This window comes from Clinocottus analis, unplaced genomic scaffold, assembly GCF_023055335.1.
Source record: "Clinocottus analis isolate CAN_PGR_092001 unplaced genomic scaffold, fCliAna1.0.p SCAF_16, whole genome shotgun sequence".
NCBI classification, from domain to species: domain Eukaryota; kingdom Metazoa; phylum Chordata; class Actinopteri; order Perciformes; family Cottidae; genus Clinocottus; species Clinocottus analis.
The window spans coordinates 14,610,139-14,754,317 of record NW_027175887.1 but is presented as its reverse complement, the minus strand read 5'-3'; the positions used below and the strand labels follow the sequence as shown (position 1 = coordinate 14,754,317).

Here is a 144,179-nt window from a genome sequence, read left to right as displayed (position 1 = left end):
AAGTTAACACAGCTGGTTGTAAGGATGTGATTATTATATTGATAACACAAAACTATAATCCAAGGATTCTAATTAAAATCTGTAATTAGGTTTTTTAATGAAGTCTCAGTTGACAAAGAGCAAATAATGAGTCTGTGTACCGCAGCACCTTAAGAGCCTCGAGGGGAAGCGTCGGCTGCCGTATGAAATGCTAATGAAGCGACTCGCTCAACGCCGCGAGAACCAAGCGTAAAGCACACGTGCATAGAGTACATGTGCAGGACAGCAGGCTAAAAATAACTGCGCGGCATACTGTGGTCCTGCGTGGTTTGCTTTTCTTTTGGAGGGACAAGAACTGCCAAAAATGTTTGACATGTTTTGTGGGTGTGCGTGCTAATTAATTACAGAAGTATTGAGTGTGAGAGTTCAACAGGAGCTCCGATACCAAAGTATTATATTTGAAATGTGGCGCTGCTTCGTCGCTGGATTTGTCGTCCTCGATTAGAAAAACAGAAACGCAATCAAGTTTTTTATTTAGTGCAGCGGGAACTCAAAGTTCTATCGTATCATTTATTTAAAGTAGTGTAATATTTCTTTCGGAATAATAATAATAATAATCCAAACAATAAACTCTGACAATCCACCCCAAATCACGTTGTTTTCCCCTTCCCTCAAAGGCATCCCACAGTGAATCTCTTCAATAGCACACCTTTCTCCTGGTTGTCTTGCAGTCATCACTCTCAGCTGACTTACGGGATGAATGCCCACAAATTTGACTTCACGACGGCAGATTTGTCCTCTTTGGATTGTTCCCGAGCAGAAAGATGACGAATACATTTTTGCACGTACAATCTTTATATAAAAGGTGCGTCATCAATCAAACTTGAATTAACGTATCCGCCCACTGTCAGTGCCTGAAACACATGCTGCAGGAACAAGGCCCATGTGAACGTAACGTGTATTTGTGATCTGTTGAGATCATTCAGGGCATAAAGTTGCCTCCTGAATCTCCGAATACACACACTACGTTTACAGTTCATCTGTTCTCGAGTGTCAGAAATACTCTGTTTTCCCAAAATGCATTGCTCCGTATACCTTTCCGATGCGTGGCACCGCAGATGTGCGCCTCTCACTAGTAACACAACACCAAAATATTGAAAACACGAGGAGCCTAAAACCTCATCTTGTGCTAACGACGCTCTTTTGAGAGCATCTGGGCCGCTAACGACAGACGCTTCCTCACGATGACAGCTCACCGCCAGCATTACAGGAAACAAATAACGCAGGAAGCGACACGAGAAGACTTCTGTATTGGCCTGTGAACGGATTAGAGGCGGGAACACGGGAGCTGTTACGGATGCTGTGAGTGTGTATATCATTTCATCTTGTTTTGTGCTTTGTGCCACACATCAACTCAACTCTAAAGCATTTATTTTTCCAAGGACGTAAGTTGGATTTCAGGTGCTCTGGCTATGTGCAGTGGACCATGTGTCATTACCAGAGGAGTCCACACTCGTGTCACAAACTATCCTTGCCGTCCGTCGTGTTTGGGGACATTGTTGTTGTGGTTTCTTCTGACATCACGTCGCTTCCATCAAAGAACAACGTGTCGCGTTCAAGAAAGTATCTCGGAAGACTTTTGCATTCGAAAAAAAAAAATGCCGAAATTGCAATTCCTTGGCGATATTGACAGAGGGCACGGACTTTTTGAATGTATTGACGCGTGTACGGTCTCTGTCACTGGCTCTGGTTATGTAATACAGGCAGGAATGACGGGTGCAACATTTATATCTCGACGTGGTTAGTTTTCCTGTCACTGTTCCCGCCTCGTAGGGATCACGTTAATGATCTTACACAAAGATAGAGACTTCCTTTGGATGTTGGGAGCATCTCGTCCAACACGTAACAAGCTACAAGCTTGTTAATTTCCCTTGGAACGGCACTGGCATCGCTCTCCTCCCTGATTGCAGCTCACCAGCGTCCTATTGTTCTGCAGATGTGTGTGTGTGTGTGTGTGTGTGTGTGTGTGTGTGTGTGTGTGTGCAGGTTATTCTTCAAATGTGTTTCCTGCTTGCAGATCCTTTTTGTCTGCTCGCTGCAGATTTCTGCTCATGTGCATTATTCTTAATTTACAGCTATAATTGTGCTTATTTTGCTTTTGATTGTTCCTGGGCGGGTTTATGAGGATGTGCTTTATGCTGTTGTTTGTCATGAATACTCATGGGGTATTTTACAATACAGTTGCTTTGGATTTATTGGATTCCTTCTGCCACGTCTCAAGTAATATTGCATGTTGACTGTAGGGATGTAATCACACCTGCATTGTTTTGCACATATCTCGACCCTTTATGCACAAACATATGGGAAACTAAAGGTGTGTTCTTCACTCGTTTACATTCAAATCCTTCAATCCTTCAATTCACTGCAGTTCTGTTCCCACAAATCCCGTTTCACACGACAAACGCAACGCTTTCCAGTAAGAATGGCTTCAATCTGCCTTGAAGTAACTATTTTACTTTCTTCTCCAAACCCAACACTTCTTCAAAAAGCCTCGGTGCGGCACAGCTGGCACTTTGTTTCAGTGACATCGCAACCGCCGCCATTTCTGTCCTAAGAAAAGTACTTTATTGTGCAGCAAGCGCAGCTAATTTAAGCACAAGAATCAAATCGAAAATGCTAGTGAACACATTTGAGCATCTTCTTTGTAAAATCACGTTACAAACACAATGTGTGGAGAGATGTGTGGATGTTCAGGGAGAACAAACGGGGTAAACTCCTCCACCAGTGGAAAAAAATGCTTTTTTGAATGATGTTTCATGCAGAAGCTGCTCTACATTGCTGTCATGTTGGGCTCAAACATTAAAAGATCTTCAGCCATCTGGCGATGTAGCGCGGTGCGATGCTGAGCGCCATTCAAGTGTCATGGTGATGGCGGGCAGCGTGGAGGGTTTTGCATCTGCAAACATGCATTGTATGCGAAAATGTAAACACTGCCGCTAGCGGCTAACCTGCATGATTAGACGGTCATTTAAATTTAGACTTGCACGTCTTTTATTGCTCTTTTGTTGCCAGATCTGCCAGAAATATGAATACGCCATGACATACTGTATATGTATTGCTCAGCTTTGGTTTGAACATTGTTTTCAGTCACGTTTGTCGCCTCAGTCTTGGTTACCGTTTGCAATGCAGCTGCGATGTCTCGGGTTTGAATCCGAACTTGGGACCTTTGCTTCACCTTTCATGAAAATCACTGCAAAAAAACAAGCAGTGAGACGTTCCCTTCAGCTGTCATATGAAGCGTACTGACAATCAGAAAACCATTACTGCTGTCTCCTCATTACGAGACGCCGCAGAGGCATGCGGTGGATGACGGCCCACAACCCAAAGACACAATTCTGGCAATATTAGACGGGAGCATATTTAATTGAAGAGACCCTCCTGCTCCACCGAGCGCAGCAAATCAAATTGAACTCGTTGGCTCGCGCCGCCCAGAGCTGTCTCACACCTCGCGAGACCTGGGATTTAAAAAGCTGTTTCTTTAAGATTCATTCACACTTTCATTCGTGGCGAAATGGGAATAAAACAGCTCGGGGCCACATTGCACGTCAGGTATTATAAGCATGGCTGTTGAATATTGCAAACACTTTTTCATATTTCAAGATAATAATGACAGAACTTTGTCACGCACATGTTCTATTTTTTATCTTGGTAAAAAAACTTTTTTTAAATGTTTATTTGAACAAAGAAACCCAATTATTTTTAAATAAGCATTTACCTTGATGTTTAATTTGAACTGGGTCTGGATGATGTAATCAACGAATGAACCAACAGACAATGCAAGTGTCTAACTAGATTTATAAAAGCTGTGAGAGGCACATCCTGTTATACATCTTATTTTACTGACCTCACAGTACATGCTGTTATTGTTCATAGTAATACATATTGTGTATGTCATGTAGTGAATGTGTAAAAGGTTAAAAAAAAGAACTGTTTAAATGGAAAGAATAAAAGTAACTTGCAAAGGACTCACAAGAATTGTCACATTGTGAGTGTGTCTGTGAAAGGTGATGTTTAAAAATCTAAAGGAAGTGTCTAAATGACGTCAGTGAGGGCTGAGTACAATAATCAACCAATCTTCATAACCAGTTATTTGAAGTTGCTGCAAAAAAAATGTAATCCGGGGGATCGTTGGAGAGCACAGTGTATCCCCAGAATCCAGACGGCGGCTGCGTTGTACTTCTCAGAAAATGTCAGCAGCCTCCAAAAATAAAAAAAAAACAGGCATCCACACACAGACACACACCTGTGTGCAATCACACACAGACACACACCTCTGTGCAATCATACACAGACACACACCTCCATGGAAACCTGTGCTAGTAACTCATGATCAAGGATTTCTCCACAAAAAAAAAAAACGCTTCATGAAGCCGACTCAAAGTTCTGCGCCTTTCCTGTTATAGGCCACGCCTCTTTTTTGCCAAATGGTGTTACACATAAACATAAAGCTTCACAGCCGTGCCAAATATCAACATAGGGCAAAACAACTGGAGCCGCGCTCACCATAGTATCCATAATAAGAACAATACAAATGCTCTTTCGTTTGCAGCCATCAGAAAAGATCCTACAGCTCGTAATGTGAGCATCTACATGACGTTGCAATTATTTATGACTCCATATTTAAACCAAATGTATCCAATGCCATGGGAGTGTGGGCTCCATGACGATGTCACTGTGAATAGTAAAATAGTTTTCAACCCCTTGAATTATGTAATACCTACACTACATCGTGTGATTAAGTTCCTCCAACTTCTATGAATAATCTGGAGAGCGGAAAAAAAAAAAGTAACTCATACTCCACCTTCCCGACCCTCAGCTGCCCCGAGGCGGATAGAGTAGATGTTGTTGCTTGTGTTTTTTATTACTATTATGTTTTGATGCTCCTTTAACTACACACACACATACACATAAACACACAGACACACACAAACGACAAGCGGAGCGGCCACTGTGGTGAAGTGAAGGATACTCGAGTTGATGACAACTCTTGTTACTGTATTTGCAATTAAATATTCGCGAGCAAAAAGCCCGAACCACCTTTCCCCTGATATGAAAAGGATAAAACCAGGTTTGGTTGGCTTTTACTTTGACGGCTTTAGCTATGAAAAAGGCTGAGACTCATTCATGTATCTGGGATGAGATAAAGGTCATGTGTTGAACAGAGCCCGCGCACTGTAATTGCGGTGGAGTTGAACAAAAATGAAGTGATATATATCATCCAACAACTGTGGTTTGAATACAAACTGACAACGAAGGAGAGACACTGAAGGATTGCTTGTGTATGCCTCGAGTCTAAAGGTACACAGAGGTGTACAAAGCAACACAACCGTCGACTACAAAGGTCTGGAAAAGGAAATTGTCTCAAAGTTCTCATTTCAACGTGACTGTGCAAGAGTCTCTGCTCTGTGCACCGCAGGTCATTCTCATGGAAATGCGCTACACACAGACATGCACACACAATACAAAACTGTCAATTTGAAGAGTAACACCAGGAGAAAAGCACCGCTTTTTATTCTTAATTCTTCTTAGGCCGCTCGTAACAATGGGCCTCGTCGTATTCAATCACTTGAATAATTACGTGCCATAGTTGGAGATGTTGATGACGTCGCCATTAATACCCGGCAACTCAGGTTATTTTATGTCACAATTTGAGAGCGCCATCACACAATCTCAGTGAGTTATCGGTGCCTGATAGTAAAAGTGTAACAACCACCCCCGGTCACTCGTATATCTTACAGCAATACAGCCTATTGAGAGTGCACCCTATTGTTACTGCAGCAGCAGACTTTCTTACTGGCTGACCTGCAGTCGTCACCTGTTTCCTCTCTCCCTGAATGAGCTGGTAAATATGAAAACTGTATATATATGCCGACTTCACCTGTCGGCCTTTTCTCCCACTCTCCTTCTTTCTTCCTCTCCGTCCACAGCACGCAGCGGGAGGTGCAGCGGCACAACAAACTCGATGACGTCGATTTAGCTGGCGTTAGGGGGTGGCGTGGTTTGGTTTGGCGTTAAATTTGCCTTGGCGGAGTGATCGCATGAGACAGAGCCAGAAGCACGAGAGTTGGCAAACCCATTTCTATCACCCCGTGGTGCAGAAATCCAACTGAGAATCCAGGACTTGTGAAGCAGCTGCGAGCTGTATCATATACTTGTACTTCACATGGAACACCCTTGAGCTAAATGATAGCAGAAAGAGTGGATAATAACGTATAATACTTACCGTTTACACAATTTAAATTAAAAAGTCCACCCATTTACCTCAACAGTTTACCTCCGGAGCAGTACACTGTCTTTCCTTCATGAAAACACCGTTAGCTAGATTAGCACTGTTGCTGTTGTTTAAACCGTTAGCCGCCTCCATGTCGAGAGCTGCGTGCATGCAATCTCAATCTCCCGTTGCTCTTTTCTATCCAAATTATATTTTTTTTTGCTCTCCTTTTTTCTCTCCCGGTGAAGTTGAATCTGTAGGCCCGCTCCCTTGTTTTAAGTCGTTGCCGTTCTTTTGTTAGTTTTGAGGATCAGATCGATGTCATGGCCTTGGCCTCTCAGCTTTGCGTCAGTTGGCTCAGTTTCTTGAAAAGGAAATCCCACAGAAGCCATTTGCCAGAGCCACTAACTGAACTACACATATGTCACACTGTATATAGCTTGTACTATGACAAAATGAGAGTTTCGGGGGCTTATTTTCACGTTAGCTAACTAGCTGAACTGCTGTGACTCTGATTGGCTCGGCACTCATAGTTATATAAATATGTTGCATTTAATGCTGCCATTGGCATGGGAAAATAATATTCCACCCTCCAAATGTTCTTCAAAAAGGTGAAAATAACGTGGAAATGATGGCTGGCGTGCTGCCAGTGTGCGTGGCTGTGTGACAGGCTTTCCTGTCACTGCCAAAGACTCAGATGCATTGGATTTGCCTGGTGGCTAGTGTTAATTTTCCACCTCATACGCGAACATGAAACGTTGTTTTTCAAGTCAGGCAAAGGGACTAATTTCAAAGGACTTAGTCTTTCTCAATGAGCAACCAGGGCCAGCCTAATTTGAGGTGGCTGATGGACAAGCACGATCACAAAGAGTGTCATGATGAAATAGAAATATGGAATTTAAATAGGTCTCACTGGAAAATAGGAAAATCTAGAAACAGTCTTTCAGATGTGTATGTTATTCATACGGTTGTGGGTGAATGCTCATCAATAAGCTTGAAACCGAATCATTACAAAATCTGTGAACATAATTAACTTATAGTTATTAAGTAGATTTCTCACAGTGTTCATTTTAGATCTTTTCATCCATGACAACATATGAATTTTTTTACGATTTCTGCAATTCTGTCCCCCTTAAGTGGACTTAAGCTCTTTTCCCTTCAATGAACAACTCTTCCAACCTGATGACAGACACCCCAAAATGAGCCAATGCAATGCAACTTTGTGCTCCTCTGGCTTCCTAATGTCCATAGAGAAAGACTCTGCGAGAGGAAAGCACCTCTTGAAGCCGCCCTTGTCAAGCGGATTGATAATCCCTGGTCACACAACACCCACCTTAAAGAGAAGCTCTGCCGATCCTCAACTGGTTCTGCACCACTGCAGCGCACACAGACCTTCATCTGCATGCACCGCCTGCGCCGCAGTGGCACAGAGCCGGCTGAAAAACCGGCAAAGCCTCACTCCGAGCGAGCCCTCGGTGACCGGAGAAGGCAGAATAATCGGCAGCAAGACGGTTACTGGCAAAGCTGTCCGTTTTATTACTTCCGACAAACACATACAAATTTGATGTTATTAATCAGCAAATTATAGTGATTAATTATAGCCGGATAGTTGGATGCCCATACGTGGTTTCCACTGTATACCCTTTGTACTCTGGCCTATCCACAAGGACAGTGACTCAGTGAGCAGCAGGAGGAAATGCTCCAACTGTTTCGATGTAAAACCTTAATTTAACGCCAACATCACACAGGACCATGACCTTGAGTCAGGCCGCTAGCCTTTTGTTTTGCCACTGCAAAAGTTTCCGGCTAACGTGTTCCAGAGTTTTGCCTTTTCCGCTCAGTGAGCCTACGACCGGGACTGTAAACCACCGGAAACCTTACGTTTTGGGGCAGAAAACTTTCTAACTTGTTACTGTTATTTGTTTTGTCTCAAAATGTCTTCTTCAAAAGCACCTCGGCGTGATGTCAACATGAGGAATCAGAGCTTTGCTCTGTATTTTCCTTTTTCAAATTCTGCCTTCTTACAAACAAATCCAGCCAAGAGGTCTCTTTGGTGCATCTTAATTTGACTCATGGATTTGCGGTGGATTTTTGCATTTCGGCCTCTGCAGAACAGACTTCAGGCTCAATATCGACAAAAGCTGCTGAGCATATTCTCTGAATTTAAAGTAATAAAAAAACATTACAGGGCCGACGGGAAAGGACAGCACCTACAGAAAGCGCTGTCTGGCTGCTCTGTGACTGACGTTTCATTGACTCGAGCTGTGAACATGCCTGACATACTTATTAGAAGTATGAATATGTGATGATTCACCTTGGTGTTACTTTTCCACAGCCGAGAAAGCTGATTGATTCTTGGTGCCACTGCTCTCAGTCCTGGAGCTCATCTTAAAGAAATCCCAACAAGAGCTGTCTTTGTTCATAATGCCTCTTAATTAAAGAGTAATCGAAGACGTTTCAGTGTCACTTGTGAAGCAAACTTAATGTGTACTGAAAAAAGACAGCAATACTGCGTAGATCTGCACAAATCCCGCACTAAGCCACTTATCCTCATTATTAACTACCTCTAGCTCTAAACTCCACAACCTCTATAGGGAAACAATAATCCGAGAGATAAAAAAAAAGCCCATTAAATATGTTTTTGTCGTTGCTGCTTTTGTGTAAACCATTTTGGTAAAACCGCCTTTTCATTTAACCTCTAGTTTTTTGTTATTTGCATATTTCAGTTTAAATATAGTACAATCTAAACTTCTTTATCCTCCCTGGAAGCAATGCATTTTATCTCCGGCCACTCTGCCTCCGTCCAATGTCTTCCAAGTTTCATTTAATAAAGATCAGCAGCGCGAAGCAATGTGGAAGAACAACATCCCGGTTGCACTGCAGAAAGCCGGGACAGGAAAGTCTTCGCCCTCGCGTCAGCGGGGCGATGATGCAGACCCACAGGGCGCGGGGAAGGAGGAGAACTGGCCTCAGTAATACTAAATTAATGATTAACGTTGAAGAATATTCAGCATAAAGCACAGGAGCAAGACACTCTCTCTTTGTCCTATTTCTCCTGCAGCTCAGTGTGCAGACACAGTCCTGCTCTGTATCTGCTGCATCTCTTTGTGTTTAGCATATTTCGTCCTCAATCATAGGCGCACTAGTTCAGCATAATGCTGTAAAACAAGTCGGGGAAAAGGAAAACTAAATGGTATTCGTGTTTTGTCAAATACTGCCAAGATGTTTTGTTTATTTTCTGTACTATCTTTCTCATGGAATAATTAGTGTCAGAGTTGTAACAACATCATATACTCCTACTAGCCTGAATGTACTATCTTCATTATTTATGTTTATAGTGGTTTTATACGTTTGTATTCATTTTTTTTCATAAAATGTTGAAGAAAGACAAACATATAAACAACGCTTTTTTCTTAATTACAGCAAGCCTGACGAGTGAATCAGGCTACAAATGGCTGATGTGTCAATTTTATTTTTTAAATTGTTAAAAAAAAACACTGCAGGGATTCTCGAGGAGCTCGTTTGAAGTCTGTCAGTTTCACTCAGTGGGGATCCTCGTATTTTTGGAGCTCTCAAGAAAATCGAGTGTCAAAGAAAGATGTGTTAAAAGTGAACTCTAGAGTGTTATTGCCATATGTTGTGACATCACACAGGATGGGGTTTACTGCTATGAACGTAACAGAAACTAAATAAGCAAAAACAACTACTTGAAAGTAAAAAAGTCAAACTTTGTAAGAACATAAAAAGGATCTGCAATCAAATATTGAATAAGATGACTTTCTTTAAGTTAACGTGTACCAATTTTATTGTCCCTTAGAAATGGTGAATTCTTTTATTAAAAAGTTTCCTCCACTGCTCCCCTCAGACTACAGCAGATAACTTGCACCTATTAGTACACAAATACTGCAGTACAGTACTCTACATCTACACATGTGTGTTCTTGTAGTTTTTTGCCCATTTGCTGCCTGCAGCAGCTTATTATTGTATTACTTCTACTGCATCAAAGTCTCCTCAGATGTGACTGGTGGTCCCTCCATCATGTAGGATCCTCCAAAAATATGATTTTGCGACTACAGACGTGGCAAAAAAAACCAACCTCCTTTTAAATTACCTTAAAAATGATGCTGAAAGCTATACAGGTATTACTGCCATACCCTCTGCACTGCATTGATTGAATCATTTACTTACACCTGACAGATCATTACAGGAGACAAAATATGAAACTTTTAGTTCCTAACTTTCAGCCAGGGTCATGTACTCCAGGGGGCGGGTGGAGGAGCAGTGATGTCAGGTGATGTATGGAGCCACAGCTATTTTTGTTTACCAGGTGAAGGCTTATGATGCATTGAAAAAAAAAAAGAAAAAAAAACACAGCACAGGTTTCTTCCTCCTGCTTTCACCCACTTCCAAATGCCATCTCGTTGACACCGGAGCATTCAGACAGGGAGATCATCGCGGCGCATAAAAACAATGAGCTTCAAAGGCCAACGCACTGCCAACGGATGACAATCCGTTTGTCGCGTAAACTCTAAAATCACTTCAGTTTTTAGAAGCGTGCTGACGACGTACTGCGAAGCGAACCGCTTTCATTGTGCAGTAACGATAATGCCACGACACAATAGTTAAAAAAGACTTACTTCCTGTTTTGTGGATTGAATGCAAGACTTTTTCTGGTGTGGATGTAAGTCTAAATTTGGACGGTTGCATATGGCAACACACACACATTCCTGTACGACCACTGAAGTGAGGACCAGGTAAACTCCCATTGGGACCGAGGACCACCCTTTCTGCTAAATTTAAAAATAAATGAATGTTGCATTTGAGCACAAGTAGGCTTCCTGACACACACACACACACACACACACACACACACCAGCTGTTTCTGGGTGCTCGCGAATGAGTTCATTTTTTTTTTTCAAGGAGGTCAATATGAAGACAATTTTAGCCAATGATATATCCTCTGTTGTGGAGCCCGGCATTTCTCAACTGTCATCACCACCCCGGCTCAATAACTTTGAAAGATTGTCCCGGACAAGGTCAGTCCTCAGTCACCGTGCCCCGGTAGTTTCCAGCCGATCTTACCGCCGTCACGGGGCGCCGCGAGGAGGCAGGAATGATCTAACACATTCTCGGCATATTGTCGAAGCGAGCAGACTAGATTTGGATGAACAGAGCAGTTCCCTGCAGAGTGCAGCGTGACAAAGACAACACATCACGGAGGGGGACGAGCTGGATTTAGTGTAAGACAGATATACAGTCCTATATATCTGTGATGATAGCGTTGATGGTTAATTGTCTCATTTGGAAAGAAATCTACATCACGAACATTAAATGTATGTTGTATTTTATTTTGATCTTTGTGTAAAAATATGAAACTAATTTAACATAACCTCCAAAATGCCTTTCTCCTCCAATAGGACATTCTCATAAAACTAATCTGCACCCGCAATTGGGTTTTGAGGGACACATATTTCTCCTAAAAAACCTTGTAAACAGTCCACAAATATTTGAGTTAGTTTTTGTAAAATACACCATGATTGCCTTAAAATGACATGACATTGAAAATGACTTAGTTATGTACAGTTAACAACTTGTGTTTTGACTCCACTGACACAAAAAGAAACTTCTTTGTTTAACGACCAAACTAAAACGTAATCCATGACTCAATATGTCTCTTTTAAAACATAATTCCCAATGCAGTTTTGTCGCATGGTAACGCCATTTTTGTTGTCTAACTACATGCAAATTCAGTATTCCACTTCACTTCCCCCTAACAACATTATCTGGAGAAAGCTCTGTTCGTGTGACCTGACAGGAAACTGTCAGCAAAGCTCCTGGATTGGGACGCGGCCTTGAACGCCTCGATAAGTTCCAACTGAAAAAAAATGATCCATGCTGCGTTCACACGCCGGCAACGCCGCGCAGTTTCTGCCCGTATACTTTACGCAGCACTGTATCCCATTACTTACCGTCTATGCTGCCGTCTGTTTCAATACACATCCAGCTCCGTCTCCTTTTTAGCTGCGAATCAAAAAAGAAGACACTGTCAATTGTCGGACGTGTGACTGCGGCGAACATTAGCAAACTTCAGTCCCGTCATTTACTGAACGCGCTCGTTGCTGCGGAGGTCAGTGGAGTGGAGCGGGGCAGCGTACACTCCAATGCAGCATAACTCAAAGCGATTTATTGGCAGTCTTACAGATCTCAACCCTGCTGAGTGTGTGTGTGTCTGTGTCTGAGCGTGTGTGTGTGTGTGTGCTGATCCCAATTACACATACAACTCTATGTGGACTATATTTAAGTATTTAGCATATTTCCCCTTACAGCCCATATGGAGTTTAGACAGACGGATATATTTATGTCGACAAAAGACATTTGGCCAAAATCTAAACTTGACTCTTAACGAGCTGCAAGGTGCATTTATAGTGTCCAACTCCACTTTTGCCAGTTCAACAGCACATAATCTGGGCGCAAACTAAAGCGCGAGGGTCAAAGAGGTCATGTATGATCTATTCACTAATTATAGGTTTGTTTCGGGCGTAACATTGATCATTCAACGAGAGTCATCCCTCATTCCCTGTAGGTGCCTGAACGTGCTGCATTATTGCTATTTAAAAAGTGGATTCTGCAAATTGGAGCATGAAGTGTTTTTTTAATTTTTTTAAATGCTATCAAATATTGATTGGAGCCGGATATATTTTGTGAGATAAAAAGATGTTTCAATAATTTTGGACCTTTGGAGTTATCGGAAAAAAATGTGGATCGCTAGAGTCAGCCACCAAATAATACTGATAACATTAACGTGGCCTGATCCTTATCTGCAACACTGCAGAAATACCCGGTTTTGCCAGAAAGGAATGATTTAGATTCTCAAGGTCAATGACGTGTTGAACCTAGAATTGCATTGTTTGGTCCTGATGAGCAGGGTTACCGCTCGGCACCATCCATTAACGCGGATGCTGCATTAATGTTGCTGTGGGCGGCGTGTTGTGCCGGGGTCATGTGATCCTTTGGCCGGTGGACCTTCTGTCTCCGCCGTCTTCTAATCCCGTCCCCCATTAACAGCTCCATTTGCCTGCTTATGAGCAAAAACCTGCAATCGCGTCCTGCTGCCTTCGGGTAGTAATGCAGCAGAAATACATCCACTTAAGATGAGCGCAGGAGTACCTTTTTTTTTTTTTTTTTTTAAAAGCAGGGTGTGAAATCGAACCCCAACAGTCTACAACCACGTTAGGAGCTCCGTGTTCACTTTTGTAGTTCAGTGTATCAGTGTGCCAATATTTGCTAATTAGTACTAGACACAAAGTACAGCTGATGCTAGTGGGAATTTAATTTTGGCAGGAAATATATTAACCAAAGCATGGGACAAATATTATTTTTAACCGACTATGGCACTTGATGACTAGAGGACCGCAACAGTTATTAAAGTTCCTCCTTCGAGGGACATGAATGTGTGAAACGGATTTCTTTGCTAATCATTCGATCGCCGATGATGAATTTCACTCAAATCCGCAAATATCCACCTCCTGGCGCGAGAGGAGAGATTGGGGAATCACCCCAGAACATTCATCTGTAATCTGGACACCGTCAGCGCTAAAACACCTTCGCGGCGTGATTTCAAACCGTCCTTCACGCTGCTGAAAAACTATTTCCAGCGCTGAGCGACAAACAGCGAGGCCTCGGCTACACAGGCCGGGCCTTCAACTGTCGACGTTTTCTCCTTTTATTGTAATTTTTACAGGACATATTGCAATCTTTTGCATATTAAAAGATCTTTGTCGCATGGTGGAACAGAAACTCCGGGGGTACATACGGCATGAAAGGACAGCGGGGATATGAGCAATTCTGAATCTTTCTTTTAATCCCGCGGCTAAACACAAAACAGGCCCGTCACTGCGCTCTGATTTTTGACAAACGTCGCTACGGGGAGTGAAAGAGCGGAAAGCAAGAAACAGCTTGGATAAAAAAAAAGAAGAAGAAGAGGAAAAAAAAAATCCACTTTTCATTGATTCCATCATCGGTACTGTAAACACACGCAGCCCGCTGTGCCGCCGGTACAAAGCCAGACACTCGATTTCCCAGCAGCGGCTTGACGCGGCCGGTGTGTGTCGCGGTGACTGTATTCAGGAGTGTAATGATGCTGCTTTCACTCTATTAGATGGATCCATAGGAACATCGCTTGCATACATACAGGCAGTGATTTTCTTCTGCATGATCTATATGTTTACTGCAGATTCTCCTGCACAATGTTCACAGCGGGCCACCGAACGTCCAGCATGCATCTCACCGAGGATGGAAACGAACAGACGTGTGCGTCGATTCTAAAAATCGTTTCGGCCTCTTTTTTTTTTTTTTATACGCTGGGGGTTAAATTATTGATATTAACAGTGTTCACGGCACAAGAACAGTGCACAGACAGGAGGCGGTAAAGATTTGGAGTTTGTGGTCGTAACATTAGAAATCATATAAAGTGTTTTCTCCAATGAAATTGACCAGAAAGAGACAAAAGACACGCACACACACACACACACACACACACACACACACACACACACACACACACACACACACACACACACCCTCTCCATATCCCCGTCTTTGAACCGGTGCTGAGTCTCATTCTTGTGATAAAGATGGCCGGCCTGTGATCTTAGGCACATCTGTTTGATGTATTATTGGAAAACACTTGTTAAGACGCTGGAGCACAAACTATAAAGGATATTTTTATATATATATATATATATATATATATATATATATATATATATATATATATATATATATATATATATATATATTCATCCCGGGTTTATGATGATGATCATCTTTCTTTTCTTGAAGGGATTCAAAGTTTACCCTTTTAAAGCTACAACACAGGGTTATGAACGGAACAATTAAATCATAATGTTTATTAAAGCGTGATGAAAATGACCATTACACATGAACTATGTATACGTTTGGTTTTAACGTTCTGTAATAAAACAAACCGAGGTGCATGCTTTCTGGCTATATTTCTACTAATCTATTTACGCAAGATGTTTTATTTTGCATTATTATTAGTGGTAGTAAAACATGGGAGTGTGTTTATGTTGCACATAAGAGCGGTGATGTATGGATTTAAGAAATCTGTTAAATCCAGTGACCCGAGCAAACAGAGGACCCGCACTTCAATAAAACTAAATATCTTCGTCAATAGACTTTTATTACGTGGTCCCTGTTTATACCCGCATGGCTTCTGCTCATATATTCATCACTACGTCGACGCCGCGGTGGGACGAGCTCGTCGTTACGGTCGACACGGCGGAAGATGTCGTGACGGACAACGAGCCGAATATTAAAACACAAACTGGTCGGCGCGCTGTAAAAAAGCACAAACAACATATTGCATATCCTCTCTTTTTTTTCTTTCCCTCCCCCTGACATTGTGGACAAAATGCAGGTGCATTCATTACGCTGTAATTACCCTGCTGTTAGTCGTCTGGTATATTATTCATTACAAGCGTTCTCCACGCGGCGCGCTGACAGCAGCGCTGGAATGAATGAGCGCCATAGGATCAACATGCACTCCCATCATTAATACCGCGCTGCAGCCGGGAAGTAACCGCTTCTCAAGGCCACCGCTAAGTGACCGCTCGCACACACACACACACACACACACACACACACACACTCGCTAAACCTTAGCAATCTAATCCTGAAAGCACACGAGGGCTTGTCCAATATTGGTCTGTGATAAAAACCAAATCTCTGAAATCTTCCGTTCACATCACGCTGGGAATATATAATTCCGCTCCATTATTGCGGGTACAGGTGGCACTTCATTCTTGGATTTTTTTCTTTTCTTTTTTCCTTCATTTTGATGCATGAAAAGCGCCAACAGCTGGAAAATGCAATGTTTCCGTAAATGATACTTCACGCTGGATGGTGAACGCGACGCCCGCTGACTGATAATGTTTCAGGGGGTTGAAAGCAGGCCAACTTTACGGGGATTTGGGAGGATGTCGGAGAGAGATGGGACAGTGAATCACTCTGTAGGGATCACTGCACAAGAGGAGCGGCTCCACCTAAGTGCGAGCAAAGCTGGGGGAGCCCGAGCTCTGTGAATAAGGCGAGAATACATGGACACTGTATTGATCCACCAGTTCTTCCTGCGAGGCGGTTGTTCCAGGAAAAGTATGGCAATGTGATATCATCTGAACCTGCCGTGTATTCAACTCTATTTTTTAGCAGATACATAGCTCTCCCATTCAAAATGCCTCATGAAATATCTATGTTGCCACATTGTTCAGCACCACGGGCAGAGAGCGGGGGTTTAATTACATTGGTCATGTGTTTCAATGTCACAGAAAATAAAAGATGATATGCTAATTTCCGGTGAGAAAACCAAGAGGTGTTAAAAAGATAGATGCATTGTCGCATCAAAGAACTCAATTGTCTTCCATCACATGTTTGAATTCAACACCTATCATCACGGACATCTTGTTGTGCAGGCCGTTGCGCAATAATCAAAAGCAGTTGCGTCAAATTATTCCATAACACTGTCGAACGAGGTTTTCCTCATATTTACAACATATTTCGACGCATTTGGTCGAAGATACTTCAATGGATGTAGTATCGTTGCACTGCATGGTGTTGCAACTTATTTTGCAAATCATAACACGAATGAGGATTGCTTTTTTTTCTCCACATAATGACCAATCAGACGGCGGTATTTGTCCATCTGTTCCCAGATGTTGAACATTCAGAAATAGATCCAGCTGCAGGTGACCCCCTCCAACCCGAAGGCCCACTCGGGGGGTTTGATCCCGGCCCCTCGTCTTGTGCCTCGGTCTGGCAGAGTTTCTGCAATACAGCAACATTTATATTTCAACGGCTGAATATGAATTATGCACAATAAGCAGTGAGAAGGAATTTAATGATGCCTCGCTCGCTACCGTCTGCCTCAACAAACGAAGAGTGATTCCCCCCTGTCTCCGCCGCGGGGATGGAGGTGCTGATTTGAACAAATCTTTGACCTCATCCTTCTTGTTGCTTAAGGTTCGCAGTCGATGCACAGGGTCGGAGAGAGAGAGAGAGAGAGAGAGAGAGAGAGAGAGAGAGAGAGAGAGAGATGTGTGTGAGGGTAGCTCATCCTGTCAGAATATTGATCCTCTCTGACATCTAATGTAATGATTCTTTGTCAGCAAAGAAATGACCGGACAGGCTGAATTTGGGTCGTATCACCAGCGACTTTTAATTAAGACTCCCTTCCCTCCCCCCCCCCCCGCCCGCCGTCTCCTTTTTGACCTCGTCAACGACGGCGCGAGCGGCAGCCAATGAGAGTTGACGGTTTTCTGACACCCAGAGAGCAAACGCTTCCTCCACAGGAATTGGGCGAGTTATCCTCCGTCGCTCGGCATAACCTTTGAGCTGTCCGGCGGATGAAACCTCGGCGTCGAGAGTCTGATATTCATCTGGAACGGCGAGGTACAGATTATTGTACGCACAGAACGGTTCTCTACACACTCGCTCACCTGTTTGGGCGTCGCCTTCGCAAACATTGGATCGACAAAGTGACACGGTGTTTATAGACGCGCTCACACACAGAGACGTTACATCAAAGATGCATCTTCAGCAAATACATCTACATTATAATTTCATGACTGGACACGCTGTAATCTTTTCTAATCCAGCCCTCATCTAATTTGTAGAGTGTAACATGTTGAACCCAAAGTGTCACGTTGTAATAATTCAGCTTTGGGGCATTAACATGGACTCACACTTCATTTCCAGTAGAATACACACTTGTTGCCACTGTTTAGTTTTTCTATTGGACATGTTGATTTTTGTGTTTTTTTTTTTACAACCAATTAACTTCTTGACTTTTTTTGGAAATTTTGCTGACATATGTTTTTAATTTAATTAGATTTCATTGATCTCTCAAGCGGCAATTTGAGGCAGCGAGTTTACAAAAACAATAACACAGACAATGAATTTACACAAAACAATAAAAGAAAAAGAAAATACAAATATTACAATGTTAGAAAGAGTTGAAAGTATTCTATGGATGAATAATGGTGGACGTCAATCCAATGCTGGCTTCTTCTTCTTCTTCTTCTTTTTCTTCTTCTTTTTCTTCTTCCTCTCCTCCTCCCCCTTCTTCTTGTTTTTCTTCTTCTTCTTTTTCTTCTCCTCCTCCTCCTCCCCCTTCTTCTTCTTTTTCTTCTTCTTCTTCTTCTTCTCTTCTTCTTCTTCTTCTTCTTCTTCTTCTTCTTCTTCTTCTTCTTCTTCTTCTTCTTCTTCTCCTCCTCCTCCTCCTCCTCCTCCCCCTTCTTGTTTTTCTTCTTCTTGTTTTCGTCTTCATGCTGATTTCATCATTATACAAATATTTCTTCCTCTATTTAACCTTGATGAGAAGTGAAGAGTTTCCTGCTGTGATGAAGCGAAGCAGATTAAAGAAACCTCCTCCTCTTCCTCTTCCTCCTCCTCCTCCTCTTATCCCGAGGTTAACATGAGAGGCCGTCTTTCGGCGTGATCACTTTAAACGCGCTCAGAGGTCAACATGAGATCCGTCCTGCGTGAACAGTTCTTGATATAATATTAACCGTGATGACTTGGACATAAAATGGTGGCACTGAACAGCAGGAAGTGGATGTCTGAAGGAGGATCCATGCGGTTTGACGCTGAGCCAAGTCCAACACTTTTAAAATTAGAAGCCGCTGCCTGGGTGTCGGTGTTAAAATAGAAAGGTGAAAGGCTGCACGCCGGCCCGGCGTCACGCTTTGGGGGTGTGCTTGTTTACCTGTGGTGCCACATGGAAACTAGCTATTACGTTCTGTATCATGACGCTGGGGGGCTTTTATTATAATTATTAATCACGCCCTGCGGCTGAATACATGCAGAACCGTGTCATTTATGCATTCTCTCATTGATTTCATGGCACATGATGGAACACACAGAGTATATCGTCCTCGTGCCGCGGCCATTAAGTAAAAGAACCAAAACAGGTTAGAAGATAAAAAGCAATTTCAGGAGCGTAAAATGTTTTTTCTGAAACATTTTTAATTTCTTCCTGCGCGTGGCCTCGGGCCTCCGTTCGATTCGAGTCACAACAACGTGAATGTCTTTGGACACACGCGCTGTATTCGGTCCACTGTCTCAATTAAAGGGCCGGCGCTCCTTTCCTGTGCGCCTTGTGTTCAAATCACTGAAACAACAAGGAGGAGCTGTTTCAGAATCTCCAGCCTCGCGAGCCTACACAAAGAAAATCGCCTCCTCCTTCCAGATCAATGACTCAGACGCTGAAAGCTATCCATCTAAATAATAATTGGGAGGTGCACACACAGCACTCTCCGACTGCTGGGATACCAGAAACAAATGTAGTGGATTGTCTACCAGCAACGGATCATGAAAAACATCATTCCTCCACAATGAATTCCACCCGGCTCTGTCTTTCCATTAAACCTTCACAGGATTCAGTTATTTTGTCTCTTCTGCACAGTTCCCCTCATCTTACTATCTGCTGTGATTTGGTATGCTGTCAATTTCCTATTCAATTAAATGATAAGCCCCCCCCCCCCCTCTTCCTCCTCCCCTTATTCAAATGAAGGTAAAGAGTCCAAACAATTTTCAGGAACGGAGGTTACTCTTCTACAATTTAAGGTCTTTTGTTCAAAAGGATTTACCTTTAAAGCCCAAAAGTTCGTCTCCGCATGAGGCTTTGTGCCATTTCTGTTCTCTCTCTCTCTCTCTCTCTCTCCCTCTCTCTATCTCTCTTTCTCTCTCTTTCTCTAGAGAGAGAAAGTCTCAGCAGCATTTTTCAGTAACATGAATCCATTTTTTCTTTTTTTTTGATTATAAAACAAAGTCTTTGTGATCTGGTTTCTGCTTTAAAATACACAAATTGGTGTTTCCAGCAGACGGGAGACGGTCTAATTTGTGATACGACATTATCATATCAATAGTTTTGGACAGCAGGCGTACAGCGGTGTAATCCCATACAAGGTTCATTATACTAAACCTCCTCAAACACATTCCCACAAGAAACACATGCACACACAACACCAAATGCATAATATTGTACTTTATATTCCTTTTTTTTTTACCTTTTTATTCTGTCTCCTTGTCACTGGGAACATTTGTGTTGCAACATATGACGCTAAACACTGAAATCAATACTCTAAATGTGACCCAGCGTGTGTCCTGATTCCTTAAGCGACGAATTATGTTTTCCTGCACCGGCCATAGTTTTTCGCTTTAGCATTGGTCTGCACGGTTTTGCTCAGGAGTCGGATCGCTCGAGGCGAAAACCTGCCACGACTTTGAGTCCTGCATCATTTATGCATCGTCAGCATCAGGATGCAATGGTTGCAACAGACTCGGCCCAGTGAAGACACAGATTGGCATGTTGCAACCCGCTGAAAGATCAAATCAGGATAATTGTTTGCACCGTGTCTTTTGAAATTTTTGATTTGTTTTTAAATTGAAAGTGCATTCCACGATTGAGTCCGTCAACATCAGCTGAGTGCGAAAACAAAGATATTAAGTAATGGAGGGAAGAGCAATGCTTCTACACCCAATGGAGAATACACATTAATAAAACAGGGGAATGCCAACAGCAAAAAAATCCTCTCCACACAAAAATAAAAGAGCACTTGAATGCATCTCTGCATGTTTAGTGAACAGTGTTTTGTGTCGGCCGGGAAGATTTCTTATTGTGTGTTCTTGTACTTTCATGTTTGAGAGCCGGTTCCTGCTGCAAGCCGTGCGAATCAGAACATTTTGGGGGTAAAAAGAGATGCTTTAAAATGCTCCTGGGTGGCTGGATTTCGGTGGTCGCTCTTCGCAAGTGTGGTTGTCTTTCTGAAGACGGTGATTCCAGTAAGTCTTTGAATTTGACTTCAGCAAAGTGTGATGGTCTGCTCCGCTGGGTCCTGGTTCTGGCTGTCCTGTGCCTCTCTTGCCTCCAGCCGGGCCCAGCGATACGTTCTGGGTCTCCAGCAGCCCGGTGTCGGTGTTGGCGGGGCGAAGCGGCCCGCAGGAGGAGGAGGAGACACTGCTGGAGGCGCCGCTGGAGTCCGAGCTGAAGGACTTTCTGACGGACCTGCAGTCTAATTTGCTGATGTAGGTCAGAGGCCTCAGTATTCAAATGAGACTGTTTCATAACCAGTTAAAAGTTTAACAGGAAGTTTCAGTGTCAACTAGGCTGAAGTCAAAGAAAGTGAAGTCTGAGGGCTTTTGTGCCGTCCTCTATGGCTCAGGTGTGATCATGTGACCTCTTCATGGGGACTTCTTACAAATAAACTGACTCAAATATTTGAACCCATCAATATTTCTTATGGTTGCACCATTACATCAATTTAAAATGAACTTGTAAAGGAGCACCTTGTTGTATGTGCACAAAAAATAAATCTAAATATAGTCATGAAATAAAAAACAATGCCCTGTCAGCTTGCACAGTCTTTATTTTAAAGCACACATCAGTAGTAATGAATACAACTTGGTCAGCACAGTGAAGCGATTCAGGATCAAAGTCCACATTTTGTAATTGCAAAAAAAAAAAAATCTACTTGGAAAATAAATGCACACTCTTTTGACACTTTCCCCACACAAAGTGTTCTCATTAGCGCCAGACAGTGGGCCACTGATTCCATGAAGTGTGAAAGTCTCTGCCTCCGTTTAGTTTCGCTGAAAAGTTATTATTTTTTGTCAAATCAAACAATGCTTTAGATTTTGACGCGTCGGAGCCTCTAACTAACCCGTACAGACCTGGAATTCTTCCGTGTCTCGATGAGTTTCCTCCTCTACTTCCTGTTGAAGATGGCGCCGCCGTGTCGCCGTCCTTTGCCGTGAGGCTGCTGAAACCCGCGGGCTGCGTTACGCACCGGCTCGCAGGCCGGGTTCTGCCAGAGAGGCGGTGTAATGCGCCAAGACATCCGCCCCGAACAAAAAAAGGAAGCTGTTAGCGAGGAGAGCGGCCGCATACGTCCGCACTCAGCCACACGCAGCGACGCCGAGGAGACGCCGCGCGCGCACTCAGGAGTGTGTGCGCCGAGGCGTACGCGACGGCCGCCGCGGACTTCCGCATTTGATTGAGGCGGCCATCTTTGAATAGCAGGAGAACACTGTGCCGTTGACCTTAGCTAAGTACGCTGCACGGCGGGTGCTACGCGTGAAAACGTGTGTTCTGCTGCTGTGAGGACCCGGGCCCGAAGTGTTTTTCTATCTCTTGAGAACGCCGCACAGTTTGAGGCGTTTAATGCTCCGCTCTGCCGTGAATGACGCTTCTTCTCGGTGCGTCCTTTTTTTCTGTTCGACATTTGGCAACGAAGGCTTTCACATACAACCACGATGCATTCATCAATCCCTGCTCGCCTGCTTCATATCGGGCCTTACCATTCTGAGCACACACACACACACACACACACACACACTCTTTGTCCCCCCCCCCCAGTTGTCTTGTTTTTCTGTGTCTCTCCCTGCTTGGTGGAGGATTTACTGGACTACTGTATGTGCCTTTCAGAGCAGTGAGTAAAAATGAATGTGTGTGATATTCTGGCGTGGAAGAGCAGCAACTGAAGTGAGGCTTATTTCAGTTCTGCAGGCCACAACATGCAGGTTCGGTGATGAGAATATATGCTTGTATACGGACATTCGGGATCGTTATAGACTTGAGTTGCCACAGAAATCAACATTAGTGACTGGCAACTGTATTTCTATCCCTTTTATGAACTCATTTGCATGCCATGGATGCACTTACACAGTTGTAGTGACAGCGAGCGGCGGTAAAGGTGCTGCACAGCCGGACAGGACTCCAAAGAGGGAGCTCTGTTTGTGATCGATACTGTTATAGCTCTCTCGCTTTAATTAATCTTCTGTCATAGTTTCAGCATGCAGACGATAACTAGGCTGTTTTCTCAGGCGGGTGTAGATAACAGTTTGAAGGATTGGTCTTCATAATGAGTCTAATTAGAAATAAGGAATTTGTGTGATGATAAATCACCATTAGAAACATGTAAAAGGATGTCAACAAAATGCAGACAGCTCATTTATACACAAGACAATTTTCAGAATAATAAAACAATCAATGAATACGTTTGAACTTGTAAAAAGAATAAATAATCGTAGTGTCGGTACGTTTTTAGTCCGAGGCAGTCGGGGGAAGCGGTGGCCAGGTGCTGCAAAGTTATGAGGATTCAGAGCATGATAATTGTCCTCAAAATGCATGCATGGCCACACAAAACAACACAAATAACCCCCCTTGTCACTTCTGGGGCGAAGCATCCTCTGTGTGAGGTGAGAGATGAGAGCGGTGCTGTTGGTGGAGGAGGAGGAGGAGGAGGAAGGGGGAGGGGTCAATAAATCGATCATTTGAGTGTAAGAAGTCAGCTGGACATCATGAACGACCTCTAACGTCTGGAGCCTATTAATTGTTTTGTTTATGTAGCTCCAATCACAACATACCACACCTCTCCGACGGGAAATTAATGATTACTGGCAAAAGGTTAATATCCACTCAGCTGAAAATGAATCAACGGCGAATTAATGAGATCATTACCTGCATGGATTGGTAATGAAATTAGTCTTCTTTCAAAACAGGTCTTTTTTTTTTGGGACGTGGTGGGATTGACTTGAAAAATAATGCATCTGCCGAGAGAGAAGCCCTTGACCGGCCGGCCGGCGCTGAGCGAGCCGACTGCTGGAGGTCGATGAGAGACCTGCTGGGGCTGCAAGGAAAGCTCCTTCACACCGATTACAGCTTGATGCTATTCAATGTGAGTACCTCCAATGTGTGTGTTTTATAGTTAAGGGTCTTTAACCCTCGAACACAAACGTCGATTGTGGTTACGTTGTTTTCATTGTGTTACTTTGGTCTGAGTTGTGTGGGTCTTTGTGTAGCTTCATGCTGCTTATTCACATTACTGGAGGTGGGCGTGTCTTATTGAAAGTGAGCGTGTCTTACAAAAGGTGGGCGTATCTTATTGGAAGTGGGCGTGTCTTATAGAAGGCGGGCATATCTTATTAAAAGTGGGCGTGTCTTATAGAATGTGGGTGTATCTTATTGGAGGTGGGTGTGTCTTATATGATGTGGGCGTGTCTCTGCTTTTCAACACCCATGTTATAAAATATAACGTTAGTCATAGAGGGTAAAACAAATTTGGATGAATATGACCATCGCAGGGAGACTGATTGTTCTGATTCTTCACTGGACAAGGCTCACAGCTCCATTATTATAATTTTTAATCATGTTTTAGTGATAATTCCCTATTTTTTCATCCGATTTTGAGTCTTTTTTTTCTCCCCATGATACCAGTTTTTCGTTTTATGAAAAGTTCTATCGTGTAAAATAAAAGAAGAATACTTCAATTTGCCTTGTATCGTTATATTGTAATATATTTCAATGTGAAGTATATTTCATCAGGTACATTATATCCGGTAAAATACACCCGATGTTATTAATGGTGTTACTATTCTAGGGTGTTCTCGGGTTAATTAACTGACCTCAATAATTAAATGTAATGCTGAGGTTTCTAAATAACTGTGTATGTACAAACGTTCCAGCGCTCTGTGAAGGGAACCGGTTGTTCTCCAGCAGCCTGTTTCGCCGTCTTGAAGAGCTAAACTCTCAGCATGGTCCCCACAGTAATTTTAGGAGTGATTCATACACATGAAATATGTCTGTGCGGAAAATTGTGCTGGGTTATTAATTGGCAGGAAGTCAGACAGTACTTAGAGAAGACTCCAGAGACGGCTTGATTCATCTTTCAATTCTCCATTCGAGCAGCACTTCAATGCAGTTTAGACCGGCATGTTGGGAAATACATCGATCGTGCTTTATTTGGTATCTTTCTAAATTGTATGTTCATAAAAATGCAAATGAGATACTGAACTAAACCAACTAAGCCTCATCACACGAATGTGTTGCTTCTTTCTCTTATTATAGCTCTTTGTGGCCACAGCTATATGTAGTGGGCAACGCTCCCTCGAGCAGGGCTTTTGAACGCAGCCTTCGTGCTGGCTCCGCCCCTAATCAGTGCCAATATAACATGCACCTGTTCGCACGGCCTCCTTCCCTTTCGGTCCCTGTGGTGGCGCGCAGTGAGTTGTTACATTTATTTAGTGTAAGTACGTTACAGCACAGTGTTACCCTTTTAAATCTGTTTATCTTTTATAGGTTCACCTGCTGCTGTTTGTGTGTGCGAGTTGTTTTGCGTGTGCTAGTTGTTTTGTGTGTGCTAGTTGTTTTGTGTGTGCTAGTTGTTTTGCGTGTGCTAGTTGTTTTGCGTGTGCTAGTTGTTTTGCGTGTGCTAGTTGTTTTGCGTGTGCTAGTTGTTTTGCGTGTGCTAGTTGTTTTGCGTGTGCTAGTTGTTTTGCGTGTGCTAGTTGTTTTGCGTGTGCTCGTTGTTTTGCGTGTGCTCGTTGTTTTGCGTGTGCTAGTTGTTTTGCGTGTGCTAGTTGTTTTGCGTGTGCTAGTATTGCCGGCGCTAGTTTTGCTTTCCTTTTGCTTTAGTCTGTGTTTTAGTTTATTTAGTGTTTACCTGTTTTTACAATGCCCATTTTGCCTTTTTTTGCATGGTTTGGTTATGCAAGTTTTCTTTTAGTGTTTATATTTTAACTCTAAAACATTTCTTGTTCTGTGAAACGCATCTCAGGCCAATATCGGTACCGACTCTGTGTCCTAGTTAGACTTTTATTTCTTGGGGTGTCCCCAGGTGGCGCTGTTGGGTTTCCTTTATATTCCTTTAATTCCCCGAAGGCCTCGTCACATAGTTTTTACTTGTAGTATTTGTAAAGTTCCTCGTGCAACACTTGTAAAGTAGTCGTGCTGCCTGCCAGCAGAGGTCTGAGCTGGAGTCTAAACATGCGGCCTCTCCTCTTGTGTACTCGTGTAAATGATGAAACACGGTGCAGACACTCTGGGGGGGAAGAGCAGACGGAGAGCAGTAAAAAGCAGTGAGCGATCATATTAAAGAGCTTTTAAAGGAAGAAAGGAGGCGATGTGTCAAAAGGGGACGAAAAAAACTTTGCTGTTAAAAGTTAGCATTAGTAAAAAGGTCAAAATGGAGGTTGTGTGCATTTCTAAAACTTTTTCTTCAATGGTTGGAACGCATATTCAGAAAAAAAACTACTGTTTGTGATGTTTTATGAACTGAATGATTGAATTGTTTTAGTTTTTTTTAAATAGAAATAGCTTCTGAGACAGTTTTCGCCTTGTCTCTTTAAAAAACAATGAAAGAGTCTTCTTCTTATACAAGATTTAAAACTGTAATGGAGAAATAGTTTCCACTGTTGGTTTGCCAAACACTAATATTACGTCTGGTTCATTTTAGGATTTTAGTTTCTTTCCACAACTCTGAATGACTCCAGTTATGCAAATGTCCCCCATGTTTTCCAGTATTCAGCAAATGTCGGCTGATTTCTTGAAGGGAATGCCCTAGTTTGTTTTTTCTTCACAGGCTGTTGATGTTTTTAACCCAACAGTGATTTCAATAATCACCCAAACATCCCGACCGATTCAGCAGGATTCTACCGAACGCACACGCGTTGTTTATGAACACGTACATAACGCTGTTGATGCAGTTTTTCTTTTTTTTATAAATTCCCTGTTCAACACAAGCGCAGTAGCTTCAAACTTCACTTTTCCTTGACACTGACACCCGTTTGTCCTCTGGCGTCGGTTCTCCAACTGCAGCGCTCATGAACACATCTCTGTACTCCAGCCAATGAGCAGAGGCGTCAGAGCGGCTTCATTAATACGCAAGCTTTTGGATAAGAGTCGACTTCTTCCAGCTGTGAAGAGTTGCTGCAGGCCGACGCGTACGGCCCGCCGAGAGCGCACCATCAGAATTAAAATAAACTATGAGAAAGAAAATGTCAAAGCTCACTCGTGCAATTTTCTTAATACTTGCAGTATATCTTTATATGTAATAATTATCCCCTGGGTATGACATGAAGGCTCTGCATAACATATGCTTATATTTAAGTGTATAGGCCAATCTAGATTCCTACTTCATTTTACACACAACACCGTCTCCAAAAGGGGTGGAGAAACTAAACTACTTTAAAAAAAGTCTTGCGTTGATGATTCACACAGGACCAATATTATCACATGACCTGTGTTTGTGGTATAATTTGCACTGGGATTTCTTCTTGACAAATTACATGCCAGAATCACACAGGATGTAGATCACAGACCACCTCCTCAATTATTAGAAAACACTAGAGGTCCCAGGGTTATGAGTCCTGTGCAAATAATGCCTCATTTGGGGCTCAAATCCAGACCGAAAAGGGCTCAAAGGTTCATGAAGAGCATTAAGTAAACAGATAAACTCTCTAAACTCTCCTCACCAGGGTTTTTCTTCCTGAACTCAATATGCTCAAGACCTTGAACAACTGCTTTCTATTCTGCTGTGAGGCCTTCATCCAAGGTGACAGAGGACACCGGCAGAAGAGTCTTCCTGCCGGCGGAGCGCTGGGTTTCAGGACGAGCTCGTTTTTTTTTTGTTTTTTTTTCGGGCCCGCAGCCAAATCCTGCTCCTCGAGGGCCGGCGTCCTCTCGGCGTCTTGATGCTCCTTCTGATCCTCCTCGGTGGTTGATGCGCTCCGAGTGGAGAAGCGACAGAACCAGGTGCGGCTTGTTCGCTGTCGAGGAGGATCAAACACATTTGCGGGACGCCGCGGCCCCTCGAGGACCAGGTTAAGGGGACCTGGGTCCCGGGGGAAATCACGGGAAACATGTCTTTTGGCTGTTTCACCGGTCTGGTTGCATGTGAAGGTATCGGGGAGCTCAAGATCTCTTCAGAGGATCAGACACTGATCATCTGTCACGTTTCCTCTGGAGAGACATCGGGGGGATTTTAGTACAAAAACAATCTTATTCAATGAAGACGGTAACGCGCGTCACAAAAGATTAGTTTTTTCCATAGAGGCTGAATACAGACGTCTGAAACACTGTGTTTTAGTACCTGTCTCTTCCACAGAAAGTGATTGTTTCAGTTGGACGGCACTCCAGAAACCCAAATGTTTGTGCAGAAGCATTGAAATGTGAGTTTTCCCGTCATATTTCCCTGTTCAACATCATTTCGTCTGGGAAATATGAAACCTTAACTCTCAACAATGAATTATATGAATACATACATTTCCCCCCTCTGGCCATGGAGAATATTTAATACTGAATCGGTATCATACATTTTAAATCTTGCATTTTCTTTTCTAAAGAAGCTCAGTATCATTATGGATTTTCATACATATATGTATTTAGGCCATGACAACACTCGTTTTTTGTGAAAGTAATGAGAAATTTGGTGCAGGAGGAAGTTTGCTATCGTAGTTATTGTCCTTTTTTTCACATTTACTTTTTACTTCTGAGTCACGATGACATCATGATGAAACCAAGCCGAAATGCGTGTTTAGAGTGCGTTTGTGATGTTTCCACTGGTCACATGATTGTACCTCGCTCTTCCCCAAGTGACAGGAACTCAACTTCCTGTGAGGACGGAAGTTTATTTCAAAGAGACGGAGGAAGTTAGGCCACAAGATTTTCACCCAAAGTGAAGTCAAAGCAGCAGAATAAGCTCCTCCCTCTTTCTGCGTATATGTGTGTGTGTGTGTGTGTGTGTGAGAGAGAGAGTTGTCGTTCTTGTTATCGCCAGTCTTAATCAAAGCGGATTGGCGGGGACGACTGGGTTAATGGTATTCAGTTGCAGCTGGATTACTGCACATTATCGCAGCACACTGAGGAGCCGACGCGATTTTTCTGCCGATTTCATTAAACGTACATTAATTATGTATGGCTCATTTATCGGTCGACATTATCAACAGGTTTATCGCTCGGTGATTAGTGTTTAATTGGTGATTAGATGATAACTGTGACGCCGCGTGGTGTTTTTGTTTTGTTTTCCTTTGGAAAGCTTCTTTGCTCAAGCGGACAGTTTTAAACATCAGACAATACCTCCACTGAACACTCGGCATCTCATTAATTAACACGACGCCGAAAACACAGCTGATAGTCAACAACACACGGAGGGTAAAAATAGCGGCGCAGCAAACACTTTAAGTGAGGGAGGAAGAGTTGGCTGATGATCAACGTTACTTTAACTCTTATTTTGACATATTAAACTAAACGTATATCATCTGTGACAGTGATCACATCAGAGATTCATGTGTTTTTCCAGGTCATACCTCACTGCAGAGGAGCGGCCTGTTGAAACTACACTGATGATTTTTTCATGATAAAAACTTACTCCTGAGTCCTGGTGCAACATCTGCATATCTTTGATCCATCCCCTCCCCCCACATCCTCCTCTGCAGGTTTTTGCGGTCGTTATACTTCCTCTGTGATGATCACATGAGCTACATGCTGATTGTTTTTGTGAGGTATCAACGTATGACAGCGCACGACTTTATCCTTTTAAAGTCCAATCCCCCCTGGGACTCAGCGATTGTTATATAAAACTGTAAATCATAGCTTAGTTTATGAAAATCATTTCATATTACGAATAATTCATTCAAATATATTGTTTTTGATTACCAGAAATAGTTTGCTTCATAGTTTTTGTATGAATACATTTTCATTTTTGACCCATGTGTGTAAACTTGATGTGAAGATACACAAAACATTTAAGTTCATAAATTAAGAAAGAAACAATTTAAATACTGATGTGTGGTAATCAAAATAAGATATTTAATGAATACTTTGATCATTACATAATGAAATGAATTCATTTCCAAAAATATAGCATAGAAACACCTTTTGTAGGTCAATACGGGTCATTATGGACCATGTTGTGGGGTTTGTGTAGCTTGTGTATCAAAGCGTTTCAGATGTCGATGTCCTTTCACGTACTTGTGTGAGATCACATCCTCCGCATGAGGAGGAGCTCAGATCTGTTCATTTGTTAACAGTCTGGGACTCGATGGCGTCCAACCAACGGGCGGTTTTCCATTTGGATCGATTAGAAAACGTTGAGCGTTCAGACTAAAACTCACAATCAGATTATTGTCGCTGCTCAACGTTCACGCAGGAATCACATGGCGACGTCGCGTGTACGGGGAGGCGGTGGAGGAGGATGGAGAATATAGCCTTTTGATTTTTAGATTTTAGATTCCTGATCCAGGAAACGGCAGCAGATGAAACAAAGACTGGTCTGTGGAAATGGCAGGAAGTGCTCTGCGGCTGCAGGCGCCGGTTGTGATTGAAGACAATTTAAAACCCCCAAAATCATTTCAGTCACGCCGCTGTGGACTTTGTGATGGTTGTTGCAGCAACTTTACTCCCAGTTTACACATCGGCTTCAGCTCTGAAACTGTGCGTAGTGTAACGTATACGCTACGAAGCGGGGCGGCGTGGAGGATGTAGCAGTCTGGGAAATGAGGAGTCCTGCAGAAGAAACAGAGGATATACATTCATTTTTTAAAAATTTGGGTTGTGAATCTCAATATATTCAGACACCCGATGCATCGGTCGCCCTTGGCCGCCCACCCTTCGCCCCTCCTCACTTGAAGACGAAGATGCGGTGAAAGATATAGAAATGTCTGCGGGGGGGGGGGGGGGTTGTGCTTTAATCCTTAATTTGGTGATCAATAAGGCTCCGGTGCTCCGGTAGCCGCTAAATGAAATGAGCGAGTGAGCCGCCTCGGGAGCGTTTCCATGCAGATACAAACCGCGGGTTTTTTGGATAAATGAAAGATTTCATTACGCAGGAGGGAGAGAAGCGAGCGCGGCCGACCAGTTTACAGTTGCATCTCGTTTTCGGGCTTATTTCATTTTGTGGTTATTGGTTCTGGAGCACAGCTGTTGGAAAAACTCGGCTGTATGTTAATGAAGAGCAGGAACACATTGCTTGTTGTTGTTGTTGTTGTTACTGAATTTCAGACATTTGCTAAAAAACAAGCGTCTGTCTGTGAGGATTTTGGATGCCAACGGGCATTAAATGAGAGACATTAGAGGCTCATTCAGAGTGGATTAGTTTGTGGTTAAAGTTGACACCACTGTAATCTGTACATCCCGCTAAAAAAATATATTTTAATCTTCCAAAATGATCACGACAATCAGTGCATCTACCACCCCGTGTGTCATTTTTTTCTAAAGGGAGTTTGACAGGTGAACCCTTCATATACGTCATGGCGTGATCTTTATGCTTACACACAATCATGTGCAGGTGTGATGATCGGCCAGGTGAGGAGACTGGAGAAAGTAGAGTGATTGACAGTTACTGTGGTTGCTCCTGCGCTCCAGAGAGCTCTGATACTCATATCTGTGTACAGGATGCTGTGTCTGTCACTGAGGAAAACCATGAATGTATCAGTGAAGTCGTGTTCACTGCAGCGATGTTGCGCCCAGAGGCTGAGTAATTGAAGTCGCGTGAACAGTTTTAGATGATTGTCGCTATTTGACGTTAGCTTGTGCTCACAGCTGACCGCGGTCGGCCTCTGATGATTAAACATTCTGCCAAATTCACCTTGAGGTTTGAGTTAGTTCATTTCTTTGACAATTGCAATGTGCTCGTATGAAGGGAAATTAAACATGAGACGCATCAGAGGTCAACGTTTGCGTGGGAAGTGACTAACTCTTATTTCAGACCAGGTTTTGTGCGTAAAGTTATAAATGAGACTCCAGATGTTCCACAAGCAGTCATCTCATCTCCTCACCTGCTCCCTGCTCCTCATCTCCTCACCTGCTCCTCATCTCCTCACCTGCTCCTCATCTCCTCACCTGCTCCCTGCTCCTCATCTCCTCACCTGCTCCCTCTACTCCTCACCTGCTCCCTCATCTCCTCACCTGCTCATCTCCTCATCTCCTCACCTGCTCCCTCATCTCCTCAACTGCTCATCTCCTCATCTCCTCACCTGCTCATCTCCTCATCTCCTCACCTGCTCATCTCCTCATCTCCTCACCTGCTCCCTCATCTCCTCACCTGCTCATCTCCTCATCTCCTCACCTGCTCCCTCATCTCCTCACCTGCTCCCTCCTCTTCATCTCCTCCAGAATGTGTGTTCCTGCCAGGATCACCAGCATGTTCTGGTCTGCTCCTGCAGGCGTTGGAGTATCTGCAGCCACACTGGATGCTTCAAACTGAGCATTTGTTGGCTTTGCTGTTTCTTCTTTCCCTCCAGTGGTATATAATTATAGATCATAAAACAGAAAAGCGAACACTTTAAAGCATCTCTCAGACACAGATTACAGCCTTTCATCCCAAAATAAACACACAAACTGCAACGGTGAATAATTTGATGGATATTTTTTTGTTTTTTATCCATAAAATACTGCCTAGCTCTTGGCCAAATTGTCAGTAATGACTGACAAATATGAATTTGCACTTCGTCTTTTTTTTTTTTGTTGCAATCGAGCACTGACAGCTTAATGAGCAAACGATGGCCGACATCGCCGTCTCCTCGACTTGATGCTGATGAACTAAACAGCGCCGCGTGACCCCCACCGGGAGGAACACGTGGAGGCCGGCTTAACATGCCTTTCAAGTGTCGCAACCCTCGCAGGACGCATCACAGTTCTCCGCCTGTACCTAAAGCAAGCAAGGGGTACAAAAGAAAAAGGTGTGTGAGAGTTTTCGTTGCTTGTTAATGAGCAGTTGGATCCAAGTCTAAACTTCGTAGAGGAATTCCCTCGTGCGCGCGATGCTGGAAATGCAAATGACAGCAGGAGTGCATATTCATGGACGGGGAAAATGGATTCCTCATCTGTCTTAATAACACTGTAGGGGGCCTTCTGCGGATTTCTTTGAGCATCTCTACAATGAGGAGGAGGGACTGTCTGGCTTGAAAGGTGGATTAAAGAAGTTCTCAAGACGCACAAAAGGATGATATTTACTAGAAGGGGACAGATTCAGACTACAGTTGTGTTTATGTGATGACACAACCGGCTTTAATGAAAAAAAAAAGAAGTCAAATCTCAAACTGTGAAACGCTGTTTTTAGCACCTGTATCTTTTAGCCGCTGTTTCCAAAAAGCTAACTTTTCTTTAATAGGCTTCCCAGAAAATCATCGTGCAACTTTTTCGTAAAGGGTCGCGAAGCCGCGGGTGCAGATGCTAAGATGAGGTTATATGCTGATGAGCCTGGACATGAAATAGGAACAGGAGGTGAATCTGATTGGCTTGTTGAATCCAAGCAGCAACCGCTGGTGCAGAATGATGGAAGTGCCAAAAAAAAACTGCAGACTCCAAGTGAGTCAATCCCTATAGACCCTCATGTTAAAATGCCAAACTTTACAGCAGAAATAAACATCTTAAAAACCTGTTGGTCTCGATGGCCAATGGAGACCAAGAGAGAGTAATATAACAGTAGTTCAGTACATCAGTTATAGGACCCACTTGTATTAGGGGTGGGGGAAAAAATTTGATACAGGATAGTATCGCGATATTTTGCGTGGCGATATTGTATCGATACACGGAAGCCAAGTATCCATCTTTTATTGAATCAATTCTAAATGTTTTGGTCCTAGAATAGTAAAATCAAGTTATTTTTTTGTTGACAAAGTTTTCCTTTGGGGACAATTTGCAGTTGAATTTTTTTTTTTTTTAATAAATCGCATTATATCGCAATACTCAATGTATCGCGATATCGTATTGGGACTTAAGTATCGTGACAATATTGTATCGTGGGACCTCTGGTGATTCCCACCCCTAACCTGTAAACATTGCTGTAAGCCTTAATTATTCATCATTGAGGGCAGGCCGCTCGCCTCTTTGCCCATTTTTGGTTGGCAACGCCCTTTAGACGCCAATGGGCGATGTCACGGACTCTACATCCAGATTTTAGAAGAACAAAGTAGTTCAGCCATTGACTGACTGGTTGTTTTATTTTTCATCTTTCATAGTGGGCCCTCCAGATACCCGCATGTTTGTGCACTTAAAAGAGTGTTTCATGATATGTACCCCTTGCAGCATGTCTTACAATTCGGCACCTTTCATGTCAGAGTGCCGCAGCGTTCGGGGAGACAGCTTCCCGCTGTGGATTGTGTGGAAGGAAAAGGGAGTGAGAGAGAGGAGGTGAAAGTGCAGAAAGTCGGAGAGATTTCCAAGAAAACACAAAGGGGACGGCTGCGAAAAGAAAGGAGAAAAAAAAGCCTCAAAAGTGGAAGTTGTGACTCCGGGATAGCGATACTCTGAGGTGAAGTGTTCGAGCTCGGCGCTACAAAAGGGCAGTATAGTGCTTACTTTGATTGAATCAATTGCTCGGTGTAAGGAGCTGCCGGTTGCCGGGGCCTCCCCAGGGTGACGGAGAGGTCTGCGGAGAGGGGAACCAATCCAGCCATCCGTGGCCGGAGAACAGGGAGGATTAGCAGAGCAATGCATCATAGCTGTAGCAAACCAGTAACGTGTAGCAGACTGTATTTATTGACTCATTGGCTGTATTGATTGTCTCAATTGATGAAAAGTCCAGAGACAATAGACAGACAATGCAAGATAAAAAGAGTGAAGGGATGGGTCAGTGTTATTTCATTGCATGAGGAAAAGGAGTATTTCACAGCAAAAACCATGATATGCAGATGCTTGTGTTGTTTTCCACACAAGCATCTGCCCAATTAGTCCCGCTGTTCACAAGTCAACCTCGCCACACATCATCTCATTCCAGTTAAGTACATACAGTAATGGCTTTGGTAATTTACCTGGGCATGTATGTGGCTTTTCCCCCCACGAGTAAAATTCTCCCTGACATTGACTTTGTTCCGGCGGCAGCGGTTTATTTAACACGCCATTAATCTCTAACGACAGGAGAGCGCGTCGCAGCAGATGTTTGTTAACAAACTTCCGCTCGCCCCCCCCCCCCCTCCTCCCCCCCATCCCTCTTTTGACATGTGTTACTGCGACAAGAGGAGATTCGCAAGGCAAACACTCCAGCGCCCGCGAGGGTTGATTGATATTCCGCGTTTGGGGCGACTGGAAATTGTTTTTCTTTTTTTGTCAAGATGCAGAATAGTTTGATCCGCGGCTAACCCCTTGATATTTGCAGTACATGGATTTATTGGTCAAATTATGCCAAAATCAGTGATACTGCGCCGCGTCGGAGTGCACGGCCATCAGTATGCTAATGCCCAACGATGCAGTGAAACAATCCAATTATTGAACGATGGCCGCCGAGCGGCAGCTCTCATTGAATATGTGAGCGATTTTAATGAGCGACCAGAACACTGACGCCGAGTAAATTAACACTTTGGTAAAGTTAAGAAAACAAACAGGACTGTCTCCACTCACAACTGAAAAGATGAGCACATGTCAGAGGAGTGTTGTACTCGCCCTCTTATCGTTTCTTCTCTTTTCTCTCTCTCCATCTGAAGCAGCAGGACAGTGAGAGAAGACATAAAACAGAGCGCGTTACGGCCCTAGCTGTCGCGTTTGCAACAGAACATCCTTTCATAACGCTGGTGAGTGGGCGTGAGGGCAACTGCAGGAGAGTAAGGGGATAAGGAAACAGACAGTTTAGCCTTAGGGCTCATGAGGTAAGGACACTTAACTTATCGCATGCATTGCCATAGTCAACAGGATTTTTTTTTAATATCAGCTTTATGCTTTCAAAACAAAAAAAGGAATAAATCATCTCCTTTTTCACAAATATAAATATATTTTATGTTTAGTATTTACAATAATGATTTTCCATCAACAACATTAGTATTGAAGGGAGAGAGAGAGAGAAAACAAAACATGTCAGTAAACTCTTGCTAATGGATACAGACACTGCAAAGACGGCCATGATTGATTGGCGGGCTCAAAGCGCTCTCTCTCTGAAGACGAAGCGAGACAATAGTCGTTTTTATTGAAGAAGGCTGGTGGTGTGTGTGTGGAGAAGGGGGGGGGGGGGGGGGGGGGTGCTAGTCCTGAGAGCTACGAGGCTCACTGTCCTCCGCCAGCTCCCATTCAAAGTTCTGTCCGGTCATTTGGTAGAACATCATGTTAAAGGGTTTGTAGAACTTGTGCAGCCGGCGAATCACATCCGGGTCGATTTTGGGGTGAGTTCTCCCTTTGGACTTGCCGAGGCACCTGGGAGTGCTGCTGTCCTCGGGCTTCTTCAGACACGGGAACCCTTTCGTTTTATTGAAGTAAAAGTGTTTGTCCGTGACGATGCGTTTGAGGCCCAGGAAGTCCTGCACTTTGCCCATCTCGCCCGCGGGGTCCACGATGAGCCGCTCGCCGCTGACAAAGTGCATTTGGGAGAGGGGGAAATACTGCATCCAGCTCTCCAGGTGCAGCGCGTATATTCCGATGCGCAGCGCGCTCCACGAGGCGTCTATGAGACCCAGCGTCCGGTTCTTAAAAGCCAGAACCTCGAAGGTGGGGATCTCTGGTTTCTTGGACAGCGTCTGCGTGTAGTCTGAAATGGCTCTGGTGACGGGGTTACGCACCACGATGATGAGCTTGATGTCCCTCGCCATGGAGTGGATGCGCTTCGGGGCGTGGTTAGTCACAAAGTAGCTGGGCGTCTTCTCCATGGTGATCTGGCCCTCCAGCGTCGACGGCATCAGGTCTCTGGGAACAAAAACAAGGGACGAGAGAGAGAGAGAGGGAGAGAAAAGTCAGCTCGGCACAGTATTCTCCTCAACAACCTCTCGCAGTGCAAATTAAATACCCAAGGACACGGCTCCGGCAAATTTGGGTACATTTATTAAGCAGTACATTATCTGGATTTACAAGTGAAAGTAGCTGTTATTAACACTGGACATTATGTTGTGAGGAGAAAACATACAGCTAATTACATCCACGGAGTAATCTGCGAGAGAGATAAAAGAAAAGAAGATGAAACGGCAGGCAAGCGAGTATGCTCATTGCTTAATTGACTCCATCTGTGTTACTCCAGGAGCTGTTTTGGAACTTTAATAATGAGTTCGCTGCATATCATTAATACCGCGGTGCCTGGGGTATTGTTTTGTCATACATTTATTATGCATGCACGGCTCACACTCTGAATAGTTTCTTTTTTTTTTTTTCCCCTCGGCTTCTCCTTGGTTTAAGGTTGGCGGCTGTTCATTGAAGGCAGCCGTTATTAATTATCAGAATCAAGGTGATCATTTGTAGTACAATAGAAATGTCCCCCCCCCCCCCCCTCCTCCCGACTTGACGGTTTCATCTCCACGCGAAGCCGGACGCCGCAAATGTTACCGTCGACTGGTGTTTGGGAGGATGAGTCGACACATTTTCCAGTGCGTCGTACGCACGGAGGCTTCGTTCCACACTTTTCCTATTTTTGTGTCAATAATAAAGCATTCGCCTTCAGCGAACCTGGATCTAATGTTTACACTGAGCTGTTTTCTTTGTTTCGAGGCAATGTGTTGTGTTTCCCTGCTAAATTAGTGCGTTAAATCCTCTGTAAGACGGCGCCGTCTGCTTCACTACTCACAAATATGAGCACGGGAGCGTCACAATCCAATGAAGTTGAACTTAATCCCAGCAGGAATACAGTTTTCCCCAAATACAGCGATGTTTGCTTTATGTGTGAACCCAAGATTTCCCACAATTCTGTGATAAAGCTATTTCTTCCTCGATGCAGTGTGTCTTTCTCCCCCATAAGGCAACGTCGCACCACAGACCTACACTTGTAACGATAGAGTCACATCAATCATTTGCATCTTGGACATATTCTAAATTAACTGTTCTCCAGCAAAGAATCCAATTTACTCTGCAAAACATAGGAGCTGTTATGCACATATCGACCACCCTCTCTCACACACACACACTCACACAGACACACACATGCACCCATGGATACTTGGCTGAAAGTCTCACAAGTGGCCTGGTAATTGCATCTCAGTAACAGTATTGCCTTCCTGATGGGTAATTTCCCTCTGGATTGTGTTTGTCTCTTGACAGCATAGAACTGTGGTTACTTCTGGGCCTGTAATGGGATATTAAACATATCAACTGAGAGCATAGTCACCAGAAAAGAGTATTCGTTTTCATTATATTCCATCACCTTCCACACTTCCTCTGTTACAGTAATGAATGGCTAAAGATTTGTGCAACCTTTTCAAGGACTTTAGCTCGGCGTGGCCGTTTAGCTAGACTCTGAAGTACAGCACAGGTTGTCCGAGGGTGCAAACACAACCATGTATGGTAATACGAATACCCCGCTGCAAATCACCTTGAAACAAGCGATGCGGACATCTTCCTGGTTATGTGCTGTGCATCTTTGGAGCAGATCCAATTGGACGAGACAGATGTATAACGTTCAAGGTTACTCTCTATATTTATTTTTTTTCCGACGGCATGAAGCAAACAAGCCATCGTCCACATGGGCTCAACGTTCAGTATCATGCTTTTAATGATTGGATAATGGAAAACCGCACCAGCCAAAACACTTTTTTATGTTGCCGAGGCTTCCATTTTGATTGGGAATCAGTCACGGATCGCGTGCGTCTCAAAATGTCAGCGGGACGACGAAGCGGGACGGAAATCAAAACGCTGATAAACAAGCTAATTCCTCCGTGCGTGGAAAACGACTCCTCTGGCCTTGCAGTCGAGTGGAACCGGAGTAAACAAGAAGCAAACTGTCAGCTCTGCTGCTTCTCTTTTCTTCTTCGACACGGGTCATTCAGGTGGGTAGGTAAATGAAATCCACGGCGCTAAAGAGGCCTGCGAACCATCTGCTGTTTACCGCTTCAGACTGTTGACACGTCCACACGGCGTTTACTTTGCCCGCTCTCCTACTCGTGCGCATGGTTTTATTTACATGGAAGGCAGAAGGGTGAGGATAACGGCCTCTCTGCCGAAGAGCAACTTTTAATGGTCTCCACAGTGAGAGGCCTGCGAGGGGAATTACCTTTGTTGCTTTGAGAGATGAGGTAGATGCAAGTAAATAACACAGACGGACTCTTTTGATGCTTCACTGAGCAGAAAAATAGTTTAGTCGTTAAATGCCGTTGGAAAAAACAGCTGAATGAAGCTCCACAGTTATGTAATTCGTGAATTACTGCAACCAGATCCATTGAATGTAAACTTAATAAGTAAGAACTACATGTATCCAGTTTAATTTGGGGATGAAATCCATTTCACGGCTGTTTCCACGTGAAATTCAGATCCACAGGACGCTCGGTCGTCTCCAAAGGACGAGCAGTATGCCGGATCGCAGCAAATCTTTCATGCCTTTAACACCCACCAGCGATAAAAGTGCTCTGGACCATGGCCCGGCATTCAGCTCAATGTTTCATTATGTTCTGTCAAATCAGTGTACGGGGGGAATATTTCGAGGCATGATGAGGTGAGGGATCACGCTAATTTACATTCCCGGACACTAATAGGTCCAAGCTGTTTCTGGAGGACGAGAGTTTCTCCAGAGAAACCCCCTCCGAGTTGCTTCTAATAAGCTCTGGCAGAGAAATAAAAGCTCATTTGGATTGATCAGGGCTCTGCTGCGCAGTATCAATCCGAGCTTCCTCCATGTCATGTCAAATACAATCAATTATTCCAAAAGAGTCCACTCATAATAAGCTCCCGAGTCCTCGGAGAGACCCAATTTGGAGACGATGCCAGTGATGTGGACAGACCTCTGTGATCCACTGATTAATTCCTAAAACAAAAAAAAGATAATCTCAAGGTGTGATTTATAGAGTAGAATTGTGTCGTTTTGTTTTCTGTCCACATCGAGAGCGAGTGATCTCTCCGAGAACGTGCAGGAATTGTCGCCCTTTGCAGAAGAAACGCATTACATTTAATAAAAGAGTAGATGACAGATGTTTTCTGACATAATCGTGCATTTTCCCAGTGAACCGGTGCCTCAACTGAGAGCGGCTGCAGACAATAGGGAGGATAACAAAAGGCATTTGTATTCAGGTGTGACTCTTGAGTCCCATCTCAAATATCAATCCAGGGTGCAAACGGCTATTCATCAACAACAGTCGGCCAGGACATTTGAAGTGAGAGATACCGTGGTCAGTTTGCAATGAATAATCCCATTATTACACTCTGAGTGACATGTTTGTGATTACAGCACCACAAAGAACAAAGACATTGCTTCACTGAGAGGTGGAGGAGAAAAAGGAAGAAAAAAAAAAAAAAGCGCTCGGTCAAATGAGTCATTCTTCACTCGACTCTCAACAAGTGCATGCGTGCATGTTTGGCACACGTGAAGAAGAAACAAGCCTACAGGCCAGAGCGGAGGGTCTTACAGGCTCTGTTGTGGAGTGGGAGGCTTTGTTTTGTTCGGTTAAGGTGCAGACTTTAAGGAGCAAAACAAATACAGAGGATGCTGCCATTCTCATCCCAGCGATCAGATCAGGCTCAAGTGATGGTGGAGAGTTTGGTTTGGTTTGTTTTTCTCAACCTGAAGATGACCTTTCAGCCTGAGCGTAATGGGAGGATCATTGTCTTGCCTTGAAGCTATCCCCTCGATGTAGTTATGTAATATTGGCTTATTTTGTAGAGAAATGTGTTCATATAACTACAATATGAAGGGGCTCAAAAGGTGTTTTAAAGGGGCGGTACGCGGCAGCGTGTCTCTTTACTTTATACTTGTATGGAAGCCCATTTCCGCCACACCCAAAAAAATTAGGACCAATAATAACAATTTGGACCAATAAAAAAGAAATTAGAACTAAACAAATTAATAATAAAAATTAGGACCAAAAAAATAGGACAAAAAAAAATATGTATTAGGAAAAAAAGGACAACAATGTACTTTGTGTATACATATATTAGCTAATAATAGCTAGTCATTTTGACCATTGTCATCAGTAGTCAGCTTCTCATTTCTCTGCTGAAATAAAATGGGAAACATTTCCTATTTTTTTTCTTGTGTGTGGCGGAAATGGGCTTCCATATACATGTCATGAAACGCTTGAAACAAAACAAAAAAAGGTCACCTTGACACTCCTCAGTCACATGTATTATTTCTCCATATCTTTTTTTCTCCAATTAGTATCCTTCACCTTCTTCACGCATTTAGCTTCGTAGCTTTTATTCGTCCGGTATCTCTTTCTTTGATCACCTCCAAATCCATCAAGTCCGCCCAACTGAATGACAAAGTCCTATCTACAATGCAGTCCGCTCGCCGCCACAATGCTTCAGCCACAATTTGCATTTCCACGAGAGGCTCCCTGTCGGGTAAATTGAAAAGGTGGATAACTCAACAACATCCAACACGCAGGTTGTCTTAAAGGGACGGCGTGTCGGGGGGTTCGGTGGCACCGGGGCTTGGCGTGGTAGCAGATTGCATCCAGCTGAATATCTTTCAGCTCACTTTGACCTTTTCCAAGAGTGCGGCGACGTGAGCTTGCAGATTGCAAAGCCAGAGGCCGTCTCTACCAACGTGACACTAGTTTAGGAGCTTTACCACAGTTTCACATGTCGGAGAACAACGGGGGCCTTCAGGCATCGTGAGAACACAAAAAGGCTGTCGCTGAAGTTTGTCTGTTCTGGGCCGCCGTAGAACGTGGCAATGCAACACTGCAGGACCTGCTCCCTATGTGGATGTGAAGGGTTCCTTCTAAGCGAAAGTTTGAGGTGATTATTCACTCATGAAAAGGTTATAGCCATGTTATAATATCACATTGCTGCTCATATGTTCCACAAAAAAGCTTCACACTGGACCAAAATGATTTTTCTTAATCACCTTCCAGTAATGAGCGAGGGTTGTAACTTATTATTTCCGGTGATTGCTATATTTATGAATTATTTTCGGCTCGCTCCTGTCACTGATTGGAAGTGGGCGGGCTCTGTTGGATAAAGGTGATGTCGCTTACTGCTGTGCACCAATCAGTATTTTATTGTTTGGGTCAAATCAGATCAAACCACATCGCCATCGTCTTGCGTCTGATTGGCTCGGTCTTAAACTCCTATTAAGCGGCTTGTTTTTGCCAAAATCGTCAAAAATATGTATTTTTGACGTAAAAAACCCTCGCAGACGCGTATATTTCACAACCTGGTCTGTTACCACACACTACTCTGCTTTCACCTCCTTTTTTTCAGCGACCCTAATGGCTCACGGACGACTTGTATCTCTGAGTCCATCATCTCACCTCCAGGAACACCTCCTCAGTAATTAACTACAGCGGGTTTTTTTTGAGCCCGCTGGGACTTAAGACAAATTATCCCGTCAAAAAATAGATGAATCTACATCAAGATTGTTGGTCTCTCCTGAGTAAAGTCGGTTACAGTGACGAGTAAACCATGTCTGTTGACTGGCAGGAACAAATGGTGAGACTAATTAAAACACAACGCAGCCTTCCGCCGCCCGGAGAGAGCCCACCGTGCTCGAGCTTCTGCAGGACTGTGGGCTTCAAGAGAAGAGCCGAGGACAGAAGTGGCAGCTGGTCCTGATCAAAAACCTTATTCCCGACTCTCTTTCCTGACATCCCCTGAAGACCGTCCCTCTCTTCCAACAGCGGGCGAGCCAGGTACTCGCTTCCACACATCGCCGCGCTGCGAGTTCTGACGCCGTGTTCAGGTACACTTTGGACATAAAAACATCCTGGGATAAAGCGCCGCGGCGAAGGGAACCTATGGGGGTGTTTGCTCATGCCGTAGTGTCTCGCTTCATTAGTCCAAAAAACTGTACATGAGCTGGAAAATGTGTCTATTTTTAACTGTATTAAAAGTCCAGAGAGAAAATGGAAGTCGTCTCATCTCGCATCAAAAACTCAAGAGGATATTGCTTTCTCAACTTCACTGTCTAGTTTTAACATTACTGACTATAAAAAGGCACTGAAGTCGCCTCACAAACCTCGGAGAGAAAAAATAAAATGCAGTCCAAACTCTAAAAACCCAAAATAAAGTTCTTACATAATGGCTCATCTGTGCTGTAATTCAGCAGCAGTAGCAGTAGCTTTCTCTTTCTTTTCTTTTTCGCTTGCTTGAGCTCTCATCGGCTCATCCAAAAGGAGGATGCACATTCAATTTGATCACAATTGCCCTCAATATTCAACGTTATTGATGTTGCCGCAGCAAAAACAAGCGCTTGTGATGTGCAAATATATGCAGAGAACATGTCAGTGTCATTTATTGATTTAGTTTAGTAACACAGAGAGAGAAGAGAACCTATGTCTAGTGTTATATACAACATCTCATGAGCTTTTTATTCTAAATAACCTGTGAAAGGTTTGTTTTATGTGCTCCAAATGAAGAGGGGGCATCATTTCACCTTCACTTCTGAGTCCATAACATCTATGCTTTAAACAGACGTTTTCCTTCAGTATTCTTACGTCTTCCACCAGAATAAACCTTTTAAAAACTGTATTTGTTCAAAGACAAGCGCAAACTGGCCACATGTAATTGGAAGTCACACCTGAATACTTTAAGTCAAAGGCTAAAATTTACATCCTGGAAATGTTGCAGATCCGGCTCAGTTAAGCAGAACCAATTAATATGACAGTTTGAACATGATAGATTTCCTTGTCTATGAAAAATGGCCAGCGCTTCAGGATGCGATCACTTCCACTGAAGTTGACCGCAAACTTTTTTTTTTCCAACATGAATCCACATCCACTGCTCATATCAGCTGAAGCACACGACGCGTTTGTGATATTTTGAAGGGATATTTGCATTAAGTGGCTTCATGTGAGGTGATTCTCAGACTGTGTAAAATAAGTTTAATCCCAAAATGTGAGCGTTCCCGGCAGCTCGCCGTCGCACACTGAGCCTGCGGTGACGCCGCGTCTGACAAGATAATTGAAGGGCGTCAATTACCGCGTGGAATAAACAAGTGTCTGCAGAAGATGGAAAGCGCTTCCCATCGGAGCGACGCCATATGGCTGAAGCCATCATCAGAAACAAATGGAATAAAAGCCGTCATTAAAGACGGCAAATGAAACAGCATCTGTGTCTGAATTCAGCCTGCGCATCACACAGCAAGACAGATTTTTTTTCTTTCATTTTGATTATGATTAACGACTGTTGGATACCTGATTCCTGCCCATATGTTGCCCCGAGGTCTGGCGAAAGGTTCTCTGTCTTTTCCCCCTTTTTTTTTTTTGACATCCAAGAGGTTATTTCTTTGGCAGCGCGATCTGTTTAACACCTGAACGTGAACTTTTCCAAGAAATAAAAATCACAGTTACTTTTTCTTTCCGTTTCTCCATTTCATTATGGAGCTGTAGGTCAGTGTGACACCACGAAGGAGGAGGCTGCACAAACTCTTCATTGGTGTGCAGCCTCATAGGCGCGTCTACACCCAGTAATAAAGACGGATCGTGATTCGGGGGGACTTTGCCGTTTTTTTTTCTTTTTTTTCTTTTCCCTCCCTTTTATAGAAATTTAAAGGTAACTCGCAAAATATCAGGATGGAAATTACGGCGGAGGAACGTGTTCCATTTGCAATTCCTCCCATCTGAAGACACCGAGGTGATGCGGTGAAACGTCTGCCCAGAGAACAGCACCACCACGGCCGTGCTTTATCAACCCTAATATAGTATAGTGAAAGAGTTGACTCTTCTTTTGTTTTCCCTTAACACTGACGTTACGAATAGTAACACCATCGCTAACGTCGGGTGTATTTCACCTCTATTATACGTCTCATTAAAATATATTAAGTAAGGTTAGGGCCCTAAAACGTTCTGGAGCTTATCGGATTGTATGTTCTCGTGACCTCGATATCATCCAAAACAACCAAAAGCAATGTGTGTAAAATGTTGTTTTACACAGTGAAAGCTTGGGGTCAAATTGACCCTGAAGAACACCGACGTGTACAAGACATTGAAAACATTATATTCATGTTATGTTTGTCCCCAGTTGCTCCCAATATTACATTAGGAAAAGTCAGGAAATATCAAGCAAAAAAAGTGATGTCAACCATTTATTTAGAAACGTTAAACATTGAATGGAGTGAAATTGACCCCAAAGGTAACAGATATAAAGCAACTTGAAGTACTTTTATTTTATTTTATGCAATAGAACTTCTCATAAAACGTAAGACAGGTGTCATGTGGTCCGGTCCACCTTTAATCCACTTGTTTCTTGGGACTTGAGCTTTGTCCTGTGATTAAAAAGTCTCACTTTAATGGTAAACCAGTATGAATTTGGATGTGTTTCACCAGGGTTTTTGATGCGATTTAAAAAAACAAAAAAACATTTAAAATGAGAATCCATTTCAAAATCCTTTTAAATTATTTAATAAATATTCAAACAAAAGCGTAAGTTCATAAACTGAATTGTATACATTCTATATTAATCACACACTGATGGCACAGCGCTGTGTATTACATCTTTTTTGCACATGTTCGGGTGTGAAAACCACCCGAACGTGTGCCTGGGATTGGGATTGGGATTGGAGCAGAGAGACACGCCTACCTTCAGCAACTAGTGAGCAGCATGAAGCTACACAAAGACCCGCACAACTCAGGAGCAACACAATGACAACGACTCACATCCCTCGGGGTGAAACTCCCCCGACGTCGCTGTTCTCGGGTGCGTTTGTTTCGTATTCCTGTCGCCGCGTGACGCCGCGGCGACAGGAATACGCGTGAATCAATAATGCAGAGCAGGCCGCGGGTCAGCGCGAGCGCCGCCGCCACGTGCGAGCGCCCCCGTTGTGGTTGCTTAGCAACGGCGCTTGTGTGCGTTGATTGCAGACGGGCACGAGTCCCCTCTGACTGCTCCTCCATAGATTTGTTTTGGACCGAAAGTATTTCAGAGAAAGTCTGGAGGGGGGGGGCGGGGAGTCTGAACCTCTTCACACGCCGACTCACAGGCCGGGGTCAGACCATGACACGGCGGCGCTGGTCAACAGGACACGCGTGTGTTCACCGTTTGAGTCTTCGTTTCCTCTGATAATGACCCAGATGGGTTTAGGTTGTAGATCTTTGGACGCTCGGTGCGTCGCATGCAGACTGACGGAGGCCGCGTGCTTCGTATCAGACACTGAGGGCGTCACGAAGCTCTCAAAGGGAAACGACCTCCATGTGACCTCGTAATGACACCACTTTGACCCCATGTAGCCATGGATGGGTCTGTGCCTCGTGTTCCCCGTGTTCAAGTGGTCGTATGAACCACATGAGTTATAATACTTGTGTTGGTTCATATCTTTTTTTTTTTTTTTTTAAATGTAGATTTTTTTAAATTTTTTTTTTTAAATTTTTACAACATTCAGCCTGATAATGAGCGAGATTTGCGAGAAAAAAACCCTCCTTTTTTCCACCGCATGTATATTCTTACAATTCTTACGTCGCGGTTGCGGAGATAAAAAGTTTATGTTTTAAAAAAAAAAAAGAGAAGTGTTTTCTCGAAACTCAGGCGCTGGAGCTTCACAGGCAGCAACACGCTAAACAGTTAAATAACAAATCCCAACAAAGTTGATTATTAATAGACTGTATTTTTTTATTTTTCATGTCATGACAGGAAAAATAAATCTGTGAGACCCTTTTTTTAAAAAAATGTCCAGTTAAAGTCGCTAGTTAAGCTTCACGCGAGTCGTTTCTCTCCGTCTTGCTCTCTGTAACAGAAGAGATTTCACTCTCTTCGTTCCTCAAGCGCAGCAGGAACCTCACAGGGATAAACGGTGTGGGAGTCTTCCACTTTGTCATGAATTAACATGAGCGAGGAAACCAGGACGACAGAGGCCCGTTTCATACGCAGCCCTGAAATATTTCCTCTAACGATCGGCGGACAAGCGTTAGCTTAACTTAGCTAACGGACTGGAATCCACTTTGAATTCCTCAACGGTTGAATGTCCGACCTCGGCGGCGTCGACAAGTCTCTTCCCTCCGTCTCGAGATGGGAGAGAGCGACGAGGGCAGTTTCTGATTATTAGATTGTGTGAAAACATAAAAGAGGAAGTAAAAAGATCCCTGGATGACTCTGTAATGATGTGTTACCTCCTCGCTATTAACACCACGCCTACCCACAGCGTCCCTTCATGCTCTTTTCAAGTCCAAAAAATGTCCACATTTTCTATTAGGATTTTTTTTTTTTTTTTTTTTTACTGCAGGCGGAGTCCTAACTGAAGAACAATGTCATTGAAGTGTAATGTCCTGTAAAGCCGCGTGACTCGCGTTTGACCCGTCGTTATAAAGGACATTGAATGTGCGTTGATCTCGCTATTTAAATAGTGCTTTTAAATGAGCTTCCAACACAAATCTCAGCGTACATGTGAAGTGTCTGCTCAGCATTTAAATGGGACCAATGGAAAGGATTTTCTCTCTGGAGGAGGGCGATGTGAGACGCTTCAAGTGGGAGAGAGTGGCCTCCTGCTGTGTGTGTGTGTGTTTCAGATCACCTTAATATTTATGATCCTGTGCCGACAGCTTTTTGTAAACACCGTATATCATTTTAAAGACGGCGTGATAAGTTCCTGCATAGCATGTTGATGCTGTCCGTAAATTGTCACACTGTTATTTCTGCTTTGGGATCCTCACTGGAGGCTTTTTAAATATCATCCATAGCAGGTTTTTTTTTCAACCTTTTTTTTTGAGCCGCGGCACAATTTCTACAATAAAAAAAAAAGTGGATTCACACCAACGACAACAAAAAGTTACAAAACGTCACATTGTGGCATAACACAGCATATGCGGGAGGTAATTATTGTGCTACCTACTGGCATGAAAGAGTATTTAATTACTAGGCCAGCCACTATATTGCAGGCTCAGACGCTCAACAATGGCACATTATTTGCGGCAACTAAAAAATATTAAGTGAAATTGGACATTTTCCCACGGCGAACTCTCTCTCATGGCACACTGGTGTGGTTGAAAAGCACTGATCTGTAGGCTCCAGCTGCATGTGTAATTTATAGATACATATTTACGAAACAGCTCCCACATACGTGTCGCTTGAGAACATGTTGACTTTGCATTTTCGAGTAAATCTATTACTGAGATATTAAGCAACTCCCTCAGCCCAGAGATCTCTGCTGCATGTTTAAATCACACAATGTGCACAGTGTGGTGTGTCGTACGCCGCGGAGACACCTTAAATACCAACCGGCTGTGTCACTAGTTCAATTATATTCGGCTGCCGTGGCGCGTCGCCTGGACAGGATATTATAAAATATGAATGCTGGTTGTAGCGGTTGAGAGGAAAGGGATGAAAATGGGAAACTGCAGGAGGAAGACTGAAAAGGGGGCGGAGCTGATATCAGGATCTCTCTGTAATGGGCATTCAAATGATCTATAAAAGGTTCTCAAAACGACATTCAGAGCAGTATTATAGCAGCAATGTAAAGACACAGTGGAGTAGTGTCTACCAGAGCAGAGATTTAAGTCTCTTTCCATCTGTGTGTGTGTTGTCGAGCATCTTTGTGCCATATTAAGCACCGAAACAACATGAAATATCTGTCTCTCCTGATGAGCGCACATCTGCATCTGTATCTTCTTCATGCCTTTTTAAAAGTGTAACCACATTCTTTTTAAATGTCGAACATTAACAGTTTTAGAAAAACAAGTATCCTACTCTGAGAAAGTTGAATTGCCACCTAAACCAGGGGTGAAGCTGAATTTATTGAACGTCTCATAGTGATGACATCACTGAAAACTCAATCAATCAATCGCCGCAGCAGAACGCAGCATATGTCCTGATGACGAGCGATTAGCGAAGCTCACGCTGTTTCAAAACATCCGAAACGTGTGTTTCGTGAATAAAATGAGCCCCGACTATCACCCCCCTTCAACTCCAACAGGATATAAGCCAGATGTTGTGAAGCCAAACAATTACGCCGTGCATCCAAAAGCACAATATTCATCTCATTGCCTCCTCGATGCAGCGCCTGTTCATAAGCTCTCACTTTGATGTCTGCAGCAAGAAATGAAGCCATAACCGACGCGTTTGTTGATCTGTGGACTCATGAAAGGGTCTCTAAAGCGGAGGAAACGTTTTAAAAATGACCAAACAACACACACGCACACATTTGGTTATTTATTTTTCAACTAATTTCCATCGTTGACAACACCAATTATGAACCTTTTTAATTCCGCTAAGCTCGTCTTTGGTGGTTGTTTCTGTTTATCGATTGTGTCGAGATTGCTGCCGAGCATCACTCTGTACTATTATTATGATGATTATGAATAATATATGCTTGGATACTCAGTGTAGGTGAGTGCACTGAGGTTTACGCACAAATAGTGTGAGATGGAGGAGTAATTTACTTTATCGTGAGAGCGTTTTCATCAGAACAGCTGGAGCGGTCCGGCGGGAGCTGCTGTTTAAAACGCAGCTACGATCTGAGCGGCTGGAAATAATTTACAAGTGAAAGGTTTAAGAAATATAGCTGCTGCACGAGGATTTACAGCAACTCAAAAAAGCAAAGTGTGAACAAAACGACTGAGCCGCTAAATGTCAATTAACTGGAAATAAATTATTTATGCGCCGGTGTGTTCCAGCTGAAATGTCTGGTGTATCTAAAGGAGAGAAACATGTTGACATTATGACGCTTTGATTCAGGAAAATCACGTCCAAGACGATCACTCGGAGCATCAATGAAATGTGGCAAATAAATGAGTGTTGCTTAAAAGCGTTTACAGCTACGGAGCATTGATTTTGATATTTCCTCCAAACAGCAGTGCAGATAAAATCAGGTCTTTTGTCAAAACCCGTCATATAGAGATATTTTAAAGTGCATGTCCCTGTGATCTAAATGTGTGTGAGGCTTAAAGGGAGGCAGCGATGTTTGTACTGTAACATCTGGATGCATGGAAATCGGCTGCTAAGAATGTTATAATCATGCAGACAAGGCCTAAGCTGCTCCATTACTGGCTAAGCTGACCTATCAGTGGGGCTTTTGCTAATCCAAATTGTGCTTTAGCTGGCAGAGATTGCTCAATTCAGAAGGTCTGCTGGGAAGCGAAAAAAAAAAAAAGAGAGAAAGAAGCAAAGCTGAAAAATAGTACACCTGCCACGTGAGCTGCTATCATTCACGAGATATTTATCTCTCAGGATCATATGTGCACAAACGCTTAGCGTTTTCAGCTGGAAAAGCTCATTTTCATGGTGGCTTTTCTATTTGCATGACGTAGAAATGCCGGCGATGACCGGTCCGCAGTGCCTTAAGCGCGCTCCCATTCGACACGAGCTTAACAGCCCCGGCTGCCGTACTTACATCGCACCCAAATGTGATGAGTGACAGCTATATTTACCGCTGCAGACAGGGGCCGGCACAGGAAAAGTTATTTTCTGGAGGCTTTACCATTTATTTATTTGGACCGTAGAAGCACATGAGGGGTTTTCTCTTCTGTCTGCCGAAAAAGCTCTTTAGTTTGCTTCTGGTTTCAGGGTGTACTTTTTTGGGGGGGGGGGGGGGGGGGGGGGGGAAAGTAGAGTTCGGCATCCTTTTAGTTCTTTATACTTCTACCGTGACGGTGTTGCAGAGGGACACTACAGGTCCGCCGTTTATTCCCAGAGCAGGTTTGACTGCAGCTAATATCCGCAGCTCAACAGTTGGCTCCACAGATCACCACAGATACACTGTGTTAGCCGGGCTGACACGACACTGGGGAAATTAATTTGCCACAGCCATAAAAATGGTTGGTTATTTAATCACTGTAAGATTTAATCTAACAACTTAATCGCAACGGGCTGCTTCTCCTCCTGGAGTTTTATCCCGGCTAAGGGATTAGAGGAACTCGTTAAAATGGGGACTAAACAACCAATGAAGTCATGTATCCTCAGTATCATGGAGCGGCAAGCAACTGGTTTCAAACCAATATCAGACATTCCTTAAATTCAGCCATAAATGCTGGATCCACATGCCTTGGACCCACATGCCTTGGACCCACATGCCTTGGACCCACATGCCTTGGACCCACATGCCTTGGACACACAAGCCTTAGACCCACATGTCTTGGACCAACATGTCTTGGACCAACATGTCTTGGACCCACATGTCTTGGACCCACATGCCTTGGACATACATGTCTTGGACCCACATGCCCTCAATTCAGCCATGAATGCATTGATCCACATCAGGCGTAATCATAAATCCCACTGCATTTGTTTTTGGCAAGAAAAAACTATAAATTATAAAAGATATTTTCAAACGTATTCTTGTAAACTGTTGTTTTAGACAAGCAACTTGAATACACACAGTTGTTTGAAGGAGGTGCTTTCAGAGCAACTCTTTTTGAATTCAACTCACAGGTCTGCAGAAGTTCAGCTATGGGAAACAACTCTACTTGCAGCAATAATATTGAGCAACCGTCTCACATGAGAGCACAGAAAGCCTCTGCAGGACCTCTAACCTGTTTAATGCGTTTGTTCCACATTCTTCCCGCTGGTTACGGCCCCAAACCCAGCAGAAAGATAGTCTTTATCGTGGAGAAAATGAACAGACAAACACCTCAGCTATGAAATGGCTGTTGCAAGTCACTGAACATCTCGCATGGTTTTCAATACTCAAGATGGGAGGCGATACGAGGATGTAATCCTTGAATGGATGCCGGCGTCGCCCTCGGCCCTTTCTGAGCAGCTTCTTTGAGCACTTCCAGTAAACCCCGGCACACGCCCTTAATCTCCCAGGCAGAGGAAGTTTGACACGAGAAGTGAATCTGCCGTAAACACACGTCGCACAAATGCAGGATAATGTTTTAGAGATACACAGATTAACGTGTGTAATCCAGGCTGCCAAAGGGAGAGTTTAAAGAGAAATGTGTCGAATGTTTATAGATAGAATGACTCGAGTATTAATCTCCAAAGGTTTTCATCGACTGTATTGTTGTCCCCACGTGTTCTGGGAGTGTGTGTGCACACACACTGCATGAAAACTGTGAAGTCATTTCTCAGTCCCTCTCTCATTTTGATGAAAGTAGAGACAGACAACACTTCTACTCCAAAACCGATAATACAGACTTTGTTGTTAGACAAAACAGTTCGGCTATTTTGAAAATCGAGTGTCTATTTTTCAGCTTCAGGGCCATATTATATCTTTACATTTATGCCTGAGGACAATGGTGCCTCATTAGACAAAGAGCTGAGATTGTTCTGCAAGTGTTGGTGTAACACATGGGTATGGGATCTCACATGCAAGTGAATTTAAAAGGTGAATTTAAGAAATGATGTAAAGGATGACGAGCAAAAGGCCCAAGACCCTGCAATGACGGAGGTAAAACATATATTTTACGTAAATTCCTCTTTAAATCAGCAAAAAAACACAAAATGCCTATTAAAAAAAAATGCCAAAGATAAAAGAAAACCCAGAAACTGAAACAAAATTCAGTGAATTAACTGAAGTCACCCAAATTGGTTTTTCCAAGTAATTTCATGGAGTAACCGAGTGCTTCGGCATCACACAGCAATTTGCAGTTTAATTTAAAAGACAAGAGTGTTGAACACAAAAAAAAAGATGACTGCTGCCCCTGAACTCATAAACGGATGTTATTCTGTTGGGAGATGTGCAGCCACTTCACCGGCGCGTCAACCGGACGAGTGCAAAGTGAGACAAGTTGTGGAGCAGCAGGATCACCTTATTAAACAGTGACCCGCTGCTGCAGACATGCGACATGTTCTCTGATGTTGGCTCTGTGATGTATGATTCCTCACCGACAACAATGTCCATCATTTAAATAGCCAACGTGCATTGGTGGGATATACATAAATAAACCATTGTGTGAGTGTATTATTCTGCATAGAACATTTGGGATAGGCCACGGAGGGAGAAAAGGATTCATAAAATATATCCAGTGATTAAGTCCTTGGCTCAAGCGGTCACACTCGATCGCTCCCACAAACGGCTCTGGGCAACATGAGGTCACATTTTCTCTCACAACAAGTCAGAGAAATAAAAAGAAATATATGACAGATGAGACCAGACACCATCCTGGTCCAAACAATAGCATGTTGAGGCATTTCAGACAATTCTCTGGCTTAGAAATGGCCGTTATTTCACTGTAGTCCGAGACATTTTAAAGCCTCGTGCATATAGAGGAGCTATGGAAACCATTTGCTTTCAGGTAAACCCTGTCTCCTAAAGCACATGTTCCCACACACACAACAGCATTGTGAGTTAAGTTTGGAAGGCAACACATCATGTTGTGGATTACATTGTTTTAACCTATCACATAAAGACGCAGAAGTCTGTGTTCGGGGTGTTAGATGTCTCAAAAATACTCACACTTCTAGTCTTTTCAAGCCAAACCACGATGTTTTTGTGTGTTTGTGTTGCTCGTTTAACCAGGAGTTGGTGTAAACCTGCGTACGTAAGCGAGCCTGCGGTTAAGTTGTATGCGAACATCATTTTGCAGGAGACAAAAGGTTTGTTCAGGTCACGTGGGATCGATGCTGCTGCTGCACCACGTCTTGCTCCTCAGGTTGCTCAACACATCCACTGGTTGCCTCCCTGAACATCAAGCAAGCAGTACCCCCCCCCCCCCCCCCTGTTTCTTCTCCTTTTACAATTAAATATAAACTCTGAAAAAAAAGACAGTTATTCCTTGTGCGACCTGTGGTGATGGCATGTCAGTGTGACATCATCCCCCACCGAATCTGAGCCACAGCCTGGCTGTTTATTTGGCCCGCATCTCTGCCAAAGAAAAGTTGCTGACTGGATAATGCACCGAGAGATATACTGTGTAGCCCGCTGTCCCAATGCACTCAATTATTAACGGATAAATGCATATTTTCAGAGCAACGTGTCGACTCTACGGTCCGTTGAGCCTCAGTTCCTGTTGTCGTTTGCGCCGCGTTCGTTAGAATTTACTGTGCTAAAATGTAAATGAACTGTTTCTCTCACACTGTACATTTATGGGATCTGATTACGGCCTGTAGCCAGAGGGAATTGGCTCTGATTTAATTTTCTGATGGAGTAAATCTCAGAAGAACCTGGTTAAAACCTGCTAAATCATAACGCTGGAGGAACTTCATCGCTGCGATAGCGCTGCATGTTGACAGCTGGGCATTCATGTTCCTGCAAACTTATTGCTGACCCTAAAAAAATCCCTTATCAATAACCAGCGCTTAAAGCGTGCGCGCCTCCACCGCGGAGGATAAATAAGTTAAAGTGAATTAGCCGTACGAGGCTGAGTAGAACGTTTTAATTACTCAAGGAACCTGCTCTGCTATCTCGAGCTGTCTGCCGTTCACATCAGTATTCAATTAAGCGCAGCGATCAGATGACGGAGGAGAGCAAACTGCACTGCGGCTTTTTTTAAAATTTTTAACGCTTCTAACGCTGTAACACGAGACAACCTTTCACTAAAGCTGTGATACCCAGACAGACAGGTGTTTTTCTGTGTCATCGACACATGGTGAAGTCAACGTTAGAAAACGCAGATCATGGAAATCAAATGTTTCATGAGCTGTTTTACGATCAGATTATAATCTGCATGTACACCATCACAAGTTAAAGGGATGCGCGACGTTGCTGGTGGGAGAACGTATTTCATTCAGCATGTTTGAGACTGAACGGAGACAGTTTAGTAGCTTTGTTCACTGTGACACTCGTTTGGTTTCACTTCCATATTCCTTCTTTTATTCTTTTTCAACCTCGTTAATAAAGTCATAAATGAATAAAGTAAAGGGTTAGAGGTAAAGCAATGCTAAGAACTGGGTTGTTCATGTCGTCGTCGTGATGCTACACTCTAAGGACACGGATGAAGTGTCTCGTGATCTGTTTTGTAGTCCATCTCCAGAACATTGTAGTTTCACCGCTGCAGACCGACGTCACAAACGAAGGTTTTTTTGGACTCTTCAACCTCAGCCTCTGCTTACATGCGACATATTGACTCCTCCCCCAGATTACCTAGCGAGTGCTAACCCTAACCCCTAATCCTATGTATTGTTTGAGTTGTGTTTAGAGGTAGCACATTTGACATATTACTGTATACTCAAGATGTTTTTTTCTTCTTTTCTTTGGGATTAAAACTGTGTTTTTCTTGATGTGGACCTCGTGACCTGATATAAAAGGATCCCCTCATTAGGTGAATGTCAGTCTCTGCTCCGTTTGACACTGATGAAGACGCACTTGACGCCAACACGTTGGTCCTCCATCGTTTGTTGCTTTCAGTCCGTGTGCAGCTGCATCCTTAATCTCCGGCGTCTCTCCAGATGGAGGACAACAGGACTTCCTGCTGGTTCATCTCTGTCAGAGTCCAGCTTTTCATCAGTGAGGCAGGCAGTTCTGTGTTGCTGTACGTCATTAACCGCCGTGAGCTCGTCACTGATTTATCGCCCTAAATGAAGTCTCCGGAGCGGACCAATCCTCAAACTCTCCGTGTCGCTCGGCAGTGGACGAGGGCCCGACCCTCAAACAGTGCAGGAACGCTCCGGCCACATGGAGAAAATCTTTGAAGAAACAATCTCCTCTCATAAATCAAATTGGACACCGTGGTGTGGAAAGTTATGCAATACATTCATTTCCTAATAACTCTTGCACATACAAGCGATATATTCTCACGGTGGAGCGAGTGGAGAGCTTCTGAGAGGCTCGCGCTTTAGTCGAGACCGAACAAAAGCACTGAAGAGCTCTTTGTGTGTCGCCGCCTGTTGCAGACCAGTCTAATCTTGTAAGTTCAGATATCTTCCACAACACAAAGTGACTTCATACGCTCTTCAACAGAGGATCTGTTTAGGTAATAAATGTGCAGAGGAAGCTCAAAACGACTTGGCCAGAGGCCCTCTCCCGTGACTTTTTCAGCTCACTGAAATGTCAGAATTGTGTTTAAAGGGAAGTGTTAAAGCTGATGTGAGATTATTTCCAGGGATGAAGTGAAGCGGGGCCTGAGCGGAGCTGCTGCTCAACTCACCCTGCAGGTCATCTCTTTGTTTTCAGGAAGGCGCTGCCAGTGAAAACATTGCCTGATGTACTGTAATTATTATAAAGAACACTGGTCCAATCATATGATACAACAATAATGCCTTTTATTCAATTATGTAAGTCATTTAATGAGTAAGATGAAACATATCCATATTCAACTGCACAATGCAAGGTCAGTATAATAATGCCAGTAATAATAATACAACCAATAGCTGAATTAATCTGACATATATGGTACATTATTATTACATTTTCTTAAATGTAATATGCTATACTGCTATTTTATTGTATTGTATACATTGAGTATATTTAATATTTGTATGTCTCCTATGTAACTTTGCTTGCTGCTGCCACAAACACATGGATGAAGAAAGTATCTATCTATCTATCTATCTATCTATCCATCCATGTATCTATCTATCCATTTATCCATCTTTCCGTCCATCCATCAATGTATCCATCTATTTCATGCAAAGGTGGAGTCCAAAATGCTGCCAGAATTTCCAAAATATAATGATATATATATTTAATTCACACACCAAACAGCCTTTGGGAGCAATTTGGGGTCGGTTTCCATCCACAAGGACACTTGGACATGCCAGAGATGAGCCGGCGATCAAACTGAGCATCTGGCTCCGTCCGACACCTTCGAGATGAACCAGATCGAGGACCGCGAGCCAGAGCTTTATCGGCCGACATCAGGAGCGGACCTCACTAATGCTGCTGGAGCTGATTGGGAGCAAATCCCTGCAGCCGGGTCCCAAAAACCCTTCTGGGACGTCCTCCCAGAAGAGCAGAGAGCCGCAGATTAACACCCACGGGGTCTGAACCGACAAAGCGACGACAGATGGGTGCGATGTCAACGTGTCCACATACTTTTGGCCTTGTGTCTTTAAAAGAAAAGAAAGAAAAACTGCAGGCAATGTTTTGAACTGCTTCCTTCATGATGTTCTTCATGTGTTTCAGTAGATTTGGACAGTTCATTCATTTCTTTCACTTCCTGCTGTTCCCTCTGAGCAGATGTTTTTTTGGTTATTAATATCACACACTGCAGTCATCTTTCACACAACAAGAAATATGCCTCATGGTTTCAACTGGTAATAGCAAACAGTCGGCCTCCCACCACTTGTATTTTGAGGAAATTATGAATCTAAGCGTGGTTTCCACAGGGATAATCTCAGATGAGCTGCATTGGGTATAGAGCTGCATGGTTTTAATGGACAGTTTTTAATATCAGAGCGTTGCCGTTAAAAGCCTGAGTGAAAGAATTTCCTCCTCAATTAATCCTCTGCTTGCTTCTTCACATGGTCACATTTCAAACGTACATTTTCAAGTCAACAGGCGCCGTTAATCTCTGCGAACCCAGCCGAACGCCGTGTGCCGGCGACGCGCTGAAAGAAACATGTAGCGTGTTGTTTTTACTACGCTTCTGAGGCTTGTCGGGGGAGGGGAGGCAGGAGGGAGCGAGGTTGAACGTGTGCCAGGAGAATTTTTACATATTATGACAAACAATATTATCACAAAGTCCACCTGATGATTGCCTCATTATAAACGGTCTCCTCATTGACTTTTACCTCAGCGAGACAGACGGCTATTAAAAGATGCTTTATTCTCCGTCTGGATGTTCATTATTTCTCAGCGCGCAGGACGCTGACACCTGAAACAAAAACCCTGAAGTGACCGGCCTCCGGCCCGTCAGGGGGAGTGGAGATAAGCCTCATACGCATTCATCCGCCCGCTCCTCCCCGACTTTTATATTTTGTTCAAGGCGAGCCGCTACAGGCTAAAAGCTAAAATTGTCCCGCACTGATCGATTCTGAGATATCGGGCTGCTTGTCCTCTCCATCTCGTGTGAAGAAAACATCTCCAATACACATTTTAGGGGAGAACTTTTGTGTTTTGCTGCTGTTAGATAATGCCGCACTCATTTCAGAAAACGTGTAAGCACTACAGATAATTATCTAGATGTCAGTAAGCGATTGGAGAAGCCTCACGGTGGAGCTAGTAGTTTGTTTTAACCTGTTCACTCACATGGCAAACATATTTTAAGGCTGTTCTCTCTTAACACAATTCTTCTCTCAGACTCTTAGTCATAAAGCTTGAGTAGCACTTACACCAACCTCTCAGATGTATTCCCATTATATGACACTTATAGTCTGTTTAATGTTATTTTAAGGTAAAAATAAAGTGTTTTAATGACATGTGAGTGCTAAAATGAAACGTCCCAAAAGTCCTCAGTGAACCTGACTTTGTTCAATGTTAAGATTTCTCTATGGAAACCTGCGCAAATTAGTCCATATGTGTTATAATAATGCTGTTTTTAAACAATCAATATCAGAAAAGTGATCATTTACAGTAAGTTTGTAACTTCTTCACCAGAGGAGGGCTGAAAAATAATAATGCATCATGATATAATCATTCATATTCATCGCATTTCTTCAACTGATCTTCATCTCTTGCTGGCATGACGGCGAAGAGGAAACAAAGGCCTCCACAAAGCCGCTTCAGACATTTCTGGGACAGAAGGACGGCGTCTGGGAGAGAGAAGACGTTTATTATTGATAAAGATATGGTGCGAGTCCCGTTTGGACAGCTCGGCATTCATGACGACTTAATGTGCAGCCTGTGACAAGCATAACCAATCTCATGACCGCGTTGTCAGACATTCCCAATATAGCCTGTAATTATTCATGTTGCTTAAGTGCTCCGAAGCAGAGGAAGTGTTCGCTTTGACTTATTTTACCGGAGAGAAAGAAGCCTGCTGGAGAGAAATCGTGCTCGTTTTTTCCCGAGAGCTCTTAGAGGGACGAGGTGTTGAAACACTTCTGGGTTCATGGCGGTCTCTAACTGCTCTACAGGTAATTAAAATCTCTTAGCGGTGTGTTTTGTATACCTTATAAGGGTTAATTCTGGTAGCGTAGACTGTGGTTTGTGATGTGCCTGACGTGCCGTAATCAAGTCAAACGCTTATGTTGTTTTCAGGAGTATTTAGCAACGTATTGCGCCCGAGATATCACCCCGTGACTCTGAGAGCAGATGTTAAGAGCGATCTGACGGAGCATCACGGGCAAGTAAAACACTCCAATTTACAGATATTATCTTCAGATACACCGGGTATCACGACAACACCTCTGAAGAGGTTAGTCATAATTAAGTCATATTTTATTAGTCTTCAAAATCTGACATATGTCTGTGGGAAACCGTATACTTATTTTCTTACTATTCAAGTATAGAAATGAGGAGGAAGAGAAGTAAATGAAAAACAAACACACACACACACACACACACATATCAATAAAGAAACAAGAACAGTAACTATAACAAAACTATCAATAAAGCAGGGAGAAATCATTTCCCATAAAGTAAAGAAACACAGTCAGGTGATTTATCTGTAAGAGTCACTTTCTACATGCAGTGTGCAAAAAAAAAAAACATATCTCCAAAATCTTAGTTTTCCACGCCCGTGATTGGATGATGACTATTTGAAGGCGGGGCTTAACGAACAATGGATGGGATAAGTTACCGTCTCGTCCCTAATAACTCCATTATTTAAAGACAAAGCACCCGTTTTCCTCCCTCTTAATTACACGTTTCAAGTTCTCCACGAGGCTCCTTTCACTTGCAGCGGGAGGAGATATTCTGGGATGTTTCGTGGATGTGACACTCTCTCTCTCTCTCTCTCTCTCTCTCTCTCTCTCTCTCTCTCTCTCTCTCTCTCTCTCTCTCTCTCTCTCTCTGTGTTTTCAGTGGCACCAGACAATCGTCCGCCTCGTGCCGCGAGCTGAGTGACAGCGTCCCGTCTGGCTGTCATTTGTCCATGACAGAGAAGCATACGGCCCGCAGGCTGCACACACACACACACACACACACACACACACACACACACACACACACACACACACACACACACACTCCTCCGTGCCAAATCTGGCCATGCGATGACATCGGAACGGGACACGTTCAGACCCCCGAAAAAGCCAAAGCTGTTGTCTGGTTCAGAAGTGTAGCTTTGAGGTGGCTCTGAATACGTGTCAGGACACATCTTTGTTGTTGCTTTTGGCAAGTCAGGAGCAGAAATACACAAGAGAAGCCGACACAGCTCGGTCAGGCCTCCCCGTCCCCGTCGCCTGCAGACTCATCAGCTCCTAGTTTGATGTGTTCTTTCAGCAATCATCCTCATACAAACACAGTCGAAAAGTCCCAAACATCCTTTCAAATATAGATATCTGGGGAAAACGTTCAGAGCACATTCTCAGAATCTTTCTTTTCCTCATGACAAATTGTGTGATTTAAAAACGAAACGTTCCATTTTCCCAATTACACCACCTTGAGTTTGACTTTATAAGTTCAATAAACAATTTGCTTTAACGAAACAAGACTTTGCCAAGTGTATGTTAATGAAGTTGTTCTAGTGACCTCCAAATTTGATTTAAATTCAATACATCACTTGCCAAGACACTCTCCGTCGTTGGCACGGAAGTAGCACTGAGCTAGCTGTCACTGTTTTGTTTCAATTAACATAAGCTGTCCTAAATATGCTGAACACCAGTCTTCTTCAACACCACCCCAGGGGCAATGCCTAAGAGAACAAAATAATTAACAGCTGTGCTGACACTTAAATCTGTGGCGTTTCACTGTTTTCATTATCGGTGTCATAATCATTTAGCTGTGTCATCTCCGCCGAGAACCAAATGAAGAATTGTAAACATTGAACCACTTTGAAACGGCGTTCGTCGTTCAAAGACGGACAAGCATGAACGTATGGTTGGACGTTTATCCTTGTTTGGAAAAAACAAACATGTACTTACGTCACCCGTAGAGACACACAAACTGACATAAACGTGACGTCGCATGAACAAATGTCCCAAATGATGGCGCGACGTTTTAGGAAAGACAGTTAAACCCTCATCGGCTCTCCTATCAAGAGGTAAGGCCTTTGCACACCACGAGTGTGAAGCATAAATCACGTAAAAATGTGAAATACTTTGCATGAAAACTATTCATACATGCATTGATGCAAAAAAAAAAAAAGTGCTTAAAAAAAGGTTCCAATAGATCTTATTGCGCCAAAGCAGCGTCTAGTAGTCTGAACGATGGTGTTAGCGCTTGGTTTGGGAACCTCGTTGTCCACTATTTTTCACAGTGCATTGTGGGATACCTTGAATCCACTGTACACTTGGCATTGGGACGGGCCACTAGGTGACGGTGAAGTCCCCTACGCCGTCGGAAGAGAGCGATTTCCTCAGAGTCCTAGCTCGTGTCCCTCACGGCGTTCACGCCGCGTCTCGTTATTCCAGCAGATCGACTGCACCGAGTCCCGGCGTCATTAGGACGAGAGCCGCCAGAGACCCGTCAACAAACTCCAGATTTCTATAGGGAATAGCGCTCCTTCACATAAAGGCATTGTCTGAAATAGCCTTTTTGTTCTGCATTACAATTGCACATCCAAGAGTATTTTTAAATCTGTCAAGATACAAGCGCTTAAGCCTTTGTCTTATATTCATGTTGATAGCATATTGTCAGTCTGCCTCCGTTGTATATATATATCGAGGGCCACGGAGGAAATGAGTCTTTATTCCGTTGAAGGTTATCCTGCTTTTCTCGTCTTCTTTACTACTTGTTGTACTTTAACATTCAAATAAATGGAGTCCAAGCAGCTGTCATTCCTCCAGCGTCCAGCTGAATCAAAAGGTTGCACAAACGGATGTAGAGGCTATTACCCCCCAAAGGGATGCGTGTTTTAAAAGCTGTCTTGATAGCAGGGGGGGCCGAGGGGGTGCTGTGAGATCTTGGGAATTAAAATCTGAAGAAAATGTCATTCAAAGCAGTTGAATGTCATCTAAAATACAGGAAGGATCAGGCCCTACCACTGCAGCCAATTAAAGATAAATAAGCCACGGACTGATAGGGAGACGTAAGGTTAGCGGGTCATTTGCATTTCATAGCAATTAGTCGAGTGTGGAGTCCAAGTTCTTGTGAAGGCTGAGCCGCTCAGCACAGTGCGAGGAGCTGTGCGGACCCGGCACACGACATCAGTTAGCTCACGTCAAAGCCTCTGACCTTTTGCTGCCTGGAAGATTGTCGAGTTTCCCCGTACGGCGCTTCCTGCGATTGTACCGTGTCCAGATCACAGAGAGGGCAGATCCCCTGACCCCCGTTTTACCCTTCACATGTTGAGGCTGCTTCATGTTAACAACACGCCGCCTTTGTGGAAAAATAAAAGAAATGCCTTCGATGACCTTTCGAATGTTCCACCGTCGCCGTTGGAATTGACCCGTGGTTGCAATTATTTGCCTCCCTGGTCTTCCGGCGCTCCGCAGGGCAACTTAGCGGGGCGATATTTAACGCACACAACAACAGGAGCAGCGTTAGCATAGCGGTTGATTGATTTGTAGACAGAAACAAACCTCACATCTTTTTTTTTCTTTCAATAAACCACACCTGGTTATCAGGGATTAACATGCGAGCCGGGCGGCGGCGTCGGGTCTCGCCCTGCGCTTCTTCCTTCCTCCTGCACCTGATTAACCTTTGCTGGAGTTTAAAATATAATGCTAACATCTCTAATACAGACACAGCGACGCTGAATGCAATTTGTACAATTTGTACGGAGTGGGAAAGGCCAACGTTACGCGAAGCCTCTGTTCCCGGTCGACACGGATCTGACATAATGAAATGCCCGCAGAAGTGATCGCATATTTACACTCCTGCAACCTCATCGCATCAGTGGCAAGGAGTCTTTGCTTATTTCGTCAGGAGCTACTAATTGAAAAAAAGAAAGCTTTATTGAATCGGATGTAGAAACTTTGGCAGACTCCACTTGAAATGATTGCTTTTGGGGAGAAGAAGGGAGTGACGGCCACGTTGGGAATAAAAATCTATCAGTTTGCTGTTAATTCCCCGGCGGTCCAGAGAAAAAAAAAAAAAAAAAGATAAGCCGACTGGATGGTTTAAAACTGTGAGGATGTTGCTTTTCTTTAGATTCGAACTGATGAGATAATAAGTAGCAAAATGCGCGATAAATAAGAGCACGAACCCCCCGATTGATTACGGAGGAAGTGACGGGTATTTAAATGGCGTGTTTTTATTGACTGTAGCTCTGCTGAACGGCACACGTTGCACACAGATTGCTTTATTTTCCTGCGAGTACAACAACCCGACAATTATGCCTGAAAATGACACGCGTCACGTTTGTCTGAATGCGTTATTCATGATTGTTTCCCGCTAAACAATCCTTCTTTTTGAAGGCCTTGATGCTCCAGAGGCGATGTTGTCATAAAACCTGAAGTCCCCGCGCTGCAATATCGGAGTTTATGTACTGGAGTAGCTACAACTAAACAAAGAATGCAACATTAATCTCCAGCCTGTAGCGTTCAGTGCATCAGATCCTGAATTATTGACGCCTTTTGTCATTTTTTGCGAGGCGGTCCTCCCACTCTGACTGGCGTTTAACAGGTTAATCAGTCAGTCGTATTAAAGCCCACATTTCCTCCGGTTGACGCGATAAAAAAAAACAACAACAGCACTTGAACGATCCGAGCACACGAGCCGGGACGGCCCTCTGGAGGAAAAGAGAGTCGGGGAAGAAAAAAAACAACAATATCATAAAATATGGATGTTTGTCTTCTCTTCTAAAAAGGTGAATTTGACCAAGTAATGGATTGTTCAAATAGCGACGGAGGCACAAAGGCTATTGAAGCAGAACAATACGGCCCCTTGAGGGGATATGATCGCCGTGAAAAATAGTGCATATCTTAAACATTACAGAGCAGAGGAGGGATGATGTACCAGTGCTTGAGGGCAGAACTGCACACACACACACACACACACACACACACACACACACACACACACACACACACACACACACACACTCCTTGGGTGTTGAGAGTCTGACAAGATTTGTCTCCAGCTGTTACATTTCAACTGGTGATTCCTTTGATGTTTCCTCCCGACGTCCAACGTTCATCAAGTCTCTTCCTTAAAATCATCTCTCCGTCCTCTCTCCGTTTGTCTGAAGGGCCTCTTCTTCTTCTTCTTCTTCTTCTTCTTCTTCTTCTTCTTCTTCTTCTTCCCGTTTCCCCTCTCGGTCCACTAATTGGCACCAGTTAATAATCTACAGCACCGATGACACTAATGTGATGTGAGCGCATTGATTTTTCACTTAGCGTGACAGTAAAAGGTTTAAATATGTTGTGAATATCTCAAAAGACCGCGGATTTTTCAGCCGTGAAACGACACAAAACACCATTGAAGATGCTGCTCGGACTCGTGCGGCGTTCCCTTTGTGCGGTTCAGTGGAGACCGGCGGGGGTCACATGTCAGCGACATCAATATGGATTCATCTGCTTTCAGTTATTGCCACCATTTTTCATTTTTTATGAGCTGTGATGTTTGTCCTCTCGGTTGCAATAACAACTCGCCCATCAAGTCAACCCCTCCTCCTATTGAATCACTTAACATCAAGGTAGAGCCTCCTTTTGGCATTTCTTAATCTTTTTAATCTCCGACGGAAAAGACATAACCTCTGTCCGGGTTTACTTTGAAACCCTGTGTGGAGTGTGTAGCCGCGGGGGCTTTTTTTCCCCGCTGCTCTCGTCCATCATCTACATGTCAAAAACACTTTTAAACTCTTATCGCTCCATCTGGGGGGGAGGAGGAGGAAATGGCTGGGCAAAATGAATGGGGAAAAAATGAAATGTGCCTGATAATGACAGCCATGACATCCACGATAAAAAAAAAAGGCACAGCACTGACATGTGACACACACACACACACACACACACACACACACTCACGTGCATACACAGTGTGGATGGTGTGCGGATAATAAGCGGTGTATGTAGATGCCCTTGTGTGTTTAAACCCGTTCTCACCTCATATCTATACCTCGACCCGGGTTGAGGGATAAATTTGCACCTGCACAGTGTGCGGTTGCCATGGTAACGCTAAGAACAGTAAGGACAAAACCGAGGCCGTCTGTTTATTGGAGGGAAAAAAATAAAAAATAAAGACATGAATAGAAAAGAGAGAAAACTGGAGAAAAAAAAAAGAAGAAAAAAAATCTCCGTCTCTACGGCTGAAAGTGTGGCCAGATGTGAGGGTCACCACATGGGCCTTTCAAAATAAAATAGTTTAAAACAAAGTATGCGTTGAAATATCGGGAATAGTTTGAGTTGAAGTGTTTAAATGTGCATGTGTGATGTTCAGGAATCCTTGAACAGCAGCGGCTTACTCTTTATACAGTCAGGAAACGTGACACATTGAGTCCACTTGTTTACAAAGTAAACAACACAAAGTCTTCTGCCTCGCTCTAAGATCATGACACTCAGCTGTTTCTGGAAGAAAGTATGAGACAATAAATGAGCTGTACATAACAATCTTCTTCCAATCTTTTACAGCAGAAAGTCTCTTCGTCTTCCATCGCAAACTAAAAACATCTTTTTCTGGCTACACCTTGAAAAAGGAAAGCAGCACTTAAATAACACTTACTGACAGCACTTTGTAGTTTAACTTCATCGGAGAAATTCTTGATTTTATGATTGAATGCACTTATTGTCAGTCGCTTCGGGATAAAAGCGTCAGCTAAATGAAATGTAATGTACATAAGCTTTTAGGATCATAAGATGGTGAGAAAAAAAACTGTAATATGAACGAGCTATTACCAAAACATCGTCATTAATTAAACCGTAGACGAAAGTTTAGAGCTTATACTGTGAGGCGCTACACTCCAAACATAAAAACAATGATCCAAGAGAAATATACAACAATTTAGCTCAATGAAATGAGAGAATTTGTTATATAAATGGTCGTAATGACCCTCTGGACCCGATCACACGCACACACACACACACACACACACAATACAGAAGCCCTCCCAGTTGTGTGTTAATGAGAAGTCTTGGTCACTATGATGAATTATTTGCTTATTTTTCATAGGTCCTCGAGCAGAACATTCATTGATGAGACTGAAGCCACGTATCATAGCACGATAGCCTCCAGCTAATGCGCGCTGCTGTCCCTCTTGCCCTTAATTACTAACTGCTGCCTAAACGCTCACACTATGAATTTTTCAGCAACCGTTAATGAGCGATAGCTTAGCGAAGGCATTTAATGGGTGGCTGTTGAATTATAAACCTTCACGAGTTTATTTATGGCTTTGACTGTCAAGGAATAATGTACAATAAGTGGTTGGTGACATTTATTTACATTTTTCTCAGGGAATGGTTTTATTTCAATGGCCGAGAGGGGAGACGGCATGATTTCCTCCAAAGTGGAATTTTTATGAGAATAATCCTGTCTCCCTGTGAAATAAATGAGCTTGTCATGAAGCTAAGTCATGAAATTATTGCAGACAGAATCACCCATGGGGGCTGTGGATCATGGCGTGTTATCCATCTTAGATTACAGTTTTTTGTCTAGACAGAAAGCAGAAGAAATATGACAAAGATAGACTTTCCTCTCTATTTTGCAGCAAGATTTGTTGGACACTCGCATGTTTTATTTTCAGGGCGCCGCTAAACATGTTCGGGAGAGGCGCTTTCGCCCCTGACGCACAACCAGAGGAGATTTTCAGACTTTAAAAAAGCAGCCATAGCTTGTAAATATCAACCATTACAAATGCAAAATCTGGAAATTGTAGAGCAGCACTGAGCCGGCGTGTGCTCCCTGGTAATCCTTTAAAACCCAACAAATTCTGGGAATTTGGGAAGTTAATGCCATGCTTGACCGCTCTGAGGTGCCTATGCTGCTTTAGTAAAGCAGAGGCGGTTTTGACATCTAAATCGCTGTTTGTCAGCACGTTTGGCGAGGCTTAAAATACCACACGTGGTCATTGTTGTATAGCCGTGTGAGGCCGGATTGTTTTATGCCGACAAAGATCCTTATTAAAAAGGAACGGCAGCAAAAAACCGACCGGCTAATTGAGCGTGTTAAGTGTCCTCAAACCAAATGAGGTATGACTAAATGCTTCCTTGGAAATATGAAGCTGTGTTAGGTTTTGGAAAACAAAGGCTCATTGCATTCTTTACCAAAAAACACTGGAGCATGCAGAGGCTATGGTTTCCTGCCAAATATGCATAATCAGCAATCTGCAGAAAACTGAACAACCATACGATTTCCTAATGTGCTGTGACTATGACGGAGTTCCTAAAATCATATTCATTGCACTGCGATGTGCTGAAAGCACGGGAAATACAGATGGAAACACCGTCGCTAATTCACAGCGCTGGTGTCAAACATCTGTTTCGCACTTTTTCCTTCAGATTTCCATATCGCGAAAAAAAAAAAAAAAAAAAAAAAAATACTGCACGGTCTTTTTCTGTGTGTTCTAGAAGTTTTACTTCTCGGTTGACTATGAAAGACCGTAAAAATAGACACGGTGATCAAAGGCACATCTGGGACCGGTGAGAAGAAAAATAATTCATCGGCAGCCCGGAGAAAGTGGGTCTGCCGCTCGCGTCTGTCTAAAAGCAAAAGTAGAGAGCGCGGCGCTCGGCTCCTCTGAGAGCCAGGTGCTCAAAATCACCTGAGGTCACCGACTCCCTCCTCCCACGCGAGCGTCCATGCCCTCTGCAGGCGCTATCGATGTTTAAAAGCTTTATGAGCGGGGAGAGACTGAGGGGGTTTGTCATATAAAACTAAAAGCTACAGAGGAAAAAAAAGAACTATTAGAGAGAGGATCGGGGGAAGGTAAAGCAGCGTTCAGGGAGTAGAGACTGGAAAAAGAAGAGGGGGTCATTTTTTGTTCACTTTTCCGACAGTAGATAGTAGTTCATATTTTTTTGGAAGCCTTTTTTTGTTATATTTATTCAAATTATCTACATATATTCTGACTGCAATCCATAAAGAAGACTCATCTGTGGCTGAAAAATGCGTCAATCATTTTAATGGGGCCAAAGGAAACGCTTGGACGCAGCTAACGCGTGACGTTAGCTGCCTCTCGACCCGCGAACAATCATTGTACGTCACCAGAGGCTTCCACGAGCTGCTAGCTTGACGGCTGTGATTGCTAACAGCAGCCATGGTTGTTGTTTACGATCATGAGGATCATTTTGGCCTTGAAGGTAAGCCTCACGGGAGGGGACGTCGGTGTTGCAGACTCTGCGACTTTCTCGCCAGTTTTAACGACTCTTGGAGCTAACGCTGCTAGCTACTTTCATTGGAAAAGAGTTGGCAACACTGAGCTGGGTTTATCGGTCGGATACTTTTCGGGATACTGCTGCTTTCTCCAATATTGCCGACCTCAGCTTTGTGTGGGCGACTCAGGTTTGGAAAGTTTGTGTAACGCTGATCCAACAAAATTAGTTAATACCCCTCAAAGGATACAAGTATGAGAAGAAAAGACATTGATGGGAAACAAAACGTGGAGTCATAATACAAAGCGTCTGCTAAACACCGGACAAAGAGGGCTAATTTTATTTAAACACCAGCAGAGCCAGAAGGAGCAGTGCCTCGCAGCGTACAACTGATTTCATTAAATGCTCCGTCGCTACATACGCAGCAGGTTTAATTGCTCCCCAAAGCTGTAGATGAAGAGAGCGCCGCTTTAAAAAAATTCAAAATATTATTTTTCTTGCCGATTCTTCTTTAGAGGATGACGCTCAGCTTTGGTACTGGGCCCAGTCGCACGGTATTACAGCCCATAACGCAACACGGTGCTGTGTGTGTGTGTGTGTGTGAGTGTGTGTGTTTCATACAGAGAGAGTCTCTTTCAGCGTGACTGAGATCCAGAAACCTGCGGAGTAAATTACAACAACCACAGCCGTCAGCTAGAAGTTGGTCGGGTGAGAAAGCCATTACTGGAAATGTTACAGGCCATTACTAAGTGCGAGGGTAATCTCAGTGGCGAGCAGCATGTGTGTATATAAGTGCTTCAGATTTGGGAAAAGCAATACGGAGACGGAGGAGAGGGTCGAAGCTCGCCGCGTGGGTCCTTTGTCGGAGTCTGAATCACAACCGAGTCGACAGAAGACCTTTTACCTCCCGGGTCCCTTCAGATGAACGTGTCGCGGAAACACTGAACACTTTTTTTTCCTTCCAGTCAGTCAGTCAGTCGGTGCGATTCGGAGCTGATAAACCTTTCCCCTACCGTGTGACGTTACAGCCGACTCCCCCGCACACTCCATTCAGATCGCTGAGCGCTGTTTGAAGTGCGCATTTTACATTTCTGCCCTTCTCAAACCCGCCGTTTGACTTCGAGGGTTGAGTCACCCAAAATGCTAAAAAATAATATTTCTTTGCTGACGGCGAATCGTTTTAGTTGAATTTCTGGTGGCTTTGAAAGTTTCGCCTCCACCTAAACACAAGGTGAGGAATGTAATGAAAGATATTCATAATGATATTGTAGTGTCATACAATGGCGTCAACAGACAATTTGATGTAATTGTGATATTGTTACCGTATACCTTATGAATACATTCATTTGATTGGGTTTTCAAACTCAAAATTGCTTTAAAGTAATGAAATATATAATCCACAAGTGATACATCTCGGTTTAGCTAACGGCAAACTAAATGCACGTGCCTCCAACTCGTAAATGTTGTTCATATCTAGGAGAAGAGTCTAAATTTAAGAAAATTGGTTCTCATAAAAGTTCTCCTAAATCCCTTGCACAAGATTGAATCTGTGTGCATGAGTGCTTCTTGCATGAGGCCGGTTGTTTCACACTCTGAGCTCCATTAAAGAGATTACACTTATAATATATTGGTGGCTTTGACTTGATATCATGAGGTTTTATTTTGGAAGGCAGACTCTTTTACATGAAGTTTGCCTGAGCTTTTATATAACAGTTCGATGGGAGAATAATTAATACTAAATTCATCCTTATTCAGCAAATATGAAAATGATTGCATTAACTGAAACATACATCCTAGATCCAGTTCTGAAAATGCACTTTGAGAGGCTTTATATAGATAAATGTACCGTTTTCATTTCCATACAAGCTTTCAGCACATATTATATGAATTATATGTAGAGTGCTCGTTTTCAATGGACATTAAATAGCATGTCATCAACAGCAGCATCATTACTGACGGCTGAAAGCTTTGAGAGCAGTACTCAGCCGAGTGACATCACCGTCTCTGAACTCAACGGGGGAAAAAAGAAAACGTCGAATTTGCATCTCAAAACAAATATGTTTCTATCAGGCGAGACGGAACGCCGGCTCTCGCTGCGTTTTCATGCACATTTCAACTCGTGAGCGTCGGCCACGTCGCGGTTACCGAGCACGGCGCCGTGAAGAAGCGACCCGCCGCGCCGTAAACGAGATGAGACGAGTCCTGTTGAGAGACGGCGGCGCAACCCGTCTCTCTTCTCGCGTGACTCTGACCTTCTAACGATGGAGTCTCGGGTCCAGGACGGCAACCTTTTTCTCAAACTGCTCTAAACTCTAAGGAGGGAGATACGGGCGGTTAAGACCATGGCGCACGGAGACTCATTTCATCGCACCTCGCGAAGCTGATAACAAAATCCCTCTGACATTAGGGAGGTAGCTGCGCTCCCATTTTAATTACCAGAGAAATTGCAAGCCAAACAGCATTACTATAGCCTGCAAATTCTTTGATGGCATTTGTCATTTTGGAAAAGATAGGAAAAACTGTCAAGTAGGGTAACCCCTCTTTAAACTGGCACATAGATTTCCAGCTAATCCGGGTGGGAGAGGCAGACAGAATGGATAAACACTGAATGGAACTGAGCAAGCAAACAATCTTAGCTGCGGCTGAAAGCATGTCTTAAAGTAAACAACCCTGTCAAAGGGATGTTCTTAAATTGTCATACCTCGAAACAGAGGATGTACGACAGTGGTTTTACTTCAAACCGGGGGGTGAACTGCAAACTGCTTTTATTTATTTAGTGCGCTGTTTTAGTTGTTGTTTTTTTTTACAGAGGATTCTTCCCCGACTGGCTGAAAATATCCCCTGAATAAGACGAGGACTTAAAGAAAAAAACAGGAATGCTGTCTTATGCCATTGTAAGCAATAAGCCCGGGGTGGAAGACGCTAAAAGCGAATCTCTTGCTCAAAGCTCCGGTGCTTAATGGCACGGAAACACGCCGGGTCAGTGCCGGTCTTTCTTTATGTTTGTGTTGGTAATGGTGGAGCATCTCTGCTGATATGTGCTCGAGTAATTAATGAGGTCACAGGGTCTAAGTGCATTTCTTTCCTTTTTTTCTTTTTACTTCTCTGAAGAGATATCATTTTTAGGGTCTCAAGTTGAAAGGAAATAACATCTTTCTAGATCATAATGTATGTCCACATGTTTTTTTTTTTTATGGTACATACATTTTTAATAATTGCACCATGAGAGGACATGATTGTAACAGATTATCTCCATCCAACCACAGATGTTTTTACATTTCCTTTAAAACAATTAAATAATTAAAGGTCCTCAAATTTCATGCAGCAGAAATCCAAAATTGAGTTTACTAAGACAAAAAGCATATATATATATATATATATATATATATATATATATATATATATATATATATATATATATATATATATATATTATAATTTGTATGTTCTTTTGATGTCCTCGTCACAGGTTTTGAGCTTTCATGAAGTTCCTGTCTCAAAAATGAAACCAACGCAGAAGTGCGATAAAGTGCAGTTCCTCGACTGACCACTTGAGGCTGGCTCCGAAAGCGAGTCAACATAGAAGTTAACTTTATATTTAACATTGAAAAAAATACGTTTACAGTACAAAACATGATTGTGGTCTCGAGGTCTCGGGTATGTTTCCCGGCTCATGACGATAGGCTTACTTTGAGTGACAGGTAGCTCCCACCACATCGCGACCTCTCGTGCTTTAGACAAACAAAACAAGATGGCAACGCCAAAAATTCCAACGTCAAGGACTCCCAAAACTAAGGGGTACATCGCGGTGATTATATTGTATACATAGTCTGTGGTTCAGACTACCTGAATGTACTCGATGTACGCCGCTGCGTATCGGACTCGGGCACGATGTGACTCCATTACTGTTTCTTTAGTAATCAAGAAATGAAAGAGATTTTGAGATAAACAGATACAATCATTTAATTATTCTGGTTTCATGATCACCAGCGTTAGCTCCCCCTTTAGAGCCGTCTGGAGTTGAAGTAGCTCCGTGAGGTGAGGTGATAAACGAGTCTGAATGAGGATCCTGTTTTTCTCCTTGATCAATGTTATCTGTTCCCCCTTTTTTTCCTGCTATGTTTTGTGCTCTCTGTTCCTGTCCACTTGCAGTAAGTCTCACTTGAGATAGTGTCAGCAGAAGGGTATACCAAGCTCTTTAGCATCCCCTCTATTCTTGAGACGCTCTTTGTCTCTCATCGAGTATCCAACCAGACACGGAGAGGCACTCTGAAAGGGTATCGGTGGTCGTGACGTACCGCCATTAGCGATCACGCGCCGAGCACGCGACGCGACTCCAACGCCGGCAGCTGAGCGACACGGAGGAGTTCTCGTGAAACTCAAAGCAAAGTCGAACCCATTTAGTTTCAAAATTCATATATGGTTATTTGCCTCATGACAGGTTTCTTCCAAACAGTGTGTTTCCACTGCAGTAAACAACACCCTCAAACCCTGACTAAACTGTGTGATTTTCAGAAAACTGAAACAAAATGCGTCCCAGGAGAGAAGGAGGGGGGGAGGGAGAAAGAGAAGTGTGCTCATTTGATTTACTGCAGAGACTGCAAAGGAGAAAACTTGAAAGACACAAGTTTACTAGAGTGAAGCACGGCTTCCCCCGGCACACAGTAAATTATCTTTTTCACTTTGAAAGTTAGAAGCAGAACTAGAACTAGGAAAACAGCCTTCGGGAGGGGAGAAGATGGACATCTGTGAAGAGTAATACTTTTCTCTTTGAAAAAAGACAAAAAACGCTCGACGTTTCCATGCGAAACTCACCAGCGCGCCGCCGCGATCGCCGCTTGTGTCGCAGTTCTTGTTGTTGACCTTGTTGTTATTTATTCATCCAGTTTGCCTTTTCATCAATACGTCGCCGCGACTGAAATGTCGTGCCAATGCCGCGTTTTTTTCCGAGGACCGTTACTTTATACGTCGTGGCATTTAGCGAGCTTTAAAAAAAGCCCATCGCCGCATCCCACCGGTCCGCCATTAGACGGTAAGAGGTAAGAGGTCTGCGGCGAAAGTGTGCACTCTGTGCCATTTGTGTGAAAGTTCTTGCTACTGCAATTTTCTTCGGAGGGCATTTAAACACCCTGGTTTGTACTGTAATTATGCCCGAACGGCACCAATGTAAGGAGGGGGGGGGGAGTGAGCGACGTTGAGGACTTTATCTTATCCGAGACATTATCCGAACATAAAAGTAACATTTACAATAAAAGGGCAGATTTATGTTCTCCTTAAATGTCTTGTTATAAAGTACCAGTTCTGTAATAGCCCTCACGCAGTCGATAAAGAGGTGAAAGGGCCTTTCCTGCGATGAATTAAAGATTCCTCTCTCTCTCCCCGCGCATGACATGCGGCCATGTGGCGAACGGCCTCCAGATTTACACTTTACACGGACCGTGGTCCCCGATAGCTTCAGCAGAAGGAAGAGGTGTTTAAGGAAAAGGAGAAACCAGCAGAGCATTTCGGGAGAGCAAACGTCTTCATTCCTTGAGACAGCAGTGAGCGTCGTAGACAGAGAGGAGGATCAGGAAGTGAACGCTCTGTCTCTTCCAGCTCAACCTCCTTCAAACTGAATCAATTTGAGCTGCGGCAGCGTCCAATCCAGTCACATATTTATGGGATATTTGGACTCCAAATAGTGCTAACTTTTATTCTCTCCTTAATTATTTTTAATTGTTCTCTTGAGGACCAATAGTGTGTCTTTGTTCAGTTTGAGTCAAAGGAAGAAAATTATGTGTGTGTGTGGTCTTTTCCAGTGGAGGGATGAAATAGTACTTTTTTTTAATTAATCATATTTTGTAGTTCGACTTAATTTCAGAGATATTTTATTAAATTTTTACCCTACTGCATTTATTTGATATATATATATATATATATATATATATATATATATATATATATATATATATATATATATATATATATATATATAACATTAGTTACTCTCCAGATTAAGATTTTACCTCTCACAATAAAGTAATGTCAAGTTATTAATTGTTGTTTGCTTGTTTGGACGAGAATGTATTTTTCTCACGAAAAAAAGCCTTTTACAAAAATATCTGTGTGTGTGTGGCAACAAAACACTTAAATAGGTTTAGGTAACTCGACTGACTAGCGACTGCTGGACGACTAACTACCCACATGACTACTGTGACAACATTTAAACGTTGCTTTCAGTTTTGCACGGGACACAAACAGAAGTCTCCTGCATGAAAGTCCTGTGTTTGACCTCCAAGCATCACACTGAAAAATGAGCATGTGTCCCCTTTAAGAACCGTATCTTGCACCAGCGACTATTTGGGATGATTCATACTGTGTTTCAGTTCTGCCTCACAGTTTAAAGGATTTAATAAGCAACATGTGCACATATTTATTCTAAATGATGAGATATTTTTTTTACGAGATCTACAGTAATAGGATGCATAGCAATATAAATGTCCGGTGAATGTAAATGTGTCTCCATAAACTAATAAAATGACCGCAGAGGGTAATACAGGTTACAAATCTAGAGCAAGTGAAAAAAAAAAACCCATCCTGAGCACCGGCCTATAGAAAGCTTTAATGGCGGTTCAGGCACTCGGCCATTTGGAAGGGAGGAAAAAAAAGCAGAGATCAGAGATCCATTTTGAACACATCTCTTCATTTATCTCTTCCCTGCATGCGTGGTCCCTTTGTGCCGTCCATCCTGAGCTTGAAAGGAGCTTTCTTTGTCGGCTGCCATAGGGAGCCAGTCATGCAGCGTAATGTTAGAGGATGCAGTGAGAGCATGCACAGTATCCACGGTGAGACGCAGGATTTACTGATCTAAATAATCTCCTCCTATTTTTTTCCCCCACCACACAACAGATGCCCAAAACTATTAGCTGAATTAGGCTAAAAGCTTGCGTTTGGCCCTATTCCCTCCATATTGTGTGTGAAATGTACCTGCTGAGTAAATCAGAATCCATTTGACAGCAAAATGCATTTGAGGGCAGTCGGACGGGGATGGAAAAGGTAATTGTGATCTTGGACACATAATAATGGAAAGATAATATACTGTAGCATATATACTCAAGCCGGCAGGGTAATTGTGAGGCACAGAAATGACAGTCTCACCTGACACTGTTCTAACTTTTATGTGTTTCTTTTCCTTTTCTTTTATCACTCACTTTCACATGTTGTCTTTTATTTTGCTGCAACGTGACACCTGAAGAAATGATGACAGCCTACGTGACAATAATTACAGCATCGGCATGGACATCGAAACCCCTCGGCTCATCCTGCTGTTATGACTACGCGTTGTGGAAAGCTGTAATGAATCGTCACAGAACACCAACTTGTGTGCCTTCCACACCGAACGAGAACAAAAGACAAAGGGATAACAGAGCTAGTTGTCTCTGATATTGGATATTACACTCTATGCTCACAGAATAGCTAATGAACTTCATCCAGCGCCATGCTAATGGTTATCAGGGTGATTTCATTCCCCCGGCCTTTGTGTGTAATTATTGATTGTCCCAAGAAAGGTGGGCTGTACAAAAGCCCAGTAAACAGCAGGTAATTAGTATTTTTACACCTTTGGCAGGGTAATGTCCTGTGTTTGTATGCATGAAAGCAAAAATGTAAGAATTCTCTTCACACACTGAGATAACTGGGAGTAGACTCACGGACCGCTGCCCGGAGCTGCAATTTTATCTCCCCTCTTAAACATGGCAACAATTAGAAAACCGTGATTGGAAAAACACTCACATTTTCAATTAAAGCCTGTAAGGTAAATAATCTGCTTTAAAAAAAAAAAAAAAAGACACGGTTTTCCATAATAATGGGAGTTGGGCCGCGTTGCAGAAATATCCTTTTGTGAGCGTTATTGTGCCCGAATGCCTGAGAGGGAATCACGGTAACATGTTAGTCCAATACGCCGACGTTACTCTCATCATCATGATTTATCTGAAGCTCTGGATGAGAATACGGTATGCGGACCCGTCGCCTCCCAGAGGATAAACGGCACCAATTGAGTATAATGGAGAAGGTGGGTTTTCATATTCATGTGGCGTCTCAGCTGGAGGAGCCAGAGGTGCTTCATGGCATAAGCGACACAGGAGATGCCTTGGGCTCCAGTGTCACATGGTGAGGGTGGAGAAAAAATATACCTTGGTGCTTCCATTCCTCTTCTCAGACTAATAACTCAGTCAAATGTGAATACGCAGACAATGTCACACTCCTGGATGCAGCGCGTGGGAGCTCCCATGTGGACGAGCATCCATCTAGGAATCCACTCGAGGAAAAACATGATCTCATAGCTTCAGATGTATCCTCATAATCTTCTTGATTAGACTTTCCCTTCAGCCTGGATGTGCTGCTGATGTTCATATCTGATTAGTCCAATGATCATCTGCTCAACAATACATACAATACATAGGTGAAAAGACAACATTTTAGTTCTCCAGAGCCAAAGAAAACATCAACTCATGTCTCGTTGTTTTCGACAAACAGTCACAAAGATCGCATGAATTCCTCCATCGCGATCGGCCCCCATCTCGAGGTCCTCACTAACGATAATCAAGCACAAACACACTCATGAATGTCCCCATATGTGCTCTCGGGCCTTTTTTTCCTCCGTCGTCTTTCCCAGTCACCGACGGCTGACGAACTGTGAAACCAAATATTATTCATTGTTTACACCGCTCCTGGCGCTAAACAGGAAGCAGGAACAGCGACGTGTTAGAACTGGTCGTGAAAAAAAATGGGCGGGGTGGCACGAAGTGAATAAACGCGACAGCAGTGTGTCACGCCTCATTTCACAAAAATGGCAGCCGGCGTGCGGTTGGAGGAATGGACTCCATCCTTTTCGCAGCCCCTAAAACGATGAAGATGTGTAGTTTGCGTCGACTGGAAGCAGGAGGACTTCGACCGCTCCTTTTCTTTGCGAGAGCAGACTGGTTTCATATCTGTTAGACTAATTTAATGGCTCCCATTCCTCCGGTGCTAAGCACTGATTACCAACACTGCAGGTGGGATGCTGCGTGTCGCTTCTGCGCCAGCAGAGCATTATGATTATTACCATGTAGCTGCTGCTCATGGAAGTGGAAGTATTACTTGTGTTTCGATCATGGGAAGCCGCCACTTATCAACTGGAAAGCAGTTTTGTTTTTTTGTTGTTTTTAAAAAAAAACAAAAAAAAACCATCTTTCATGCAGAGTGAAATGGAAAGATGATTTGTGCCGCTCGGTGAAGCATCACCTCTGCCGGCGTGGCCGGGGCGACCCGTGTTGTTCTGTAAGAACACAACGGACTCGCTTGAAATGCAACACACCATTAATGGACATTTGTTGTGGATCAGTCACTCCAAAATGTCAACACGGTTACAGGCTGCCACTTTTCTTCTCTTTGCAGTCCTGGGAGCGGCGACGCAGGGTCACTATTAGAAAGCCCCTGCAGCTCTACATGTGCATGCATCATTCATGGGCTGGCAACAACACACACACACACACACACACACACACACACACACACACACACATAGAATATGATTCCAGGAAAACAAGAACAATTTGTGAAAAGATGGCTGTATGTTTGAAATTCAAGGGACTCTATATAGACTCCATATTAGTTTTCTGAAATGTTATTGTATTATTTTGATCTGTCAGTCTTGTGTTTCAGTCTGCTCTGCACCTTCACAGTCACTTCCTTAATATAAACAAACGTGTTCACTAAACGGGCACGGAACCATATATGGTAATTTGGTGGATGTTCATTTTCTACCTAAAAATATTTATATCTTTTAAATGTCACAACCGTAAAGGAGTATTATTATGTCCTCCTGTAGCGCTCTAGGGTTTACATTTTGAATTTTAAAGTATTTCAATGAGTGACCTATAAAGGGTTCATATGCACACTATGCATGAAATATGCACAATATGCACAAACGCCTACACCTGTCAAACCTCTTGTCAACAGAATGTTTTACACGTTTTAAAGGAAGCTCTATATGTATGAAGCTAAGCACTGGTGGGCTGTTGGTGTCAGCATTTGCTAATTGTATATATTAATAATGATAATTTACAGCTGAGGATTAACAAATAAAGTTGACATGCATGTTGGAGCGATCACAAAATATGGAAACTGACTGGATTTGAACTTGTATGTGAAGAAAAAGACTTAGCGAAAACTAATTAGAACATATTCAAAATGCAAGTGTGCCAATCAGTTTTAGGAAGAAAACAAATCATTTCTTGAATGTACTCCAACATGGCAGGGGTACAGAGTCCGAAAATCAGGAAGAAAATATATATTTTCATTGCCAGTGTTTACTTTCACAGCTGCCTCTCCAAGATGTTTTATACGTGTTTATTCAATACCGACACAATCAGGAGGAAATTTTAATGGATGTAGTTTTATGGACTTGCTGTTGGGTGGGTTCATAACAAACACCACCTGCAATGGCATATGCTGCCTCCGTCCTCCTGCCGGAATAAATCAAGTGCAATGATGTCAAAATAAATGCAAAACGAGGACACGACTTGTGCCGCACATCTTTTGCACTAGAAACATGTCAAAAAGTGCCGAATGACCATATCCTGGTGGGACAGATGACCTTTGAACTGGGTCCCCCCCCCCACCCCCCCTCCCCCCGGCACGCTGAACTCCCTTCACCGACTGCAAAACTGCAAAAACCGACGTCATGCGTGAGTTTCCCGTGAAGCTGAAACTGTTTTGATGTAAAAGATTCAGAGCCAACTGTTCAATCTTTTAGGGATATTTGCAAATCCTCCGAGTGGGAACAGACAAACCGACTCCTGTGTGTGCACCTGATGCGTTATTTAACTCCCTTCCAATGACACTAAACGCTCAGAAAGAAAATAATTTCAAGGAGGCACCAAGTCATTAAAACAACCTTTTCATGTATGCACACGTATGGAGTCGGCGCAGGGTGTGTGAGCGCTCCGTGGCTCCCTGATGGACGAGCGTCTCTCGGGCTCGGCTGTCTCCCGACGGCGGGCGGACGACCTGATTGATTACGGCTGCTGCCAGTCTTCCCCGGGAACTGCCAATACCCGACGTCTTGCCAAAATAAAGGCATCCAGCGTGTATCTATTACGCAGCCGAGCCGCCGCGCGACTGCGGCGCTCGCTGGACCCCCGCCGGATGCCGGAAATTTCACCCGCTGCGGGCTGCGTCTGCACCCTGGAATTCGGGCCTAATTTTAGGAAAGATTAAAGCGCTCCGCCGCTCGACTCGACGCTGCTTTTGGGGAAGTTAAAAGAAAGCAGGATAAGCTCGACTCAGGATGATAAGACGCTATACTCACGACGTGAGGAAAAAAAAGTCTCTTTGGCTCGACAATGTACAGGATCATTAGTCCACTTTTTCTTCCTCCTTTTATCCACTGCGGTGTTAGATGATGCTTCTCACAGCATGTGGAGTCCAATACATCATAAAAGAAACGCCTCCATTTCCCTGGAATGACCGCCTGAGTGTTTAAAAAAGCTGTGATGAAACTCACTTCATTAAAAGAAGACAAGCGCGGGGAGTGACGACAAAGCAGATTGCGACGCAATTACATGCTAAAAGTGAGACAATTACGGCGTCTCTGTCTTTTCTACAGTAGCAGCTGCATAATCACATGTAAATGAGTTCGACGGGCTGATATCACTTACCTATGTGTGAATGCCATGCACAAATCACTGAGGGCCAATTTGACTCTCAAATCACTTATTCTGCCATTATGAATATCGGAGGTGTACGCGGAATGATAAAGAGTCGGGTTTTAAACGCAGCAAACACTTCTTAAGGTTAAAACACATCTGGGGTGTGATTACACCGCTGGTAACATCCTGTTCGCTGAATAATACAAGTGTTATATGTGCAGATTACTTTAGTTCCCCAGACGTTTTGCTTTTAAAACGAGACACTGTAGGCAATTTTTAAAATGTTTTTTTTTGCACCGCATTTTTTAAAATTTTGCTGTCATGACACGTCTTCTTTTAGATTAGAGGAAAGAAGCATCGAGGGGTTTATCTCACACTTTTTCTATTTCTGTAGTTCTCTACTAAGTTTTTTAATAGGTAGCATTACATAATGCTTCATTTGCCTTCACAAAACATTACATCTAAACATAATTAATAGGTTTCATGGAGATATCTATCAGTGGATCAGTCGCACATCAAACCTTCCAGTTTCATTTACACAGGGGTTTGTTCATACATCGTCTATAGCCTAAATTATAACGTTTTAATCCTCAAAATGTTGTATGGCTCTCGGTAGAATTTATGATTCATGCTGTGATAAAAACAGATATCTAAACCTTTTTTTTTTAACTCATGTGTAAACAAAACGAGAACCTGGCTTCATCCAGTATTCAGATGTATGTTCTGTAAATGCAAATTGTCACATGTTTAACGTTAAAATGCCGTTTTTGCATACATATAAACGTGCAATACAAAAAAAGAACTGACTTAATGCAAAGTAATCACCTTTGGAGGTGTCATGGTGATGTCTAGTAGTTAGACGCTCCCCCTGGTCACATGCAGCGTCTGCCATCAAGCGCGACGAGGCCGAGGTTTCATCGTTTTTTAAAAGGGAAGGATGGCGGAGAGAGACGCTCTGGGAGTGGAGGAGGAGGGGGGGGGGTCTCAGTCTCTGCCCTGGCGGTACCTCCTGGCGATCACTTATCAGCAGGCAAATCAGCCCAGTCATTGACCTCGTGCCCTCTGGCACTCATTAGCGCGGCGTGTGACGGTGACTGAAGGGTGAGCTCGTCCTGGAGTACGGCGCTCACACGTGGGCGGAGGAGGAAGGGGGGGGGGGGGGGGGGACACACGGGTCACGACTGGTGGGCGGCCAGATTAGTGCGAACCACGGCGAGCTCCCTGGCGTGCCAGCTTTTTTTTGCCTGCTTTCCTCCCCCTCACTCCTCACCAGAAAAAACCCATATTCCACCATTTCCTCTTTCTCTTCTTGTTACCCTGGATATCAGGAGGTGGGAGCTGAGTGAGGTCATGCTGCTCAAGTAAGCACTCCGGGCATTATGGGTAAAACTGCGCCGAGTGCACCGACATGAGAAAGGATCAGCTCTCTCCCTGTAGCATCACGCTCTGTGGACGGTGCGGTCTCTTCGCAGAGCCTCGGGGGTCACTGGGTGCCACATGTTCTCATACCACACTTCACAAGATGTGTTGTTTTGTCTGAGATACGGAGTTAGGTTCACGCAACAAAACCACTCGGTGAGGTTTATTAAAGAAAACACGGCGGTTTGGGTTTAAATCACCTGTGACGTGAAACATAAATCAAGAGGAACATACAGCGGTCCACTCAGCCACCTCTGGGTGCTTCAGTCGTCTTCATACTTCCTTATTTACGACTACGTGGATAACACAGGCAACGTTTTTGTGGGATATCTACGAATTGCGGCACCCTATTGTTCTTAGGTATTGTTACAAATGCTGCATGAGACCAGCCTACCTTTAAAAAGGTACTCAGTGTTGGACACAATAGCTTCAGATTTAATGGAATCCAATAGAGCAGGCTATCTCTGGAGCCTTTAATATCACACGTTTGTGTCAAATTCATATGAATATGATGTTTTAATGCTGTTTGGGTTTATAAAATTGTACTTTACTATTATATCTCACTCACAGTGCTTCCTTTTAGAAATGTAAGACATGATATCAAGGACAGCAAGCCCTAAATGTGAAAGCAAAAGATAAGTATTTACTTTAAAGTATTTACAGTTATAGTACAAATAATGGAATGTCTTGCTTGGACAAAATCCTTTTCACTGGCTTTAAATTGGAGATCATCTCTATCTTCTGCATTGAAACGCAGCTATTATGACACAAAGTCTGGCAATAAAAGGCTCCTGAGTGAGACCTTCCCATTTGATCAGTCTGGGGTTTTATGTTTTTACTCATCGGGAGGTTTATTTCCAGATCCACACATCCCTCCTCGCAGTTCCACCTGGATTTTTTTTTTCCCGATTCTGCTGTCGGCGCAGACGCTGACGCATCAGGAGGCGTCTTCCTGCCGCTTTAGGTGTCTATTGACTGCGCTTCCTTAAATAACCGCCACGGTAATACGATTACCGCGCGTGACAGAAAACACGTAAAGAAATTGTAGCGCAAAAGAAAAGATGGGAGTGTGTGGGATGTGTGGCTAATTTCATTCTTTAGTACGGGCGGGTGCGAGCGCTGTGGAATAGCGTGCACCCACATACTGTATTGTCCAGATTAAGCTGGTTGGACAGAAGCTCCCGTGGTATTTAATCAGCTTCCCCAGACCATTACCCCAGCATGGGGGAGTGCAAACACCCAGTATTGTCTTTCCTCTAATTCTATGCTATCTCTTATTAAACCAGCATGACAAGAGCAGACGTGTGGGCAGTGGTGGTGTGAGTGTGTGTGTGTGTGTGTGTGCAGCAGCGGTGTGTACTTTTGCAAAGCTTTAAGCGACGACAAGAGCATGGAGGTCCACAGAGAGAAGGTAAATAAAGGAATATATCTCAACCTCTAACAGGGATTTTAATTGGCCATTCAAAAGATATAATTACACAGACTTTGAGTAACAATTACTCCAAATACATGACCTTCAGTGCGGCTAACGCTAACCAAATTGGCATTGCAGCTGTGTGGCCGTGGTGTCCTTAGAAAAGAAGAAGAAAAAAAAAGCATTCATTAATTTAAATTATACTCCATTTAAAATGATAAAGGAGAGAGAGAGGGGGATGTTGAGGGAAACAGGATGTTTCACCTCTTTGACTTTGCTCCCAGTTGCTGGTTGAAACCCAACAAACTGACTCTTCCTCGGTCGTCTGGTTCACGCAGACAAAGCCTCCGTGTTTTCTTTATTTTGTCACGCGGTAAAAAAAATAAAATAAAAATAGCGAGCCGGCCTCTCTGTAATGGAGCTCACTAACTGAACACTTGGCACAGTCTCTTACCAAAAAGCCATTAACCTCATTACGTGCCACTTTCCGGAACAGATGTAAATTGAAGATGCACGATGGAGTGCTAAAGTTCAAGTGTTGAAATTGTCATTTTAAGTACAGTTTGAAAAGTGACGAAATGGATGGAGCGAAGCGTGCGGCGGCGATCAATCAGGATGCGACCGAGCTGACGCATGTTTGTTTTCGTACCTTCTCTAATGAAACGGATAGCAGATGTTAATCTAGGCATGACATGATTGGATTTACATCCATTAGAATAGCGGTGATCATTAGCTGGAAGTCACTCATGTTTCCAACCCAAATCTTGTGTTGCCTTCCAAACAAACACCCGTCTGTCTGAGCCGGGGAGACAAATCCCAGGCATCAGGGCTCTCTCTCTCTCTCTCTCTCTCTCTCTCTCTCTCTCTCGCGGCTGATCAAAGTGTGAGGCTTTCGTCCGGCTCGAGCAGGGGCGTCAAACATACGGCCCGCGGGCCGGATCCGGCCCGCCAGGGGGTCCAATCCAACGGAAGATTGTTTTTTAGATCAAAATTAGCGGAGCTGGGATTCAAACCTCTGATCCTCTGCTTTTAAGACAGACATGCAAGCCACTGATCCACAGTCGCTATTAATGTGAACGCTGACATTATTGTGTTGGAAGTCGTTAAACATGGATCACGTCATGAAAGTGGCGTCACAAAGCGAGGGAGTCTGCAGAGGAGGAGAGCCCCGGCAGATAAACAGAGGGCTGATGTCTGAATTTTTGGTCTTTATGTTTCTAGTTAATTGTTGAAAGACCTTAAAATCGAGTTTATCATCTAAAATCCTTCACCAATGATTTAAACATGGAGAAACATTGTCGTTATTTAAGCGTTATCATGCTGTGATTTTACTGGTCCCTGCATGTGGCTCCTTCACTAAAATGAGTTGGACACCCCCGGGCGAGAGGATCGGCCCGCGGACCTGGAACCGGAGGAACTGGCAGACTCGGCTCTTTTCCTTCTGTCCTGTGTTAATGCAGTTGTGCCGCTAAAGCCGTCAGTGCCTTGCACCAGCAAGACAGATGTACAGCTGCCTGGCTCCCAAACGCTATTACTGGTGCGACAGTCACCGGCCGCGCAGAGATAGCGACGGATACTGAGCCATAAACCTGGCGGTTGAAACAAATCCAATTAGCATGTTAAACTGTTTTCACGGGGGAGCATTTCAGCGCTCGACAGAAGACTTCTTTGATATATGACGGAGAAAATTACATTCTGTCAATTTAAGACAGTCAGTTATGTCATTTGGCTTTGTTGCAGTGACTCTAAACCTGCTGGAGTTTCAGACTAAAGTGCTGCAGTAATGAGTCCTCAGCCCGGGATGTGAGTCAGCATTCTGGTGCTTCCTGCTCCCTTTTCTCAAAGTCAATGCTTTTTTGGGTTGGATATGCCTTGAAAAGGATCCGCGGTGAGGAGATTTGTTTTTGTTTGACGACACAAAGCACGTCAATAAACATCCCGTTGGTGAATTTGGGAGCTTTTGCGTGAACGCGGCTGTTTCTAACGTCACACTGACTTTACGTTAGCCGGTGTTGGGACTTTTTTTTTCCTTTATATTCACGCTTTAAAAATCCTAAAAGTAGTGTTCATTTGTGAAGATTATCTTGCTGAGTAAAACATGTAAAAATCATAATCGTTTTTTTTTTTGTCAAGGAGCTTATTTTCTGCAATAATCCAAAACCCACTCGAGGCTTTATGTCGAGGGAACCGGTTAGCGATGCTAACTTCCGGGGTTGGCCTACAAAGATACGACATCCCCGCAACACTTCATAAAGTCTGGATTATCGTGTGTGTAAAGGCAGCACGAGCTTCTGGAGACAGTCAGACTGGCCGCAGACTGTGTGGACTTCATGATGTGTCTTTGTTCTGAAAGATGAGACGGTTTTAAAGCTATGTCACGCTTTCATCCCACACTGACCGACTTCACAGGCTCGTCTCCAACCAACACATCTCCACCGTTTTAAACGCCGCGTTTCAGCGCGTGGATTCATCCCCGAGTGCGAGACGACGCGCTAAGAGATCGTTACGAAGCAGACTGGAGCTCCAGCGAGAGGACATCGCACCCGAGAGTATCCTTTCCCTCCCAAAAACCATTTCTTTTTTTCTATCCATTATGTTTCTGATGCAGAGGCCCCTCAGAGGGGAAAGACAAAGCAGATTTACTTTGTGCAATACGTTGTAGGCCGTAAGCCTTAAAGCGAGGGTCGAGCCCCGCAGGACGTCTCTGACCAACTCTGGAAGCAAATCAGAGAAAACCGCCAAACCCCGACTTCTGCTGAGTCAGCGCAGAGAGCGGGGGAAACAAAACAGAGTCGTGAGTGAACACAAATTAGGATGTTTTGCTATTATGAGCAGGATGATTTCCATATGTTCCATCTCTCTTTCCTTGTTTGTCGACTCAGGTTGTAAAAGATGCTGAGTGTGCAACAGAATTGTAAAAAAAAAAAGAAGCTTCATTAATCCATTTAAATCTCCAATGTGAGGCTGCAGCTCATGGGGATGAGCGGTCGTCCTGAAACCGTGAGGTAGTCGGTTTGTTTCCCCATAGTTTGCATGTGCAAGTGTCCTTGATTAAGACACTAAACCTGGAGTTGATCCCCGGGTGCTTTTCAGCAGCCCACTGCTCCTAAATTGCCATGGATGGGTTAGATGCAGAGACCAAATGTCATGTACGTATGTAAAAACAAAGTTTCTCCTTCTTAATACAATATGATTAGTACTAATCAGAGGCTAATTTGGATTTATACACATATGTATGTTGGTAGGAACTCTCTATACCCAAATGTATGATCACCATACGCCCTCTCAGACTACAAAAGAAGAAATTCCCATGATTCTCAGCACATTTTGCATTCATTTGCAGCTTTATTTCCCCCCCATCACCGAGTGGCAAATTACATGATGGTTCTTCAGCTGAGCGGCGAGACTCATTACTTTCCTTGATTCAAGGGTAGTTCTTCGGCTAATCTGTTGTGCGGTGTCGAGAGCTGCTTTTTCCTTTTTTTTTTGGATCAGCCCGATAGCGGAGCGAACGACTGGGTTTGCTGTTGCCATGGAAAACTGCGCTTCGCACACTGATCATCAGCTCCATTAAAGTTCCAACGCGACCCGAATCAAAGCAATCGCAGTGATCAAAACTTTCGCTAAAGTCCAGGCCCCGTGCGAGAAAAGAAACACGTGTCCTCGCGCTCGCCTTTGTGACTGCTGCTGCTGCTGATGTGTTCATTAAGATTTAACAGTCAGAACATGAGGGGACGTTTGAGCCGCCTTCATGACTACGTATCTGTTCATCCCGCCTCGTGAAGGGGTGAAGGGCCTTCAGCGTGAGCGCTGCAGCCGGCCGCCACCACCTCCGCCCCGATGAACGAGCAACAAGAGAGAAGGTGGATATTAACATCTGATTTGCATGAAAATGTGGCCCGAGCACTTGCTGCTGGAGTTGAAACCCCAAGGTCACCGCGATATCGACCCCTGAGCCTTCAACGAGGCTAAATCTGTCCTTTCAAAGCACAACATGTCATGTGCAGCTGAGAGGGAGGGTCAACAATGTGTGGGCGCTGTTTGTTTTGAAGTGTTTTTGCGTGCGCGCAAAGGGTGATTGTTGTTATTTCATTGTGATGTTGTGATGCGTCGTGCTTCACTCTCAATACATCTCGTGTGCGAGTTCATTTCTTTCTACTACATGCCTGATTTAGCGGCGCTTTCGCACCCCAAATACAGTCATCATCCAATCATCTTGTGCAGATTCAAACTGTGCACTGGTGTTCGTAGTTTGCGCCGAGTCGTACCAAAGTGAAAGCGCCCGATCAGCAACTTTGACGAGAGACGAATTCACTCGGAGCCTTTCGCTAAACGGAAACGAAACGGCACACGGCGTCCAGTGACTTCCGCTTTCCACCAGCTCAGACAGACGGACAGACGCTGCTCGGGGTCAACAGGATGCCGGCAGTTGGGACTGCGACCGTCGCAAATCACGAATAGCTTAAATATTGACAAGATAGTGTTCAGCACATTTTTTGGTGTCGCTCATCCGTCACGCCCCTCAGGGCCGTAGAGACCTTTCAGCCCTTCAGTTGTTCCAAAGCGCTAGACGCACTCACCAAAATGACATCTTCAACATGATGATGCTGGGATCACACGCTGCCGTACATGGAGTCAGCGGAGAGAGAGAGAGAGAGAGAGGACGGCACGTGAATACGGATGTGACGACGAAGCTAAAGACGGCTGGAAGTCTGCCGGACGTTAGAGGTTAACATACGCGGAGGCAGGACGGTGATTCCCATTTGGGCGCCGAGGCAGGCTGTTTACATAATGTTGTAAAGGGAGTCGTGAACCACATACTGCATGCAACTGAATATCTTACACTCCATAATTTTACCACTTTACTCCACATCCAAACAGCTCTTTTAATCAATGAGTCATAGAGCACATGAATGAAGCGTGCGTGTGAAACATACAGGCGGGGTTAAAAGGTTCATCTTGCCGTTCATCGACACGCTAAAAACAGGCAGGATGTGCGATTGCAACTGTTATGGTTTCACGACTCGGAAAAACAGCCGATCTTCAGGGATTTTGGGCGAGCCGTCGCGTCCGTACTTAACTTGAGAATGGCGTGATGAGCTTGAATATTCACGCAGGCAGTCAGGGCAGCGGCATGGAGGAAATGGTGCAGAGTGTTTTCTCAACACGGTTGGTCTCCTTCCTATCAATAAACCATCGTAACGCCAGAGATTACTGAAGTGTGTTGCTATACGCGCTCCTTTAAGGATGAAGTGTGAATGAAATGCTACTTGAAGGCCTTCTTGTTCGGCCTGGGAGACGAGGCAGACTTTACTTTAGGATGGAGCCGTGGACTCACCTGTATGGTTTTAATAAATGAAATGTGTGCCCGCTGCAGCTGTATTTTTAATACTTATAAACACATGAGGGTAAGACATGTTACGTGCATGACACAACAATAAAGATATCTAAAGGAACAGGTGCAGATCACAAGATATCTAATAATTATAATTCACAAGAGATAATGTGTCACGGTAGCACTTTATAATAACTACAACATTTAGCATTAGTAAAGCGTGAGTAAACACTTAAATCATCATTTATAAAGCATTGTTCCAACACTAACACTCATTAGTATGCAATTATAAACAGTTATACATGTTTTTATTCTCGATTAATAAGCTTGACTACTATGCGCTTCATAATTGGGTTTTCATACTTTCTAAAGGATGAAGCCTCCATTTGTACATTAATATACATTGCAATCCAATTAAGTATTGCAAACCACTTATTAAGGACTTATACATGATGCACTAATGGTCAACACATGCTTCATAAACGTGTTTTAATACTGCAGTTCATGATTAATTCAGGTAGAAACTAGTCGTTAGTTAAGTATTTGGTGTGAGTGCATCTAAAGTGAGGACTGTCTCTGCTTCACGACACATCCATTAAAGACATTCGAGCGCCGGCAGTGCCTCAAAGCTCACCAAAAGTCTTAGTTATCTTCACCGCGGAGGGAATTAGACACAACACAACGTGATAATTGTGCAGGCACTGTAAAGTGCCGCCTGTTTCACGTACGTGATAATACGAGTGCAGACAATGTGTTAATTGTTACAGTGCGCGCTTCCCCCTCTCGCCTCACCAAACAGTCTGCGGAAACCCGCACCTTTTGTCGAACCGCTACACCGCCCGGCTGTCAGTCTGAGGACCGGCTGCTGGCGGTCGCGAGCGGCGCCGAGCGCGGCCGCACAGCTGGAGTTATGCTGCACGTAAGGCGAAGTGACAGAAATGCTAATCAAGTATCAAAACTGACACCGGATTCCCATCGATGCAGACCGGACCCTTTTTCAATGATTTATTAGTCAAAGTGAAAGCATGTGTCACTGTGTTGAGTGCTGCTGGGTAAACACGGCTCCCGCCAAGGTGCACGCCACTTAGCGGCGCTCCCCCCCCCCCTCTTCCTCTTCCTCTTCCCCTCCAGCGCCGACAGCACTCTGCGCGAGGGGCCGGCCGATCGCGCAGCCGAAGAGTAACTTTCAGAAACAGGTAAGCCACACGCAATGCATCTAAGCAAAGTCACTTAAGAGTGCACTAAAGGGCTATAATAAGAGCGGGAGGTAGAGGAGGAGGAGGAGGAGGAAGAGGGGATGTGTGTCCCGACTTCAAATGGCTTTCTTCTGCCGAGTAAGCCCCGCCGCCATCCCCTCCTCTCCCTCTCCCGCGTCCCCGGATCACAGAGAGGACGACGAGGAGCTGCAGCAGCACACCCCAATTATCAGCCCGGCGTCTCGCCATCCTACACTCGCCTCCTCGTCTCCGCCGCCGCTTTAAATTTCGGCGAGATTTTTTTTTCTCTTCCGACGCAGCCATGGGGGAGCGCCAGGGGTGGAAAGGTTAAAGACTCCACAGAGAGGGGGGGGAGGGGCGAGTCGTGAAAAAAGAGAAGGAGTTCTGCTTCCTCCCCCCCTCCCACACACACACACACACACACACACACACACACACACACACACACACACACACACACACACACACACTCGTACCGGATGTGATTTGCAGAAGAGGGAAAGTTGTCCGTTTGTTGGTGTCTTCACTTCTGGTGTTGCCAATTAAGTCTGGATTTCTCCGCTGGAACAGAGCCTGGTTTGATGGGTAAACAATGCTCCGGTGCATAATTTACTCCAGCGCGGAATTGAGAGCGCGGGATTCATTCGCTCTCGCTCTCCCGGTTGTATTCTTAGCATCTACTTAAGCTGACAGCGGGGCTGGAACCAGATTATTGTCATTCGACAACTGCAAAAAAAAGAAGATAATTGCACACTTTTCTGTTGCACACTTCAAAGTCTGCAACAGCCGCGATGGGGAAGTAGGACGTGTACGCGCGGGACGTTGTGTAGCAGTGGCTGCTTCTTCCTATGCAATGGAGATGATCAAATATGCTGATAAATATTGGAATAGCTCGCTTTCTGCATAATTTATGCATCCTAACATCTGAGAGAATGCCCGCCTCCCGCCGACAAATTTCATTGGCCGTCTCATGGATCTAGACGGAGTCCCCGCTGCCGAGGTCTGACGCTATAGTGGGTTTGTTCATTTTTTAATAGCACGGGGAGCAAAAAAATAGAATAACTAATGATGTTGATTATTCAGTTGAGCCGACCGACGCGCGGGGAGCAGGAATCGTTACACACATTGTACACAAACACACCGACTTTGTGCACAGATATGGATTTGGATGTTTGCATGAAGTTCATTTTGCGCACGTTGTTGGTTTTTAATCACTCTGAACAAGATTCCTTCTCTCCACGTCTGTAATTAATGCAGCGTCTTTGATTACTTCAGAAGAGAAGAGGCTGAAATTAATATTCCACTCCAGGCAATAATGATTTCCACAACAGCATAATTATGTATGATGAAATCTCTCCGAGCATGAGGAGGGGTGTCCTATGTGTTTTTTTTCTTCTTTTCCTCTCGGGGAGCAGTTGTGTGGCTGCGCCGCTCGACGGGCAGCAGGAGCTGTTGTTGCATGAGATGAGAGCCGGCAGCAACGTATGCTTTCATGTGAAGAGCGATGCTGCGGGAGATTAATGGCACATAAACAATATAGACGACTTTGAGCTCAAAGAATCGGTGTTCTTACATTTTTTTTCATTTGTCTTTATGCATTTTATATTTGTTGTTTTTAGTCTCAGGCAGTTCAGGAAAGCACGAGCACGGATGGAAACCTTGCAGGGGAGGTGAGCGTCGCTGATGTATGAAAGAAATATGCAACATATCTCACACCTGCACGTGGGCATCTCAACCTCAGGGAGTCCACGTTTCCTTTGAATTATTATCTAAAAAAAACAACAACCTGGTAACACTTTGTAATAACCATCATTGATGAATAATAAAGGAATAGTTCATCAAATGTTAGTTAAAATAATATTTTCTAATACATTACTAATAAGTTTTATAGGAGACAATTATTTTCTGATCAAATTTATAAAGTTTATTGTTGCACACACATCAACGATATCAATAATATCAGATATTTATGGATTCAGCGGGACGCAGTTTCTTTAGCATCTGTCTGTCGAGCCGACGCCGTCGGTTCATTTTAAGCAGGTTAGTTTCACACGACTGGGCTACAAATAAGCAAATATACTTTTATCTAGTTATCTTATATCACAAGCTATACATCACAGCTTTGAAATAACGCACGTGTCTCTGAATCCTTCATGAAACCACATAACACAAAGCAGAGACTAATTTGTTGGGGAGTTTGCCGAGTGAGTGAACGTTACATGGTCTTATGAATCTTCCACAAATCAATTTCAGGCCCTCTGAGGGTTTCTAATGAAATGCAAATGCAAGCATCCCACAGGGAGTAGTACCTTTTAATTAATTTGGACTTGGAACACACGTTTTGGACTTGGGATTGAGGTGTAAACAGATGAGTGTTTTGGCAATTTTACCGCCTCTGCAATAAAGATGTCCCCGTAACGCTCCCGAATAGCTGCAATATGCAAGTGAGGAAAGTCACAGTGTGCCCTGATTCATTTGCTGTTATTAATGAGGCGGTGTGGAAGGAAGTGGTCTGTGGCTGCCAGCACAATATCTGACCTCTGAGAGTGCATTAAATCAAGGCATTAGGGAATGCAGTAATAAAGAGGCCGGCTAAGGCACTGAACCTGCTCCAAAACAAACACACTGCTCAGGAAGCTGGAATCACATCCAGAGGCGTCTCTCAGACGCAGGAAGCCGACATGGACGTGCACCATCACGTGTCGGTGTGGCAGCTGTTAACCGGTCATTCTCAACTGTGGTTACGCATTGTTTAACACAAAAACTATCCCTTTTTTGTCCCTTCTGGTGGTTGGGATTAAATACAACTGTCCCCATAAGAAGCAGTGGAGCAGTGAATATATATATATATATATATATATATATATATATATATATATATATATATATATATATATATATATATATATAGATGCAAGAAATAAGTTAAGATAATCCTATATTAGTCCCAATTCTGACAAATGTATCCAACGCGTTCTCGTGTTGTTGTCACTGTGGTGTGAAGGCAGATTTAAGACAGCAGGTATGAGCACGACTTCAGCTGCAACATCTTAAACGCTATGTGGGAGCAATATTTCCTACAAGTTGGACTGTTGCTTATTCAAACATTGACTGTGGAACCGAGCCACGGAGCAGAGCATCCAATTAGTCTGAAACATTGTGCTCGGTAAGCCTGTTGAACACATTTTATTTGGAAGCGGAGACCGCAATTTCTCAGAGGAACGATCGACAACAATCATAGTTAGCAATAACAAGAAGAAAAGCTCTTCAGAATACCCCAACATTAAAATACATATATCACAGAGATCCATATTCAATATGTTTTATTTCTCCATTAAATGCGCTCAACAATCCAAATAAAACACACATACTATATTCATATTTCTGTTGTCAAGACTTCACAGTGACAATTAGTTAATTTGGCCGAATGCCAACAGTGCGCAACGGCAACCATCTGCTCCGCAACTTTTTTTTTTTTTACGGCCAAGGCAGTGAGTCACATCCCTTACGTCCCCAGAGCTGTCGCTCCACGCCAACAACAGTGTTTAGACGCGGCCAAGCGGCCTCTTGACTCCAACCTATATCTCCTCGTCAGCTCACAATGTTTACACGAGCCCCAACGCTTTTATTAGCTCGTAAACACCGCCGATGCTCAATAACGCTCATGTATATAAGCTCAGAACCATTGACTTCACAGGCTCCCGAGACTCTTTCAAAACTTTCCACCATCATGTCGGTATGTGCAGCGTTCAACATTTCATAGAGTTTCCATCAACTTGTGTGGGAAATGGTGAGAAGCTATCGCATCGCCCCCCTCCCCCACCCTCCGGTTCACAGCTGCAAGACCTGACATTATTATTTTTTTTCTAAACGCTTCAAACCCATGGGAGGCTGCGTGATTACATTCATTTTCACTGCATGATTTCTGGGCCTATTTTAAAAAATTGACAGAAACGCGCAATGGACATTGTTGTACCTTTCAGGTTTTCAGCTTTCACGAGTCAAGAAAAATGACATCGGGAAAGAAAAGGCAACGAAGTGATGGAGGAAAAGAGCTCTGTCGAACTCTGTGGGTTAGCACTTATCCAGGGCAGGGGGCACGGGCTCTGATGTCAGAATAATTCCCCACGTGAACTTTAAAGTGGCAAATCTAAAGAAATGTACGAAAATATATATATTTTCTTCTTGACATTTTTTTTTTTTCCGGCTTCATGAATAAACACAAGAACAAATGTGTGTTCAAAGAGAACGTTTGCTGAACTGCTAGAGAGCAATTAGAGGAGATGGGTTTGGAAGTAGATGAGTGTTTAAGGCGGTAGTTCTCAATTCGAGCCCTCTGGACCTGGAGGCCCGCTGGTGTTCAGTTTGAGCGTGTAATCAGGAAGTGGGTTTACACCTGGGATGCCAGGTGAAGGCAATTACCTGCAATCAACTACCTGGCAGGATATAAGCAGAGCTCTGTTTGCTCCAGACCAGAGGAGCGAACGGTTGTTCAATACAAATGAATAAAAAATGGTGTTTACCGTCAAGTTTTTAAACGCCGTGCATCTTCATATTTTTATTTTGAGGAGTAAAAGTAAGTAGAATCTGCAAAAATGTCCCATTAAACACTTCAACTGGGTCGACCGCGGCTGTGCTACACATGAGACACTAAGACATCCTAAAATGTAGCAGCCATTGTGCCTTTTTTGTGACAATCCATCTGCTCAGATGAGACAAAACAGCACCAGGACCATGAAATGACACAGAAAAACATATGCACATTACAACCGAGGCAAATTGCACTGTATATTATTAAACTCAAGGTGTGAAATTCCTTCCTCTGGCATTGCTCCGTTGCTTAACTAATTATCATGGCACATTAATTTTCTAAACCCCGAAGCCTTTGTTGAGTTTACCCAACGTGCAGCGCGTACGTGTTTATTCCTGTAAAAATGAGGTGTATCACAAAACAAATTCAAGAAAGAAAAAAAAAAGAGCTATTCGCTCAGAGCCGAGACAACAGAGCCGACGGCTTCGGGGACGCCTTCATTTGTATTCCGCAGATTGCATCGGAAATTTGGAAAATGTTAATTGGAGACAATGTGTTAAGAGGCAGATATGGTCTGACATGTCGCCAACATAATAGTATTAAGGGTGAGTTAATTATCGCGAGATGCTGAGAGTGACGGCCGGACGCCGTCCTCGATCCATGGAAAGACATAACCGATGACGGAGATAGCGACATTCATTTGGACAAATGTTGGGCGTCTTTGGCCGACGCGCTGAAATCAAAAAGCCCCTCCGTCCCAACAGTGGACGTGTTGACAAAACCCTCATTTATTCCAGATTCCCAGCCGGGGCGAGCGCACAGCCTCAGCGTGACGCTGATTAGAAGGCTTGTTTGAAATAAGCTCGAGAGCCCCATCGCACCACAAACCTATATTCATTTAGTTCTGCAGATTTATACATCCAGCTATCTGGGCACGGAAATCCAGCATGACATGGGAGTGCATCCTGCCCTTCTCAAAAAAAAGAAAGAAAAAGAAGAGGGTTAATCTCCTCTTTCTTTCATGAAGAAAACCCTCAATCTCCCAGTGACCAGCATGTCTCGTGTGATGCAGCGGGCTGAAGCCATAAATTGAATTAAATAAACCCATTAGTCACAGCGGCTATACCTTCTCACCTCGGCACGGATGCACTTTCATGGTGAGTCGGCGGCGTCAGACCAGCGATGGCGGAGTGACCTTGAGTCAGGAGACGGACGGCGTGCCCTCGTTTCATTACTCAAATCAATTAAGACGGCCGCGCGCCGCCGCCCCGCCCCGCTCCCTCCTGCAGGTGTTTAAAAGTAAATGTATGCTCATTCAGAAATCAATTCATACTTAGGATTCTGCCTCCTCCCGTCTTGTAGACATGAAAGGAACCAGAGGTCGATCGCAGTGGAGAGAGAGCGGCTATTGGGAGATTCTTCCGTGGGCGAACTTAAAATGCACGGAGCGAATAACGGAGCTTAGTTCAGACGCCTCGTGAAGAAAAAGGCCCAGCGAGAAGTCAAGGATCCTAATCCTGCAACAGCCTGAAAGCAGTCAGGGTGTTTTTACAGTTTTTTTTGTCCCCGACAGACTCCTAAATCTAACACGTACTGAAGTTTAGATTGTGTTTTCATATCTATAATGACGCGTTGCAAAAATATGCGAATCTGACTCGCTGGGTTTTCAGCGTTTTTTATGAAGAAGAAACTCAGAAATGAAGAACGATGATTTTGACTCTTTGTTGTTTGGTTTTTCTTCTCTTTCCTTTCATTCATCCCATATTAAAGCATATCTTGATGCCACCAGGCATGTGGCATGTGTTTAAATTCAGCCCCGACCAGCATATCAGGTGGTGGATTACATTTGTTTGAACCCAGAGGAGGTTTGGATAGCTGATGCTAAACACAGCAACTGGACTTTCATCCAGGTGAGTGCAGCAAGTGTTCTGTGTGAGCTAAATACTTTTGTGGCCTCAACAGGTTTCTTTCTGATTTTAATTCTGTGTCGTCATTTCAAACCAAATCACGATGTAGTTTCCTCAAATGGCTTTTCCAAACAACTGAACTGGACTCATGATGTTTTGAGGGAAACATGTTAGCTGCTATCATAGTGACATGTGATCAACGTTGGAAATGAAAACAAAAATACAAACAACGCGACTGAACTACTTAGTGAGGTTTAGTAAAACATGAAACTGGCTTGATTCAGACGAAGTTGGACGATATCAGAAATGCCACCATGTTAAATGCTGCTTATAGTGGTTCAGTCACCTGACCAGCAGATTGTTTTATCTTTAAAATGAACCACGAATGCACAGACAACAAGTGTACAGCCGGTCAAACGCTGATACAGCGGAAACAAGGTTTTAACATGGTTTTGTAACTGAAATCTAGACATTTCTCCTGCAGGAACACTGAGGAAACAGGAAATACTGAGAAGAACATGCATCTGTTGCTTTCCGAAATGTTTTTGTGAACACAAATAAAAAGAACAACAAAGTGAAAAGAGGCCATGAAGGCAAACTAAACTCTCCCCGTTAGCCCTGAGGCAGCACTAACACTGTATTATGGGCACTATTTCATCTGAGAGTGTTATTAATGTTTTCTCTTTGACTGAATCACTATTCATTGCTAATTTTATTGTGTGCATGTGTGTGTGTGGTCGTGTCGTGCATTATGTATTACGCATAGGAGACGATATATCACACGTGGGAGGACCCACAAGGGAGTAGTTGGCGTCATGGTTGAGAGCAGGTAACAATCTTATTAGAAAGGCAGAACACGCCAACCTGATGCTAAATCTCTAACGCCGATAATCCAAAGCATCCAGGAGAAATAATCACTTCCTGAAACAGCCATTAGCAATTAGCATAATCCCTAATAGCGCCCTTTTGCGTTCCATTGTCCTAATCCACATCGCGAGGGAGTTTGGCACTAGCATAGCTTCTGTTGCTGACTTCCAACGTACCCGACGCGTTGCCGGTTGCGTAAATGTCGGCAACCACGGACCCCGATCACCGAGTGCCCGCCCAATCCAGCGTCGCCCGCCGCATGCGTGGGGCGTGTCGAGTGCAGTGTACACATCGGATACTCGGCTCGTACAACGTGTCACTCTGTGCTAAGATTATTCCAACGGAATACCCCATGGTGATTTGTGGGAAAGAAAGAAAGAGCATGAATAAGTAAACAACATAAAGCGACGAGAAGCTTCAAAGGCGACGGGACAATCGCAGCAAACAAGATCCTCGAAGCCGATGAATGAGTTTGTCTTTGTTTGTGACAGTGACTCAGGGGTGTGAACAGAGGAATTAGCTCACACCTCCGGAGTCTCCACACATCACACAGCCGCAATTGAATTAAGCCTGTCAGGTTGTTGCCGCCATGACGGACGGAAAACGAGACGCGCCCGGCCACGCCGCCGCTAACTTTTCATTTTTATCCACAAAAAAAAAGGGAATCGCCGGGAAAAATGATAAAAACAACCCAGCTGAAGTGGCGTCTATGTTTAGCAGCCGGCGTTAGATGCTAATTTCTGTGCTTCCTCATTACGGACAAGGATTTCTTCATGGGGAGAAAGCCATATTTCTGCATATTTACACAGCATAATGGTCATATGATAATGCTGCCGATTCCAGTGGGAGAAGCCATGATTTTCACCCTCCACCATCCCTCAGCATAACACACCTATCAGCTCACGGACACACATTTGAAAAACACTCCCAGCAGCCCCCTGTATCTTGGCTCCATGACCATTCCTGTCAGGGTTTTTTTTTTTCTTCCCCTTTTTGACAGAACAAATGCATCAGCTTGTGTCACGAGACCGCATCCCCCTCGCAGCCAATGAGGGAGCGCGAGCAGCGCAAAAAGTGCTCCGGGAGATGTGGAAGGAAAATTGGAATCTTGACAATTGTGATTGACATGCGTATTTGTCCCAAGGTATAGTCTTATTTGCCGAGATTTAAAGACCGTCTGTGGAAAGCCACATTCTGCCGAACGGGAGCGATTGTTCCTCCAGACTCCAGAAGCCCATCGCGGCAATTCAGTTGCATGCAAATAATCATTTGGGGAGGGATGAATCCCTTTGAGCATAAAATGACTTTCAGCTGAGCTTATACTTTATTTTTGGGTGTGAAATAAATAATTCAACACGGCTGTGTCTTTCATTTTCAGACAATCCGTCCATGTCGCGGAACAAAAACACACGCCTTAGTTCCTCCCTTCGATCAGCGAGACGACGACGGAGGAGGCTGCCCGGAATTTTATCAGCCTCTTTTGATGGACACAAAAATAAAGTGGATATGAGCGTTGATGGTGAACCATAACCCACGGCCACTTCATAGCAATGGAAGAGGGGGGGGGGGGGGGGGGGGGGGAGAAAAAACTGAATTAAATTCAAACCATCAGTAAAATAGACTTCCACTTGAAAGCATCGGAGTGTAGCTGCAGCAGGACAGGAGAAAGAGATGAATGGCCGCGTGAGAGAGGAGGAATGCACATGAATTCTGAACAGGACCAAAGGCAGGATGAAATTGGCTCTACCCATTAACTTCTCAAGAGGTATATGCAAAAAAAAAAAAAAGGATGGAGCCGTATTACTTCTTCTATAATTCCCATGTGACAATACAGATCGCTACAATAAGATCAAACCAATCTGTAATCCGAGTATGGAAGGGGAAGGGAGAAAAAGGAAAAGGTCCATTCAACCAAACCCAAACCAGTGAAAGGAAAAAGCTCCTGAAAGGTAATTCAGCTCTGTGCTCCGTGTTGATCCAGCGCATTTGGATGTTACAGGACACAGAAACCTGGAGGACAGCGCTGCTGTGATGCCGGCGCTAATTAGCGCTGCTGAGGCTTTGTGACTGTACTTGTTGAAATTTTTAACTACACCGTCTTACAAAAAGGGGGATTTTCGTCTGAGAGTTTAATAATTTAAAACCTGATGATGTTCATACTTCTATGAAAAGAAAATGAAAGATGATTCTAGCACAATCGTGTATTTTTTTTTCCTTTCTGAATAACTACAAAAGTGGGGAAGCTTTTAATAAGTGGCATAAAGTTCAGACTGCGCGTGTCTGCAAAACGTTGAATGATGATCAAAGTCATTGGTTTTCTTCCATTATCCACTTGACGACCAAAATACCATCCGATGATATCGGTTACACTCTGAGTTAAATTACTTTTGCAGTGTTTACAAAGCTTTCGTGCTGCAAGTTAAATAGGAATATTGACACCAATCTTTACTCTTTACACTCGGTGGGTGGGCAAATATACAAAGAATGGATCGCTGAGCCGCTATAGAGAGACGCGATATGTTATGAGTATGTTTCACGCTCTGCGGGTGATTTGAGAATTTATTTTGGTTGAGCAACCACACCAACGTGTTGTGTCTTCCATCGTTATTGCACAGACAATGAGGCAGATTTTATTTCAGGGACGGGCTAGCTGTTTCCCTCCGTTTCCAGCATTTACGCTAAGCTAAGCTAACTAGCGGCTGACAGTAGCTTTATGCCGACCCGGCAAACCTGATATTGTCATCTAACTCGGCCGGAAAGCGGGTTAGATTTCCTCAAATGTTGAACTGTTCATTTAATTAAGGATAAAAGTTTAGGAGAGAAACTATGAAATACATTTCATGTAAACATACAATATGAAACATTATGAATCCGCTCAGTGTCTCCAGGTGACGTCGGGCCTGGAGCGCCGCCGCGTCTAGAAAAGGCCGCAAACATGAACGCCACTGGCGCGATTTCATCTGAATAAATGATCGCACGGGCCGCCATGAAAGATTCTCTGAACGCGATGCAACCGCGTGCACACTTTTCCACCCGAGAGCCCGTTGACAACGTCACGAGAATTACATTGAGGGTCAAACATACGCAGGTCTCCCTCTGCACTCACCGGCATTGCCCTTCACAATCAAAGCCGCACGTTGGATAATCACCGAGGAGCGCCGACAGTACGAACAACAACAAATCGCTTCTCAACTCCGGGGGCGAGGACTTCGCGACACTGTTGATTCAACGGGGTGGACAGGAAGTAGCGTCGAGCCCACTGCTTTGATTCATACGGCACTGCGTGTGAGGCAGAGCAGGAGGAAAAGACTCAGGGATTATGATGATTCAGTGTTGTCGGCTGCACGCTGCGTCTGAGGGAGATCCTCAAACAGGAAGCGCACGTGATTCGCTCCTGTGTTACAGCGCGAACCTCAGAGCGCCGTGATGCCGGCGAGTGTAATCAAGTGGAGAGAGGAGGGGGGAGGAGGAGGGGAGGGGGGGCAACGAGAGGCTGTACTCGAGCCGGTCCCCCTCTCTCGACGGTGCAGGGGCACGCTGCTAATTAAAAAGTTTAATTCCACGACTGCAGCACTGGCATCCGAGCACTCGGGAGGTGCGTCCTTGTGAGTCTTGGCGCCGTCTTATCAGGCGTAGGCAGATTCTGCCATGTTTTCGGGGAGGGAGGGGAGGGGAGGGGCTGCAGCAGCGCCGAGGCCCAGCTGGAGGGGGATGGCACCCTGCCTACTCGGGGATCTGGCCCACCTTGCTGCTTTCCCAGAGTGGATTTTCACGGGTTCCCAGTCAGGTGGCAGGAGTCAGGGGCTAAGCTGCCCGTGGAGCAGCTGAGAGCGGGGGGAAAGCGGGGCTAAACAAGGGATAAACGCTGGATTTAGACTTTCTGCAGCTGGACTCGGCAGTGGATCCATGTCTCCCATTACACATTTCCTGTCGCCGAGGTCCCTCTCCTTATGACCGGAGGGTTGCAGGTACACACTGTTCCCCGTTCCTTCAAAGTCCCGCAGCAGCTGAATCAGACGGGACGCACCGACGACGCCGCCGCGAATAGACTGTTCATTATTTATTTATTTTTTTAAAAAGGGAGCGATGTGAAGGGAAAAAAAAAGGATCAGTTTCTTTGGTGAGGTGGGGACGCTCTCTCCTGTGAGACGTCGCCGGAGGTAAAAGTTTCCTGGATCTATTGACTGGTTTGTTACTTTGCAAAAATGAGCAAAGTCCTTGGAAATAGCGAGGCTGATTCTCTGGCTCGCGAGGAAAGATGAATAAAAAAGTGGGCAACTAAAGTACAACAGTTTCAGAGTACATGCCGGAATAAAAACAATATCCACTGGGACTAATCACCGCGGAGCTGCAAGCTACTGCTGACTCGCTTCTCAGGGACGCAGCCCGGAAAGGAAGAGCGCTCTCAAGATTTATAGGCCCATCCCCTCGGCTTTTATTACATATGGGGTTAAAGTGTCATTTTAATAACACAGAGATATTAGAGCTTGCAAACCTCCGTGAAACTTTTGGCTTTCGTTCTCAGTTATCCGACTTTGCAGAGGAGACAAAGACAACGCAGGACGTGTTGTGTACTTACAGGTTGTTGCAGTGACGTTAACCAGGAATGTCTCAATTCAAAGCGACGATGTCGATGCATAGTTCGTTGTAAACTGCTCTGTGGGGTTTTTATGAAACTACAACAAAGGAAAGAAAGAATATGAACCGCTGTAGCTTCGTCACTTAACTGTGTTCTTAATTTACTGCCGACGGAGGAGCTGTGCTTTTTGATGCGTGATGTATTCCCCTCATAAACAGGCGAGCTCGGCGATAAATCCTTTTTTTTTTCCACCGGGTCAAATCCATGGAGTCCGCGGTGAAACTCCGCGTGACAGCAGGTGGCAGCTGTAGCGCGTTAGCAGCAGGCCGGCGGAGCGATGAGTTATTTAGGACGGCTATTCGTGGTAAGATATACACTCATGTTACAGAGAGGGACACATGTTTCTTCATACACGACGGTGTCGTCTCTTCCCCCGGCTGTCGCCCCAGAGCGAGTGCTCTTAGTGGCCGTATCTGGGAATAAATCAGTTTTTATCTCCTGTTGTGTCTTATGCGGCGACACTTCATGAGAGAAGTATGATTTATGGCTTTTTGGACAATTATTGCGACTGAAGCGAGCGTAAAGCTATTACCAGGACTGTTTATGTACACGTAAAAGATTGATGGACAACTCGTTTTTCCTCCATTGTATGTTAACTCATTTTAAGGGATTTGAAAAGGCTGTTAAAGACCGAAATGTGTTGTTTTTTTTTACGTCGAGAAAATGTGAAGGGTGGCTCTCAAATAATTTAATGTGTCATTAACCACATGGGTCACAATGTGACACAAACACATTGTCAACACACACAAAGCTGATCCAACAACATGATATATCAGGTCATTTTTACCACATGTGCCTTATTGCTCTGTATTATTCTGCGTTTTTTAAATTAGCGACAATTCAACGCCGCCAGCGTGTTTCACGTCGCAGTTCTGTCGTTGAGTTTCCGGACAGTGTTGCACAAACAAAAGGCCACAGAGACAGAGATGTTTGAAATTAAGATCTCGGTTTCACAGACGTATTGATTTGTGATGAATTTCACACAGGATTTGAGCTCTTTGATTCTGTGTCCGTGTAGCTGTGTCTTTGACTCGCGTATTGATTTTTTGATGCCTATCAGTTCAACTTTTGCACTTCTGGCAGATGGAGACTGATACAAAGCCTAAAGCTAGATCACCAAAACACAGAGCATCCACTTTTCATTAACTTATTCAAGCCTCTGCTTATAAATTACAGAGATAGCCGAGGACAAATGCGTGCTCCAATTACATATTTATAACATAATTCCATTATTAAACGGCATATCTCTCAACCCCAATTGCTCCATCGCTGGTTCTTTGCATGTGAAGAAAGCCATTCTCAGTCTTTGTGAAAAGACTATTTAACTGCTCCCACTTTGCGAACAGTCCAGTTCACACATCAATGCAGAGCAGGAATCCATTGAGCCTCGCTAGATGAGAACGCTGCGTCCTCCTGCTGGATTATTTGATCCGGCGAAACACTTTTCAACATAAATGAATTCAAATCGGATAATCTGACCCATTTCAGAAAGGTTTTTATTTGTGAGGTTCGATATGTAACACTGACAGCTGGCAATGAAAATGTGTATCGCAGGCTGAATCCCCCTCAAGACACGAAGCTCACGCGGGTTGCCAGGTTGAGGATACTGGAATAACAAAGAAAAGTGTCTTCAGATAAATACAATATAACACAAGCTATTATCTATCTATCTAACTAACTAACTATCGATCCGTTAACTTTCAAACCGTGTCGGGCAGATTACTTAGAAAATGAAAAAGACAACTTTATTTGTTGTTTGGCCGACAAGGACTAGCGTTATTTATGCTAGCTGGCTAATGTTAGCTACATTGATTCACTAAAGCATCGTCCTCGCAATCAAACTCGAAATTTGAAGACAATCGATTCAGCCACAAACTTCAACAAACTCTGAGAAAAGGCTCAATTGTGTTCCTCATATTCTATATTTGGACGTCAGTATTTATTCAGCGTTACACAATAGTACGAGTCAAACGTATTTCGTCGTATATTTCTGTCACGGTGGTTGTTGCTCAGGAGTCACATCGGCCAGAAAAACAACATATGTTCTGCACATTCATGGAACATTTTAGAGAACAATTGCTGCAACGTTGTTGGCAGGAAAAAAACAAGTTTTTAATTCAACTTGTTTCCTTAATCCCTGGTGAAGTATGGTGGTCATTTTATGATTTATTGCAGTAAATATCGTGCATATTTGTTCTTTAACGTCACTACTACTCTAGTAAAATCCTTAAAAATATGGATTTTCCTATTTAGTCAAGGCAGGTGTATTTTTATAGCACATTTCAACAACAAGGTGAGTCAAAGTGCTTCACATAAAACCATTAAAAGCATTAAAAACAAGCTTCTCTTGTAATTGATCATATCGTTTTCATCTACCTGTCGCAGATAACAATGGAGAACTCATCCAGACAGCCGTTAACATTCGTATTATTTTATTTTGTTTGTCCTGGCTTCTTGCTCTGGCAGTTGCTCTTTTCAAACCCCTTTTGCCTTCACTAATATAAACACTGTTTGTTTGGCATTTTGCAGAAAAATCCTGAAAATACCAAGCAGGCAACCTCCCTAATAAGCCCTCATTAAGCCGGTCCCCAACTAGCGTGGCTTCCTGCTGAGCGCGCTCATGAATCTTCATGTATGATCGATAATCAATGACATTCTTCAGCACAATTTATGAGGCACATTATCTTTCCACTAAAGCATTTGAATGCTGGCGCAGAGATAGAGTAACGTTTGCCATATTGGTCATCGTGCATCAAACGTTTTGTTGTTCCAGGATGGGCGTTTTTCACCAGGTTGGGAGGAGAAAGGGAGGGGGGGGGGGGGGTTCTCGAGAGAGAGAACAGATAAGTTAAATCCTCGCGGTGGTGGCTCATCCGCTTTACTCTGAAATATCCGAAATAGAAAGCGACGTTTGAAGCGCCAATTGGCTGATGGCGGTCCTGTGTGTACGGTAATGATGGCACTACATTGCTAATTGCTTGTTCAAGTAAGCCCAAAACACACTGGAGAAACTGTCCAAGAGAGATAAAAAAAAAACAACCAGGGAAGCAGCACGAAGCACCGATCTGGGCCCGTCCACGGAGGCTGACAGCGGGCCCACACTAAACCTGAGATCCTGATGTGAATACTAGATCAGTGCTGGACGTGTAGACGTGGACGTCTGTGTTCATACAGCTAAAACCTTCTCTGTGGCACATTGTGGAGTCGTCACTTTAAGGAATACTTACAGATTTAAATGACGTCTGAGTTTAACTGAGTGACTTTGGCTGACGTTGCTGCAAAGGTGTGAGTGATGGGCCAGTTTTATAGCATCCACAACGCTTTAAATACAACATTTGGCTATTTATTGCATGCACAAATGCATGCAAATGAAGTCATGTGACTATAAGGTGCTCAACGAGGCTCTCCACATGGCGGCTAGCTGCTAACGGTGCAGACAGAGCAGCGTTTACCTGAGAGGGAACCAGACGGTGGGCTCTAGTCTTCGTTATCATTTGTAACCACCATATGAGTAATTTACTGCATTTCTCTCACACAATAACACATATTCTAACCTCCCAGAAATAGTTTTAGTTTCAGTTTTGTCAAAAGGCCAATTGCCTTTTTAAAAAAAAATGAAATGTTCCTTTTGGAACAAGTTGATCCAGTGCAGTTATTAGGATTTCCTCCTCTGTATACATTACACGCTGCCTCTGCCTGGTGGTTTCTTTAACTCCCGACACAGCGGCTGTGGAATAAGAGGGGGTGAGCGCTGCTGCCTACATAAAGGAGCTCATAATTTCCTTTACTGTCACCTGACCGTGTCAGACATTGGCCAGAATAATCCCGAGTCCTCCCGTGGAGGATTCTTCTGATTCCCAATCTATGGCAAGACTAGCAACAGAAAGCATTGCTGCTTCATGAGCAAAGAGGTGGCAACTAAATGTTCAAGAGTCAGCTGAAAGCTGGCACCGACGCATGTTTACAGTCCCATTCAAGCCGACCACCAGCATGAACCTCCAGCGGACCATCCAGTAATTTACTGGCAAAGGCTCCAGGCACCTGAAGGTAGCCACACTGTGTATTGTCGCTTCACTTCATGGCTTCCAGGTAAGCACAAAACTCAATGGAGCTTTTCGTCACCCCTGCCTTCTATCCTCCGGAGCACAAAGTCAGAAAGTAACACACACACACACAAAGAATAACAACAAAGGCGCACAAAAGATCACTAAACCTGAATATGCGAATGGATGAACGGCAACACGAGCTCACTGCAGTGACACACCGTTGGACTGGCTGAGCTGAGAAGCGACCCAACGAGCTCATGTACGCGCTGACGAGAGGCCTTCGGGTTGCGTTTCCCCCCCCGGAGCCGATCGCATCAATCAAACATGTGGAGCAGGTGTTACTGCGACAAGCCCGAATTTATGAATCGCATTTTACGAGATTACTGGTCTCATTCAACTCTACCAATGTCAAATGGTTGCGAACATCTGTAACTGCTCATAATTTCGCTTCCATTAAGTCCACATTAGCCTGAGCATCACAGGCAGAGAGGAGCGACGCAGTATAATGCATCATTTAGAAGCAAACAAACAAACGTGGTCTGAATGAAGTTATATATCAGTGTCTGGGAAAAAAAAAGGCCTCAACTCTTGAATAGTTTTAACTTTGACCTGCAGTCGTTGTTTCTCCAAGCTCCTGAACGCATCATGCTCCTGAACGCATCATTCTGAGGCGAGCGGTCCACACAAGACAATGTCAGATATGAAATAAAAGCTGCTTTCGGGGAGTTTTATTTTGCTCTGGGGCCCTTAAACACACAAGCACACTTCTTATTATTCATGTAAGCATGTCATCCTCCTGTCTAATGAGCCTTTCACCGTGAGTGTAATGAAACAGCTTGCATTAACACAGGCAAAATGAACAGCCGAGAGCTCCCATGTCTCTGCAGCAAGATGAAAGCAGATGCTCCGCAACCCAAACACCAGCGTAACCGACACACGGAGGAACAGAGGGGACTTTGAGTCAGCGCTCGCTCCCCGGCAGCTCATTGACTCCATTAGAAAACGTCTTGAAATGCCCTTTTGGTCAAACATCGTGAGAACAACGCCGAGCTGAGCCATGACCAACTGACCATGAATGAACCCTCCCAATTGATTTGTTTTTTCTCCATTAAACACGCCGATGACAAACAGGTCGTAGACTGCGGCTAATGAAGCTGGAATCAAAGTGAATGTCAATTAATGGCACACACGTGGACGGTGGCGTGAACAGATTCACGCTCCTTCTTTTGAGCAATCGGCTGCCAAGCAAAAAACATGTTGTTTTTTTTCAGATAATACAGCGATTTGGTAATTGACGGGTTGAATGTTCTGTCGAGAAAAAGAGAATACTGGCTGACGAGATCAGGACAGAGTATTTGCCAGGGGAAAAATACTGGTACCTCTTCATATTATATTCAAAAGAAGAAGGAAAAATACTCGTGTTTCGCTCTGTTTTACAGTACTGCGTGAGTGTGTGAGTGTGTATACGGGTGGAAGGGAATCTAAACCTACAGGAAACACCTGAATAAAAAGACAATTTCTCAAAATATTAACATGATATGGTGATTCTCTGTGTGCATTTCATATTTACCTCTATGTGTTCACACTTCTTGTCAAACAGAATGTGATTTTGGTTTAAAGGTCAGATATTAAAGAAAAACGTGAAACAATAGTGACACTTATGTGTGTGTCACGACACGTGTGACTGTCCAGGATGTGAAGTTCAGGTACCGTGATGTGAGACGAGCAGACCTGATCACTATACTCACTACAACACACCCTGTGATTCAGAAAGGAGGTCAAACTACAGGCAACCTAATGCTCCCACACTTTCAACACAAGATTTTAGAATTCCCTTTATTCAGTCAGCCACAGTCTCTTAAAGGACCTTTCCAAAGGTTTACAAATTACAACAAATAAATATGTGCTTTAATAAACACTCTTCCATAAAAAGCCAGTTCAAGCGTTCATTCAGTTTATGCTAAATACAACATCAAACCTGCAGGAGTTAAACCAGCCAGTCTGAACTAAACAAAGGGTCGAGTTTATGTTTAATCAGAGCCAAGACAAAGTGCTGGACAGTAGAGTAACGTGGCTAAAAGTACAGTGAGTGAAAAGTGACAAAACAACTCGTTAAGTTTGACGAACACCCATAAATCCCGAGGATTGATGACTCATCAACGTGAGCGCCAAGACAAGCATGAAGACCTGCGATGTGTGACGCAATAAACACCTGCCTTTAGAAACACATCAGCACACACACACACATTCTTTTAGAAAACGGCAAACAGCAGCTTTAAGTGTGCATCTTCCTTCTTCTTCCTCTTCATAAACCGGGCTGTCAAAACAAAAACAAAAAGCACCACCAACGCCTCTGAACTCACCGGTACCAGTCCAGCCCCTTCTCGTAGTTCCTGTCAAAGAAATGTGGCTCATTCCCAACGGCTCTCACGTCCGGGTGCACCCTGAGAGCCTCCAGCAGGGCTCTCGTGCCCCCTTTCTTCACCCCGATGATGATGGCTTGGGGGAGTTTCTTCTCTCCGTAATCCATGGTGCAGTTCACCCTGAGTTCGCTGTCCGTGGTGCTGAAATCCTGGCGCTCCTTCTCCAGCGCGCTGGTGTGATACGCCGCCGCCGCCGATCTCGTCGGAGACGCCTGAGTCCTAATCCAGCCCACTGTCCTCTGCTCGGCCTCAGCATGATCCCTCGCGGCGGAAGCCGCGGTGGGTCCCTCCGCCTCGGCGGACTCGCTGAAGCCCTGGGAAGCGGAGTAAAGTTTCTCCCTCAATGTCACAAAAGTTGTCTCCTCCGTCACCAGCCTCCCCTGATACGCGTAGTTCTCTTGCAGGGGGAACTGCAGCGAGTTGTAGCAGCTCATCAAGCTATAGAACAAGTAGGTGACAGAGAGGGAGAGGGTGAACATAAATAAGATTTTCCGGGGCACTTTAGAGGTGAAAACCGAAGTGCTGGACCAAAATGCCATCTCTGATAGCAGTGATCCTCTCAAAGAAGTGGCCAGACATGTTTCCACCCCGAGTCTTGCATGGAACAAAAATCAACAGCAATAATCAGTCACTATCAGGCTGCTCCAGCTAGAAGAAGGGAAAAAAGCGTGAAGCCGGAACAAACCAACGCAATCCAAGCAAATCGCATATTTATAAGGATAGCGGGGGAAATGGGTCGTTAAAATTCCGGGAGAATATCGCGTCCCCCTTTTTTTTCCTTGAGTATCGATTTCTTATTCCAAGGCTGACGGACAATGTCACAATTTATTGGACTGAACTTGCAGATTTGAGAGGCTGGAGGTCTGGCGCCCTTCCAGATGAGCACCCTGGCTTCAACTGGACACAATATGATGGACCGGATCCTGGCATTGTTCAACAAGGATCAGGAAAAAAAAAAATCAACAGCAGAGTGTTTAAAGTCGGCTGCTTCTCATCAGCCCCGAAGTCCAGTCCGGTCTGCGATCCAAGAGTAGATCCACGTCCATCCAGGCGAGCGTAAATCCACTGTGTCCCTCCACCAAAACAGGGGGGGGTGTCGATCCTTCCTCTATTCTCTTACTTTGTGCAGTAGAAAGTCCGCAGCCTTTGCACAAAAAGGCATCACCACACTGGCGGACCCCCGCGGCTGCTTGCTCGCCGTCCTCGCGCCTTCTCGGAGTGGTAGCATCCAACAGTGTGAGCATCGGCTGAGTGAGCTCATCTGAGGCTGAAGCGCCGTGGAGCCACACTCACGCACACACACACGCACACGCACACACACACACACACACACACACGCGGCACAACTAGTGTGTATACACCCACTTTTTTCCTCTATCCGTGCACAAGTAGGGCTGTAAAGCGTCAGATTCCCTCAGCGGAAATAGTTGCGTATAGAAATCCGCCGGCCCCTCATTCGCGTGGCTGTTCGCAGAAAGAGAGAGAGAGAGAGAGAGAGAGAGAGAGAGAGAGAGAGAGAGAGAGAGAGAGAGAGAGAGAGAGGTGGGAACGACAGAGCCGGGATGAGGACCAGAGCTCATTACGTGCGGAATTGTTTCATGAAGTTCGGAATAAAACTCCATCTCTGAATGTTTTGATCGAGATTATGTTTCACAGAAGGCTCATGTCTGCACCCTGCTGGTTTTCGGCGGAGCGATGCTTTATTTAATTGGCAAAGAAATATGGAAAAAATAAGTTTATTCAATTTGAAAGCAGTTCATATGAACCAAGATGGGTAATGAGAATCGTGTTTTTTAATTAAAGTGGTGAGTCATTGGGGGTGTTGTTCTCCTCTCCATCTAAATGCACAATGCTATGAAGGGGATGCTGCTTCTGCGTATTATCCACTGCATTTATTATACATGGGTGCAGACTATAATTACTGGTGAGGATATTCACTGGACCTTAACTTGTACACGTTGTTGGCGCAATATGAGGATTTCAAATTGCACGTCTCCCTGTATTAGAGGTTCTCATTCATCACACACTTCCAACACACCAGGAGAGCGGCGTCACACTCAGCACCGGGTCTCTGATCAATTGCAACGGCACGCCTCACTGTTGTGTTTTTAAGTTCAGGCTCTATTCCTCTGAATGGGTTGCTGCTGGACCTAATGTGTGTCTTAATGTCTGCAGCAAACCCGGGGTGACACAAAGTCATTTCATTACAGAGCGTTGCGGCGCCACACCGGAGGACGACTCTTTTGCATTCAGTGCTTTTTTCCACCAAATCAGAAAATCTGTCATCCCACTGCGAGATACTGAGAGAAAACACATCTTATCACACACAGCGGGTATGTTTGAACTCAACGGAGATACAGTTGCTTTTCTAAAGCTGCCACAGATATGTTTTATAACAATGGGAGAACTTGACAATGTGGAAGGGAGTCATGGTAGAGAGGATCATCAGGATACGGCAGCTCACGCGTGAGCTCAGAGCTTTATAGTTTCATCTCATTTAGCTTCCCGGCCTTCAACGATGCTGTGTTGGTTGACTCAAACGGCTCTCATCGCGTCATAGTCTGATGCTGCAGAATCAAACCAACGACCCAAAACGGAAAACGGACACAAGCGGCGACGAACCGATGGACATGAGAATCAGAAAAGCATTCATTGCCAAGTATGTTTGGACATGCAGGGAATTTGTCCTGGTGGAAGACGCATGCCATTTACCATTTAAACATTTAACGATAAACATAAAACAGAGCACAATAAAAAGGGAGCATGAACATTTACAGTTGGGTCTACAGAGTATTTACAATGTGGACATGGTGGAGAGTTTAGCAGGTAAGGAGACCGCTAGTTAGCGATCTACCAAAAGCTGAACTAGAGGAAAAGAAAGTATGCTCAGTTAATCCCTTTGGGGGAATTAGTTTCTGCATTCAATCCATCGGTGTGCTGACGTGAGGCGCCGAGGGTTTCAGTGTCTTGCTCAAGGACATTAATACAAGCAACTATGGGAAACCCGGGGATTGAACTGGCTACCTTGTGATTACAGAGCGACCGCTCTCTACAGCCGCCAACACCAGACATCAGAACATTAGATTATCACACAAATCTAATTGTTGCTCCAAAACTGCCAGATGTGTAAACCAGCAAACACCATTTCATCATGTCAAAAGAAGTCATGCCGCAACAAACAAACAAGCATCACAGACTTTGTTTTCTCCATTGTCGTGACTTTTAAAGAACAAAACGTTAAGTATAAAGTAACAAGGTTTGTGTTCTCCCCACTAACACGAGGATACGTCTCAGTCACGTTAGCCTTTCTCAACCATTCTCTCCATCCGCGGCCTCAGCTTACAGGTATCTCCAGCAGCCGATTGCGCTATTGACAGCGTCTCCATGCTGCGTCCCCCTCTCTCTCTGACCGTCCTGCCCACGGTGACTCTCCGGTCTCCTCTCTCTCGCGCCTCCTTCGTCCCGATGCCGCCGCTTATCAGAGAGGTGCGATTAGTTCCAGCTGAGGCCACCGAGGCCTCTTCACCGCCACCGTTCCCTGAGCCGCTACCCACGCTTCCCCCTGCAGCTGGGCCCGCGCACGCCTCCGCCAACGCATACTGTGTTTTTACAGTTTCATATTGTATGTTGAATAGAATCTATTTATGTTTAATAGTTTCCAATCGTGTGTCCCAACCGGTGTGGAAGACCGTGTCACCGGCAAGCCCGTACATGCCATGCAGGTGATCGGGTGAGGGGGAGGACGGCACGGACGAGCACGATGGCTGCCGGGTGTTTTTGTCAGTCAAGAGAGCGTAGGAGAGCTCAATGGGTTTCCATGCAATTGCCGTCTTCGCAAATTGCCACTCGGAGAAGCGGGAAGCCTCTCTCGCGGCAATCCGCCACGTTGGTAAATGATCAGCGTTATCAGACTTCCTACACGTCGAAGAGTCGCCCCGTCAGAGACTTCTGAGCGTGCTCAGACACGACGCCGGCCGCGGAGCGGTCGCGGCCACGAACGTGTCGGGAGTTAACAACACGAGTGAAGTGTCATTAAGATGGCCGCCGCTACTCAGCGCTGATGATAAATTATCGTCGGAAAACAAGAGAAAATATATTGAGCCGTTTTATCTTCCCTCTGTCGCGGCTGTTATCGGAGCCATTCATAAATCGCTCACACGTTGTCGGTCCCTGTGGAAGCTGAGTGCTCAGATTGTGTCTATTTGCATTTACAAACAAGCACTCGCTCAGGGAAAATGGACTTTATTGAAGTTGAGTTGAAGTCCCGGCAGCTGCTTTCTGAAGAAGAGAAGACACCGGTCGTGTCAAAAAGGCCGGTATCAAATGAGCGATGGGTACTTCAAGCGAGCGACAGGTTTGAACCGGCTTTAAGTGAAGCTAAAGGTGCTTTAGCATTGTCACAGCGAGCTAGCCACTGCAGGCACAGTCTGCTAGCGCACACACACACACACACACACACACACACACACTCGGTGTTCATCACAATCAGGCTGCGAGCCGCGAGCAGGAGAGTGGCCCTCTTTGCGGCACGCATTAACATTCGCCTCTTGTCTCGATCGCATTCAGATATGAATTATCCATATTACATTTATACCTGGAATTAAAAAATGCGTCTTCGCCACAGAGTGCGTCTGCGGCTCGACTGCAATTATGAGGTTCAAGCCTGACAATAGTTAAAGGCAGAATTGCTCGTCTAATTCATTATGAAAATAATCTCACAGGATTTATAGCGGGCTGCAGCGCTGACTCGACTTTATTCTGGTGCAGTACACACGCGTGTGTGTCTTTTCTACACGTATGACACGGCTGTTTTTTTCCCCACTGTTTGAATATTTCCGCATTAAAAAGAGAAGACACATTTAATCCACAGCTTTAAAACCCTTTATTTCTAACAGCAATAGAACAGTTTACATAACGCGAGCTGTTTCTTCTCAGCAGGTACAGGTGCAATGCAAACCACACCGCTCCACACCGCTGCTCGGTGGCCAGCGCATTGTTCCTTTTTTGGGGCTGCAGCCTGGAAAAGCCTGCAGGCGCTGAGCACAGACGAAGTCAACAGCTAAACTGCATCTTCTGAAACACCTGCCATCCGTCGTATACGGTGAACTAAGGAGCACCTTCAGTATGTGATTCATCATCACGAGGTCCATTCTATCTATAGACACACACACACACACACACACACACACACACACACACACACAAAAGACAACAACAACAACTCCAAAGACTTTTAAAATAATTCCTGTCCTAATTTTGAAGAAGCACCAAACGTGAACCTCCTGTAAAAATAAATAAATAAATAAATGTCACCGCCTCGGGATTTGGATCTTATATGAAATGACCTGGTTCTGAACTCTGAGACTGTCTGGCGGCGCTGAGATGAACGGGCCAGTGTGTGTGCGTGTGTGTGTGTGTGTGTGTGTGTGTGTGTGTGTGTGTGTTGGCACCGCCACAGTGCTCAATGTAATTTAAGTCGGAGCACTTTGGCCGGTTACACACAATGTTATTCCACAGGGGCCGAGCAGAGAGGGTTCATCAGGCTGCAATTAGACAAAGGATGTGAGGCGGCCCACCAGCGGTTAACATCCACGAGGATCCACAAACTGTGACGAAAGGGGCCATCGTGACGGCCGCAAATGTGGTCACATCTACACAGTGGAAGTAAATCTTTTCATTTTCATGACCTGGTAATGTATTCTGATAGTCATGCGCTACATGTTGCAAAGAAAATGCAGCAAACATGCGTGAACCTGAGCTCTCGATCATGTCTCGCGGATCTGGCTCAGAGTCTACAGCCCTGACGTCTGAATATAATGATCACAATTCATGGGGAAATTTTTTCATGAAGGAAAATGCCTGGAGTGATACTTGAAGGCATTTCCTCACGAACGTCTTTGAAGAATTCCTCCGCAGGAAGATTGGAAAAACAAAGATTTCTTTCACAGTACTCGGCGGTTAGAAAAGATCTTATAGGTTTATTTATTTGTTTTACATTGCACATCATTTGCAACGACTGGAAAAAAAAAACAGATTTCTATCGAAAAAGCAAATAGGAATGCCGTATTTCCTCGTAGACAGCTAATTAGAGACGTGAGAACCCCCGCACTTTAGATTTGAAATGCTTACAGAAAACAAATGCTTCCCGCAGAGGTTTATGTGATAATCTAAATGCATTTACAGGCCCAGAAATAATCAGAAATCTCTTTAATGCACATGTGAAGCTGGTAAACTGAGCAACAAAATATGCCAAAAGACTAAAGATCCATGCAGCCAGAGACCTGAAGCCCGAGGCCAAGTGTGTAAACACAACCTGGAATGTATGAACACCAACACAATGTGCCAACATGTGTGTGCCGCCCTGCAGCGGTGCACCCTGGGTATTATTGTTCATGTGATTCAAAACAAATGCCTTTTTTTTTAAATGGGCACGCTGACGTGCTACAACTGAGTTTTCGTGGGACCCTTCATCTCGCCGTGTGCAGCGTTTGTGTGTCACAGTTACACAACACTGACAGTGAGGGAATGGGGAGGAAATGGAGGCAGACTGGAGATTCACTCAGCGCTCTGAGCCCGTAACTCCAGGCTGCAACCCGGACTCAACCGTGCACTCGGGTCATCGCCTCGTTGGGACGCAGAATGACGACCCGACTTTAAGGTTTCTGACAGTTTTTCTCTCTTTTTGTTGTCTTTTCTTCTTCCGGCGTGTCCCGGAGGAGTCTGGAGGCACCTGAAGGCCACGAAGAGAACCAACTGCACAAATACCGCTGAGAGATTTTTTCTCTCCTAAAAAAATCTAAAATATATAAAAGGAGACTAATCGAAATACATTTTGACTAACTTTTAATCTTGTAATATTTGTTCCTGCACTGAAATAATCCTGTTAATCATTTGTGTTCATGAAATATTCAGTGATTGCTTTGGCACTTTTTAAAGAATGGCAGAGGATCATTCTGATTTGTAGAGGTTCGCTTCACAGATTTAATATTTAAGCTTTTAGCAACAAAAAAAACTTTGCTTTCACAACTCTGAGACACATTTAATCAAATGAGTGTGTCAAAAAAGTCCTGCTTCACCGTCTGAAATGTTTAGTTTTGTTCTGAGTTATGAACATTGTGTTGAGGACGGAGCCGCTGGAGGCCGCACGGGGACAGCGCGGGGCGTTTAAAGTGATAACAAATGGCGGCTAATTGTCGGATCCGACAGCTATTGAATTAGCCCGCTATTAGTCCTGCGCCTGTGCGATGTACAATTTCACATGATTTATCGCGGCGGTCGTTTGCTCTGATGAGATAATTTGTAAATGAAAAAGTGTGTGTGGATGTTTGCACTGTCCACTGTCCTCTTGATTGAATTATCGCGTCGCTGCGAAAGGCCCAGAATCCCCTGAGTGTTGCTGTTTGAATCCAGATAAGTTCTCCGTCACTTTAGTCCATCGTTGTTGCTGGAAAGCGTTTTTTGTTGTTGTTGTATCGCTGAATCTGCTCGCACAACTCGACAGGGTCAACTGTCAGGATGACTAATTGATGCTTGACGCTATCGATCTGTTTGTTCTGACATTACAGATCTCAGCGGAGAGACGGTCGGAGCTGTGTGCCCAACATTTCAGGAGACGCCGCGGTCAATATTCATATTTTCCGAAAAATCCAAATGCAGCACATCGGGAGAGTCGAAGGAGGCCGGACGCGTTTCAAAGGCCGCTTCAAATGAAGGCCACGTTGTTCGTGGCAGCGGTGCATTGCACCTCTAAGCCAATCATTTGCAGATGTGTATAAATAGGAGGTGCTTTTAGTTTGGATATAGCTGTTTATGTGGCTACACACACGAAGATTCAGTCCTCTAAAGAAGGAAGACATCTTTGTCGGCATACAAATCGGCACACAGCGTTCATTTCTTATTATATCACGTCCTCTGTGGTGAAGGCAGTTATGGAGTTTGCTGTATATTCTCATTCAGGAATCACTGACCTCATATTTATGATAAACACTCATACATTTGCTGTTTCATCTCAGGCTTTTGATCTTCGAGCATCCCCCGCCCCCCCATGAGGCAAAATGCACACTTACCTTAGATCACATACATTTCTCTGGAGTGATGATTGATACACGACCAGCATAGATGTATGCGTCGGGTGCAAAGAGAAAAAAAAGGGTTTCATTTTTTACTCTAGATGTTTGCAGGTGGTGTGTTTTTTGTTGTCAGATGTTAATAAGTTTACTCACATACTCACAAAACCAATTACAACTCAATATCATCATCCCTTTTGACTTCTACGATGCGTGATTAAGTATTTTATTGTCATAATATCTAGTGGCTATTTCTGTGAGAATAGTGTACGTGTGTGTGTATGTATGTGTGTATATGCTATTTCAATTATGAGATGGTCTCTAACGGTGTAAATAAAGTTTTTTTGTTGTTGTTGTTGCAGCTCAGTCCACTTTAATAGTTAGTACATCCTGTAATTATTCAAAACTGCAATCATACATGTATTATATTTCACTTTATGATTCTAAATCCAGGTTTCGCGTGCTCCTCTCGTCGTGGTGTGTAGTTGTCGCACTGCAAAGTCAGTACAACAAGTCTATTAGTCGATGGCCTAACCGGAGGACAAACAAACAGCTGCTGGTTTGAATGGAAATCCTGATTCTCGTCTCACTTTGCTGCGACTACATCGTCTCCCCCGTTTCCACAGCGGCCGGCGTGTCGATGCCGAGCCGAAATGATAGATACTATCCTTTACTTGATCAATAATTCTGCTTCCCCTCCGATGTTGACCGGGCTGCCACATGGCGGACTAATTAGATGATAAAAAGTGATGGATGTGTATTAAATCCAGCTGGCCCTTAAGAGAACTCCTCTGGGCTTCGTCCCATTTTCAGCTGACCTTTTGAGTCCTAACTTTATTGTAGGTGGACGCACTTATATCAATTTGTTGGGTGCTTGTGATGCAGCAATTGGCCTGTGTTGCATTGTTTCACGCCAGGGGAAAACAAAACTATATCTATATATAAAAATACGGATAGAAAAAAAGTATTTTGAGCAGAAGGACAATGAGCCAGGTTTCACATGCCACCAATATGAATAAAACAAAGCAATAATACCTATTGATCCTCACTTCAAAACACAAGATAATGAGATTTCAGGAATTTTCCCCCGGATAAGTCACAGTGGCTTTGCTACGAGAAAAAGGGACAAATTATCCCTACTGGAGATTGTTGTGCCAGAAAATCCAATAACCTCTATGAGCGGGTCGTATGTTCAATAGCCTCCGATGAGGACGTGAGGACCAGGCGGCCATTACTGGAGGGAAAATGAAGAAGGTGTAAATCAAGGCGGCGCCCAGTTCTCGCGGATCGTGTAACTCCCCGATGAGTCGGAGGCCACTTGAATGCCTTCACACTGCGACTGCAGGATATGTTAATACTATTTCACCATCAAGGTGTGTTTTAATTTACAATATTTAAAGCACATTTAGTGTTGTTAAAAAAAAAAGATGTCTCGAAGTAAAAAATAAGTGAATATCTGTTAGGGGAGGGGAAAAAGGCAAGATTATTTTTCCCAACAGCACAAAAAGACCAATACTCTGTTTTGGAGGAAAAACTCATTTCAAAAATCTCCCAATCTCTTCCTCTCATCTGCTCACCACACTTTCTCAGCTGCTCAGTGACAACAACTAAAAGACTTTGATCTCGAGCCAAAAGGAGTGAACGCAAAACCATTTTGACCCCTAAAATATATATTTTTGCATTGTGAATAGTGCATATAGAGTGAAAAAGTGTTTTTTTGCCTCGCAAATATGAGCAAACCGTCTATTTTCATGTGACCTGAAATGTTCCCAATGAGACGAACAATTTGAAGATGTGGATGTCACTGTTTTCAAAGGATCTTTGCGAGGTCTAATCACACAGTTTGCAGAGGATTTGGTGTTTTTCTCATATTGTTTACTCGTGCATTTTGATCCCATTTTCTCTTTTACTCATGCAGCCATTGTGCCAGCGCGCTATCTTTAGGGTGTTGATGTTAGACTGATGCAACACTGCTGTGCTTTTTTTTCTTCTTCTCCTTCTTCTTTAAACATGCCAAATAACGGGGTACAATTAGAGCCGTGGTGAAACGCTTCCGTCGGAAGCATCAACACAGGAAAAAAAAAGCCTTGAACTAGTTTCATTTAATCACCTTTCAGTGGAAAACATCTTAAATTGATGTCATCCATTTGCCCTTTCCATAACGTGTGCTGTTGGAAGTCAGTCCCGGTGATGACGTCCTGCCACGGAGTCGCTGTAAAGTTAGCGACGCTCGCGGCGCCGGACGGTCCGCGGGCCGGTCTCCTGAGTCGTCGTTCCTGAGTTAGCGAGCCGCCCCCCCCTCGGGGCCTCCCAGGTGTGGCTCCCTCAGCATAATTAAGGTGGGATCTGCCAGGGCTTCTGGGCCAGGGTCATTCATCAACTGGATCACCCGCAAGATTAATGTGCACTTGCTGCAGCGCTCCAATGGATTGCTGCCACTTGCTGAGATCATTAGCGTTGGCCTCCGTATGACTGCAGAGGGCTCCGCTCAGTGGATGGGGGAGATTTGCAGCTTTGCATACTAAATGAATAGTCCATCATTGCCTAATTAAGGGATTATTGGAGACACTTGTGTCCAGTCCCGCGGACAGTAAACCATAACTGAAGGGCAAACGAGATAGATTAGCTCCACCTGCTTAGTAGCAAAGTGCAAAGTAATGAAACTGCTGACAAAAGTAAACTCAGAGGATAGCGCAGGGGGGAGTACGCAACATGTAAATCCCAAAGGGACGAAGAGACATTGTTTAATAACTTACAGTTTTTACAGTGGAAGGAGAAGCAATATTTCATTATCCAAGGAGAGGTTTTTGCAAACATTCATCCGACAGATCATCATGGGCCGCCACTTCAAACGGCGTCAGAAATGTGTGCATTACCTTCAATCATAGCAGTACGACAATTACAAAGCAATACACATCATGAACACTGTATTAACGGACCGTTTGGTCGGCTACAGTCAGTGTCTGTGTCTGTGTCTGTGTGCTGCTGAGCAGATACAGTGTACAGCGGGTTTTAAGAGCTTTGGCAGTGAGGACCGCCTCCTGTAGCGACTGAAGACGACGCCACATGAGAGTTTAACACAGTGAAGTTGTGGCTTAACAATGAGCTGAAACTCACAGTGAAGCTCCTTAAAGCCGAGGGTATAGCTGCAGATTTTGGCAAGAACTTAAGTCTTGCTTTGGTCCGACGCGTCGGTACGCCCCTCAGCACCCGATACCGCCGCACAAGGCGTCCTTTAGCGTCTGTATTTGCCGCGTTGAGCTTAAACGTGAGCACAAGGAATGGCCTCGCGTGTCGGTATCAGACACCCAGAGGAAAAATCCTCAGAGGGCTTCGATCACAAGGTATACCAGGTGAATAAACACACACACATCAGGGCAGCAGGAAGATGGGAGATGAGATCAAACAAGCGCTGGATTTTCAATCAGGAGATCGGTGTTCGTGTCCAGATGTCGTAGCCCGACCCCCTGATGCCGAGAGTCACTCTGATGCGTTGGGACGAGAACATGTTGACGTCGCCTTCACGTTGTCATACGTTGTTCTTCTTTGCATTGCCATTTGATACATTGTTGTGATGAAAGTATCGATGAGAGCAACTTACACAACTACTCATACTGTTGTGTAACCAACAGGTGTCTCATTAGCTGCGGTTGGACCTCTTTCAGCTGCAAAGAACAAGATCACATTTATTTACCTGGCACTTGTGCCCCTTATATACTGTAACTGTGGCGTCACGCTGGGCAACACCAGCGATGTCGCTGGCTTAAAAGAGATAATGAGAGCGCGGAGACTCAACCATAACTGTCCAAGTGCAGGCTGGGAAACCAACACAAAAAAAACAGCTGAAGCCGCTTGCATAGTTTGGTTTATAAGGCCTAAAGGTTATGATTACATTATGTTACGGGCATTTACTTTTATTCAAAGAGACAATTGCTGGATGGAGTACAACAACATCAAATCTCTTCACACTCGCATACAAAATCACACCAAGTTGAATACGTCCAAATGACCAGACGGGAGGAGCCGTCCCCGGTTGTGTGAACAGTTTCTCCAGTTTTCACACTGAGAGGAGAGGGGAGGGCTGAGCGCGGCTCTCCTGGCTGTAAGCCCTCCCTGTATATGAGGCTTGTTTTTCATTGACTGTGTCAGGAATCAAGAGGGCTAATCCCTCAGAGACTTCAGATGAAAGTTTCAAAAGAAATAATGAAAGGCGTACCGCCTGAGGGTGCATATCGGGGTGAACGTACAGCGAGCTGGAGAGAACAGCAGCGGCGCACGACAAGCAGCAAAGGAAGAACATAACAGCTTCCCTTGCTGCCACCCCCACCAGTCTAACTATAAATCACATACTCTGTCTCCAAGACATAAACAAATAGGCAGCAGAGCACATCAGAAACTTGGCACAGCATGAGTACATATAAAACGTAACATTTCGCAGCCTGTTCTTTAAAAATATCTGAATGATCCGTAAAACGACGAGAGGCTTTGTAAAAAAAAGGGAACAAGAGGCCACGTTTTTTTAGTTTTTTTTTTACAATTGGCTTTGTATCAAAATGTCTTCCTCCACTATGAAGACTCCTCCGAGATGAAGCACTTGCATATTTTGTGACTAAGATAATGTGTAATTACAAGGATGTGCTCTAAAGTCTGATACAAAACCAGTGAATCTGATATGGCAGCAATGCTTGGAAAAGGTTCTGTGTGTGTGTGTGTGTGTGTGTGTGTGTGTGTGTGTGTTTGTGTGTTTCTTTGCCTGTGTGGGTGCATGGGTGAGCGCCATGTGGAATAGGTCCACGTTATTAGGTAGGTAGATACGAAATGTTGGCTTCGCACTCTGGGGAAAAAAAAAAAATGTAACCTGATAGATGATTTAGCTCAACAACTTTCTGTTGATCATAGGAACGGTTTTAAGAATAATTAGGCAGATGTGGTGGACAGATAGTATAAAGCCTGACAACGGGGCGGGGAGAGGTCAGAGTGGACTTTACCCAGGACCTTAACCCAGGAGGTCGCTGTCAGTGTCCCGTGTAAAACCAGAAATTCAATCGTTACGTAACCTTTATGGTTATTTTAACGCCACACTATTTTCCAGCTGGACATTCGTATCATCAGAAACCTTTGCGTGACTTCATGTGTCATCGTCCATCCGTCTGCAGAGTTGCAACATGCCACACGAGTCCTTTAGGTGTCATTCTTTACCGAACCTTGCTTCATTTTTCGGGTTTACATTCCAGCAATTGGGAACGGCACACCCAATGTTTCCCTCATTCCTTTGAGTCGAGAGATAAAACGGCGCACTAAGAGATGAGTCAGTGTCAGACGTTACCGATTTCTGCCTGGCCATTACCTCCAGTGGGCTTTATGATGTGTTTCACAAACAAATCATTCTTGTGCCTTCAGCTCTTTCAGCAGATGAGACATGTAGACTCTGACTTGGGGGCTTGAGCTGCATAAAGTGTGCACTATAGCTCTGAAATGACCGAATTAGAATGCCATACTGTTCACAAACCGTGTGCAGTGAATGGAGAACACCTCTAATAGTGCTGGCAGAGAAATGCATCTGCATTCTGCTGGTCATGCATATGTAAATCTCTTCCCCCCCCTCCACATAGTGATGATTTGTAGGTAGGGCCAGGCAACTTTGCCAATAACTCTTCCAATTATGAATGTGCAAATAAGATTTTTTGAAAGATGCTGTTAAGCCAATTTTCTTCATGCAGTGAGATGGCTGTGTCTGTTCGTAGCGGTCGGTATCAAGGCTGCCAGACGGCGGCAGGGCAGGCGAGCGATGGTTTCATGGAGGCTTAAAGCATGAATCAGCCTTATGAAACATTTATTCAGCTTTGATTTAAATTACAATGTTCACAATCATGGCACAATTAAATAAGGGGTCAAAACCCAGGCATGCTGTTTCTCCCCTTCAACCAATTTTGACTTCACTTTAGTTTTGTTCTCACTCCCACAATCTATATGAAATATAGATTGTGCTATACTGTGTATTCTGCTCACTCCATATATAGTGTACCCTCTAGCAGCACACAGCTAAAGTACAATAATAACAGGCTTTCTGCTGAGAATAGCTGCAGTGGGAGTAGTAGTATTAGTATTAATATATCCTGTAAAGGTTTGAAAACAAGGACTCTTAACCTTGAGATAATGTTTGTATAGCTCACACAAGCTACCATGGTTTAGCAAGCAGCTAAAGATGCTCTCCAGATGATTTGAAGCGGCTCCGTGTCTCAGCCTGCTGCTCAGTCGGTCCACCGACACATATTCATGTCGCCCTGAGGGTGAATCATCAGGTGTGTGATTGTTCTCTGACTTTCCCATCGCCGCCACCAGAAGGTCAGAGTTTGTACTTTTCCAGTCAAATAGCTTCACAGCTACTTGATGAGTCAGCACAACATTTGGTGGAGATGTTCATGGACAAAAGATGATCATGCACTTGGTGATGGCCTTTTTTTTTCTTCTTTTTTTTTCTGGCACAGCCATAATCTGGCAGTCCATCCAGCTCATGTACCCAAGACACGCTGGGTTACTAGTCCCATCATGCTGTTGCCATTGTCTTTACTACTTGAAAAAAAGAAGCATTAAAAACACATCACACCCGTTTAACACTCGTTTACTTAGTTCAACGGGCTAAATTCTGGTGCAACTGTCACAGAGATTACACTTCTCCCGTCTGAATCTGTCGCCACGTTGCCTTGACGGTGCTTCCTGAAAGATGGAGGGCCAGATCAGCTGCGAGGCGCCCTGCACATGTTCCTGCACAGAACGAATGGTGGAGGCAGCTGTCTCTGATTCTCCACCTGATTTACCAATAACTGACACGCAGAGCCGGTTCCCACAATTTCTCTGCTCTGCTGGGCTGGGATTTAGTTCCACACATTGCATCAGACGTCAGAAAAAAAAACAAGAGGGTCAGTGTTTATTGCAGCAGGCACCAGGAAGAATTCAGGTTCAAGTCTCCCCTCGGGTGCCTCCTATACCCAACCTGAGTCTCTTCTTCCTCAACACCCCCTCCTCCTTTTTTTTATAACAGCCTTTCCACTACGTGACAGCGTTGCTGGGCATTAAAAATACGCAACACCATCTCTGGGATGACTCCCCTTCTATCTGACCCACCTCAAACGTCTTAATTGGGGTGGAAAGTGCAAATCTCTGCGCTCCGATTTATTTCAACACACTGCTTAAGACTGATGGGCGAGGAAGCTTTAACTGTGGCAACCTTGAGACGGTGTAATAGAAAAGCCGTCCCCAAAGAATCCGCCCAGCCAATGGTTAAACTGTTCTTAAACCCTGTTCTAATTAATTAGCTTTTCACTGTGTCTGACATGTTCTCTTTTCCCCCTGACGTGCCGCGTTAAGCTTTTAACCATGTGAGTTTTAACCCATACGTCTTCATTACGCTGGCATTTGGAATGCCCTTTTCTTTTGCACAGCGTATGGACTTTAAAACAGACATTTATCTGAATGCCTCAAATTCGAATTTTCAATTTTTAATGAGTACAAATGTACATGGCTTTTTTTTTTTTGCCGGCGTGTTTGTTCCATATACGTCATGTTTCTGTCCTGTGAGAGAAGCCTTCAAGCATGTGGGAATATAAAGGAATATAAAGGATTTATCAAAGGAGGCACATGCTGCGTGCAAAGGGAACATGTGTCCAGATGTCGACGTCAGGCGTTACAGAAGCGCTCCAGTCACAGGGTTAACGTCCATGTGGTCAATAAATATGGTCCCGCTCATTGCAGTTTGATAACAGCCGGACAGAGGTTACGTTTATCCACTGTGTCGACAGATAACGACTCTGGGTTTGGTTTTCCCATTTCTTCAGGGATACACAAAGTTCTTATCTCTAAAATGTGACACGGTGGAACAACTGGAAGCAGAACTCTGAAGATAAAGCGGTCGAGGTTCTGCTGGTTATTATTACTATATTAGTATCTGTGTGTTCTGTAGCATGAACAATATCATGCATGTATGAGATTATACATATATATATATACAGAGATTTTGTAGAAATGATTCCTTCATATCTACAGTGAGCATTGGGTCCTCTTAACGGAGTCCACCATGTTTTTTTTCTGCAGCTCAGAGCGCACCATGGTACATCCAGCTGTTGTCTGACTTCCATTACTCCCAAAGTAGTGTTATTATGGGATTGATAAACTCTGAGCGAGGCCAACAGCGTTCACCGTAGAGTCTTGAAAAGGGAGCAGTGAGCGAAGGCTATTCAGTTAGCGTCTGTTCACACTACTGGAAGCCACCGAATCTTAAACACTCACTGCATTTATGAACACGGTTACACATACTCTTGTGTATCTGAAAATAAAGAAAATACATTAAATCAGCTTCGATAGTCGGCCCAATAATGAAAATGTTTGACATAGTGTCAGATAACGACAGTGGCAAATTAAAACATTAAAAAAACAAAACAGGCACATCCTTGAAGTAGTGGCTGGATGTGGTTCAGTTTGATCACTCGGTGTATAATATTGTCAAAAGAAAATTAAATATTCCAACCACAGCTCCACGTTGTCACCTTGCATGTGTGAGTGAAGCACACTGAAGTGCCCATGAATGGCCCACGAATTAAAAGTTCCTGAAAGAAACAAAATAAAAACATGAGTCTGAAGCTCGGTGAAGGTCACATAGGGAAGTCGCACAAAGTTGCAGCGGCGCTTTTATTAATTCACACCACGTATTTGAATGAAAAGCAACTCGAGCCATACCATCCATTGCTAAGATTCTCAACTGTCCAATTAGTCTTATCTGTGCTCTGCAAGAACAAAAATGTGCCATTTTATAGAGAGATGTGATAGAAATGTGGGAATGTAATTGTCCAAAGAATCAAGAACAGAATATATCACCAATTTATTACCTAATTATATAATCATTACAATGCTCTGCTTGTGTCAGTGCCTGTTTTATGGGGTGCCACGGGCAATTGTACCCAAAATGACAAACGAAGATTGCAATTGAAGATGGCTTTCGAGTGGGGGGAATTATACTGGTCCGTCTTATGGACACAGTGTCACACAGCCAGTAGGTGTGTTATTCAACCCTTAATGGCGCATTAAAGTGCAAGAGAAAGTCATACGAGTGAAACGCAGAGATAAATCAACCTCTTAATCGGTAGCACAACAGTTTAGAGAGGATCATTTAAAGGACTTTTTTTTTTTGTTTGATTTCCTTTCAGTTCTACGCACAAAATTGTCACCATATTTTCCACACGCCATCAGAGCTGCATCAAGGTCCATCCGAACGAACGCAAACATTCAGTCTGCCGTCGCGTAAAAGGTAAATGTTTTTCCAGAGAGTGATGGCGCTCTGAGTGTAATAAAAAAGATGATGGACGCGCCGAAAACGCACACTCGACAAACGCTTTCCTCGCTATTCCAGCGGTTTGAATTTCAGCCATCAAACTGTGTCATTACGTCTGCTGGCATCAAGGACGCCTCTCACACGAAACAACTCTCCACTCCTCCGCGGGCCAGTTGTTACTTCTCGGCAGGTGCCTGTTGCGATTGGAAGTGTATGAATCATAGAGCGGGGAACGCTGTCAGCCGAGATGACACTCCTCATAAACACTGCTGACCGCCGGCCATGGCATTGTACTTCTTCATCAGCTTTCCCCCCCCACCCCCCCACCACAGACGAGCGCTGTGGGCGCTTCCACATCCTCACTGGAGGCGAAGAAACCCAACTCTCTGGCTGACGGAAAACAGCTCTATACTCTGGAGTGCGAAGCTTTGAATCGCAGTGATGTTTCTTTGGCAAAAATTTAGGCCCAAGTGCCCACGGCGTTGATAGAGAAAAACAAAATTTTTGTTGCAACGAGTTTACATCACACTGTAATGCGGCACGGGCTTTTATCAACACAAGCAAGCTGGGCCAATATGATTGAATATTTCTCTCAAGGCTGTTATATTAATGAATATGGAGGAATAACACAGGCCATATGTAGTACAGTTAATGCACCGTGATGATAATTTGATTTCATGGTTTTCAGAGACGTTCTGCTGCACTTCATGATGCAGGGAATGTTGACTCAATGTTTATAGTATATAATATATGCCTAGATAATATTCATATTTTATATTAGTGCACTTTATCAGACAACAGCCCCACCCCCCTCAAAAAAAAACATTTTAAGAGGGAAGGACCTGGAACCTCTGAGGCTTATTTGTATAGCTCAACTTCTCATAAGTTGGTTTATATTAACTATAAGTTTGCAGCTACTTCACTTGCAATGGACACAAACAACTTGAAAAAGATTGGCACAACATTTGGATCCGTCATGGTTATAAGATGATGTGTCCTTATGACTTTTGCTGCAGCACATTGCGGTGGACATTTTGTGTTTCACAGTGAAATAAACTATTAAAACTTTATAAATTTGGTTCTGACATTCACGGCCTCATTGAAATAAATTGTAGTCACTTTGGGGATCCTTAACTTTGCATCAAGCCCCATCACTTTACCGACATTTTATCATGCTAGCACGCAAAACTAGCTTGCTAAAACTTTGACGCTCTATATACCTTTCTAGCGTCAGTGTTGCTCTGTGGCGTTGTGTCTCTATCCACTCATTACGTGCACTACATTGTGTATCATACAGGAACTTCGGCTTAACAAACAGATAAGTTAACGTTAGGAAGAGCACAGTTTGCGTTTACTCGACTGACGAACAGCACATGTGACTAGCAAGCGCCAGTGACGCATGTTAGCATGCTGACACTTAGCATTTAGCTCAAATCACCGCTGTGCCTCAGTACAGACCCCCTGACTGCAGACTCTTTGTGTTTCACATGTACAATATATTCATATTTTCATGAATTAACAAAGAGGTTTGTGTGTTCAGTCTGCCTCTGTTTGCCCGTGCTATATTATATATCATATCTATATTTCAAGACTCCTCGTATGAACCTTCTGTACGGAGGAAACTCTTTTCATTTTATATTTGGAGTAAATCTCTGTTTTCTGAATGAAAGCCATATTTTCATGTTTAACTCCCCCAGACAAAAGTGTAAACTTTTAATAACTTTTCATGAAATAACTGAGATGTGGATTGTGTTGGCAGGAGCCACTTTCTCCTCGGGGTATCGAGGACCAAATGTTCGTGATTAATAATTCATGTGATCTGTTTGATCCCCATCATCATAGAAATACTTTCCCCTGGCTTAATCCCCCTCAGTCAACAATAAAATAATTGTATGAATCAAATGACTCTCTGGAGGACCGTACACCTCGACAATAATGCCTCCATTGCTGACGACTTTGATATGTGCTGCATTTTTAAGCGCGGCGGGGAAGGGAATATGGTTTCAGAGCAGACTTCCAGTATAGCTGGATTGGAGTCCAGCTGGCAGTGATCGGCTTCTTGGGTTGGAGGCAGAGAAAGAAACTGACATGCAACATGGACGCAGGCCGAACCTGGTTTCCTCACGACGTGTATTCACATTTCATCCATCGACGCCCGAAGGACCCGGGGACGCGGTGGAGGGGCGAAGATGAAATGGACTGTAGAATGAAACGTAAAACCTCCTTTTGAGGCGTGAGCCTCGTGTGGCAGCCCGCCCCTACGCCTGATACTGTTGTGCCTTTGAAATATTAGCTCCCACTTCCATTCCTGTCTCTGTGTTTGAGAATCAGTCTCCTCAGCTTACTAAATAGACAGCTTCATTATTGTATGTTAATCAACCCTCTGCTGTTTATTTATGGCACGTGTCTGTTGGTGCGAGCTCGATTTGCATGTTTCTCAGACTTAATGGAAAGACATTACGCTGAGGCAGTGATAGAGCACTAAATGTGCATGTATTAAACAGGCCCAACAAGGGCTGCGGCATACTGGCCATCAAGCAATGATTGCAGGCGTGGATCTATAAACAGAGGAAATGACGTGTCCGATTGGGTGATCTTCATTTTTTGAACAGCAAAGCGTAACGATATTGATCGGCTTCCATGCACTTAATCAAAGCTAAAGGGAATGTTAACTGACTAGCTATAAGATAGCAGAACCAGAACGTCTTTATGTGCATCATAAGGTCCGGTAAGTGGGAAGGAGCTATGTGCTAATCATTGGCTGTACATATTCCTGTGTCTGAATATTATTCAGCTGTGTATGGTAAATATTCCAATATATCATAACCTTCACAATGCACAATGAATAATACATGTATATACTTTAAACTCTGGGGATGTTTTTTCAAAATGAATGGGAATTGGACTCCAGATTCTTATCCAACATAAATATAACATTTTAAATCTTTTGTTGTAGTTTTCTATTGTACATAATTACCCAATACATAATACAGTAATAGAGACTAAACAGAATAGTGCGATCATAATCATGGGCTAAATTGTATGAATCGAGCCAATAATTCTAGCACATTCATATGATGTCCTGTTTATTCGGCTAAAGCCATTTAGATATTTCAAATAAATGCGGTTTGAAGCTACCAGTCATACAAACAAACACCTGAAATGAAACACAGCGTTCCATATTGAATCAGATCTTTCATATTCCACACAAAAGAAATGATAGTCGCATACGAGGGTTTCACACTGAACAAGGTCACCGTGTTTTCACAGTATTATCACTCACTGCTCAACATTCAAAAAACACCCTGAACTCTCTGATTAATGTCAGGACCTTTCCAAATGAGAAAGCGGGGCATTTTAAAACAGTTGTAAGCTCAGTTATTGTGCAGGGTCTCCTAAACGGCTTCTGCAAAGCGGTGAAAACCCTGAACTCTCTGACCGACCTGAGCTTTGTTCGGTAACCAACCGTCTCTAGAAGTTCTCTGTCACGCCGACACCGATAGGAAACACAACAGGCCTTTGAGCTGCAAACACACACGCATGGTTTAATGAACATGCAAGGGCCGCGTCCACTTAGGAGACTGAAGTGGACCACTTCAAACCGTGGGCAGAGCTTGCACTGTATCACGCTTGTTAAAGAGCATCTTTGGTGGAGTGAAGCTTTTTGATTTTGTCCGTTTCGCTCTCTCCTTGAAGCCTTGAAGCTCAGAAAAATGCCCCTCGCTCCGAAAATAAAGCCACTTTTTTTCGCTGCGTAATAGTCACATTCTGTGTGAAAGCGCTCGTGACGAACAGGTAAAAAAAAACAACAACAATTTTAATCACAAGTTAAAAAACGCCTTTGGTGAGCAAAGGCCTTTATGCTGCAACACGGCGTGCTTGAATGGCTTATCCTTCATTAAAATGACTCAACCAACTGCCACCTACACATCCAATCGAGAGCAAACATAAGCCTGTGTCACTAATGGGGGAAAAATATCCCCTGATGTTGTAATCTAGGTCAACGGAAACGACTTTCTAGTGGTTGTTATCCTGAATTAAGTTCTCCTTCTGGTTTTAACGCCATATAACGCCACAAAGTAAAACACTGTCGGTCTATTTCAGTCAAGAATAATACCACAGTCCTCTTGGCAGGAGAGCTGATTGTGTATTTTCTATACTATAAACTCAGGCATGAATGACCTCTTATGGTACAATGCCGATTGCTGGGTTACACATAAATAAGTCTGCAGATGTACAGTAACCTTATGCCTTTTGAAGCGGCCCCGCTCCACCTGTGCATTAGCAGGCAGGCCGCCATGTTGCTATTGCTGTGGCTGCAGTGTGGAGCTGTTGAAGACGCGTCTGGATTCTGCAGGCAGCCGAGCAGCAGAGAGGAGCTGACACGCACCTTCATCACATGGCTTAAGGAGACTGAGGCTGAGGAGACGACAGGGCCGGTGATGAATGGGCTGCAGGCCTCGCCTCCCCGTCTTCCTTTGACAGAGCGGCTGTAATCTGTTACAGAGCCACCGTTGCCTCTATTAACTCCTGACACATGCACACCTGCACACTCGCTGCCGCTGACCTTCCGCTTCCTCCGCATTCGTTTCCGAGGCTCCGAAAGCGACGCGAGACGGAGCGGAGCTAAATATTTGAATGTGTTCAACGTGGGTGTGGAGCCAGTTTTCTTTTCTCTCGTTCCATTGTTGTCGTGTCAGGAATTCACTTCCACCGCCGAGGGATGTTTACTTGTAGATCTCAGAAACCTAAAATAACATCTTTTCAGTCAATACGCTGATTAAGCCGCGGGGTTAAAGACTTGATTCATCCGAACTCTGCGAGAGATCTTATTCCGCCGACTCGACACTCGGGGGAGCCTGCCGTTGTTATTCTTTGTTTTTTCCCCCAAGATGTTGGTGTCAAGGAAACTGAAATTATTATTGTGTTGACGTCTCTTTTGGAAAATACATAACTGTACAATGTGATCCAAGGTGAAAGCAGACAATGACTGGAGTGTTGTGCACTTCAAGTTTTGGGAAAAAGAGAAACTTTGAAGCGACATTAAGAATTTATGTGCCAATGTAAATTTAAAGACTTGAGTTGGGTTCTCGTTGGTAAATGGGTCTGTTTGTTTATTTCTAAAGCTCTCAAACAGACGCTTTTCTTGAGGATTCATGAACGACGCTTATGAGTTGTGTAATAAGATATCTGACGCGTTGATCCAAAGCAACTTACATGTTTGCTCTAAACCCCGTAGACACAGCAACGGGGAGCAATTAGGGGTTGAGTGTCTTGCTCAAGGACACAACGACATGGACTCGCGGAGCCGGGGTTCGAACCACCGATCTTCTAATTGAAATTACGGGCATGCTAACGACTGAGCCACAATCGCCCCCCGCATGAGACAAAACAAATATTCAACTTTATATATTCTGAGTGAAGCACTTCTAAAAAAAATCATAATCTAAAATGGTCAAATAGTACATGATGTAAAAATACTTCAAACCAACAAACCACATGTAATGATAATGGGAATAACATGTATAAAATGGTTCAAACCAAATTGTTTTGTGGTGAAAAAGAAAGAAAATGCATTAGGGATTCAAAGTGCTCCGTCTTTCTGTCCTTTTCGACTCTTTTAATCTTTCCTCTCTTGTTAGTAAGCCAGCCGTGTAGCTACCTTACAATAAGTGGAGAAGAGGATTAAAATCTGATAGCAGTCGACTCTCAGTGGCCTTTAAGTACCTTATCTACCGTCTTAATGGGATTGAGAGCATATCCATTACTCATATAGAACAGCCCACGGGTCAACGAGACGACTATCCGAAAGATCTGTGTAATGAATCCAAAGAAACCACAAAATAATTTCGCTGAGGTGTACTCTCACTCAGACTGTGAAACCCAAAGTGATGCTGATTTACGATGAAGCGTGTTAAGGTTACACTGCGTCTGTCTCTATCTACTGTGTCCACTTGAGAACTAATGGAACATTTCTAAGTGGAGCAGTCTTTGTTTAAGAGTGAGCTGCGCTGTAAATTGTTCATAATGCAGCTCTGAGTGGGTTCGCACTGAATATTTAAAGGGGAAGTGTGCTCATTTTAATGTTGCATCTTATTTCTATCGTCTCAGAATATGAGTAAACATGTATGAAACTCTTCCAAATCCCAAAACGAGAGCGCTATAAAAAAAAACAACATGTGATGTCAGACCCACTCCAAAGACAATGAACTGGGGAAGATGTTATTGATGACACCCGGGGGAAGGAGTATATGGTACATTTTCTCCTTCACAACGATGAACACTAAAGCTGAATAAAGCTCCTTTGGGTATAAAACAGAAGACGAGCATCCCGTGGTTCCACAAAATCAATCTTCTATGGAGCAGCTCCAGACTTTATACTCGACAACTGAAGTAAGTTTGAGACTCACTTCCCTGTCTCCTGGCTTTGCGAGAGAGAGAGAGAGAGAGAGAGAGAGAGAGAGAGAGAGAGAGAGAGAGAGAGAGAGAGAGAGAGAGACTCCTGCTCTCAAAGAGTCATTGACTTTACTTGATGCAGAAGACATCTTTGAAATCCTAATTTAGCCGGCGTTCCCCTTTAACCCACACGTAACCACTGCAGTGACTTGTTGATGGTGTTTCATCGACACAGTGATTGATTGGTGTAATGAATACACATTATACGATGATGGCTTTGGCCCACGGGCAGAAAATAGAGTTGACAATGTAAAGTGGTGGCGCCAAACAGGATTTGATTGTAAAAGGCTGCGCCAGAGAAAAGAAGTCACGGCATTTAATCGCTGCATTAAATTATGACAGCATTGAGGTATTCAATAAATTGAGCTGCGATGCCCCTCCCCCCCTCCCCCTCCCGTAATTACACCACTGAAGTTCAGAGAAACAGCTGATCTAGCCGTCTACCAGGTCAACCTAATCCCCAACGCCCGCCGAGGAAGTCAATCACGGTGAGTAGGTGTAGCAGCTGCAGGTTACAGAGGCTACTACCTGCATTTATTTACAGACGCAGACATAATTAACCCGGGTATGAAGTGGGTTATTGAACTCATTCAGCTTCAGACATCACCGAGAAAAGCCTCTCACTGAACTGAACTTGCTGATAGAAATCTGTCACACCTGACGGGAAACATAGACGCACAAAGACGTTGGCCTTTCCCGGGCTGCAAAGTTGTTGACTCTGCGATTAAAAAGTCACACTCCTTTCTGTACCTGAACTAGCTGCGAGGTGCCACGTGTGAGATCTGGCCAGAAGTTTGGTTTGAAAGATGAAATATCTTCACCAACGCCAACGCACTGTGAAGAGGTGACGAACGTTGTGTCAAAAGACGCTTCATGCGCTACGTCGCAGATATCTACGGAGATTAGCATGCTAACCGGCTACTTGTAATACCGCTGGTTCCCTGAGAGGCGATGTTGAGTCGCTGTATCGGCAGTCGGCCGGTTGCAGACTCTGGCTGCGCTTCCCAGATTCGTTAAGAAGCTCTTAAGCGCTAAGAGCTTCTTAGGAGCGCTCTTAAGTGCGCTCTGAAAGAAGGACTTGTTTCCTAGTGTCGTTCTTAGCTTAAGAAGATCTTTCACTAAGAAGGAAATGTAAGATCAGCCCTTAACAGCAGAAGGCAGTGAAGAACGCGTCTGGGAAACACCCTATCTTAAGGCTCCTTCTTACCCGAACCCTTCTTAAGAGCCTTCTTAAGTCCTTAAGAATGATCGAATCTGGGAAACGCGGTCTTTGAGTTGATGCCTCTGCTGACTGGTCGTCTGTTTGGTGACACTAACACACAAATGGCTTAGATTAAAAGATAGAAGTGATTAAAGCGTTGGTTGACTTTTGCACATTCTTGCCCTGCTGTTAGTTAGTTAGTTAGTTGGTTAGTGGCTTAATTTTAATAACTGATGATTTTTAGATTGTAAAGAGCCATCAGTATGCTTTAGCATTGCACCTTTTTAACATGCAACAGATGAATATAGAAGCAGAACGTCGCCCAGATGGTTTATTGCAACTTGGATCATATCTTTTAAATGTTTACCAGCGATTATTATTAAGCGACTGGAACGACGACCACAGTTCCAGTAATACGAGTTGTAATAAACCGTAACTATGCTATAGGAGCATTTGTCGTATCGCAGTGCTTTGTCCTCATGTACGGTATGCAGGAAATTGATTCAGAGCAATTCAACCAGAGGATATTGATCGTGCTATATTGTGCTGCCGGTGACCACGCAGACAAAGCTCTGCTAAATCACCGTTGTAAATGAGGAAAACACGAGCCAAAAGTGACATAGTTTCACTCACAAACAGAAATAGATATACGAGGCTCCGACACTCATTGTTTCTCTCAGGCAGCGTAAATGCACACATAAAGATGACGGACGTGTCCATCCCGCCGCCGTGTTTTTCGGCCACGGGGCCTCATGGAAACACTAATAAAGGCCCCGAGATCAATAGGCCACCCAGTGCTTTATGATCTCTGTGCAGCAGGAGTGCTTATGCAGCATCTGGCCTCCGACCCGCGAGTGAATTTCCAACACTTACTTTCTGTTACTGTCTTCTTCTTTTTACGTCGTCCACAAACCCCGCAGGCCTAACATCACTGGACATCAGAGGTCACCAAATATCGTTCACGTTCTTCTTTCTCTTCTTTCGCCTTCTTTTTTTTCACCTCGGCCACTTCCAGTGGGATCCAATCACGGGGCGCACGGCGGTCTGGACCCGCCCCCCCCCTGAGGGAGCGCTGCTCAGGAACCCATAACAACCCCGGCATCCCACGATGAATTGTCGCCTCCTAACAACGTTGCGTGCTTCCTGGCCGAAGCAACAAAGGTGAGAGTTCATTTGTTTTCATGAGGTGTGTCCAGAGGAGGAGGAAGACAAATTGCGAAGCTGTGTGTCCGTGTGTGTGTGTGTGTGTGTGTTATTTGGCTGTATGCCTCGTCCTGCCCAAGCCTTCCCCAGAGTGTCCCGCTGCTGGCGTCAGGTTCCACGAGGGGGAGGGCAGAAGAGGGTATCGGCTCCTGCCCACACAATCAAAATATAACATGCGGCATGCCTTCCAGCGGCCGCCTCGCGCGGCTCGGTAATACAACACCCGTTGTGTTGCGCGGATCATTAAGGTCACGCTCTGATCTCGGAGACGCAACAAACAATTGGTCTTGGCGGTAGCAGGATGTGTCTATGTTTCATTGTGACAGATTTAGCCGCGCCAGCCCGTTGACAGGATGGACAAACTTTGAGTCGAGACAGGACTGTAAATCTTCGTCTCTTCCCCCGGCCGCTATAAATCATTCATGCTCCGTCTTCCCTGACGCTTTGAACAACGTGTCTTTTTATTTAGGCTGACCCCCTCGTTTGCGGCCCGGCGTTGACTCGGCTGATTGGATCCTCATTACTTCCTGAGGAATGTGCACTTAATTGGCTTCGTCCTCGCGCGGCGACGGCACTCTTGATTTACTGCACGCCGACGTTTTATGGGATCGTCCTTACGCAGCGCATTAATGCGTAAATGGATATGTCATGTGGAACCACGCAGGAGTGTCTGCAAGATGGGAGCGTGATGCAATATTCGTCATGCTTTGTGTGTTCTCTCCGAGCAGCGGGGAATTTTTTTTAATTTATTTTTTTTTCCTCCCCTGTCAGATGAAGGCCTAGACTTTTATGGAAATGAGGAATCCAGCCACAGGGTGTACATGTTGAATGAGGCACTAGATCGAGTCAATCTGTATTGGCTGTTCATCATCTTCCTCTTCTTTTTTTTCCTCTCTGCCCTGTTTTAAGTTCCAATTTGAACTTTCTTCGCCTCTGCCTTTCATCTCCCTTGGAGTTGCTGCAATTTACACTTTGTCTTTCAATTCGTTCCTGTCTGATGTAGCGCTCGGTTATCGGTTCACCTCGTTCCTTCCTTCAGTCGGACTTCTAGAAGGTTGTGGGATGAATCACACGGGGCATTCACTTTGGTGAAAATGAGGCAAACCCTCGTTTTTTTTGTTTTTTTTTCCTTTCCGTGCTATCGCCCACCAAAACACCCGCCTCTCTTTATTTAATGTCTGCGAGCACATTCCATTTCATCTCCGACACCGAGCAAGACAGAATATTCCCTCTGTTGACATCATAAATCTGAACTAGATTAAAAGTAGTACTACTCTGTTGGGGAAGCTCCACGTTCTCATCCGTCACCTGTGGAGGAGTTAACATTCCAGGCGAAAAATAAATAAATAAATGTAAAAAAAAGGGGCCGACCGCCTCACCTGCAGTATGCCTGTTCAGATACTGCCATCTGCAGTACGCTGCATTAACAGCCGGCACTCTGCTTCTCCTTTTCCATTATTCAATTACAGCTCTGGAGAAAATGTGCAGTGGCTCGGTGATCGGCTTTTATTGTACGCAGAACCAACAAGCATGAAATATAGAACAGTAATTACAGCCCAAACTAAGCAGACCTCCGGCGTAGTCTGCAGAGAAACACCTTAAAGCCGCAGCAAACATTTAACAGCCGTGACTTTGTCGAGAGGGAGGTCGCTGGAAAAAACAACAAACGGGCCTTATTATGTCTGCTTAGTGTGTCGGGCCAGCGCAATTTGTCAGCGTGAACAGGATGAGAAGAGACATGACCTGTAATGCTTTAAGAAGGGCAACTCATTGGGCATCGACTTTGCTGCCTCACACCTGCTAAAATCATTGAATAAATGCTGAGCAGCGGGGGCTGAAGATGTTTATTCAAGGGGGTGAAAATCAAAAAAAGCCGCACGGCCAGCGGCGCCAGCACACTCTCCGCTTCTTCTTTTTTTTTGTTTTCCTGGGATTCACAAGAAACGTCTCTTTTCACAATTCCGGATCTAAAAGAGAAGACAATATAAATTTTCAATTTATATTCTGTCTATCAAAGAAATGGGACCAGTGGCAATGCTGTGAGGACACATGAATCAGAATATCTGGCAACCAGAAGTGTCTAAAAATATTCATCGTATTTGTCTGTGTGCGTTTGTGTGTGTGTGTAAACACTAACTTGCTAACTAACGAGCAAATTCTCTGCTTATTGCTTAATCTCCCACTTTAAATGCCAACTATTTAATGACCTTGATGCCTCAGCGTATTGTTGTTATTAGTCAAACCTTTGACCTTGTGGCACTTTGCATGTGAATGAGTTCAGAAAACAAATAGGACACACAGCTTTTTCAGGATTAGGAGCCATTAAAATATTTGCCTTTCCAGTGTTATCACTTAAGATAAGTGGATAACCCCCTGAATGTACAATGTAAGCCCGTGTGGATTTAATCTTTATATGTGTTCACGTCAGCATGACCACAATCCCATTTAATCTGTAGTGCAGCTCGCTCTCTGGCACCTTTTTTTGTGTGGTTGTTTTGGATTTAAACCCTCCGGCCTCGATGTGCTTCTCTTATCCTTCAATCCCGGACTGCACACACAGCCCGCTGACCTCTGACCTGCAATACATGCACTTTCTGACATGCCTCTCACTTTTTTTCTTTTTTTCATGTTTTTTTTACACACGCTGAAACCCCGACAAAAAATAAAAATATGACACTTGTACCCGCAAGGTGAACGGTCAGATGTGACGGGCGGATTGCAGAGGTACGATCTGTGATATTGGACGTGCTGTGGAGCCCGTCAACGCTGGAGTAACCTACATATTTCTGGCATCCGCACGACTTTGATAGAGAGCGGAGGCGCAGAGGGAATAAAGGCAGAAAAAAAGGCAGGAAAAAAAAATCAAATGAATTGTGACTGTCTCTTTCTTTCCCTCTCGCCTGAAAGAAATATTAACCTCAAATATTCCCGTGCTGAAACACGACTTTTTCACCACATATTCCTACACATTCAATATAATTCATGCAGAGCATCAGAGGAGCAAGAATGCTGATTACACAGTACTTGTGCTGGGGGGGGAAAGAGGCATGGGTTTGGACTTCTGCGTCTCGCAAAAGGGTTTCCAGGCGTCCAGATAGAATCAAATTCCCCGGCTCATGCCAGCCCCTACAGATTGAATGAACAAGCACCTGCTGTGCCAGTCTGGGAAGGGGCCCGCGCTGGCAGCTTGTAGATTAAATGAAGCTGTCTAGTCTGTGCCAAGGTAAGGGCTTCTCGAAACAGAGTTAAATGTAATGCTGAGTCTGTGTCAGTGTTGCTTTTGTTGGATAACTCCGTCCACGGCGCTGGAGGAGGAGGAGGAGCTCCAGCTGAGCGCGCCGCCAACGCCGCGTCCTCAGGGGCCCGAGAAACACATCCTCTCCTTTCACTTGGGAACCATGCCGGCGACAGGGAAGGAGTCGGGAAATGAGAGAACTTAACTCGGTCCTATCGTGGAGGGGGTGTTTTGATATTCTGCTTCACACAATCACAAAATGACACCGTCCATCACAACATTTCAGACATGCAGTTTTAATGTAGAACTATACCTGTAACGCATATTTAAACTATTCATGTGTAGTCAGAACAACCCTTCATCGTTCAAGTAACCATATATGGTCACTTCCGCACCCTGTACATATGATGTCATATGACCAGCCAATCAGCAAAGAGCACTCTATGTCACGCTAATAAAGGATTGTCTTAACTTATTCCTTGCATTTTTTAATGTATATTTTGTTTTCACTAAAGATGCAAGGAACCATATACGGTAATTTGGTAGATGTTCATTTTCTACCTAAACATATATATATATATATATATATATATATATATATATATATATATATATATATATATATATATATATATATATATATTAAATGTCATAACAGTAACAGTAAAGTATTATTATGTCCTCCAATAGCGCTCTAGGGTTGACATTTTGAATTTCAAAGTATTTCAATGAGTGACCTATAAAGGGTTCAATATGGAGAAGAAAAAAAAATCATTCTTTGTATTCTGTCAAACACCCAAACACCCCAATTTAAAAATAATACAAAAATATTTTTGTGTCGGAACATTTAGCGAAGCTCAATTCCAGTAAATGTAGAAGGTTCATGCAGAAAGCAGATAGATAGTCAGTGGGAAGGTTGCTTTATATTTAGAGCGGTGCTTTGTGGGGATTAGTTCCATTGGCGTCTTATAATAAATACAGTAACACCTCTTCCTCAGTCTCCTCTGCTGTTGGGCTGCACAGGTCTCTGGAAGGGCCGGGATCAGCCCACTGCATCCCACGGCTCCACGCTGAAAACAGCTCTCGCCCTGATTACTACGATTTAACATGGATTTACACTCCATGTACGTGGTCCGTTCCAGCGAGATGGCAATTGGGCTGAGAACATCTGTTTGGTCTCATCTTCCATGAAAACATCAAACCCTGCATGCGTGTGTGTTTACAGCTGCAAGGTATATTAATGCAGTGATGTGTAAATATTGTGAGATGATAGAACTGTTTGAATATACATTTAATATGCTTTTTTTTTTTTTTTTACCAGGAGGTTGGATGTACTTTGTACATCATAAAAACTCATCTAGTGAATGGCAAGATATTTACTTCAGGAAACTACACCTCGCTATTTTTTGTTGTAGTATCATAAACATGCAACTCTGGAAGAGAATTATGAATTAAATTTTGCAAATTTTCACAACGAATATCATAAAGATGTGTAAAGATGGTGGATGAAGGTTAAATATAATGCATGATTTGTTGTGACAATACAACAAACACTCGGTCACAATGATCCTATTTTCATTTGTGTAAATGTGCCAAAAGTATTAAAAAAAAAACAAGCCAACGCAGCGTGAGTTGATCCAGTACTGTGTGTGTGTGTGTGTGTGTGTGTGTGTGTGTGTGTGTGTGTGTGAGGCCCAAACTGATGAAAACAGTAGATCTGCTCAAATAAATTGCCCGACATTGTGTTATCGAGCCTATTAAAAATATGCAGATTTGTGACTAGTGGGACGAATTGAATGTGTGATGGAGTGAAATCACTGAGGACGACTGGCAGCTTCAGGACAGCAGAGGAAACAGGCGTTGAGTGATAATATCAACGTTTACGCTGCTCTTTGACACATACCTTTATGTATTCTGGGTCCCGTCGTCGTGACGGGGACGTTTACTAAATGTCAAAATGCATTTTCTTTTGTTTTCCCCTTAAATCAATTCCAGTTGAGATGATGCAATTTCTTATCCCGTGACCGTACTCGTGGTGGTTGCCATGACAAGGAATCAATCCTAAACTGTAACAAATTGCTTCAATTCAAAGAGGGAAATGGTTCCCATTTGTCCCCAGCTGGTCAATACACATTTGAGGTCCAGTGGAGAGCTCTTTAATGAATGTGTGCTGGCTTGTTTACCGTGGGAGACACAGACATCATTTCCCCCACTGCAAGTCTCCCGTCACATTCTGCCAGAGCTTCATGCCACGATTGCTGCAAAGCCCGGTTTTCCAACTAAATGTTCTGGGCTGATCCGGGCCTCTCTCTCTCTCTCTCTCTCTCTCTCTCTCTCTCTCTCTCTCTCTCTCTCTCTCTCTCTCTCTCTCTCATTCGGCACCGGGGGGGTGAAAAGTGGGGCGATAATCACGGCGGCTTTGTATGCTTTACCCGCCGGCCCATTTGTAAAAGGGCAGCGTTTAAGGACGCCCGCGAGGACGCGCGCGCAACCCGCAATACACCGAAAATAAATGGGGACGCCGCGGCGCTTTGACCTATACAGTACGCCTCCCTTGTTGTGATAAAAGGACTTGAAGCGCTCTTTGCATATAAACGGGTGAAGCGCCGTGAGGGAGTTCAAGGGCAGGGGCGAATTCATAATCAATAACTGCTAAGGATCCTAATTTAGCACATTATTCATGTTGACTACTTTGCCCCCGTGGTTATTGATCGACGGGCAAAGTCGCCGAGATGACAAAGACGAATAGGGGAAGAAAGAGTACTTATTGAAAAGAAGGTGACGGGACGACGACACTGAATGGAGTCCGAATGGAAGATGACCTCATCACCCCCGTGGAATCACACGGCGCTGTGTTGTTTGCTATTGTTTATTCACAGACGGCGGCGCCGGTTGGAGAGACGTCTCAGTTAATAATATCGATCCGCGCCCGTCGAGGGTTGATCGTCTTGGCCTCCTTCGCTCCGGTTGTCGATGAGCATCCATTTACAGCGGCGTCCGACACACGGCGGAGGGATTCAATTTGCCGGCGTTCGTTTTCAAAACTATTTGGTTCTATGGCATCGCTGACGTCGACCATCAAGCAAAACCAATGTGGTGGAACCCGCAGACGGGCTGCAGGCTGACAGTGAATGCTCCCCCCATTACTGCGGGAACAGATCCATCCACAGCCTCCACACACACACGCAGGGCGGGAAATGTACTATAAATATGTATGTTTTTTTAAGGAAACCGCACTGCCGAGTGGAGATTTGTTTAGGCATGTATGTCCAACAGCGCGCATGGTTACCAGACACTCCAAACACGACGGGACCGGGAACATGCCTCTCCTGAGAAATGTGTGCCTGGCAGGAAATGGAAATCGCTGAAGCCTTTAATGTAATATAGCACCATTCGATTTCCTAGTATTCCTTCCCTGTGTCTCACTGTCCTTTCTGTATGTGGGGAGCTGGATATTTGGTCTGCTGATGCCGCAGCAGCTAATATCATCTTGAATCGGTTTGACCAGCATTTTGAAGAGACTTAAGGTTGATAAATTGTTTTTTCGATGACATGTTGCAGACAGGTTCTTGTTTTTTCCCCTCGCATCAGTAAAAAACACAGGATGTACTCAGCCTTTCAAATTATATTCATATAGTTATATTAATTGCTTTTTTTTTAATGTCGATTTCATTTAAAAAAACGAGATCAACATCTCATGTTTTACGTCCAGGCCCCCTCGTGTGGCTCAAATGTGTACTGCAGATATAAATCTGTAGTTAAAAGACTATTGAAGAAATCTATTTGGCAACTTGGAGACCCTGATGAAACCCGGTGTAATCCACCTGAGGGGTCGCAGCCCGCTCTTTGGCAATAACTGCTCCACGGGCGTGATCGATCATTCACTAAAGAGCGGCGCCGCTGGGCTCCTTAACGCGGTTACGTTTAAAGGAATACTCCAACAGGAGCCCGGGATTGGGAGGTGAGAATATTCCTCTCTGTCACTGCAGCGCCGTAATGCTTGGGAACAGAAAAATAGCTTCAATTGAATGCAATAACTCAACATCACAAATGTATGAAGGCCTTGGACTCGGGTTTTTGTTGAAAAGAAAACACAATACGTCACCGAACAAACGATTGGGGCAACAGCGGCTGGAAAGAACTAAAGACTGTGGGCTCAGTTTACCAATATATGTTTATTTGACTGACACATTTCAGCAAACGAGCCTAAATAGTTCACATCTAATAATCTCCCTTTATGATGGACTGGTAGAAGTGAATACTCCATAGAAGCTACGCAATTGCATGCACATTAACATTTATATTGTTGTATAGTGTGAGGTTTTCTTTTTTTTTAGTCAAATTTTTGCCTTTACCTAAATAAACCTTCAACATAAGGTTACCTCTCAGTCATTGTTTCAGGAAAATCCTTTGGATTTGTTCTGCGCTGAGCAGCTGGAAATGTCTCAGTGAGACATCTGTGAGCAACATGGAGATGTAACGCATGGAACGGCCTGTAGGGGGCGTCACATCAACAGCTGAGGAAAATACCTGACTGCTTACACAGGTGACCACACACCTACACACACACACACACACACACACACACACACACACACACACACACATCATGAGCAGTAGTTTTGGGGTGTTTATATGTACAGTCTGTCTGCCATCACATCTGTCTTCAAGAACTGTGATATCCATCCCTTCATCCCTCCATTCCTCTATCCCTTCATCCATCCCTCCATCCCTTCATCCCTCCATCCATCCCTTCATCCATCCATCCATCCCTCCATCCCTTCATCCCTCCATCCATCCCTTCATCCCTCCATCCATCCCTTCATCCCTCCATCCATCCCTTCATCCCTCCATCCATCCCTCCATCCCTTCATCCATCCCTCCATCCCTTCATCCCTCCATCCATCCCTCCATTCCTTCATCCCTCCATTCCTCCATCCCTTCATCCATCCCTCCATCCATCCCTTCATCCCTCCATTCCTCCATCCCTTCATCCATCCCTCCATCCATCCCTTCATCCCTCCATTCCTCCATCCCTTCATCCATCCATCCCTCCATCCCTTCATCCCTCCATTCCTCCATCCCTTCATCCATCCATCCCTCCATCCCTTCATCCCTCCATTCCTCCATCCCTTCATCCATCCCTCCATCCATCCCTTCATCCCTCCATCCATCCCTTCATCCCTCCATCCCTTCATCCCTCCATCCATCCCACCATCCATCCCTTCATCCCTCCATCCTTTCATCCATCCCTCCATCCCTTCATCCCTCCATCCCTCCATCCCTCCATCTCTCCATCCATCTCTTCATCCCACCAACTCCATCCATCCATCTATCCCTCCATCCCTCCATCCATCCAAGCTTTCAGAGCACATTCATTATATTTATCTGAAGGCTTTAATTATTTTAAGATTTAAGAGTTTACAGAATACAAACATGGTGAATTGGGAAATAGTTATTTTGTGTTGTACTTTCTACACATTTGAAGTTCACTGAATCAGTAGAACTTCAGTCTGAGTTGAATGATTACAGCGCTTACAGGAAAACAACAAATTCAATTAAAATAAAATGTTTGGTGAATTTTTCATGAGGTGTTGATTTAAACACACGTGTTGCTTTACAGTGGAACATCATCAGGGACCAGCCACTGAAAGCATGATGAGCGGCGTCCACATTGCATATTTTTCACGTTAGTCGTCAGTAAAACTTTATTCTGCACTGTGACATGTTGACGTTGGACTGTGAGATTGATCCTTCATCCTCACGCCGCTACCAAGCCACCGTTTAGAAGAGACGTTTTCATATTTTATAAATGAGAATGAATCGTGTCCTTTTAAAGAAAGCAACCCACGAGGGCGGCCTGCTAGGCGAACGAGCGCTCCTCGTTCACCGTGCGAGGATGTCACAAAGTCCTGTCTCTAAAAGTCAGCAGCGGTCTCCTTCACTGGTGGGCGGAGAGATCTCAATAAGCACTTATTTCTATCGGCATATCTTCGGGATGTGGTTTGCAGGGTGGGGAGGGGTGGGGGGGGGTTATTCTGAGCTCAGCTTGCTCTGATCGGGGAATTGATTAGACGTGAATGAACTCCCCCTGCAGAGGTCACTGAAATCAACACAAGGACAATTGAGCGTCTACTTGCATCCCGTCACTCTCTCGCCCACGTTTTCTAAGTATAGACCTCCGTCTGGCAGACAGGAGCAGGGTCTGCTGAGGTGTGCGTCCTCACCTGCACCCGACGGCCGCATTTCAACTGCTGCTGAACGTGGAACGCTTCAGGATTGTACACCGAGTCAGTAGAAATATGCAATATGTCATGTGACCTTCATCAGCAATATTTCTAACATACAAACTGTTTTTTTTCTTCATCTTTTCATCATTCATCTTTTCATCCCCCGTCTAGGAAACTTCTTCAATTCACATGCGATGTGTTGTTTGACTCGAGGATAATTAAACAAGAAGCAATTTTAAGAATCCAAAGTTTTTTTTTCTCCAATCTAATCATAATAATCACTCTCTTGCCAGAATTGCAAGTGTATATTAAATGAGCACAATTTAAAAAAAGGAGGCTAATGAGCGCAGGCAGCCTGAAAACAATGTAATTAACAGTTTGATGGCATTGGTGGCTCATATGAAGACAAAAAAACAGATATAACAGATTGTACAAACACTGATAATCGTTAATTATCACAAAGTGCCGCTCATGGAATGTTCTAGCAGCTCACTGAGGATGAACGCTGCATTCACTGTGAGGCGTGAGTCAACATGAGCGTGGTGCTCGTGTCTGACAGCGCGCTGGGGAAACACGGCTGGAGGACACAGCCGAGAAAACAAAAAGAGGCAAACTGGAGAGCAGTTTTGCGACGCACTTTGACAAAAGAGTGTCTGAATCGCATCACACATGCGTCACACTACGCATCATACTTCCTCGTCACACGCGTGACACTAAGCACAACGGCCGAGGTCATCACAGGATCTTCTGTAGCCCTTTAAGTCCTCACCCTCAACATAACCATAAACCATCAATCCTAATCCTATTTGTTGTTTGAGTTGTGTGCAGAGGTTGCACATGGAAATGATATGTTATTGTAGAGCTGATTGTTATGTTTAATTTGATACCTAACATGTTTTTTCTTGATTTTTACAGAATGAACAGTGCCAAAAAAAATTGAAATCTAAGTAAGATGAAATATCTTAAATCAAGGCATTATACGCTTGTTTTTTGATTGACAAGATATTTCTTCTTATCAGGCAGTTTTTATTTTAGAGCATTTCACTTGTTTCCAGAAGTCTTGGCAAGTAAAATTTTCCTGTT

The 144,179-nt window shown here is 44.0% G+C and overlaps 1 protein-coding gene across 1 annotated transcript; it reads right to left on the bottom strand.

Annotated features, from left to right (window-relative positions):
- Positions 1–35,787: 35,787 nt before the first annotated feature.
- Positions 35,788–108,607, bottom strand: hs3st4 (heparan sulfate (glucosamine) 3-O-sulfotransferase 4). The gene is made up of 2 exons (XM_068579436.1): positions 107,321–108,607; positions 35,788–36,710 (listed from the first exon to the last, which is right to left on the bottom strand). The coding sequence occupies exons 1-2, from the start codon at positions 107,917–107,919 to the stop codon at positions 36,056–36,058; spliced, it is 1,254 nt and encodes a 417-aa protein (XP_068435537.1). The 5' UTR covers positions 107,920–108,607; the 3' UTR covers positions 35,788–36,055.
- Between the last annotated feature and the right edge of the window lie 35,572 nt (positions 108,608–144,179).

What these genes read in the sequence shown, in the direction of transcription:
- hs3st4 (XM_068579436.1), bottom strand. Translation starts at nt 107,919, where the DNA reads ATGGCATTTTGGTCCAGCACTTCGGTTTTCACCTCTAAAGTGCCCCGG. An exon ending in AAGGGGCTGGACTGGTACCG is followed by an intron (nt 36,711 to 107,320) that starts GTGAGTTCAGAG and finishes TTTTGTTCCCAG; the next exon opens with AGACCTGATGCCGTCGACGC.